General features: G+C 41.3%; 4 protein-coding genes across 7 annotated transcripts; 1 reads left to right on the plus strand and 3 right to left on the minus strand.

Moving 5' to 3' along the window:
- Positions 1–7,187: 7,187 nt before the first annotated feature.
- On the plus strand, positions 7,188–8,541 carry fabp2 (fatty acid binding protein 2, intestinal). Its single transcript, XM_079811864.1, has 4 exons — positions 7,188–7,445; positions 7,598–7,770; positions 8,096–8,203; positions 8,305–8,541. Exons 1-4 carry the CDS (start codon positions 7,379–7,381, stop codon positions 8,353–8,355), a joined length of 399 nt encoding a protein of 132 aa, XP_079667990.1. The 5' UTR covers positions 7,188–7,378; the 3' UTR covers positions 8,356–8,541.
- A 1,336-nt stretch (positions 8,542–9,877) lies between these two features.
- usp53b (ubiquitin specific peptidase 53b) lies at positions 9,878–50,071 on the minus strand. Of its 3 annotated transcripts, none has more exons than XM_079812937.1 (18): positions 49,787–50,071; positions 45,855–46,549; positions 45,339–45,431; positions 44,738–44,872; positions 41,154–41,267; positions 40,909–40,991; positions 40,438–40,543; positions 30,052–30,198; positions 28,712–28,861; positions 25,715–25,883; positions 20,546–20,659; positions 19,572–19,697; positions 16,986–17,640; positions 16,839–16,903; positions 14,247–14,313; positions 12,847–13,655; positions 12,270–12,354; positions 9,878–10,159 (listed from the first exon to the last, which is right to left on the minus strand). In XM_079812937.1, exons 2-17 carry the CDS (start codon positions 46,029–46,031, stop codon positions 12,278–12,280), a joined length of 3,087 nt encoding a protein of 1,028 aa, XP_079669063.1. In that variant the 5' UTR covers positions 46,032–46,549; positions 49,787–50,071; the 3' UTR covers positions 9,878–10,159; positions 12,270–12,277. The 3 variants fall into 3 exon arrangements, with proteins under 3 accessions (XP_079669063.1, XP_079669064.1, XP_079669062.1); XM_079812938.1 differs by having other exon boundaries at positions 12,862–13,658; XM_079812936.1 differs by having other exon boundaries at positions 12,847–13,658.
- Positions 50,072–51,015: 944 nt separating this feature from the next.
- myoz2b (myozenin 2b) lies at positions 51,016–63,501 on the minus strand. 2 transcript variants are annotated; one of them, XM_079811454.1, is made up of 6 exons: positions 63,157–63,501; positions 61,928–62,040; positions 58,104–58,270; positions 56,675–56,771; positions 55,831–56,014; positions 51,016–52,233 (listed from the first exon to the last, which is right to left on the minus strand). In XM_079811454.1, exons 2-6 carry the CDS (start codon positions 62,010–62,012, stop codon positions 52,008–52,010), a joined length of 759 nt encoding a protein of 252 aa, XP_079667580.1. In that variant the 5' UTR covers positions 62,013–62,040; positions 63,157–63,501; the 3' UTR covers positions 51,016–52,007. The 2 variants fall into 2 exon arrangements, with proteins under 2 accessions (XP_079667580.1, XP_079667581.1); XM_079811455.1 differs by having other exon boundaries at positions 63,230–63,496.
- Positions 63,502–73,862: 10,361 nt separating this feature from the next.
- Positions 73,863–79,722, minus strand: synpo2b (synaptopodin 2b). The gene is made up of 2 exons (XM_079812527.1): positions 79,655–79,722; positions 73,863–77,006 (listed from the first exon to the last, which is right to left on the minus strand). Exon 2 carries the CDS (start codon positions 76,663–76,665, stop codon positions 74,656–74,658), a length of 2,010 nt encoding a protein of 669 aa, XP_079668653.1. The 5' UTR covers positions 76,666–77,006; positions 79,655–79,722; the 3' UTR covers positions 73,863–74,655.
- Positions 79,723–115,680: the final 35,958 nt, after the last annotated feature.

Raw genomic sequence — 115,680 nt, forward strand, 5'->3', positions numbered from 1 at the left:
CATCTGATACATTTTTGAAGGCAGCATAGATGCATCCTTCGCAGCCTTTGATATCCCACAATCCTATGCGTTCCATTCGATTGCCAGTCGAGCTAAAAAGAAAGATGGCATCTGAAAGTTGCGATTGCTGGTCAGTTAGTGTGTAAATGTACGTTTTTGACTAAGGTTTTCCACTTCTGATGTCATTTCTAGCAAGAAATTACTATTGTATTAATTAAATATTCGCTTAGTTACCACCAAAGCTTGCGCTATTGGCTGTAGATCATTAAACTGTTACGATGCCTTAGAAGTTTCTTGAGGTACCTCCGTGCGCAAACATCAGGCAGCGAGGCAACAAGTCTGCCTAAGTTTTCAGATGCAGCTATCGACTGACATAGCACAAGAGAAACACAAGGACAGGTGAAGTGAATAACACTGATTATCTCTTCATCACAGCACATTAGTGGGTGTGATATATTAGGCAGCAAGTGAACATTTTGTCCTCAAAGTTGATGTGTTGGAAGCAGGAAGAATGGGCAAGCGTAAGGATTTGAGCAAGTTTGCCAACGACATTTCCAAAACTTCAGCTCTTGTGGGGTGTTCCCGGTCTACAGTGGTCAGTATCCATCAAAAGTGGTCCAAGGAAGGAACAGTGGTGAACCGGCAACAGGGTCATGGCGGCCAAGGCTCATTGATGGACGTGGGGAGCGAAGGCTGGCCCTTGTGGTCCAATCAAACAGACGAGCTACTGTAGCTCAAATTGCTCAATAAGTTAAGGCTGGTTCTGATAGAAAAGTGTCAGAAAACACAGTGCATCACAGTTTGTTGCGTATGGGGCTGCATAGCCCACCGACCAGTCAGGGTGTCCATGCTGACCGCTGTCCACCACTGAAAATGGCAACAGTGGGCACGTGAGCATCAGAACTGGACCACGGATAGCTGGGTGCTTTGGCTTACCTGGGGAACACATGGCACCAGGATGCACTATGGGAAGAAGGCAAGCCGGCAGAGGCAGTGTGATGCTTTGGGCAATGTTCTGCTGGGAAACCTTGGGTCCTGCCAACCATGAGGATGTTACTTTGACACGTACCACCTACCTAAGCATTGTTGCAGACCATGTACACCCTTTCATGGAAATGGTATTCCCTGGTGGCTGTGGCCTCTTTCAGCAGGATAATGCGCCCTGCCACAAAGCAAAAATGGTTCAGGAATGGTTTGAGGAGCACAACAACGAGTTTGAGGTGTTGACTTGGCCTCCAAATTCCCCAGATCTCAATTCAATTGAGCATCTGTGGGATGTGCTGAACAAACTAGTCCGATCCATGGAGGCCCCACCTCGCAACTTATAGGACTTAAAGGATCTGCTGCTAACATCTTGGTGCCAGATACCACAGCACACCTTCAGGGGTCTAGTGGAGTCCATGCCTCGATGGGTCAGGGCTGTTTTGGCAGCAGAAGGAGGATCAACACAATGTTCAGAAGGTATGGAAGTATGGAAGGTGGTCATAATGTTATGACTGATCTGTGTATATACACAGAGGGTAACAAGCTTAACAGGTTATCAAGATAATGAGAAACAACTTGGGAGACTAATCAACATGAAAAACTACAATGAACTTCAAACATGGCACTCAAGACAGGAAGTAACAAAAAAGTCCCAAAACCTACACAGAGTAGGGTGACCAGGGGCCTGTTTCAATAAAGAGGTTCAACCAACTCTGAGTTTAAGCTTGAACTCTGAGTTGACTTACCCTGAGATAGGAAACTCTGAGTTTTGGGTTTCAGAACAGCTGAATTGAGGTAGTTCAATCAACTCTGAGTAGACAGTTAAGTGCCTGCACCACGACTATGAAAAGCCATGATCAATGGAGCTCCAAAATTATGATTCATGGCAACAGCACCCAACAAAAAGAAGTCTGCATACTTCCATGTAAAACTTAAGTTTAATTCTTATTCATTGTTATAATATCAGAGGTGAAAACTGGCAGAACGGCAAGTTGTTGAACTAATATTCATTTTCATGCACCCCACGATAATGTGGTAACAGCTAAAATTAACTATTAAAACATAATTTTTAAATCAGGTAAATATTTAAGCATAAACGGTTCATGGTTGTAGGTTTCATGACTTTACAAACATTTGACATATTAAATAAATATAATTCAGTGTCTTTTTCAATGTGCAGCAGCTTTTTCCACATAGTCTAATGCTCTTTTCACATAATATTCTCTAATACAACCTGTACATTTCTGAATTAGGATAATGAAATAAAAATTTGACTTCTACTCAGCCAACAGCAAGAAGGCAGAGGCTCACAAAACACCAGCACCACTGACAGAAGAAGAGGAGATGGAGGAAGAATATTCAAATCCAACAGGAAAAAAAGAACTGATGCTTTTGTATTTATAAAGATGACCAAATAAATTGTGAATAATATGTGTTTATTTTACACCTGTGGTGTATGGCATATATTTCAGACTAGCCTTCCATCTGGTATTCTTCCATTCCATATAGTAATGTTTCATTTTCGGAAGGTGCGATGGGAATATGCTTCCAACCACATTGGAAATCCTAAAGGAAGTTCTAATTATTAGGTTACTTCCAGAGGTTATCAAGTGAACATCATTTAACCTGATTTCTACACCACTGACCTGCAATCCTGTGAAACTCCTCTTTGATGCTCTCATGGGTTTGTGCCCAGGAAATAACACAAACATATTCTAAAAGAGCTCACGTGAGAGTGAGGCAAACTTTCCTTAACTCTCTGCATACAGCAGCCTTACTAATATGCTCTGTATCCCTGATATAAATAGAATTAAAACATGGTACTGCTCAAATAAATATGCATGTGGATATATCAAACAAAAGAAATCCTCTCCTGACATGAATGTAACACCCTACAAATTAATGCAGCCTCCTCATCTACAGGATGCTATTTTTAGCATTTTGACAGTGTCCTCTTTATGAAAATATTTGCAGTGAATGAATGTACCTGCACTGCAAAAAATGCTTTTCTTTTGTCTTGTAATTTCCAGTCCAAATATCTAAAGATTCTTAAATCATGCATTTTCTACATAAGAAATGAGAATGAGAAATACATGAGAAAATACATAAGTATTTAGTCTCGTTTCCTAGGGGGGGGGGGGTTCCTAATTATCTGCCAATAGGGTAAGAAAAAAATAGTCAGATTGAAAAGCATTTGTGCAGCGTGAATTAATGAATCAAGTATTTAAACACCGCTGGCGCTTTAAAAAGGGGGAGGAGACTGAAAGAAACTCTGGGTTTACCGAAGAAAACCTGCTCCCGACCAGATTAGGTTCACAGAGTAAGTTACCATGGTAACTGACTCTGAGTATAAGTTACCTCTCTTTTAGAAACGGGCTTGGCTTACCCTGCTTTCTCGGGTTTAACATACCTCCCATTCTGAAACGGAAAACCCAGAGTTCCCCTCATTTCAGGGTTAACATACTCAGAGTTTTCACTTAACCTCCTTTCTAAAACGGGCCCCTGGCATCCCCGTTTTGTTTTGCATCCCGGGAATGTTTTGCACAAAACTTTAAACGTTTCACACTGTCACAACGGAGAAATTCCAACGCACTGAATTAACTGAATTAACAAATGTTAGGGAAAATGTTAGGGATAGATAAGATACATTTCCAAAAGTACATATTATTATTATTATTATTATTATTATTATGATACAGAATTCACAAAAATGAAAATAGTGATTACAGTTAGAAAGTGTTACATATTTGTTACAGCTTCATTTATATCGATTTTGTTTTATTTTTGTAATATGGTTTTGTCAAGTTTGTTGTAATACCGTTTTGAACTGTTTGCTATTTTGCAATGGTTACTATATACACTTTTTTATAGTGTGATTTTTAGTGAATTGCATTAAAACCAGTTAGGGTCTCACAAACATAATCATAATTGTTAATTATAATAAAAGTATTTGGAACCCACAACAACTTTAAAACAAAAACGAGCAAAAAATCTGCAATAGGCAATAGGCCTACTATCACTTTGCCAAATGTGTCTGTTAATATTAGTGCAACTGTCTCCTTCTTGTGGTACAAACATGTAACTACTTTGAAAAAAAAAAGCCTAGCTCTCAAATCTAAATGCCACTTTAGCAATTTCCAATCAATACTTCCTCTTCCATAGAGAAATTAACTTTCATTTGTAGATTATAGATTGTGTAGTTAATCATTATCTTCTGGACATAAACTTTGCAAGCAGTTATTACACTTCTGTAGTAAAATGCATCAACATGCCAAATGCTGTAAGACAACTGATTATGTCATAAAAAGATTAAAACATCATAGAAACAGATTGTTTTGAATTGTGTCTGAACTAAGAGTCAGTGGGGAGATTGTTGATACCCTAGTGATAGAGTGCAAATGCAAATTGCAAGATTTTTTTGTTTTGATTACAGCAAGCAAGCATGACTTTACAATCCTGATTAATAAATAAAAAACCTTGTTTTATAGAAGAATCCTTGTGCAGGGAAAATGCAGATGAACAGCATATGAACCACAGAGGCTTCAATGGAGCATGCAGGGTTTGTAAAACCACATACAGAAAAAATATGTGCATATAAACTACCATTTAAAAGCTTGGTGTTAGTAAGATTTTTTCTTTTTGTTTAAATAAATTAATACTTATATAAAGATGCATTAAATCGATCAAAATAAAAACTATTTCAATGCTGTTTTCGGCATAATATTAGAAAGAATCACAATGAAAAACAAATTGTACTGATATCTTACAATATTACTGGTTTTACTGTATTTTTGATTAAATAAATGCCTTGTAAAGCATATAAGAGACTTCTTATTAAAGAAGTCATATTTATGATTTTAACAAAATAAGATCACGAATTTGCAGATTCTGCAAGAATATGGTTTTGTTACTCCTGTATGTTCACTTGAAGCCTTTATGGTTCAACATGGTTTGATCTGCAGTAAAGGTGCAGAACTTTTTGAACGTCATAAATATCATGAAATATGTTTGAGTTTAGATCATTTCTTGTGTTTGCTTTCAATGGGACGATACCAAAGGTCTTGCAATGGGACTATACAAAAGGTCTTCAAAGGTCTTGTTTTATTACAGAGATTAAGACTGAGAGAATGATAAAATACACCATTATCAGAGATTATCATGTCTCAGGTCTTGATATCTCTTTATCTTTTCATTGAATAGATAAAACTTCTACCCTACATGTTGCTTTAATTTATGTTTAGCAGGCCATGTACACTTACTGGTTTAAAATGTCATTGTAAGTGAATATGCCATTCTCACAGTGAATTTTCCATTAGTATTTAGGACATTGTAACCAATAACATTGAAAAACTCTTTTTGAACTGTTGAGTCATTTAATACATAGAAGAATTGTAGGGGAGAGTGGGGTAAGATGAGCCATTTTTTTTCTTGTGTGGTCCTCAAGAAAAGATTAAATAAGGCACGAAAATATCTAAAAAAAATTGCAGGATGTTTGCTATCATTTTAAATGATCAGAATGACAAAGGGTTCTAAAAATATGACTTCTTATATATAAAAAAAAGTGTTCCTGTGGCTCAATTTACCTCAGGTTAGGGGTAAGTTGATCCAAGTCAGTGAGTAAGTTGCACCATCTGGGTGTAAACGGACCATCTAATTGAATCTGAATCAAACCTATATGTGAAATTGTAAAGATAATTTACCTCTTTTAAAAACACCTTCAATAATCACATTTTCTTTTACAAATTGTCATATTTCTTTTATTAAAACTTAAACTTAAACAACATAAAACCAACCAAATGAAGTTGACATTTCAATATCTTTAATTGTTTGCATTTCTGAAACAATATGTTGAAAACCAAAGCTGTAATCTTCCCCAAAACAGCCTAAATAGAGTTTGTTGAGTAAAATTAAATAAAAAAAAAAAAACTGAATTAGAATGAATGAATGATTGTCATTGAAACAAACAGGTGTACAGGTGTAAAGATATGATTAAGCATCTTCTGGTTCTTATCAGAGAATAAGGTTTGCTGTACTTGTACATTGTTCCTATAAAATAAACTCAAACTAAAAATGTTTTTTAAGAAAACGATAAATAAAACATTGTTGTGTAACATTACATTGAAATTATACCATTTTACCCTTCAGCGATTTAACTTAACTACTGTGCCTTATGGTAGGGTGAGTTAAAACACTGAGCCAAATGCTGTGGGGTAAATTGAGCCACTTTGCCCCATAACTGGATTAAACTTGCTAGCTTACACTCTAAAAAAAAAGGCTCGTAATCACAGGGGAACCTTTTTTAGTGCTATACAGCACCAATTTTGGTGCTTCAGTGGTTCTTCAGCGGTTCTTCAGAGGTGCTATATAGCACCTTAGTCAAAGAACCGGTGAAGAACCTCTGAAGAACCGCTGAAGAACCTCTGAAGAACCGCTGAAGAACCTCTGAAGAACCGCTGAAGAACCACTGAAGCACCAAAATTGGTTCTATATAGCACTAAAAAAGGTTCCCCTATGATTACGAGCCAAGAACCATTTTTGGTGCAATATAGAACCTTTTTTTTTTTAGAGTGTACCAATTCAGGTTAATATTTAGCTAAATGATGCTATTGCATGGTTTAATACATTGCTAAATCACCAATGTGGATCATAAATATTTAAGACCTTGACAAATTTGCTTTGATGCAACAGCCATTTGCTAAAATGTTCCTTTAACATACCAAAAATAGTTTTTAATAGTGAACAGGTGCCTTCCACTCCCATGTGCCTCTCCTGTTCCCAGTCTGGCAGAAATTATGGGTGGTTCCAAAATATATGGTCACATGACAATAAAAGTGTACAGTTGCCAATATAAAGGGGATGGGTCAACTTACCCAATGGCTCATCTTACCCCACTCTCCCCTATAGAAGTAATTAATCGATAATCGAGTTCTCAATTTAAAAGATAAAACAGAGGTCAAATTTTGCTAGCTAAAATTAATTGCTTAAATACACCACTCCGAGTTGCACAGTAGCTCTTGCCATATAAATCACAAATTGTGTAACAGGCACACCCTACAGTTTTAACGGCAAACAATTCAAACCAAAAGAGGACTTTGTGTGAGAACAACAGAGACACTAATGCCATGTGAATATGTGACCATCCAATACAAGTGAATGCTTGTTCTCATGGAATGACTTGGAAGCACCCACTCTTTTGCACAATCAATGAAGGCATGCTGGGATGTGTAACGGATAGCCTGGAGGGAGGGTGAAAATTATTCTCTGTGAGCTTTACTCGGCCACATCAGCATGAAGATAATACTCAGATAAGACAGCGGGCTGTCACTCACACAGGTATAAAAGACAGGCGTGGGGTAAAGTTAGGCAACCGTCAGGATCACAGCAGTCTGTCATCATGGCCTTCAACGGGACCTGGAAAGTTGACCGCAATGAGAACTACGAGAAGTTCATGGAACAAATGGGTGAGTGGACATAGAGAGCTTAAGCATAGCCTGAATATTGTTGGTTTCAAGATCAAATGCTTGAAATCTTCTTTTTCTTTTTCACTCAAGATGTTGAGTCATTCAGCGAGTCATAATTTATAAGGTGCATGTGTCCTGCATATCTTCAACAGGCATCAACATGGTGAAAAGGAAACTAGCTTCTCACGACAACCTGAAGATCACCCTGGAGCAGACCGGAGATAAGTTCCTTTTGAAGGAAGTCAGCACTTTCCGCACACTGGAAATTGACTTCACTCTGGATGTCACCTTTACCTATTCTATGGCAGATGGCACTGAGCTCACAGTAAGCATAAGGATTTCAGAGGTGTTTTCAGTCTTTACACCCTTAAAAATAAAGGCTCTGTATTGGCATCTATGGTTCCATTAAGAAAAGTGTGATGTGACGCTGATTTAGAACAAAAGAGTGAATGTATAACATTTGCTGAATGTGTGCTTTTCTTATGGGAGTGGAAACTACAAAGTTCACTCTTGAGTAGCAGAGAAGAATACGTAATTTTCATATCACCCTCTAATCAAGCCTCCTGAACAAACAATCACTAATAGTTCAAGGAGAAAATGTCACACTGATGAGTTGAAAATGAGTCTGACCTTTGATATTCTGATTGCAGGGATCCTGGGCCATGGAGGGTGACACGCTCAAAGGAACTTTCACACGCAAGGACAACGGAAAGATGCTAATAACAACCAGGAAGATTGTCGGTGATGAACTTGTACAGGTGAGCTGTTGTCCTTATATATTATGACATATCCTCAGATCAGAATTTGGATTAAATGCTATAAACTTGTGTCAGCTCATTTTTTGATGTTTTGCTTACAGACTTATATCTATGAAGGTGTTGAGGCCAAGAGGATTTTCAAGAGGGGTTAAAATGCCATCCAGCATTCCAACATTAGTGGGAGATATGAAACTAACTGTTGTAAGCATTCATATTCAACCTGATAATACGGGTTTTAACCATTGGCAGCCCAAAAGTTTACAAAGCATGTATGTAAATCATGTGTCATTTGCACTATGAGTTTTGTTATTTATGGTAATAAAGCCATTTTTACTTCCTTTTGTGAACAGTTTTAATTATATGCTGCATGTGTTGTGACTCATGTTGGATGACATGATTTCAAACAGAAATATATTGTGAAACATTACAATGTCTAAAGGAAAACATTTAGATTTGTTTCAGATGTCAAATGAATCACACAAAGATGCAAATTAATTGTGTCAGTGATTGAACATTTGAAGTTTATTAAACAAAGAATAAAAATAACTGCATAGACATCTCCAAAAATATATAGCGGATATCATTTTACATTATTCATTTATTTTTAATCATTTCAATATTTTGCACGAAAAAAATAGCTGGAAGGCACTCCACAAACAACCTCTAGGGAGTATGTACAAAGGTCCATTTGCAATTAAATTAAAGTCAAGGACACAATCGCTATCTTTGTCTTTAAGACTCGGTCTTTAAGACTTATTTTATATATACACAGTACTGTTCAAAAGTTTTAGATTGGTAAGGTTTCTTAAAGTTTTTAAAAGAAGTCTCTTCTGCTCACCAAGGCTGCATTTATTTGCTCCAAAATACAGCAAAAATGGTAATATTGCGAAAGATATTTATAATTTAAAAATAACTTTTCTATTTGAATATATTTTAAAATGTAATTTATTCCTGTCATCAAAGCTGAATTTTCATCATCATTACTCCAGTCTTCAGTGTCACATGATCCTTCAGAAATCATTCTAATATGCTGATGTGCTACTAAGGAAAAATGTATTATTATCAATGTTGAAAACAGTTATGTACAATTTGTTTTCAGGATTCTTTGATGAATAGAAATTTCAGCATTTAGAAAACAAATTTACAAGAAAGATTGTACAACTGTTTAATGACTGATTTCTATTTGAATACATTTTAAAATGCTATTTATTCCTGTGATGACAAAGCTACATTTCACAGAAATAAACAGCATTTTAAAATGTAGAACAAGTAGAAATATTTCAACATTGATAATTAAAAAAAAATTTAAAATCAGTATATTAGAATGATTTATGTAGGATCATGTGGCATTGAAGAATCAAGTAATTATGCTGAAAATATAGCTTAATAAATGACAGGAAATTACATTTTCAAATGTATTCAAATAGAAATCAGTCATTTTAAACTTCTTCAAAAAATAAAATAAAACAATGTACCTAAAACCTTTGAAAGGTAGAGTGAATGTATATATATATATATATATATATATATATATATATATATATATATATATATATATATATATATATATATATATATATATATATATATATATATATATATATATATATATATATATATATATATATATATATATATATATATATATATATATATATTGTATACTGTATTACCTGTCACAAATCAATAAAAGATAATCAATAAATTTCATATTCATCATAAAATGGTCATTCCTGTTCACAAGCAAATACTTATTCAAGCCAAAGTGCATACTGCCCTCCTGTGGATGGCTCTTATAAGATACTCAAACTTCACAATTTACAGGAAGAGGGTACAAAAGGACAAATCTCCTTCCTTCAGCTTCAAATACATTGTAATTACAAGTACAAAAAAACCCCCATATATTTCAGTTCTTTGGCAATTCTCTTTCATTACTTCTCACTGGGTCACCAGGACCTGGTAAGAAAGAAGACTTATTATTGTTGTTTATGTATGCATTGTTTTTAAATACATAAAGTACACAGTCTGAACACACCTATTCATTCTTTATTATTATTATAGTTTTTTATTAGTTAATATTGCAACTAGGCTATACAGAATTAGCAATAGTCAATAAATGACTGAATATGCAACAGAATTTTGGTATTATTTATACAGTAATATAGTATTTATTGATATCTCAAATTAGCTTTTATGTTTTCAGTTTTCTTTTCTTTTTTGTTACGTGATTTTGTCATTTTTATTATTTTTATGTTTTCTATTTATATATTTCAGTTTTAGATATTTTAGTACTTAAACTTATTTTATTTCATTTATTTGCCAAGGCAAATTTCACTTTTTCACCTTAATGCTTAATTTAAAATTGTATTTAATTTACAAAAAAATATTTTAATAGTTTTGGTTAGCAATAACTATTTTTACCATATCTCTATATGGTGGAAATAGTAAGAGTAGTGTGCTAGTATTCAAACAGTGTCTTGGTTGTTTATTCATAAATTATACTATCACTACACTGTAAAAAAAGAAAAGTTGTGTATCATCATTGTGTAGTGACATAATTCACTGATTTTATGACTGAGTTTAATATGAGCAATATACTATTAACTTTTTTATTGTGATTCTAGAAAAGAGTCAGCACGGTTGTAATCAGAAAAGGTGAATAGGTTTAAAACCGATTGTATAAGCACTTTGACCTCCTGTGAGATTTACTCCCACATAAATCAAGAATCAGCCTATGAATCTCAACAATAGTGACATGCTTCATGCCGCAATGCATTCTGGGAGCTATGGATGAGTTTTGCATGATGCACCCAGAATGCATTGTTAACTTGTTGCAACTTGTATGCTTGTTAATTTGCATTTACAAAACAAATGTATAATTAATACAAGGTTGGTCCAACGATTGTTGAACCAACTTCTTTTCGCTGGTTAAGCCAACTTTTTTGCATTTAATTGTCCAGCTAACTAAAACATAATCATTAGTCTAAATTTTTGTGAGTTGGATTTTTTATATTTGAGATTTTTATAAAATAGAAGTGCTGATTGTGTCTGCGTATTGTTAAAGGTTGCATTTTCCTTAATAAAGGTTAATTTAGAACAAACAAATTATAAAATTAATCAAGCTAATTATGGTAACAAATTCATCTGCCAGTGTCTTTGTTATCTTCTCACCACTAAGCAATCTCCTTTCACATTCTTTATCAAAATAATAGGGCAACGCATACACCATCTGCTTGGTAACGATCTTAGTTTGCTTGGTTCAGCTAAACATTGGTGATGCTTGAAGACAGTTTCACTACTTTATGCTTCTTTGGTTTTTCTCAGCACAATTCTCTGCTGTGTTATTAGATGAAAAATGGCTGATATCTACATTACTGTACAAATAACTGTGTCTACGCCTTTTCAGCACTAATTTTTCACCACATATACAGTATCTTTAGGGTTTGTGCTGGCGCAAGCTGTTTGTAAATCTAGTTCTATGTTCTATATATATAGTAAATGTTCTATATTGCTGTACTCATTCAGCAATTGCTATGCTATGCTAATGCAATCAAAGCATTGTGTTACCAATTAGCAAATTAGCATTTACTGAATTAGCTAGTTAAAGCTAGCCAAGTTGTTATTACATGATCATTTTAAGATAAATGTATGAATAAGTTAAGAGCAATTAAAAGGTATGAGTACAATACAAATCTGCCAGTTCTGCTTACTTAAACTTTGAATTTCTTAACTTAAAAATTGATGTAAAGGATTACAACATTTTTTTTTTAGTTTTGCCAACTTACTCATGTTTACAGTGATGCAGTAAAGTAGACGATCATTATTTAGCACAGCCATTATGATTAAATAATTAATTTACTTTATAATAAACATTTGTCAGCATCAGTTACATCATGAACTAGCACTGAACAATTGTTTTATTGGATTTAATCCAGAGTTTATTGTAAAGTCTTAAGAGCTAATTAGTATATTGCTACAAAAATTTGCTATTTTATTACTTAGAGAGTTGTATTTTTTTTTTACTTTTAAGTTTAAAACAATATCTGAAGGTTTAGTGAGAACTTACCATAACTTTCACAAATATCCATGTTCATCAAGCCCTTTTGAAGTGACCGGGTGCCATTTAGCAGTGGGCTTATTGATGCTATTGCCTGAAAAGGACAGTTTAGTTTAGTTAAGCTACTAACTACAGTTATTAAGTTACTAAATGCATACACTACCATTCGAAGTTTTGGGGTCAGTAAGATTTTTTAAAGAAATACCTTTATTCAGCAAGGAGGATTTGAATTGATCAAAATTAACAGTAAAGACATTTACAGTGTTATCACAGTTTCCACAAAAATGATAAATGTTACTTGAGCATATTAGAATGGTTTCTGAAGGATCATGTGAAACTGAAGATTGGAGAAATTATGCTGAAAATTCAGCTTTGAATTTTCCATCACAGGAATAAATTGCATTTAAAAAACAAAAAAAACAAAACATAAAACATTTATTTAAAGTTGAAATAAAAAAATTTGGTCAAATAAATTAGCCTTGGTGAGCAAAAACATTAAAAAACCCCAAACTTTGGAACGGTAGTGTCAATATAACAATATATCAATGAAGGAATTAATGAACAGCTCAGTCGATCTTTAACATACCAGAGTCAGGCTTACTTTTGGCACGCTCAGATTGGTTCTCTATGCGGCCTGAGTGTCCCGTGTCTCTCCCGTCCTTAACAGCTCCTCTCGGCTCAGGCATGGAGAGGACCAACGGCCTCTGGTGGTGATACTTTAGTCTGTAGGTGTCTGTCATACAATTATCCACAGAGAAATAAGTGGTCAGCGCTACTCCAGATCCTGGAGACACTGAAGCAGATGGCTTATCCCACCCACAAGATCTTTCCTCAGGACCGCTGGACACCTGCTCCCCTCTTTCCTGGTCAGAACACGATTTTGAGCTCATATCTGATGAGCTTGGGCATGTGCCGTTGATTTCCATTTTCTTGTGTACTGCGGTGGTGTGCAATGATGAAATGCCACGGCCGGATGCTCGGGAAGCTGTCTGTGATGGCTCCTGTAAAATTCTGGGACGGAAGGGTGGAGTCCTTATCTCAATCGGTCGCTGTGCGTGTTTGGAGTGAGTTGGCATTGATGGAGCTATTGCTGACTCTTCTCTCGGCTGCAAAGGGTAAATGGTGCGATTAGGACCCGGTGATTCGTGTGGAGCGACTTCACTGGTGCTAGAACGATAAGCACTGTCTTCCTGCTCTGAAAGAGGGTTAGTGAGTTCATCAGAACTGTTACACTCTGAACTGCTGATCTTGCCCAGGCGACGCAGAAGGGGGCTTTCTGGGCTGTGGTGCCATCGCATGGAAACTTCCTGTTGCTCTGCTTGAGGGTCGCCGGCCGATGGGTCTTTTTCTGCGTTGCCCCCTTTCCTGGTACCACAGGATGAGTATCTAAGCTTCCTTCTGTGAAACATGAACACTCTTTTTTAGATGTCACCATATTTACATATTTCAGATATTTTCTAAACATACTGCATTTTCACGTTGAAGAAATGGATTTATACAAGGAGTCAAAGTGTGATGATGAAGAAAAGGATTTGTCTTATAAAAATCTTGTTTAAAAAGAGTAATAACAGTATATTTTTTAATGGGGCTTTTTTTCTTTATTAGTATATCAACATAGTTACATCACCCTCACATTTTTACTTTATGCCCTTGAAAAAAAAAATCATTTTTATTCATATATTAAAAACATAAGGTGAATTCAAGTCATAGTATGAATTGCATTTTTAATGTTTCTGTAAAAAACAACCCAAAAATGATGGCCTATGTGCAGAACTGTCAATATCTGTAGGCATAAAAACAAGTTGGTAATCAACTGGAATTTTTAACTTGTTTTTAACCTTTCTTTGAGGATTTTTATTATATATTTGTCTTTATATTCTTGTAAACAAACTGTGATTCAAATATCACCATGAAATGCTGTTATACTGTAGATATGAAGTGTATATTGTAACATATTTGCAGTGTAAAGACAAAGCCTGCAAATACCTTGAACTTGGGCTGCCTTTCATAAGATGTTCTGAGTTCTTTCCCTGAATTTTAGCCAAATGTTTACCTGAGGGAACAAAATTCAAACCAATAATTTATTTTCTGAGACATCAAAGGACAGACAATAAAGCCTTAAAGGTGGATTTTTGCATCTCTGCCATGGGTGTGTAGCGACAAACGAACAGAACTGCCAAAATCCCCCTAGCTGGATCGCAGTGGGCACAGACACACTCACTAGGACACATCCTACTCACTTATTTATAAATAGACAGACTATTCATCTCTTTCCTGCCAACCTGCTGAGTTCCATGTGAGGATAAAGCCACAGGATACAACACTCTAAGTCTAAGATTTAAGCATTAGCAAGCTTATAGAATACATTTTACAACTGATGATGTTTTGTATTTTAACTTTCTCTGTACTCCTGTAATTGTCTCTTACTGAATGTGTGCTGTCCCACTGGCACATAAGCTTCTAGTGTTTTTTTTTCTTTACTAAGAAGGGGCTTTAAAATTCCATGACTTCTGGGAAGATTCGGAAATAGTACATGCAGATTTGAAAGACAGAGATATCAAGGGCTGATTTTGTGACTGCCACACAAGACCGATCCACCACGGTGCAACTAAGGCATGATCAAAAATTCGTTTTTATCTCTCTCTTCCTCCTCCATCAACGTTTTCCAGCGTAATGTAACACTCTTTAGTGGGATGAGGTGTTTTAAATTTTAAGCTGCTTCTGTCTCTTTTTGCTCTCATAGAAGGAGAGGGATTTTCTCTGTTTTTGGCATGCTACCATGTGCTACCATGGAATTAGAGAAAATTACAGTTGCGTAAAATCACAAAGTATACAAAAACTCCAAATGCCTGTCCATCTTTTGGGGTTTGATGGAGCTTGGTTTCAATTGTAGCTTAAACTAAAACATCCTTTTGAGCACTTTATGCCAAGTGTGACCTGAAATACTCATTCTGTGAATTAAATATGTATTTAGTCCATGAAAGAGGGGTTTAAAAAATTATGTACTCCACAGCATGATGGTTTTGTGGTGTGCTGATTCAATGTACATGAACATTTAGAGAACGAAATGGATTTCATGCTGAGTGCATTTTGTACATGAAAAGGTGCATTGTGTTATTAACAAAATTAAAAAAAAAAATTCCTCATATGTGCACAAAATAGATAGAAATTGTTTTTTTTTTTTAATTTTGTGCACAAAATAAAGTACTGACTGAAGTACTGACAGTATCTGTCAAAGGTTTGGAAACATTACAATGTTTTTGAAAGGCTGCATTTATTTAATCAAAAATACAGAAAAAACATTAATATTGTGAATTATTATTACAATTGAAAATAATTGTTTTCTATTTTAATAAGTTTAAAATGTAATTTATTCCTGTGATGACAAAGCTGAATTTTCAGCATCATTACTCCAGTCTTTGGTGCCGCACGGTCTTTCAGAAATCATTCCAATATGCAGATTTGCTGCTCAAGAAACATTATTATTATTATCAACATTGAAAACAGTTTTTGCTGCTTAACATTTTTGTGGAAACAATGATACCATTCAAACATTTGTGGTAACATTAAAAAAGAGAAATTAATAAAAATGTTATTAATCAAGTGACCATGAAGACATTTATAATTTTACAAATTTTGTTTTTAATAAATGGTTTAATAAATGTAATAAATGCAAATAGATGTTCATTGATCTTTCTATATTTTATTTTTATTTTCCAAAAAGTATCACCATTTTCACGAAAATGTTAAGCAGCAAAATGTTTTCAACATTGATAATAATTATAAGAAATGTTTCTTGAGCAGCAAATCAGCATATTAGAATGATTTCTGAAGGATCATGTGACACTGAAGACTGGAGTAATGATGCTGAAAATACAGCTTTGCATCACAGGAACAAATTACATTTTAAGATATATTCAAATAGATAATATTATTTCATGATATTACTGTATTTTTATTTCATAAATGAAGCCTTGGTGAGCATAAGAGACTTCTTTCAAAAAAGAGATTACACTGGCAAAACAGTTCAATTGTAACAAGAGATGATGGTAGCAATAATAATAGCGATTTGACTGCATCGGACAAGAACAAAACTTGAACTAAACTGAATTCCTGGGGAGCTGGGGAAGGTGGAGGGTTTCTGAAAACATGCTGAAACTGCTAGAGCAAATGCTAACCAAATATTTAAAGGCTGAGCATGCAAGCTCATTGGCTACTGATACAGCAGGAACCAATCAGCTGCACCCTACAGGAGATTGAGTTAAGGACTTATCAGGCAGCGCCATCTACAGTTTCATGACAGAACTTTGTATTTAACTGGTTTCATAATTGATGAACTTTACACAGTTATTGAACTGAACTGACTCAACACTGAACTAAATTGAGCTGAATAACGACTTTATAGAGCTACTTTAAAGCAGAATTTAAGTTTGCCTCATATTAAGAAGCGTGCATAATTTATTTAGTTATTTTCCTGTTTATTACTGTGGAGCTGCTTTGAAACAATCTGTATTGTATAAAGCGTAACAGAAATAAAGGTGACTTGACATGATGCCATGGCGCATGGGCAATACTCACTGTGATAGAGCGGAGAACGCACTGCCTCCATTTTTGAATCACCTTGATTATTATGGCCTTGATCCCTGAAAAAATACACTGCTGCATTAAGACCAAGGAATCCAAAAGAAAAAATTCACACCTATCTTTACTTAACTTCTCCTATACCTGAGGTGCTGTGCTTCTTGACTGAGTCTGAGCTCTTTGCCTGTGAAGTTCTCAACACCTGGTGAGTCAGGATTGGTGGAACCACTGCTCAACCTATCACTGCTCTCGTATCCTGATTCTGTCCTCTGGATCATCCAATTATCACTCCGCTGTGCTACATTTGCTCCACCTTTAGGTCTGGTCACCATCATCTGTCGCTGAGACTCCTGTGAGCTTTGACTTTCAGTCTCCAAACGTGAGTCATCTTCGTAAATAGTCATCAGACCTTTTTGTTTTTCCTTCATCAGCCCTCTCTCGTGGCCAAAGCGGCGGACACACCGAGGGCTCCCAATTTGCTGCTGCTGCTGACGTTGTTCTAGTTCACTTAGCACACTGTCAACATTCAGGACCTCTCGCACTGGTCTCCATGAGGGCTTGGACTTGCCACGCTCGGGGAGATTCGTGGACCCATGATGGCAGAGGGATGATGAATCAATGTGACGACTGGTGCCAGTGGTCATTCCCTGGTTTGAGCGCGACTCCTGGGGTGATACACGAGGATGTACTGAAGAATGCTCAGGTCGAGAGACACGTGAGGAGAGAGTTCTCGGTCTCTGGTCAGAATGAAACTTCGGGCCATTTTCAGGGGGAGAAGATGATCGAGGATATGTCATATCTAAAAAAAACAAATTATAAATATAAAAAACAGTGGTCCAAAATATATTTGGATACCTAAGCTACTTTAAATTAATCAATGACTTAAATAACATATAATATAATTTAAAGAATGATTGCAAATATACACATTTCAAGCCAAGCATCTGACAAAAAAGTTTTACGTGTCAAATTTTAAAACTGTTTTCTGTTCAGGATAAAACAAGATCTGTTCCGGTTGTCATATTTTAGGACACTTAAGGGGAACTGACTCTACAAAAAATTTAATCACCTTGACACCAGTTCATTTTTAAATAATAAATATAAATGGCTCAGAAAAGTTACTTCTGGAAAAAAGCATCCCTTAATTCAACATAATTTGTTTACATACTGTATGTCACTTAATTTGATATTTTGTTATCTAAAGCAAATACATTCTGACATTTTTAAAATGTACAAATGCTGTCAATCATAGTTTCATGCTGTTTCTAATGTATTAAATGCACATTAGTGATGTTAGATAATAGGCCTTTATAATCTAGTAATATTTAGTAATTTAGTTAATGAATGTTCTAAAGTGCTACCTATATGTAAAAGGATGAGAGATCAGAAATTTTCACAGACTCTATAATATCTCTTACGATTTTATAATTACTATTATTATTTTGCTTTAACTTAACTGAAAAAAGGTAAAACCATTAGTTAACATTAGTTCATGTATTTACTAAAATTAATTAACAGTGAGCAATACATTTGCTATATATAGTATTATCTTTTTTAATATCAGGTAATAAAAATACAACTGTTGACTGTTAGTTCACGTTAGCTCAGGTCCATTAAAAAATATTAACAGATTCAACTTTTGATTGAAACCTAGTAAGACTCATAAGGTTACACTGATTTTAACATGAATATTAAGACTCTTTGAACAGATATATGCTTTCTACAGCCTGTTTAATAAGACAGATGGTTTGCTGTTATTTTGGAGGTTAGCCAGTACTCAAACTTTTTTCATGTGTGTAAGTTGCCCTTAGAAGCTCCGTCTGTCAGAGCAAGCGCCCCCAGCTGAAAATAGAAATGTTGAATCACAATGGGCACATGGCTTCTTTCATGTTTTCAAACTCCTAGAAAAATATCTGTAAGCTGCTATCTCAACTAAATAAACAGTGGCTGTATATGCTGGCTTGTGAGCCAAAATAAAATCTTACAGTAATAAGGTTCACGAAATGGGGGAAAAAATAAGCATTGCATTGATTCATCATTAGTTCATTAGTTGTAATTTCAAATGGTTGATGCATTTGTTTGATAGTTCTGTGGACTCAATAGTGAATAATATAAATATAATTTAAAATTTTAAAATATTATTAAAAGCTGATAGTGTCAAAATGTCTGATTGATCAACACAATAATATGTAGGCTTGAATATATATATATTTTTTTTTTTTTCCAATATTCAAATTCATGTCTCAAATTCATAGCAAAAGATGCATAAATGTATAAAAATGATCATATGAAACCTAATTTCAGAGACAAATCTGGCTTATGCTAAAAGGGCTCTAGTGCTCATGAAAAGGTTTAGCAATTCTTTTTGGCATGTGGATGATGATGCATATTATGAGTGGAAACCATATTACATGTGCAACACAAATCTCCATGAACTACAAAATTCTAAATCTGCAAGGTAAAAATTAAGTATGTGAAGTATGGTCTACATTAACATCAAAATATGATTAAAGTGTAAATATTTTATGAGCACATTTATAAAAAAGAGCATAATTGTTGTATGACACTTATTCGGTGTAAATTATCATTAGAACTGCATTATTCTATTGGCTTTATTAAAGAGAAATATATAATGGGCTCTACAAAGGCTACTGTCCACAGGATGATAATTCATTTTAGATTCAATAATGCAAATATTTCTTTACAAATATGTATTATTCATTAATTTACCTTTGTGTTGAACAGAGTCTGATCTTCGGTAGCTTCTTTCACTCTCTCTCCTCTGTCCTCCTCCTCGGTGAGAAAAATCTCTGGAAGACTCTCGAAACCTACTGGGACTTTCTGGAAGCACTTTAACTGCGACAATGAAAAGGGAGAAATTGGTAGGATCAAAACTCTAAAGAGCCTCACTCTTCTCATAAAATTATCTTTATTATATAATTCCTTTAAACTTTGTTTCTTTCTTTAGTGAAAAAGATACTCCATCCAAATTGAAAATTCTCTTATCATTTACTCACCCTCATGTCATTAAAGGTGTTCTGATATGACTTTATTTCTTCAAATGAATACAAATGAAGACAAAGTGAACATAATTATTTTAAAAAAGTATATTTTCCACACTAATAAATGATGTTTTATTAACAAACTTGGCTTAAATGGGGCCGTGTGGATTACCGTCGTGGTGGGTTTGTGTGGTTTTTCAAGCATCAACTTATGTTATACACTCTAAAAAAAAAGGCTCTTAATCATAGGGGAACCTTTTTTAGTGCTATATAGCACCAATTTTGGTGCTTCAGTGGTTCTTCAGCGGTTCTTCAGAGGTGCTATATAGCACCTTAGTCAAAGAACCGGTGAAGAACCTCTGAAGAACCGCTGAAGAACCTCTGAAGAACCGCTGAAGAACCACTGAAGCACCAAAATTGGTGCTATATAGCACTAAAAAAGGTTCCCCTATGATTATGAGCCAAGAACCATTTTTGGTGCAATATAGAACCTTTTTTTTTTTAGAGTGTATGGACTCACAAAGATAGATTATTTTTCTACAAATCTTTGCTTGTATTCATCTGAAGAAAGAAAGTCATATACAACTGGGATGGCATGAGGGCGAGTAAATGATAAGAACATTTTCAATTTTGAGTAAACATGTAACTATTGCTTAGAAGCATAAAATACTGTACAGGCATGAAGTAATGATGATGACTTACAACGATTGGTTGAAGACTGCATTGGTGTTTTGTGGGATCCCTGATTTGTTCGTTGGGAACCAGCACTCACATCTCTCACACTGTCCAGTTTCTTAGAGCTTGACAGCTGAGTGTCTGCAACAGAGAAAGAGAGACAGAGAAATCACAGGGGTAAGCCTACATTCAATTAGACTTTTCAAATGCATACATACATAAAACTTTGCCATTGCAAAAGTTTTGTTTCTTAAGTAGAAGAATTACATTGAAATTTTAGTTCAGTGTGTTTCAAAACACTAAAAGCACAACGTTTTTGTAATTCAGTAATATAAACTGTAAGAAAGTCTCAGGTTACTTGACTGTTACCTTGTTCCCTGAAAACAAGGGAACGAGATTCTGCAAACTCATATGCATTGAGAAAACAATGTTTGACCGGTTGTGAAGTATGTGTGCAAACTCACCCAGAACTTGGCTTAAATAACCTCTGACGATGACGTCATTGGAGTGTGTGCTCATGCAAGGCTATAAATAGACATGAAACAGGTGCGCCTTCAGGCTATCACTTTGTCTGAAGGGACATCTAGACACATCCCCAGTGTGGCATTGAGGCGCAGCATCTTGTTCCCACTTTATCAGGGAACAGGTTTACAGTCAAGTAACCCGAGACATTTCCTTTAAAAAGCTACTCTCGATGCTGCATACTCAAATGCTTTGGGAATGAGAATACCAGCACAGCAGCACTAGGAAGTGTCTGGACCCCTCAAGGTTGTGTAGTGTGTGCACACGAAGAGGTCTCATACATGAGCTTGGGATGTTGACATGTGATCCTGGAGTGGCATGAACATCCAAACAATAAAATCTGATAAATGTGAGCGGAGAGGACCAGCCTGCCACATGACATACTTGCTGCAAGGAGGCGCCTCTTACCAAGGCCCTGGAGGATGCAACCCCCTGGTGGAATGAGCCCTAACTCATAGAGTTGAAGCTTGACTGTGTGCCTCATAGGCTAGAGCAATGGCATCCCACACCCAGTGTGACATTGTTTGCTTGGTGGCAGCCGACCCCCGGTTGCGGCCCACATAGCAAATTAAAAGTTGCTCTGACTTAAGCCACTGGCTAGTGCGGTGGACTTAGGTCTGGAGAGCACAAACTGGACACAGTAGGTGAAGTTTCTCCTGCTCTAGAGTAGTGAATGGCGGAGGACAGAAGGCTTCAGAAGGATGAAGCAGGTGATCAGAGGGACCTTCCCAACTGGAGCCCCATCAGTCAGTGTGTGGCAAACCATGTGAAATATTGTCCCCTAAACCTGAGACAGAAGGTCCCTCCTGTTCGGAATCACCAAGTGTGAGCCGTCAAGAAGGGAAATTATCTCCAAGAACTAAATTCTGGTTGGCCAACAAGGCGCTATCAATAAGAAGCAAGAGCTTTGTTGACGGACCTTGGCCATGACTCCCGGAAGCAGAGTGATCAGTTGAAATGCATACAGACTTAGCCTGGTCCATGTATGCATCATGGTGTCCAGACCCAGGGGACTGGGTGATTCAGAGAGAAGTAGATGGGACATTGCGCAGTCTCCTGGGAGGCAAGGCAAGGTCCACCTCTGCTTCGTTAAATATTTCCCAAATCTGTTTGCCTACTTTGACTTTCATTCCCTATTTGTCACAGCCTGTCTGGATATAAAGTCTGCTCCCATTCAAATGCCCAGGGATGTAAATCGCCGTGACGGAAAGGTACTTGTCCTGAGCCCAAAGCAGAACCTGCTGTGCTAGCCTGTTTAGGCGACGTGAATGCAGTCCACCTAGACAATTTATGTAGGCGCCTACTGTAGTGTGGTCCACCCGCATTAGGACATGGTAGCCACTTAACTGCTGGAGGAAGTACTTCAAGGCCAGAAATATAGCCATCAATTTGAGGCAATTTATGTGCCAATCGAGATGATGACCTCTCCAGATACCTTGGGCTGGATGGCCATCCAAGACCGGTGGAACAGGTAATATAAGGGGAGTTGGGAAGGAGCTGCTTGATGTATTTTTATGCGCCCCGTCCCAGTGGGTGGCACAACCCCATGGTCCTGGGTTCAAAAACATCAGGACTTTCTTTGCGGAGATAAAAAAGATTGGTGAGCGGCTCAACGCGCTCAACAGCCTAAAAGGAGGCCAGATTTGAGAATTTGATTTGCAAGCCCCTCCCCAGTCTTTTATGAGGGGGAACGTGACTCGCTACACTCTGCTTCTGAGCCTCCCTCCGTCAAACAAATTATGTTTTCCCAATGCATATGAATGTGCAGCATTGAGAAAAGCTTTTGAGAGGGAACTCTAACTTCTAACTTTTTATTTATATTTAGTGTTTACATGTCAATAATTTGCTTGTTATTGTTAAGTAAAATTTAAATTTAAATAATTTTCAGTAACTGAAATAAAGATGAAATACAATAAAAAATTTATATTGGATACATTGGAACAACAAAAGCAAATTCAAAATATTATTAAACACTATAATATTATATAAATAATACTAAAATAACACTGATACTTTGTAGATATTTTGCAGCATCATAAGTTTTAAAAGGATAGTTTTAAAATGTCATCATTTACTTACCCTCATGTGGATTCAATCCTTCTATTCTATGGGATACAAAAAGAGAAATTTGGCAGAAAACTCAAACCACTCTTTTCCATACAATGAAACCCAAAAAGGGAAAATAAACCATAATTTTCTAAAAGAGCAGTGAGAATATTCTGGTAAACTTATCCTTTTGTGTTCCACGAAAGAAAGACAAGTCAGATAAGAACAAAACATGAGTTTGGAACGACACAAGGGAGAGTAAATGATGACTGAACTTGACTGTTGGCTGGTGTAGTATTTTGCAAAATACAGTATTTGCAAGTAACAACAACATTTATTTAGTCATAACACATGATGCAAGGGGCATATAATGTGATAAGTATATTGACCTATTTTAATGGTTTATTCGCAGAGAAAGGCCTTTACAAATTGACTCTGTATCTCATCCAAGAGAAAGTTAAGTAATCAAATAAGCCAATGCAATCTGTAACTCCTCAAACAGCTCTGGGTAGAGACGGCTTGCTAAACTACATTACATCTCTGCTGTGTCTACAAACTTCTGCTGGGAGTGAGAGAGGACAAACTTGCTTATTATGTGCTTATATAGGACATGCAGTGAGCCACCCTAGATGTATAAACAGGGAAAAAATAAGCACATGGATTACTGCATTCCCCATAGATGAAGAGCAATGTGGATCTGCAACTGTACACACATAAATGTTGTATAATAAATAAAACCAATAGGGAAAAATAATACAGTTAAACTAATACCACCATAAAAAAACACAATAGAAAATGTTTTGGATTTAAATCGACATTGATCATAATATAATCTAACTTGAAGAGAGATAGACATAAAACTCAACAACAACAAAAAAAACCTCACATGCCCTCATAATATTTGGTCAAAATAACTTCCCCTCCCCTTACAGCAACATCTCTTCTCTTCTCTCATGACATGTTTACTGGCATGAGGGCGGGAAAACCTGTCACTCACATTAGATCACAGCAATAGCAAACCACAATGATCCAATCATTCATTAAATTCCAGATGGACAAAATCATATTTTTTGTTTTGTTTCGTTTGTGAAGCCGATCATCACAACAGGGAAGAAAAGACTAGAGAACAGATCACTAGAAAAACCACAAGTGGGTGAGTTTGATCAGGGTTTGAGCTAAACTCTGCAGGACAGTGGCCCTCCAGGATCGAATTTGAGGAACCCTGGCCTGCACTACACCATGTCTCTGGCACTTCATTACAATTTTCAGGGACAATTATTTTAAACCATGCAGTAACACAATTTAAAATCAGATGAAAAATAAAGTGCTGTTGCAGTTTCTTATTAGTGCTGCCTAAGTATTTGTTAAATACAGTATATAAACATACAAAATATTTAATGAGTAATTTGACTGATGTTCTCCTATTCACTAACATTCTTTTTCAAAGTGAAACTTTGATAGGTAATGCTGTTTTTAAGCCCAGAATTTGAAGCAAGTAAAAAGTTAGCAACTTTGATGAAATCATGGCACTGCAGTAGTCTACCACTACCAAGAGAGCATCTGTTTTCTGCAAAGCAGAAGTGTTGCCAACTCAGTCTAAAGTACAGAGCTCAGCAGAGACTACAGGAACAAGCTGGCAGAGATCCCACATTAAACATCCTTCCAAAAGCACCAGAGGAACAAATCCAGGAACACATTAAGACCTTTCACCGTCTACAAAAGAATGAGCAACTACCAAAGATACACACAAAGGTACAGCAGAGGAGGGAAGTTATCAAGTGGACAAATTGCTGCACAACTGCAATAGTTACCCATGCACAACACCACTCGGTGTTGCATCCCACTATGCATAAAACTGCACATACATAAAAAGAAAAATACATTTCCCCTTATGTGGTCAGCTATTGACACAAATAGAATAAAATCAATGAAACTTACAGGAAAAAGAAAAGAAAGACAAACACTACTTACAGTTTTTCATGGGAAAATAAAAATGCTTTCCCATTCCAATAGGACTCGGTGAGTATGACAGCCTGGGGAGAATATCCATTTAGCTCATCAGTCATAGGAAAGCAAGAACGGAAGAAAGAATGGAGGGAAAATTCGGTAGAGGGGACAAGAGAATAGCTGTGCAATGCAGAGGCCAGAGGGAAAGGATTAGGAGAGATAGAAAGAGAGAGCGATAAAGTGAAAGGCAGAGAGAGAGAAAGTGCGCGTGGGTGATAATCCCTGTCCTTGGTAGAGTTCAGAAACCCGAGCAGAAATCAACTCATCCACCCAGCAAATGTTTGCCGCAAAATTGGGATTTGTGTTCAAAATCAGTTACAAATAGAATTTCCATATAAAAGATAATTCATAATAAAACATACTTTTATATGATTTGAAGAAAATGACTTGATTGATTGATTTGGTTTATTAACTTTGGATTCGACTTGATGTTTTGTCCAAAAGATTAAAATGTAAATAGTCGAAAAAAATTATTTTACATATTTTTAAATATAAGATTATACCCCAAGCCAAAAGCATAATAATAAAAATTATAAAAGGTAATTTTTCAAGTATTAGGGTAAGAAAACGGCAAATTATAGATTTTGTTTAAACACTGTTGAACAAGATGACCAGTCTTACCTGTCCCTTTCCCATTGAGGGGGGAGTTATAACGGGACCACATGGTGGTCTGTCTGGGGGCGTCCTCATTGGACACTGCGGTACCATCCGGGTTGGCATAGAACAAGAGGAGTGGCTGGAAGTGACCTCGAATACATTTAGATGCCACGTCTTTCCACTTGGAGCCAATCTAGATACAAGATATTGGATACAAGAATATGTCAGTAAACAACAAGAGGTTCAAATATCAGAGAGCTTACCACATTTTGAAAAAATTGTGCAAAAGTTGTACCTTTAGGGATACAACAGCTTGTCACTGGGGCAGGGCCCCTAAAAGGATAGTTTTGTAGCTTATTAACCCCTAAAAGATGCATTTTAGTATCTTTGAGTAATAGTAATATAATACCCTTAAGGTACTACTATGAACTTAAGTAAATAAGGTACAAAGATATCCCTGTAAGGGGACTGCACCAGTGACAAGCTGCTGTACCCAGTGCTCGAAGTGTGGCGGTATGCTCTTCCATATTTTAATCTGTAGCGTATCCTCACTTTTCTTGCGTATCGGCACTTCTAACGTGTTGCAGATACTCTGACCGCCCCGGAACGCTACCCTCTGGAGTACTGGCACTTGTTTTCCACTTCGAGAACTGGTTGTATACAGAGTATGATGATGTTGCTTTTCAGCAGTTTTTAGAAGATGCATGTGCAACCACAGTGCAATGCAAACTGGGAGCAAGACACTCTTAATTCAGAGGCATATTTAAAGGGGTCATGAACTGGCTTTTTAAAATGTGTTATACTGTTGACTGAGATCAACTTATGACAATTTTGGTCGGTTTTTACATTCAAAAACATCATGATGAACAAGTAATAGGCTATTTTCTGCCCTGGTTTTGAGGCTCTCTCAAGAAACGCTTGGTTTTAATGGGCGTGCCGCACTGAAGACTTGGAAGTAAACCGCTAGGATTGGATAATATTTGCATATTTAATGAGCTTCTGCTCCCGTCAGTACGTGGGAACAAACACAATGATTTATCTCTCATCCACCCGTGATTGATTGGAATGTTGTTGTTTTTTTTATTACTTGGCCCGCCCGATCGGTCGATATAAGCATCAACCGTACACACGTGCGCGCGCGCACTTCAAGTCAAGAGAGTGAACAACGCACATCAAGAAAGGAATGTTACTTCACTATTTAAGATAGGATAAGTTTTGGTAGCCCGTCTGAAAAACACATAGCCCCGGGAACCAACAACACCACAAATAAAGGATTCTCCAGCCTGTGACAGCGTGCTAAGGTATGTTCAGTTAGACATGTACACATAATCAATACGATTTGTAACAATGCAATACTATCACATATAAAAAAAAATGTACTCACATTAGTGTGTTTCTTCATTCATTCATGTAATCTCATCCTGTCTGCAAATCCAGTCTTTTGTCTACAAACGAATCCGTGGTGAACTAAAGGAACAGACGTGCAATGTCTTTCCCAGGTGAGCTGGATCTTCATTAAAAATAAAGTTCATCCATGCATTAAAAATATTGGAATCCGAATTAAGCTTATTTGCTTTATGTTTATTGCGTAAAAGTTTGATGCGGTTTAGCTCTATTTAGGCCTATATCATCTCAGGCACGGGTCGGTGGGCGTGGCTACAGAATAAGGCCTTGTTCTTTTTCTATTGAGGCGGTGCTTCACCACACGATGACGTCAAGGTGTGGCATATTCTGAAATCGATCGTTTGCTGGGCCTGGTGACAATAAAAGCTTTTCTTTGACTAACAAGGAAGTTTTCAGCTCTGAAACTTACAGGATATTCTTATATTACCATGACCTTTTATATCAAAAGGGAAAGTTAATTTCTCAATTCATGACCCCTTTAAAATTATTATTAGCTATTATTATTCACACCATCATCTGTCTTTACTAGATGGGGAATCCAAACAATTAATTTTAAAGAGGTGTGTGTGCTAACAAAGATGATATCAGACACTATAATCTGCTCTGGTCCTATTCAAAAAGGTGGTGAATATGTGAATGGTGTCAAGAGAATACAGTAAAACAGCATTCAGAGATACTGTAATTGCAATAGTTTGTGATGTAGACCTGGCCTGTTGAAAAGAGAATGACTCCATCACCTATTACAAGGTGACACTCTTAAATTTGTTAAATAATCTTGAGTATCTGACTTACTGGGGCTCAGGCCAGGAAGCAGACAGGCTTAAGCACACAAATCACATCACATAGAGACAGTATTTGTTTTAACTCTTTACTAAGCTCTGCACACTAAGCTTAACTTATTCAGTATGCACCTCATTATCATTCTGGTAATTACAATTACTTCAACTAAAAATAGATTCACTAACAAATGTCCACATCTGACTCCACTTTAATACCAAGAAAAAGCTACATAACTTAATACAGAACAAAACCATGTATGGTTGACCCTATACTATATACTAAAGAGGTGTTTGATGTAGCTTGATGTAATTTGTAATTTATATATATATATATATATATATATATATATATATATATATATATATATATATATATATATATATATATATATATATATATATATATATATATATATATATATATATATATATATATATATATATATATATGTAGTCCTCATATATTTAAATAACTGACATAAAAATTAGCTATTTCTAGTGCTTACCTAATGGTTTTATCCCTAATCTGCAAAGAGTAAATTGCAATGCTTTAGGAATTCATTCTCAGGTACCATTACTCCACTAAAATGCAAAGCAGGGTATGAGGCTCAGATGTTTGGGAGAAAAGAGTCGTTCCACTCCAATAAAGTCTGTTCACACTATAAAAAATAACTATGATTTCAGAAGATAAAGTGCAATATAAATCTAAACATGCATCAGATACTTGTTGAAAATCTAGAAGAATCTGTTGGATAATTTGGAGTCTTTAAGATATTTTGAGAAATTACAGTATATAGATTATGCAGTGGTAAGTAGTGTGTGTGTTTTTGTTAAATACCTCTTTCACGGTTGCATCATCAAAAAAGATCCATTTGGAAGACTTGCTGTGAAAAGCGAATGCTAGGTAATGTCGACTAGAGTAACAGATCATTCCCACCAGGTGGAGATCTCTTTTCTTGGCGTTTTCATCAGTGACTCTATAAAACAGCTAAAGAATAAACAGAGAGAACAGTCAACTGACATTTAAAACTCTCAGAGTGAGGAAAACGAAAGACTGGGGATATTTTGAGGCATTGCGCTTAACAATTTGTCACATTTAGTCTACTGCAGAACTGCGTTAGTCCAATCTTTAGACTTCAATGTATCAAATTCAAAATAAAACGGTAAACTGCCTGCAGCTCAGGAGGTTCAAACTGGATGGTTTTGTCATATTGTGCCAAGGTTCATGATGTCTCCTCTCTGTAGTGACCTAGACATTATGTGATATTGGCCTGCAGCACTCATATGACTGCTGAAGAGGAAACTAAGGTCTAATAGAGGTGAGTATGGCAAAAGATGGCTGATTTTAGCATCACATATTTGCAATCAGCCATGTAGCATTTAAATTTATGTATGCAGTGAAGCCAAAAATCTGAGTTGAAAATATGATTTTTTTTTTCAATTTCCATTTCAAATACATTAGTAACAAAAGTAACACATTTTGAGACCCTTGCGGGAGAACAATATAGTATTGTGGCCACAAGTTAAGAATCAGTTCCCTTATTCATTTGTTCCCTCATTTTAGTTAAATCATGGTCTCGTTGTATTAATTAGTTCACTTTAGTTTAATGACTACGATGTAGCCACAATTTAACTCAGTTTAGCTCCAACCTCCATTAATCACCTGAACCAGCCAATCAAGGTCTTACTAGGCATACTAGAAACTTCCAGGCAGGTGTGTTGAGGCAAGTTTAATTCCACAATTAATTCATTTGTTTGTTATAGTTAAATTGTGGCCTCGTACCAGTAATTAATTGTCTCACTTAGAGTAAATGCCCATGTTCTTCATTTAAAACATTCTCAAAACATTTTGAATCACATGGATCAACAGGTTTCGCACAAACCTGTGGAGATCACATCAGAAAAAAGAGGATGTACCAAATACTAAAGAATTCTACAATCATATTCATATGAATTTTTCACATTCATGACTAACACTTTAAGTTCATGACATTTTTTAAATCAATTAGAAAAATGCAAAAGAGAAATTTTTAGACTTTTGCTCTATAGTTACTGTTCCTGACTCAACACAAACCCAAGAGAATATTAATTAAAGTAATAATGCATAAATAGATGGTTAATTTTGAACTTGTATGCCTGTCACTTAGCTACAGTTGTGCATAGTGATTTGACCCTCACCCCCGAAAGATTGAGGTTTGGGCCCAGAGAGCGGATGACATCTTCAGTGAGGTCAGACTGTTCAGCATCCCACACAAAGCCAATGGTGACAATCTCTGGGCAGTTCATCAGCACACGTCGGATTTTGATACTCTGCCCACAGTTGCTCTGCAATGCACAAAAGAAAGATCAAATTACACTGAGCAAAATGTCAAAGAAAGGCATGCTGATGCAGTATCAGTTACTGCAAATAAAGCAGTATTATTAGTAATAATAAAACTGCTTTATTTGCAGTAACTGATTCAGAATTCCAAAGAATAAGTACTTGTAATTAAACTATATAACATTTTAAAATAATTGTAATCAGACTATAATTACTTTTTTTATTGATCACATATTATTCACACAATGGCAGTAAATGAGTTACAGTTGATTGATTTGCCCTAATTCTTATTTTTCATCTTTTAAACTTTCCTTTCTAACACAACGACCAGCCACTAGTCCATTGACTATAATTACATGAATAATGGAGAGGCCACACAGCATTTGACCACTGGGTTTACAGAGATCATTTAACTTTTTCTCAAAATATAACACTGCATATTGAATCAACTCATGACAAATACATTAATTATTTAATTATTTGAATTAGCACTCAGCAAGTCATTCAACCATGCATTGTTATGTATTTGGAAGGCTTTTGTCCTTCACAAACCCCAGTTAGGGAGTGTATGTTTAATTTACTTCATGTTGTTGATAACAAAGAATGGAACATATTTTCTTTCTCTTAATTCAATGTTATGAGCGAGTTGGGTCAAAAGTAATCTAAAAGTAATCAAAAAGTAGTCAGATTATATTACCTAAAAGGTGTAATGTAATTGATTACATTACTAACTACAATTTTTGTAATGTAATTTTGGATCAGTAACAGACTACAATTTGTATGTAATCTACCCAGCACTGTTTATTTGTATAGTGCCTCAAGGCTGGTTAAAAGTGCATATAGAAAAAACATGAAGAGAGGTTATTTACTGTAATAAAGACAAATCAAAACACTATGTGTCACGGTCTGTGTGTTTAGTTTAATTTTCATGTAAATGTAGTTTGTTTGTCTTCAGTCACATGTTTCCTTTGTTCTAGTTTGCCGCCATTAATCTGTTGTTATGGACACTCAGTAATCATCACAGCTTTTCTTCATTGTCTCATCCTCACTGTGTATTTAACTTCCTCTTTGACCTCACTTCAGTGTCTGGTATTGTTTGTGTCTTGCTACATGCTTATATTGGATTGTTTGAGTTTGTTTTAGAACCTTTTTCACCCTTCTCTTCATCATCTGAACCTACACATGACGGAATACCAGACCTTTAAGAAGGAAAATATGGAACTTGCTTCCATTAAAGTTGCTCCTATATGGGATTCTCTCATAGACCCAATGGGGCCACAATCTTTATTTTTCAGAATGGAAGAGACCTTGACGAGTACGTGGAGGAATTTGTGAGTGTCTGCCATCTCACCACCTGCAATGACCTGATTCTCAAGGAGGGATTTGGTGCAGATTGGATGATAAGATCCAGCTGGTGATGCCCAGGGGAAACTCCTGCTGGACGCTGGCTGAGTACATCGCCCTGTGGGTCAATGGATCTTCTTTTGCTGTGGGAGAAGTAGAAGAGGATCCAGCATCCAGTGTCTGGTACCCACCGCGGATACAGAGCCAGAGCCCACCGCAGACCGAGAGACCCAGCCATTACCCGCCACGGACATTGAGCCTGAGCGAAAGCCCACAGTGGAGCCAGAGCCAGCTAGCTTGTCATCACTACCAGTTCTGTTGCACCTTGGCCACTCATCACCAAGACTCTGCCTTGGTCTCCCTGTCCATCAGTGTCACCGGATCTCTTGGTCTATCGGACATCGCCTGGGCCTCACCATCTCCCTGCGTCACCTCAGTCGATCGGACACAAAGAACTACCTTGGCTCCTCCCTCCATCACTGCCACCGTGGGTCACCTCCATCATGGCCATCTCCTGGGTCGCTCTGGGACCTCGCCGACCATCCGTTCCCTGGATTCTTCCACCATCATCTCCTCCATGGTTCCTCCCATCAGCTCCTCCATGACTTTGCCGTCATCTGCTCCACCTGGGTTCCTCCTATCTACCACCCTATGGGTTTCCAGTGCCTCGCAAGTCCCTTGTCCACCTCCTGAACCTCCACCCATCTTCCCTTTAACTATCCACCTCAGAGCGAGGAGGCACCTTTCCAAGAAGGGGCGTTCTGTGTCTGTGTGTTTAGTTTAACTTTCACGGACTACATTCAGACTGTCAGTCCAAATCCGTGTTTGTTTGGTTTTTTTGGTGCATATCCGATTCGAGCTACATTTATATGTGGTTTGAAATCCTATTTAAATCGCATTTCTGGAAATCCGTTTCAGTCTGACCGCTCTGAACAGATTCCGCATGGTTTATGTGACTTTCTCACGCCATGTAAAACGTAAACATCAGATGTTGTTAAAGGAAACATGCTGAAAGTCACTGCAGAAACATGGTTGTGTTGTTGCAAAGTGCTGGACGAGCAGAATAACAATAGGTTCCCTTTCGTTCAGTCACTACGACGTACGTTAGTGACTAACGAATGGGGGTTTCGCTTAGAAGCCAATCATCTTCATCGTATTCAACAGCGCCCAATGGCAGTGCCAATGCCATGGGCATGCGGAATTTGCATGCGTAACTCCGCCCCACCTCGTGGGTATATAAGGAAGTACGCTGCGAACATCGCATTATGTTTCTGCTTTGGAGCCAAGAGGATCTCTTCACTCCTACAAGCCTGAATTCTGAAGTCTTCTCTTCAGTCTTCGAGAGACCAGCGGTTCTCCAGGGTGTTGGTGTTACGGCGCGTTCCAGCGATCTCATGCTGCCTGCCTGCTGATCTGTGCAGTGATCTGCAACAGCTGTGTGTGTGTTTCCCTGGGCGCTTCGGCACTCTGCAGAGCTTTCCTCTCACAAAAAGAGCTTGCGCGTGGCACGTCTTTTTCAAGACGGTTCGCCCGTGCACTTCCGGGTGCGATCGATCTCCGTTGCTGTCTATGGGCACATTCACTGCTCGATGTGTTTGGGCTTCAGCACGTTCGGGCAGTGTTTGTGGATGCGTCATGTTCCCACTGCGGGAACGTGACCATCGCGATGTTGCGGTCGAGACTCAGTGATCTCCGTGAGGAGAGAGAGTCCCCTCTGCCACACCCCAATCTACCGTCTCCGAGTGAGGCGGTACTTTGGCTGGTGGCCAGGGTGACCTGAGTGCGGTGCCGTGGTATTAAGAACCCCGACGATCATTCCTCGGGCCACGCCCCCTCTTGCACATTGCTTAAACCCGCGAGTGTTGGACTGAAACAGCGGCCCGTCTCTGACGCCTCGTTCGTTTCGTTCACGCTCCAGATAGCAGTGAGATGTCGATCGCCGCATCCCAAGGTGGGCTGGAGTCCTTTGGGGATGACGATTAGGAGTTGTGCTCCGCCTCCGGGTGTGTCAGCGCTGCCTGATCCGACCTAAGGTTGACAGCCATGTTATCTCGGGCAGCCGCGAGTCTCGCGCTGGTGTGGAACTCCGCCCAGTCGCGAGTGCTCGTGGTTGCGCGATTGGTTTTTTGGGACGGCACCCGACAGCTGTTGGGCCCCGCCCCCAATGCCTTTCGCTCCCGAGGTGCATGAGGAGATCACGCGGTCCTGGAAGTCCCCGTGCTTCCCGCGATCGTTTGGTGGCCTCCTCCACCTTCTCTGCCCTTGATGGGGCCGCGGCCTAGGGTACACTGGGGCCCCCTCACCCCCACTGTTGAACTCTCTGTTGCGCACTACGGTGTCCACAGGGGGCTTGACGTGGCGTGGTGTGGCTGTCCTAAGCACCCTCCCAAAGCCTGTGGGCTCGTCTACTTCGGTGGCGTGGTCCTGCAGAGCTACGGGCAGGCCGCCGCCCCGTTGCACATGCACAAGGGTGGAGCCGACCCAGGGCTCTTCATTGAGCTGCGTGCCGCGACTGATCCCGCCCCTGGGCGGTGAAGGTGGCCACACGCTCCCTGGGTCGGGAGATGTCCACAGCTGTGGTCCGGGAGAACACCTGGCCTTACCTGGTGATTTGGAGGACGTTGAGTGGGCCCGCCCCCTCAACTCACCCATATCCCAGGCTGGCCTCTTCGGCGGCGCGGCTGGGAACTGCGCCCAACAGTTCTCGGCCGCCCCAGAGCAGACTGAGGCTGTAACACGTACTGCCCCGGCGGCCAGCTGCTGCACCAGCCGCCGGCTCAGTCGCCTCAGTCCGCTCGCCGCCGAGGGCGCCCTCCCTCCTCCCGCCCGGCCCCAGCAGCAGCCTTCACCCGGGCCGCGCCGTGGAGGTGGTTGAGGATGACGCCCAGTCCGCTCCCCAGCCTGGTTAAACGCCACGCTGGAAGTGGACAACTCAGAGATGGGTTCCAGTTCTTCCCAGGGGATGGTAGCAGGGCCTCTCCTTCCCCCGGTGGAGGGCCGGGGGAAAATCCTTCCGCTGCTGGCCCCCGGGCTAGCAGCGCTTGGGAAGAACTCATGTTCCTGTCTCTGAGAACCCAGAGACCGGTGATGACAGTGCGCGCCACCCACGGGTCCCGCCACTCGCATCCCTCTCTGTCGCCAGCCTCCTGGCAGAGCAGACCCCAGTGGAACGCGCGTCCTTCCCTGGTCTCCTCTGTCAGGACGCAGCCGTTAACCGCACCCCCACACCGGGACGCCCAACAGCCTCCCTTGTCCGGGTCGGTAACGCTGCATCGCTGCCCCACTCCGGGTACACCTGTAGTCCGATTGACCCCGCTGGTGCAGTTCCTGGGAGCCTGGCTTCAGATTCCAGGGCTGTCCCGCTGGGTCGCGAAGACAGTCAGGTGCGGCTACGCGATTCAGTTCGCGCAGGTTCCTCCCCGCTTTCGGGGAGTCCGTTCCACTATGATCGGGGCTAATGCCCCCGTCATGCGAGCGGAGGTTGCCACCCTACTGGCGAAGGGTGCGATCGAACCTGTCCCTCCAGCCGAGGTGAATTCCGGGTGTTACAGCCCGTACTTCATTGTACCCAAAAGACCGGTGGGCTTGACCGATCCTGGACCTGCGCGTCTTGAACCGTTACCTCCACCGGTTTCCGTTCAAGATGTTGACAGCGAAACGCCTTTTCGAAAGCGTTCGTCCAGTCGATTGGTTGCAGCGATCGACCTGAAGGACGCCTACTTCCATGTCTCCATTCTACCTCGACACAGACCGTTCCTACGGTTTGCTTTCGAGGGGCGGGCATATCAGTACGCAGTTCTACCATTCGGGCTATCTCTGTCCCCTCGCGTCTTTACGAAGATTGCCGAGGCAGCCCTTGCGCCCCTACGGCAGCACGGGGTTCGCATCCTGAATTACCTCGACGACTGGCTCATACTGGGTCACTCTCGAGAGCAGGTTTGCGGACACAGAGATTTGGTGCTCCATCACCTAGCCCGTCTGGGCCTTCGGGTCAACTGGGAGAAGAGCAAACTTTGCCCCGCGCAGAGGATCTCTTTTCTCGGTATGGATCGACTCGGTCGCCATGTGCGCGCTGCTTTCGAGCGAGCGCGCGCAGTCTCTGCTGACTTCCCTTCGACAAGTCGAGGGCAAGAGTGCGGTTCCACTGAATGGTTTCAGAGGCTCCTGGGGCATATGGCATCTGCAGCCGCGGTAACGCCGCTCAGATTGCTTCATATGAGACCGCTTCAGCACTGGCTACGCGATCGAGTCCTGAGATGGGCATGGCGGTCTGGCACGCTCCGGGTTCAAGTGACTCGGGCCTGCTTACAGACTCTCTCCCCGTGGTCGAACCTCAGTTTTCTACGGACCGGAGTGTCCTTAGAACGAGTTTCCAGGCATCTTGTTGTATCAACAGATGCGTCATCCATGGGCTGGGGTGCCATGTGCAATGGACAAGCAGTCGCGGGCTCCTGGATAGGACCCCAGCGCCTTCTGCATGTCAATTGCCTCGAGTTGCTGGCAGTACGGTTCGCCCTGCACCGCTTCCGAGCGTTGCTGAAGGGTCAACATGTACTAGTCAGGACAGACGACGCGGCCGGGCGGTCTACGCTCCCGCCGTATGTCTCAACTCGCCCGCCATCTCGTTTTTTGGAGTCAGAAGCATCTGAGGTCCCTTCATGCTGTCCACATCCCGGGAGTCCTGAACCGTGCAGCCTACGAGCTCACGACTTCAGCCACTTCCTGGAGAATGGTGACTCCATCCCCAGACGGTCCAGCTGATATGGGAACGGTTCGGCGACGCACAGGTAGTCCTGTTGCCTCCCAGGACTCTTCCCATTGCTCCCTGTATTATTCCCTGACCTATGGTCGGCACGGATGCACTGGCGCACAGCTGGTTGTCGGGGCTACGCAATTTTGCGTTTCCCCCAGTGAGCCTTCTCGCACAGGTACTGTGCAAGATCAGGGAGGACAAGGAGCAGGTCATGTTGGTCGCCCCATTGGCACGGCCGGACCTGGTTCTCAGAACTGCTACTCCTTGCGACAGCCCCTCCCTGGCCTATTCCTCTGAGACTCCTCACTCAGAGACGGGGCACCTTTTGGCACCCGCGTCCAGCGTTCTGGAAGCTCCACGTGTGGCTTCTGGACGGGACGCGGCTGGTTTGAGTAGCCTCCACCTGCGGTGGTCGCTACCATCACTTCCGCTAGGGCAGAGTCTACATGACACCTCTATGCGTTGAAGTGGGACCTCTTCGTCACATGGTGCTCTTCCCGCCAGGAAGACCCCTGGAAATGCCCGATCGGGTCTGTGCTTCGTTTCTCCAGGAGGGGGTGGGACGAAGGCTGTCTCCTTCCACCCTTAAGTGTACGTGGCCGCAATATCTGCCTACCACGATCTCCTGGGAGACAATAAGGTAAGTAGCAGCACGACCTGATCATCAGGTTCCTGAGGGGGGCGAGGAGACTGAATCTTCCTCGCTCTCCTCTCGTTCCCTCTTGGGACCTCTCAGTAGTCTTAAGTGCTCTGTAGAGGCCTCCCTTGAGCCTTTGCGGTCGGCCGAGATTAAGCTCTTGTCTATGAAGACGGCTCTGCTGACCGCATTGGCCTCGATTAAGAGGGTCGGGGACCTGCAAGCATTTTCGGTTGACGAAGCGTGCCTTGAGTTCGGGCCGGCTAACTCTCACGTGATCCTGAGACCCCGGCTCGGATATGTGCCCAAGGTTCCTACCACTCCGTTCCGAGATCAGGTGGTGAACCTGCAGGCGCTGCCTTTGGAGGAGGCAGACCCAGCCTTGGCATTGCTCTGTCCAGTACGCGCTCTCCGCGCCTACGTAGACATGACGCAGTGTTTCAGGACCTCAGACCAGCTCTTTGTCTGTTATGGTGGAGAGCGGAAGGGAAGCGCTCTCTCAAAGCAGAGGCTGTCTCACTGGATAGTGGACACCATTGTTTTGGCATACCAGCAGCAAGGCCGACCATGTCCCCTTGGTGTGAGGGCACACTCCACCCGGAGTGTGGCCTCCTCTTGGGCTTTAGCGCATGGCGCCTCGCTAACAGACATCTGCAGAGCTGCAGGCTGGGCGACACCCAACACATTCGCCAGATTCTACAATCTCCGAGTGGAGCCAGTGTCCGACTTTGTACTCGCCCCCCCCGAGGGGCCGGTAATGGACCACGCTCAGGTGTCTTCGCTTGCTCGCCATTCCACTCCCATGACTGGATACGTGCGATATTTCCTCAGGTGAGCTCCCCGAGAGCCCTGAGCTCCTCCAGCACTGTCGACGCCGACATCAGTTCAGTCTGCCCTTTCGAGCCCAGACCCTCATGTCCGGCCAGGTGCTCCGTGTGCATGGTTCCCCTCTGGCGACCCCCACACGAGTATTCCCACCGTAAGCCTCCTCAGTGAGCAGGTGTCTTTCCCTTGGCAAGTCCCTGCCACCCCTAGGGTTAAAAATCCACCTTCGGCTGGTACCCTAGAGATCTTCCATATGCAACCCTCAGCGGGTCATATGTGTATTCTCTAAGTCCTCCCTACGGTAGGCACCTTGGCATTCCCTCACTGGGATATGCTTCCCAGTGTACCTTGGTAATCCTGTGATAAGTGGGAGTCCTAGGGCCTTAAGTGGCGGGATCTCACACTTACGCAGGGCACTGGATGACAGCTGAGTGGCGCTGTTTTACAGGTTCCCCCATTCGTTAGTCACTAACGTACGTCGTAGTGACTGAACGAAAGGGAACGTCCGGTTACGTATGTAACCCTCGTTCCCTGAGGAGGGAACGGAGACGTACGTTTCCTTAGCCACGTCAGCTGTGCTGCCTGGAACGCGGAGTTCAGTCTTGGCTCCTGCAGCAGTAACATAATGCGATGTTCGCAGCGTACTTCCTTATATACCCACGAGGTGGGGCGGAGTTACGCATGCAAATTCCGCATGCCCATGGCATTGGCACTGCCATTGGGCGCTGTTGAATACGATGAAGATGATTGGCTTCTAAGCGAAACCCCCATTCGTTAGTCACTAACGTACGTCTCCGTTCCCTCCTCAGGGAACGAGGGTTACATACGTAACCGGACGTTATACTGGAGACATGTTTTAAAACCGGCGGAGATGACAGTGTGGAATAAAACCATATATAAAGTCTTTTAGCCATTCTGACATATTCTCCTGTACTTCAAAGTATTAAATGAGTTTTCAAAGTGAAGCAGCTCACTAACACCATCAGCTAAAAAGGCTCCCCTCTGCCTCCATGCTTTACTCTGTAGAGATGCATTTATTTTTTTATTTCTCACCAGATTTTTAAAGACACGACTCCGGAGCATCACAATGCAACTTTCATTGTGATTTATCACTCCGCACAACTACCATATTCTGCCATTAATTCTTTGATGTTTTTCTGAGACAGCAATGGCTTTTAAAGTAGTGCATTGCTTAAACTTTGTTAATTTCCTGACCAATAATTTGTGGTTAAGACAATTACTCTTTAGCCATTTTGGGCTTGGGTTTCCCCCAGTTGTGTAGACTCTATACATTAGATCTGACTATGTGAAACTATAGTTTAAATTAATCCCTTTTCTTTGCATGACACATTTATATTACACTACAGAATGGCTCTTTCTGTATTATCCTGAACATTGTATAAGCATTCATTTCATGTGTCATAGAATGGAAGAGAGGCTCTTGGGAGTGCGCGTAAACGTCACATACTTTTGATTTTCCTTGCAAAAATTTACCGGTTCCACCACATAAAAATCAATTTCATAGACAACCTAGAAAGTCGGGGAAGGTCTTTTTGTTATTTTTTTATGTCATTGCAAGCTGTATACACATCGACAATGAAAGTGATGCATACATCAAAATTCTCACATATACCCTGTATACCCTTTAAATAAGTTAGTTCACCTAAAAATAATAATTCTGTCATAATTTACTCATGCTCATATTGTTACTGTTGTTCTATTGTTGACTTTCTTCTTTGGAACACAAAATATATTATGATATGGTCCTTTTTTGTTCTTTAAAAGCTTAAAGTTCCAATCCCTGTTAATTATAATTGTATGGAAAAAAGCGATTCTCTAATATTTGTCCTTTTAAGGTTTCAAGAAAGGTATTAAGTAATACAGGTTTGCTGAGGGAGAGTTAATGATGACAAAATGTTAAAAATTGGAACTATTCCTTTGAAAATCAGTTGACTTTGTGAGTAAGATGGAAAAAATTAGGCTATTACATAATAAATACTATGTTCTTTCAAAAAGCAATTAGAATTAATGTCAAAAAATATGTATTATTATGTCTATTTCTCTTCTGTAGCACTCTGAGAAGGATATGCTGATTTAACATTTCTACAATTTCCTGCAGAGATAAGAGGTTAACAGTGGCTAATCTTGGCATATTATTTATTAGCACTACACATGACGCAACTAAAGCTCCAGCTCATTTCTGATACACTGATCGAATGGACAACTCTTTTACAACAGAGTGGATCCAGTCATGGATATACAGTAATCTGTGCAAATCGCACTAATGGAAAGTCTAACTGTTACAATGTCAAATTAATTGTATAGAACTAATAGTATTTATTCAGTTTCCATAAAGATATTTGACTTTCTTTGGTTTGCTTTCACTCTTCAAAAACATGTTCAAACTTATCAAAGCAAGGTTTATCAGATCAGATTTGCCACCAATAGGTAATAAACAACAAAGAAATTTAGCATGAGCCAATTTGATTAAATTAATGTTATCTGTGATTTGTAATGACACCTTTAGAGGATTTTAGACTTTACTATGTTGGAATGAAATGTACTTTCACCCATTAACACCCATTAAGAATTAACAGAGGGCAAACACATTTTTTTTAAGTAATAGTTAGACACAAATGTAGAGGCATCTAGTGTGCAACTAGTTAAAAAGGAAAGTTGGCATACAGGGCAGTTGCGGAGATCTCCAATAGTGTTGGCTGCCTGCAGCAGTTCGCCAAACATGTCTGAGCGCAATCTGTCTGTCTTCTCCAAGATTTGCTCCACTTGTTGACTGACAAAAGAGCAAAAAGTACAAAGAGGATCATTTCTGATACTGAACCACTCTAGTAGACAATGCAATAGTGTACTGCAGACCTTGCTCTATTCCACTTAGTTTAAATTAAACTGTAATCCTTCAGTGCAAACAATGCTGTTTTCTGTGAAGCTTTCAGCTATCAGTCAGAATTTTCTGTGAAGCTATTTCTATCTGTCAGAGGGAATTTTACTTTTGTCCCTCCCAAAGAATATAATGGTTATAATGGGTCAATTGGATCCTCACGCTGACACTATTCATAAAAAGAAATAAAGAAAAAAAAACATAAAAATATTGTGATCTGATTGAAGAAGATTTGCTGTCTAGGAGATTCTTTCACTCACCAGAGGGCTGTGGAAGACACATAATGCACAAGCTCAGTGAAGGGAAGTGGGTCTGATGATGCTCCACAACTACGACAAACAAACTACAGAGGGAAAGAAACTTCTGAGAGGGGGGAGTGAGGTTTTTAAACAAAAATGTAACAAAAACGTTATGATTCAAAGACTAACATAGAAAACGCTTAGACAACTGTTATTTTAAGCTGTAGCTGAGTAAGTTAGAAAAAAGGGAAACAACATCATAATACCTGCTCATAGAGAGTCATGGCAAACTTCTGGTGGGTGATGCATGATTTGGAAGTACACATTTCTGTGGATGAGTCAGAAACGAGGTGCAGGTGTATCCTTTCTAGAATGTTCTCCTGTCTCCCAAAGTTTACAAAACAGATGCAAAAAGAAAGCAATAAAAGAAACAATGATCAATGATGAATCAGTTATTCTTAGTTATTCTAGGCTAATACTTTTTCATGTTATTTTTAACAATCGTCGTTATTATTAGTGACATCAACATACCACAAAGTAGGTCAAACAACACAAAACAGCTACTTAAAATAAAGCACATTAATGGCACCAAATTGTAATTATTCACAGAAAAAAAAGAAAAAAAGAGCGACCCGTTATATTTGATCGCTCATACAATAAGCAAGTAGACAATGCATTTAATACATATACAACATTAATACCATAAAAATATAAGGACACTATATACAAACTAATTAAACCATTTGCCATATTTCCCCATTTGGTTTTTCAAGATATTTCATCACACAAGTGGACAGGAGCGGCATTACAAGTCTAAAAAAAGTCTAGTGGGTGAACTATCCCTTTAATATCCCTGTAACACTTGATTAGGGGGTGATGTAGTTACATGTTATATGTACTTACTATAGTAATAAAAAAAAAACCCTGTAAATTATACATAATTACAGGCAACCCTAAACCTTAACCTGTAAAATTGGCTTATACCACTGCAAACATGACAGTTTGCAAAGGTCAAGACTCGTCCAAGTGAACGTCCTTTGTGACCCTGATTAAATGAGATCAGCTGACATAGTGATGATATGAACCTTTTTAACCTTTCCACTTTAACTTTCCAGAGACGCATACTACTTTAAGTACCGCCATACAACTCTAATTTGAATAAAATGCTCTTGAAGATTGGAAACCAGGCTTAGTATCTTTGTAAAAAGATGCTAGGCATTAGATCGTTAAATAAGATCAAAAGCTGAATAGTACCTCCTGCACCACAGCTAACATTTCAGTTATGGCTGTAACCATGGTTCCCTGAGAAGGGGAAGCATGAGACCTGAGACGTTCCCTTTTGAAGTGGTACTCTACACTCCGTCATGGAGTTGACACTATAGGAAAGCTCCTCGTGAGCCGGTCTCTGAAGCACATGTGCTACATGCTCATCTTGATTGGCTACCACGATCAGGTAATGTCATTGATGCTAATCTGTAGCCAAAGCATTGACACACAGCGCACCCATGACCCAGAACTAGATCCTGTCCACAGGACCAGGAAAGGCCTCAGGAGTGAACTGTGTTCTCTTTACTGTATGCTCTACATAAAAACATAGCAATGTTCTTCATTCATAATGACTCTGCCCCCAAACCCCCAGGAAAGCGCTCCACACAGAATTGGGTGTCCTAGGGAAAGTCGTCATCAATCATCTGACTATAACCTCCAGTGTGAACCCAAGGGCCTACTGAGAGGGCAGAGTGCCGTGACGCTCTTGTACATCCCCTACCAAGTAGCTCTTATCGGCTGATGGGTACCCATTCTTACAGTTCTAGCGAACGACAGAAAGCAGGCCACTAGCTGCGACAGAGTCCACATTTATACGCTATCCCAATACCCCTCACAAATCATTTGGAAAACATGCTAATATAGTCCCCCACTATGTCTGCACTTTTCACCTCCTGCTGCAGCCTCCAATCTAGGAGGGACCTTAGACAACTGCCCTTTCCCCAAAGGAAGTGCCAGCCCATTACTCCAAATATGAAAGTGATTTGACAAGAAGCAGATTATTGCTTCTTAGCCTCGTGCCACTGAAGGCAACAGCAGAGGAAGTGGGATGCTAAAGTGGTATTGCCCAATCTTACAGTGCTGTTCAGCCTATTGACATGTCATCAAAGAGAGAGCGCATCGCTAACACCTCCGCACTCCTAATGCCGGAGGGGAAAGTATGACCAATGATGCTGTGGGAATCAAGTTGCGTTATTTTCCAATCATCCTCATTTATCACAACCAAACTGTTAGAGAGGGAGCATATTGCTATCACCTCTATACTGCCGGGACCCAGAAATAACAGACAGAACGAGGCATGGGATGCTAGCAGCATATTTGCCCATATTGACATATTGCCGCTGACTTAACTTTCGCCTCCTTGAACTTCAGGACCACTATCTCAACAGTGATACCAAAAAGTCCTAAAGGTGACACCAGGGCATCAAGAAGAAAAGCTTTGTCTTTTTCCTTTGAGCCCCGATAGGTTAAGCCAAAGATGCCTCTCCTTGACTACCAAAGCAGCAATGGCCGCTCACCTGGAGGGCAAGGTCTGATGCGCAGCGGAGCTCCAGGACTTTGTCCTAGGTTAATCCCTCGTCCAAATCAAGGTTCTTCAAAAGGGCGGCTTGAAAAGCATGCAGCACCGACATGGTGTGCCGGGCTCTGCTGGCTTGCCCATCGCCACATATGCCTTGCCCACAAGCCTTGATGTCATTTGGCACAGTATTGATGCCAAGGCTGGAGCCTTCCATGAGGATGCTACACCAGGTACGAGATAGCTCACAAGCGTCCTCACATAGCCATGTTTAGCCAGCCCCCTAATTTTAGTGTAACTGTTCGCTAGAGGAACATGAATACATGCCAAGAATGGTTTATCCCACGACCTCGTAAACTCATTATGGAGATTGGGGATAAAGGGAAGCCTTACCGGAGCTGGACGCAAGGAATCGCTCATCCAAACGGCGTGGGTAAATTTCCTCTCTCTCCACAGACCAATCTAGTTTTAACTTGCCTATGGCACGGGTCATACCGTCTACCAGGTCCTCATATGTGGGGGTGAGGGAGGAGGCAGGCTCACTTAGTACATCTGCCTCAACTCTTACCATGTCTAGTTCCTCAGACATGCTCTTTGCCAGATTGTAAGAAGCCGCAGAACAGGCTTCCGCCTCTGGCATGAGAGCTTAGGAGCTAGTAGACGATGGCTGAGAAAGGGTTAAATCCATCACAAGCTTATCTGCTATAACTCCACCTGCGACCCCCACGATCGCAAACGCCTGGCTGTCTCAGCAGCCATGGGACTTGATCCGCGGGTTGCAGACACCCGGCTCCCATCCCCCTTGAAAAGAGCCAGGTGGGAGCAGAGCTTGCTCACTGTGAAGTGGTCACAGTGAGAACAACCAGCCCCCTCAAGGGCTAATCAAGCGTACTCTACTCCAAGACACATAACACACGAAGAATCATGAAGATCATCGGGTGTTATGTATATTTGACACGGCACACTCTTTCTGAATTACATTTTTTATACTCCTAGACACAAACAAACACAGTTTGCAAACAAACGGCTTCCTGAAGACTAAGAAGCTGATGACGTCCTCTCTAGGCGCCCTTATATAACCTGCTGGTGTAACTGAGCGCGGTAGCCAATCAAGATTGGTGTGTACCACACGTCCTTCAGACACCGGCTCACAAGGAGCATTCCCATAGTGTCAACTCCATGACACAGTCTAGATTTCTACTTCGAAAGTGAAACAGAGGTATAAACAGATTTTATCAACTCAATTGAAATTCTACTTTAAGGTTTTCTCTCTGAAGTCAGACATACAAAACACTCTGCTGCATCATCCATGAGGCCCAGCTGGAAGCGCTGCTCATCTTTAAAAGTCTCAGCAAGAGCATGACGCAGGGTGTCTGACGGCAGAGCCCGCTCTCGACTCTGCTGGAACTGACAGAAGATGCTCTGTAAAAAGAAACAAAGACAAATAAACCTCACATATAAACTCAGAAATGCAGTACACACAAATCAGAAGTGCAATAGTGTTCATTGAAAAAGAGTATTGAAAAGTTGTTGTAAAATTCATGTGCCCTTGTAATGTTTAATCAAAAACATTAACTTCCCCTCCCCCTGACGTGTGTGCCAGCACAAGGGCTGGTCAATAATTCAACTATCTAACAATCCAACAATTCAACAATCCAATCAATTCAAAATGGACAAAATTAAGTCCCGCCTGAAAATGTTCTGTTTTTGTAACTCTGATATAGTATATTACAAGTGAAGAAAAGAAGATCGCAATTTCCGTTGCAATGCGAACTTTAATACCATAAATGTATTACTCAAGAGTTGAAACAATTTTCATGTTGTTTTAAATGTTGTTTAGGTAGAAAGCTTACTAGAATTTAAGACATTTGAGCCTTCACATGCGCACCTTTAATGCGCAGAAAATACAGGCATCGCCCAAGCAGAAATGGCCAGATAGGTGTCGTAGGCTCCTCCTGAAGATGTCAAGCTGCCAAAGAACCTGTAAGAAACTGATCTTTAGTTTGTTTATAATCAGCCTGTCATAGTGTACCATGTTTTGCACCCTTAATACTGCTTAATTAAGCACTCTATATGGTTTACACAGGGTTTTCAGAGCAGTGACATAGAAGAACCATTTTTGGTTCCCCAAAGAACCTTACGGTGAACAGTAAAGAAAATCTAAAGAAACTTTTTCCACTTTAAAGATCCTATTGTGTAATAGTAAGGTTCCATAGATGTTAAATGTTATTAATGGAATCACAAATGCCAATAAAGTACTATTTTTAAGAGCGTTTCCAACATTTCTTATATTTGCTACTTATATCAGCTGCTTATATCAGCAACCCCATTACAGAGAGTATTTTATATTAACTATTCGTTAAATTATACACCTGCACATGTTTTTTTAAATAAATTCACTCACCTGCACAGCACTGTTAAGGAAGCAGCTGTTCTGGCCTGGCTCATTAAGAAGACCTTTGGTCAAAGCGAGAGAGATCATACTGCCCGGCTGGTAGGACTTGCCCAGCCCTGTTCCACTCAAGGCACCTGTACCAGCCATGTTGCCTCCAGGCTTTTTAAACAGTTTGACCCATGCCATGAGGTTGGAGCCTGGCCCTCTCCAGCAAACAACCAGAGTCAATTACCGAAGGAACTTGGGGTTGATGCATTTGTTTTAGGCAACATTAGAGCCACAGTCTCTGTACCTGACAGAGAAGGACAACTTCACAGTGCCCTAAAAAAACAGCAAAATATACTGAACTGGATTTCTTTCGATATGCAGGATTTGACAGCACACCATTGGGAAATAGGGAATCATTCAAAACAGTAGATTTTCAATGAATGTGATATTGTGACTTTTAGCCACAAGTTGCAGCATGTTGCTTTATCAGTCCAGCAGTTACTATGACAATGATCACACTCTGTCTCCTCTGTATGTGAGGATTCATCTGCATCCAGGCACACTGGCAATAAGATGATGGATGCAGATAGAAGAACAAATCCATTACTCTCCTCAGCATTTCCAGCAAAGTCAATGGAGGTCACTGACGGGGGTCATTCATAAACACTCCTCAGGAGAGGCACTGAAGAAGAACCCTGGCTATAACAAAGGAAGACCTACAGAGAAGGAGAGACACAGAAAAGGGTTGGGGGTGCAGAGGGTTGGGTTGGGTTTTTTTTTTTTATGGAAACATTTTTTAAATAAAAAGCTACTTCAGATTACTATAGCCATTTTACTGAACTCTAGTGTATTATAATTTAGAGCCACATATTTGGTTTTAGATCATACTCAGTACAGTTACCAACTGAATTTCATGATGGTTTGTTCTTTTAAAACCCTATGCCACAACACAGTCATCTGTATTCTTGAAAGTGTACACAACACACAAGTTTGGTCGATTTGGTGGGAAATACCTACAACCTGCTTACGGCCCACTGACGGGTTTAGGAGTGGGTTTATGGGTGACCTTTATGTATCAAATCATACAAATCCACCAAAACATAAAACAGTTAGCCTACATTTTCTCATGAGATTTGGTTAGTATACCCCCATGAGCTTAAGGTCTATAGGTCAATAGTTCATAAAATAGTTGCTGACTGGCTGGACTTTTTACTGGTTGAGCTCAGAAAGAATATCCAGGCCAAGACCAAACATTTCATTAGACTTTATCTCTGGTATTCACCTCAGTGTTGAGAGGCACAATGACAATGGCAAGATAAAATATCAAAACAGCTACTCTAATGGTCTTTGATAAGCAACCTATAAAAAAGGACTACCGAAAACAAGACAGGCTGCCGAGAACCCTGAAATATAGCTGTAAGCAGCTACTGTAAAGAAGTACATGGCGTGGACTTCTCTGTTCATTATTGAACTGATCCATTACTGTACTCAAAAGAGCTTGGGTATTTTGCGTGGTTGACTTTTATCCATTAAAAAAAATATTTGCTATAGGTTATTAATAAAAACATTTATCTTTAAAGGTGCACAATGTAACTTTTTCACCTATTCAAAACAAAGGTGTAGCTTGATGACGCCAAGTTTGAGCACAGAATCTTGGGACATGTGGTCTTCACCTCACAGCCGGTGGAAAAGAATCGGGATAGGACTAAGCAGAAATCATGTTCATGGATGCGATTATTAACGTTAGTATGTAGCAGAGCAGGCCCGAGTGGTGTGGGAGCTGAGCAAGGCCACTGGAGCGATTGTTAATAAGATGAGTGCAACACACGCCTCGCGAGCAGTGGGACTTTTATAATGCCACAGTTGCCGGTGCCATTTCCACTTTTCCGGTCATGAGTATGAGGTAAAGCAGCTCTGTTTATCATATTAGATACGCATTAGATACATGAGTGTGTTGAAAATGATGTTATGACGTTCTCTGTGCGTTCGTTTGGCGGCTGCTATGACACTTGTTGCACACTGCAGTAAGAGTAAAGCATTTCTGCAAAATAAAACCGGAAACCGAGGGTAACGCAGATATGACCCAATTGACAGGCGACTCCCTCACATGTCCCGGTTCTTTGGTTCTTACGATTTACAAATAGTTGGAAACATTTGGGATATTGTAAGTACTCAACTGAAGAAAATATATAACACTGGCCTAGTGGTTTTGGGGTATTTTACTGCAAAAAATTTTACATATTGCAGCTTTAATGCATCCATGAGTCAAAACATTTAAAAATCTCTCTCTCTGAAAACTGCACAAGTGTGGAGTGACTTTTTCAACCTGCTTTAGCATTCTTTTTTCCTTGTGTCAAGAAAAACTGACAGAAAAATTAAACCACTCTAACTAACCTGTTTCGGTTTAAATGATAGTATTACATTTTAATGTATAGGTACATAAAAAAAAAAAAAAAAAAAAAGAAAAATCTGTTAAATGAGCAATATATACAAACTGCTGTAAAAGCAAGCCTTTCCTTTCACAAGATGTTGCTTAACACATTCAAAGCAAAAGTACTTAATCTTCTGTGCTGTAACACTGCGTGAGATGTTGCAGTTCTGAGTTGTGGTTTCTTTAGAGAAACTGAGATCTGAACAGTTCTAAAAACTAATAAATTAAATATTTATAACTTTGTGCTCGTTCTTGGGAGTAAGATATAACCATTGAAATGACAAATATATCATTTTTGCATTAAGATATGATACTTTGTTTCTAATATGCAATTAAAATATTCTATATAAAAATCAAGCTACTTTTTCTTTGTTTTTATTGTGTTTTTTTGTAATCAACTCTCATTTGCAGTATTACAAACATTCACTGTGATGCAGATGCACTGCTTGTACTTCTACACCTCTCAAACGCATTACATGAATGACAGATGCTTGACATTTAAGTCTTGAAGTTGACACAATACATTTTTTCCCAAAAATTTTAGTAAAGACATTTCTTTACACTTGAGGTATTATATTTGTTATTATTAAAGTGACTAAAGTTTATTATAATACTTTGAACCCCAGTAATCCATGGCAGTATTTATTGCATCCAGCCTTTTCAGTTGGCATTAAGAAGTTTAGCTGTGTCATGATGTCTGAGACTGACGATTGTGTAAGGAAATCTGACTGTTTTTTAGTGCTAAGGGAAAATCCTCTACCCAGAGCCTCTGTGCTCAGGGTTAGGATGAATGTAGAACTTGTTGCCGCAGTGTCGCAGTATATTACTGTAAATGCTGGACCATTGCCATGGCTACTGCATGAAGATAATGGGCTGTAGGCAGCTGCAGCACTGATGCTGAATTCCAGCTTCTTCATACTAAAAACACATAATTTCTAACAGTATGAAATTAAGATTACAACAAACAATGAAGGGTTTTCAGGAGAATTTGAGTGGTTCTCACAAGAACTTGAATACTCTAGAGTATCCTATAGGCTACTCTGGAGTTGACCAGTGTAAATACTGCTCAGTCTTATAAATTGCTTTGCAGCTATTCATCATGAAACAATAGTGCATAGTGCACAGAACAATTCTAAACAGTAAAAACAGTGACAGAACTGTCAGAAAAATGTTAACACAAATATCTGGTTGTCTGTGTGAGCTGAAAACGCTGCAGAATGTCATTCACTTTGTGTCAACCTATACAGCCATTAAAAACAGTGCTTCTCCCTTTAAGTAGTTATGAAACAGAATCCATTACTAAGCTGTCTTGTAAAAGTATATGCATAACATGAGATGATAAACAAAAGCAGAAATGCGATCAGCATGCCGTTACACCTGTTACTGCGCATGCGCATCGGATGACCTGCACTATGCAGCATTTCTGGGCATTAGAACGCGCCTATGATGACCCAAAATGTTGTTAATGTAGGCAGCTAGCTATGTTTTGAGACACAGTCGTTAATAAACAAGCAAAACTCACCTACGCGTGTCCAGTATATTGGTATTAAAATCCTGCTTTTAGAAGCGTGTTTATCCACATAGGCTATGCATAAAGAACTGAGTTCATTGTGCGCGTCCTGCTCAAGTTACTTGCTGTCGAAATCCTTCATTGCTTAGCATGTCATAAAGCCCAGGTCAAAATCCATTTAGTCAAAGATCCGCTTACAGGCCTAAATACAATAACACCGCAGCGCTGTGTCCATGTTCATGCATTCCTGCTCCTCCACACTCATCCACATGAGGGTTTATCCGATCAGGTCCTGAGCTAAAGATTATTCTGATGGATGTGGAGTTAGACGCGCTGGCTCCGCCCCATATATACCGCTACACTATTTACTGTCATTCCACAGGAATAACCCGCGTGTTTGGAGGGCGTGGATTCAGTCATATTCTCACGAGATCAAGCAAAACAACCGATGTGACATTTAGATTGTTGTACAGTAGCCTACTGGTCAACAGTGAACCAATTCTACCCGAAACCCGGGCAAAATAGCCTGCGCACAAAAGGTGATGAAATATGTTTTGTTAAACATATAGGGCCTATGTCAGACAAGATGATCTTAATTTTTTTTATATCCCACTGAACAGTGACATACACAGACAGATTATGTTTGCCTTGTCCTTTCTGTGCTTTGAAAGACCTCATCTTATGATCGAGTCTATATGATCTATATTTTTCTGAATATAATTAGCATTTGTTGGTCATTGTTGGTTGAATAATGAGATGAAACAAGGCTGCAGGCAAGAGCAGATCACAAGAATATTCCAACAGTGTGTCAGTCACTGCAATTAGTGCAGGTGCAAAAATAATATCAACGAAGAGTATAGGCTATCATTTAGAAGGTATACTTAGTTTAAAACTGATCAAATAATGCAGAAATCAGGTTTTGGTTGTTGTTTGGGGTATATGGAATAGTTCAGTAATGCTTATGAATATATAACGGTCTTTAAGTATTCGAATGTGAAATAGTTAATGTTTTTCAATGCACGTTTTATTAAGAGCTGGAAGGAAGCATTTGCTGACTGGAAGTATTTGTGTTTACTGTAACTGTAGCACAAGGAGTGTCAAATTCAAGGCTACTTATGACTCCTGTAAATATAGCCAGTGTCAGAGGATATGTCTGTGAGATATGTCTCAGTGTAACTGCAGATTCTTCCAGAGACTGATTTGGATGATGATGATGATCAACATGGTATAACAAAATGACAGAAATTTGAAATAAATATGTAATTTATTTGTACAGTTTGGAGCTACAATACAAGCAAATGTTTTAACACTGTGAATATTGATATGTTAAACATCAGCCAAAAGACAGAAATACAGTTCACAGACAATTTTTTCAGAAATATATATTAATATTTTTTTTTTAATAGTACAAACAAAATTTCAGAAACCCAACACATTATTACATGGCTGTCTCAACCCTGACTCTATCCCTGATCAATGCAATTTCAGATTTAAAATGAATGATTTTAAAAAGCTTTGTGGGTTTTTGTGGAACCTAGAGTGCAACATGTTTAATCACAACATTTAAAAAAATTAAAAACCTGAAAATTATGTGATGCTGTACTAAATATACTGATGAAGATGATTGCAACTTTAGAAAACTGATGATGTCTAACCATGTATAACCATGCATAATGTTAGTGAAAATCACTACAACACCCTGGATGTATTAACTCATTGCACAAACTCCACCATATTCTTATAACTCTGTATGTTTTTTTGTTTTGTTTGTTTTTTGCTAATTGTACAAGGACAAAAAAAATAATTGTGCATTCATCCATAAATCAAAATTAATTTATGCTTTTTAAAGGTAATCGACACTGTATTGGTTAGCTAGATAATTATAACATTAAACAAAGTTGTAAAACGATTGGTGATAGCTAAACAGTATAATAACAGTTGCAAAGCTATGTGGAATTTAACCCAACAGAAATGATTCATCCTGATGATAATTAATGCTGCCTCACATAACTATATTTTGTTAAATACCCTTTTGATTCTTTGTTTTTGAGGCATACATTATAAAAATAAATTCCTGTCTTAAGAACAGCTGTCCAAAAGTCACTTCAATATACAAAGAAAAGAAATAAAACACAAATCTGGCCTGCAATTAGAAGATGACTTCTAAAAACACCTTTTACCACAGTCAAGCTCATTGGGCTTGGAGGACAGGAAGGATTCAATCCAGTCAGTGTTACAGATCTTCAGACTCAGGGATCTCGAAAGGCTCTAGAGAGACAGTGGGTAAAATGAGAGGCATGCCTTCGGAGATCCAACCCTGGGCAGTCCTGTTGAAAGTGGGCCGCTTAGCTGTAGGATCCTGGAGCTCAGGGTATTGAGGAACATTCAAGTCCACCTCTGGAAGCTTGAAGGTGATCCCTCGTGGAGATTTTTCGAAACCACCAAATGGAGTAGCCACCCTGAGATTTAACAGATATTTCATTACTAAGGCATCTGTATTGGTTTCTGTTCTGCTGATTTTTGGACAATTTTCATGAATATACTGTATACATAGGCGTGTGTGTGTGTGTGTGTGTGTGTGTGTGTGTGTGTGTGTGTGTGTGTGTGTGTGTGTGTGTGTGTGTGTGTGTGTGTGTGTGTGTGTGTGTGTGTGTGTGTGTGTGTGTGTGTGTGTGTGTGTGTGTGTGTGTGTGTGTGTGTGTGTGTGTGTGTGTGTGTGTGTGTGTGTGTGTGTGTGTGTGTGTGTAAAATATTAAATGTTTTGTTATTTTTTATTTTGTGATTAAATATTTTCCACTCTAGGTTTAAATATAAAATAAAATATACAGGTGCTGGTCATATAGTTAGAATATAATCAAAAAGTTGATTTATTTCACTAATTCCATTCAAAAAGTGAAACTTGTATATTATATTCATTCATTACACACAGACTGATATATTTCAAACGTTTATTTTTATATTTATTTTGATGATTATAACAGACAACTAAGGAAAATCCCAAATTCAGTATCTCAGAAAATTAGAATATTGTGAAAAGGTTCAATATTGAAGACACCTGGTGCCACACTCTAATCAGTTAATGAACTCAAAACACCTGCAAAGGCCTTTAAATCATCTCTCAGTCTAGTTCTGTAGGCTACACAATCATGGGGAAGACTGCTGACTTGACAGTTGTCCAAAAGACCACAATTGACACCTTGCACAAGGAGGGCAAGACACAAAATGTCATTGCAAAAAAGGCTGGCTGTTCACAGAGCTCTGTGTCCAAGCACATTAATAGAGAGTCGAAGGGAAGGAAAAGATGTGGTAGAAAAAAAGTGTACAAGCAATAGGGGTAACCACACCCTGGAGAGGATCGTGAAACAAAACCCATTCAAAAATTGTGGGGGAGATTCACAAAGAGTGGACTGGAGCTGGAGTCAGTGCTTCAAGAACCACTACACACAGACGTATGCAAGACATGGGTTTCAGCTGTCGCATTCCTTGTGTCAAGCCACTCTTGAACAACAGACAGCGTCAGAAGCGTCTCGCCTGTGCTAAAGACAAAAAGGAAAAAAAGTGGTCCAAAGTTATGATCTCTGATGAAAGTAAATTTTGCATTTCCTTTGGAAATCAGAGTCCCAGAGTCTGGAGGAAGAGAGGAGAGGCACACAATCCACGTTGCTTGAGGTCCAGTGTAAAGTTTCCACAGTCAGTGATGGTTTGGGGTGCCATGTCATGGTTGATCCACTGTGTTTTCTGAGGTCCAAGGTCAATGCAGCCGTATAGGAAGTTTTAGAGCACTTCATGCTTCCTACTGCTGACCAACTTTATGGAGATGCAGATTTAATTTTCCAACAGGACTTGGCACCTGCACATAGTGCCAAAGCAACCAGTACCTGGTTTAAGGACCATGGTATCCCTGTTCTTAATTGGCCAGCAAACTCGCCTAGAAAAATCTATGGGGTATGGTGAAGAGGAAGATGCAATATGCCAGACCAAACAATGCAGAAGAGCTGAAGGCCACTATCAGAGCAACCTGGGCTCTCATAACACCTGAGCAGTGCCACAGACTGATCGACTACATGCCACGCAGCATTGCTGCAGTAATTCAGGCAAAAGGAGCCCCAATTAAGTATTGAGTGCTGTACATGCTCATACTTTTCATGTTCATACTTTTCAGTTGGCCAAGATTTCTAAAAATCCTTTCTTTGTATTGGTCTTAAGTAATATTCTAATTTGATGAGACACTGAATTTGGGATTTTCCTTAGTTGTCAGTTATAATCATCATAATTAAAATAAATAAACATTTGAAATATATCAGTCTGTGTGTAATGAATGAATATAATATACAAGTTTCACTTTTTGAATGGAATTAGTGAAATAAATCAACTTTTTGATGATATTCTAATTATATGACCAGCACCTGTAATATCAAATTAATCAGGGATAGATATACATACACCGATCAGGCATAACATTACGACCTATTATTCATATATTCCTATTATTGTGTTGATCCTCCTTTTGCTGCCAAAACAGCCCTGACCCTTTGAGGCATGGACTCCACTAGATGGATCAGACTTGTTTGTTCAGCACATCCCACAGATGCTTGATTGGATTGAGATCTGGGGAATTTGGAGGCCAATCAACTCCTCAAACTCGTTGTTGTGCTCCTCAAACCATTCCTGAACCATTTTTGCTTTGTGGCAGGGCACACTATCCTGCTGAAAGAGGCCACAGCCACCAGGGAATACCGTTTCCATGAAAGGCTGTACATGGTCTGCAGCAATGCAGGTGGTACGTGTCAAAGTAACATCCACGGACTGCAGGACCCAAGGTTTCCTAGCAGAACATTGCCCATAGTGCATCCTGATGCCATGTATTCCCCAGGTAAGCGATGCACACGCACCCGGCCATCCACGTGATGTAAAAGAAAACATGATTCATCAGACCAAGCCAGCTTCTTCCATTGCTCCGTGGTCCAGTTCTGATGCTCACGTGCCCACTGTTGGTGCTTTTTTAGCAGTGGGCAGGGGTCAGCATGGGCACCCTGGCTATGCAGCCCCATACGCAACAAACTGTGATGCACTGTGTATTCTGACACCTTTCTATCAGAATCAGCATTACCTTCTTGAGCAATTTGAGCTACAGTAGCTCGTCTGTTTGATCGGACCACACGGAGATGCTCTGGCCATCTAGTCATCACAATTTGGCCCTTGTCAAACTTGCTCAAATCCTTACGCTTGCCAATTTTTCCTGCTTCTAACACATCAACTTTGAGGACAAAATGTTCACTTGCTGCCTAATATAACCCACCAACTAACAGGTGCCGTGATGAAGAGATAATCAGTGTTATTCACTTCACCTGTCATAATGTTATGCCTGATCAGTGTATATCCCATGTAGTATACAGACCATGAAGAAATTAAACAAAAATAAAACATCCCTATATGTATATATATATATATATATATATATATATATATATATATATATATATATATATATATATATATATATATATATATATATATATATATATATATATATATATATATATATATATATATATATATAAACTATGTGAAAAAAAAAGAAAACACATTCACATTCAAACACATTCAAAAGATATATATACTTACTTATTTTGACCACAAATCCAGTATAAATCCAGTATAAATTCAGTATAAATCAGAACTCAACAATTCCAAAAAATAACTCAACATTTTAGGGCATGAGCACATTTTTCAGATATGATTTATCGTATATATGGATATTGAGACTGCACCTCCTGTTCACCTCCTCAGGATGGTGCTGTGTTGTGCAGATACTTTATTAGAGAACTGATCATATATGCTTGAAAAACTGTACCATTTGCAACCGTGTGTCATACATTAAAAATAACAATGTTAAAATAACATCATTAATAACATCATCAACAGTAATTAAACTATATTTAATGATAAATATGATAACTAAACCAACATATCCAAAAAAAAATATTTTTGTTGTTGTTGTTGTTGTTGTTGGAAACAGTATTCACATGATGGCATTAAGAAAAAAAATGCAATACCTATTAAAGCTTTTGTAGTCAGGCAGCTCTGTTTTAGGCTCAGGCACTGGCATGTGAACTTTAAGTGTGTCGGCCAGTGTGGGGTCATTGATGATCGCCTCTTCCCAGGGAGAGTGGTAGGATTTAGGCATGGCTGTGGCATTGAACCTCTCTGGAGGAATGTTTGTCAAGGGGCCGCCATATCCTGCAAAACAGTTTCTGCTGTTTAGACTTTGATTGGATGTTATCATTTGATCAGGTGAAGTTCTGGATATAGTCCTCTGTAAATAATATCTGATGTAGAACACACCATATAAATTGAAAGGCATTGACCTTGAGATGAAAGGATTGGAACTAAACTGAATCGGGGAGATTAAAACTGAACTCAAACAAAATTAACTGCACTATACTGCACTTACTAAACCTAACAAACTACTACTTAAAAATCCAGTTTTGGCTTGGATTTAGTAGTACAATATGGACTTCAAAATTATGTTACAGAGCAAAAGCAGCATTCATTTGAACATTCAGAGAGTGAAACAAACACACATACCCCTTTTAACCCTTTTAAAGTAACTTCGAGTGATTCACTAGCTAAAAATAGAAAGTAAGTTGGGGGTGGCGTGTGCTGTCGCTATCATGTTATCTTTTCACTCTCTCTGATTCCATTGCACTTACTCTTTCATAGATGATACAAGGCTTTGTAAACATCTTACAAGCATGTGAGGGTGGATAACAAGCAAGTACTGCAATCCGCCTGACTCATCTGCTATTAGTTTTAAGATAAAATTTGTTCTAAAACACGATTCTAGTTCTTGTTACCACATTATTATATAAACTGCGCATTATTGTGATTTTGACATACCTGGTGCAATGTTCTCTGGGTTTGCTGGGTTTCTGGGATCTGGTGTGTTTGGTGCAACTTTATTTTCTGAGTTTTCTGCATTTGCTTGATTTTCATTCTGAAACAAAATGTCAGTTTCAATTTGGACATTGCTCACTGTGTATGTGTAGCAAGACATACAAATACTGTCTACTGTAAATTCACAAACAATTTTATATTAGAATATTCTTCATTTTAAAATAATTTCCCTTTGCAGATAAAGTGGCATGAAAGTAACATTGTTCCACAGTTAAAATAGCACTATGAAAGCACTATATTTTTTGGCAGCAGTTTCTCCACTAAGGGTGAAGTCGGTTAAACTGAGCCACATTTGACATAAATTAAAATGTCTACATAATGCTTAATTACCCCAAAGTGCACTCTCACTCTATGTAAAAAACAAAAAAAAACAAATTATATATATATATATATATATATATATATATATATATATATATATATATATATATATATATATATATATATATATATATATATATATATATATATATATATATATATATATATATATATATATATATATATATATATATACACATATGTACAAAAGACACTTTTAGAATTCCAGGGAGGATTTTAAAACTTCATGTTAACACCACTATTTTCAAGTAAAATAGTTAGGATCAAGGATTTCCACAGAATCATTATATCAAGAGCCTGACACTACAATTGTGTCACAGCACTAACATTCTTTTCTTTTAAAATATATGTTTTAAAATAATTTATTTATAAAAACTATTTACTTTCAAATCTTTCGCTTCACAATGGCCTTGATCTTAGACTATCATTTTAGTGGCAATTAGGAGATAGGCCTACTGTGGTTTTTGCATACATTACACTATATATAAATGTAAAGTTATGTATACTTATCGTGTACAGATTTTTTTATGTCATGTATTTTGGCACACAGTGGTGAGCATGGGCACAGACACACACTTGAACATTGATAAATGAAGTAGGTTGTCAGGGACGCATGGCACTGCTGACCCTAAAGAAGGAACATTTGGAAGGACACAGGGCACGTGGCATTTTCTATCTTCCATGTGTGGCTGCCATTCATTCAACTGAGCACATGTTTGTTTTACCAACTAATAAAATAACCACTCAGTACAGTTGTTCAAACAAGTCAATCACAATTATATAACAGAACAGTTTAGTCTTAGGCTCAGTGTCAGAGATCAAGTGACAAATTAAACATCAAATTAGATGTCTAAGCCATTTTATCACATCAGAAGTCAGTTAGATATTATTGTTATTATCAGCAGCACAATGTAGCTATTACATTGATTTGCATTCTTTGATCTGCCATAATATATGCACAATAAAGCAAATAGACTTCATTATGCATGTAAACTCAAGCCAGTGTATTTGTGTAGATGCTGCTACTTACATTTAAAATGGTGTTGGCTTCATTCTGAATGCTTTCAAATGTGTATTTCTCTGATCTCCGCTGTCGCATCTTAAAAAGGCGCGATCCTCGGTTTGACGAGAGAGAAAGTTCCTCCAACATGATGTCTTTTGGAGTGGAAAGTTTCTTGCCTAGGTCCATAGTAAAACCTGCATTAATATAAAAAAAATGTTTGTTATTACAAATAATTCAACAGAGCCTAAATGGATAATGGATAATCCAAAACCTTGGATAACGTTTTATAATAATCAACTAACTAACTTATATATAAATAAATATATATATATATATATATATATATATATATATATATATATATATATATATATATATATATATATATATATATATATATATATATATATATATATATATATATATATATATATATATATATATATAGTTTGTTATAACTTGTTAAATACACACTTATGTCTATGAAAGTGGCAATAATAATCCTTTATGTTTAAATTTGACATCATGGTTTATTCATTTCAGATGCACATTGTATAGGTAACAATAAAGTTTACTCTTTTCTTCTCCCAGTTCGCCGGCCATTTACAATCATGTATTTCAGGATAAATGGATGTACCAGTATATATATACCAGTCAAAAGTTTGGAATCATTAAGATTTTTTTTTATGGTTTTGAAAGAAGTCTCTTCTGCTCACCAAGGCTGCATTTATTTGATCAAAAATACAGCAAAAACAGAATTATTGTGAAATATTTGTACAATTTAAAATAACCTTTTTCTATTTGAATATATTTTAAAATGCAATTTATTTCTGTGATTCAAAGCTGTATTCTCAACATCATTACCCCAGTCTTTAGAGTCACATGATCCTTCTGAAATCATTCTAATATGCTGATTTGCTGCTCAAGAAACATTTATTATCAATGTTGAAAACAGTTGTGTAAAAAAAAATAAGGATTATTTAATGAATAGAAATTCTGAAATATAAAGCTTTTGCAACATTATAAATGTCTATATTGTCACTTGATCAATTTAATGTATCCTTGCTGATTAAATGTATTAATTTCTTAAAGTTCTTTCCCAAAAAAAAAATAATGATAATAATTCTTACTGACCCAAAACTTTTAAACGGTAGTACAATGTTACAAAAGCGTTCTCTTTCAGATGAATACTGTTCTTTTGAACTTTCTTTTCATCAAATAATCCTAAAAAAAGTTTAACACAACTGCTTTCAACATTGATAATAATCATACATGTTTCTTGAGCAGCAAATCATCGTATTAGAATGATTTCTGAAGGATCATGTGACACTGAAGACTGGAGTAGTGATGCTCAAAATTCAGCTTTGCATCACAGGAATAAATGACATTTTAAAATATATTCAAATAGAAAACAGTTATTTTACATTTTAATATTATTTCACAATATTACAGCTTTTTTGTTGTATTTTTAATAACATAAATGATATATATATATATATATATATATATATATATATATATATATATATATATATATATATATATATATATATATATATATATATATATATATATATATATATATATATATATATATATATATATATATATATACACTCACCTAAAGGATTATTAGGAACACCATACTAATACTGTGTTTGACCCCCTTTCGCCTTCAGAACTGCCTTAAGTCTACGTGGCATTGATTCAACCAGATGCTGAAAGCATTCTTTAGAAATGTTGGCCCATATTGATAGGATAGCATCTTGCAGTTGATGGAGATTTATGGGATGCACATCCAGGGCACGAAGCTCCCGTTCCACCACATCCCAAAGATGCTCTATTGGGTTAAGATCTGGTGACTGTGGGGGCCATTTTAGTACAGTGAACTCATTATCATGTTCAAGAAACCAATTTGAAATGATTCAAGCTTTGTGACATGGTGCATTATCCTGCTGGAAGTAGCCATCAGAGGATGGGTACATGGTGGTCATAAAGGGATGGACATGGTCAGAAACAAAGCTCAGGTAGGCCGTGGCATTTAAACGATGCCCAATTGGCACTAAGGGGCCTAAAGTGTGCCAAGAAAACATCCCCCACACCATTACACCACCACCACCAGCCTGCACAGTGGTAACAAGGCATGATGGATCCATGTTCTCATTCTGTTTACGCCAAATTCTCACTCTACCATCTGAATGTCTCAACAGAAATCGAGACTCATCAGACCAGGCAACATTTTTCCAGTCTTCAACTGTCCAATTTTGGTGAGCTTGTGCAAATTGTAGCCTCTTTTTCCTATTTGTAGTGGAGATGAGTGGTACCCGGTGGGGTCTTCTGCTGTTCCGCCTCATCCGCCTCAAGGTTGTGCATGTTGTGGCTTCACAAATGCTTTGCTGCATACCTCAGTTGTAACGAGTGGTTATTTCAGTCAAAGTTGCTCTTCTATCAGCTTGAATCAGTCGGCCCATTCTCCTCTGACCTCTAGCATCAACAAGGCATTTTCGGCCACAGGACTGCCGCATACTGGATGTTTTTCCCTTTTCACACCATTCTTTGTAAACCCTAGAAATAGTTGTGCGTGAAAATCCCAGTAACTGAGCAGATTGTGAAATACTCAGACCGGCCCGTCTGGCACCAATAACCATGCCACGCTCAGATCTCCTTTCTTTTCCATTCTGACATTCAGTTTGGAGTTCAGGAGATTGTCTTGACCAGGACCACACACCTAAATGCATTGAAGCAACTACCATGTAATTGGTTGATTAGATAATTGCATTAATGAGAAATTGAACAGGTGTTCCTAATAATCCTTTAGGTGAGTGTATATAGACACACACACATGTTTTTTTTATATATATATATATATATATATATATATATATATATATATATATATATATATATATATATATATATATATATATATATATATATATATATATATATATATATATATATATAAAAGTATATCACTTATATATGAACATACATGGCTCATGACATTATTACAATTTATATGGACATTAACTTCTGAAGGTTATATTGCTATAATGTAATGTCTGTTAATACCTTAATAATGAAATTAGGGAACCTTTATAGATGCTTCATGTGATTCATATTTGAATACCTACTCTATATATACATCATATATCATGATATAATAAAACCAAAAATGCACAAAGGTTTTAGTGTGAGTGTGGATGCCTGTGTTAGACACACATTCTATGACAGGTCACATGGGAAAAACATCGAAATGTATTGGTAAATTCATTATAAACAGGTAAAACATGATGATTATGAAAGTTTTATTAAAGGGAAATGTGCATGTCATGTGCTATTGCTGCAGGGACTTTTCACCTAAACTGTTGACGTTATACTACATTACCAAACAGAGCATGTTATTTAAAATAGAAAAAATTCACTTTGTGCATTAATTTTTACTGAAAGATGTTTCAGTATGACAAGGTTTAATGTTACCTAAAGCATTTCAAATTGCTTCTAATCTAAAAAGTAGAACTGAAAGCTTCAGTGTTTGTTTGAACAGGAGAAGCTCTCTTGTTCTCCATGATCTTTATTCTGTGCTCATTTCATCTCCAGCACAGCTGTCCTACCCTATCCTTCCAACTTTAGCCTCTGCAGAAATAGCCCATGACAATGACAGAGTGAATCCACTGGCAGGCAGCAGAACATCCACACAAGATTATTTATGGCTAGAATGAGGCTGTGGCCCTGAACCACGTTCTTGTTAAATGTTGGCCTTTCTCTCTGTGACGGGCAGCTATGTTTTGTGCTGTGCTCTGTAATCATTCAGTGCTGATCTGAGAACAGGTTTTGATAGAAGGTTATACCGTTGGCACCACCATGGACCTCATGGCAAAGGGCAGCTGCCTGCATCTTCCTCTCACGCACTGAAAGAGTGCTGAACTGTGACATGTTGGTTTAAATGAGAATCCCAGTAGTGCTGCAATACATAAAGGACACAGATACTTGAAGTAGAACGATCTAAAGTCCATTTATAGGATAATGCGATGAAAAGTCCTGAGAGAACCTGTCTGAAAAAAAGAAGGTTACAAATGAGGATAAAAAAAACTATAAGCTTTATAAATAGGATTAATTAATCTATTATTGTAACTACAATATTGTATGTTTTCATTGCTATAATTCATGATATGTTGGCACTCAGGATTTTCAAAATATGTTGCCACTCTTATTGTAATTTAACTGAAATAAAAATGAATTTAAATAAACTTCTAATTTAAGACTTCTGTGTAAAACTGTTGAGGATTGCTATGGCGTTTTTGACCCTGACAATTTTAATAGAAAACATAAAATACAATTTTAATAATTAAGACTATTAAAACTGAAGCAAATACTTTATTCCATATTTAGACTTTAGCCATTGTAAATGTCCTTCCACAAGGGTCATTTAAGCATAAAGGTGAAACTTACCCGACCACAAGCCAAATCTTTATACAGAACAATACAGCATATATGTCATGAAGTGATATAAATCAATCGTTATGCATGAGCTGTTGACGGAACATTGTGTCCAGGGTGTAGATTGGGTTACTGAGGCTGATCAAAGCCAATAGAAACTTTTTTCGTACAGTTCAGACGGCCTAGCTATTTTATCCTTTACTTGCTGCTCTCATCAAAAACCTTAAAACGATTGAACTCTGTATTCTCTTTTTTTGTAACATTGCTATTGATTAAATTGATTTGTCAGTAGGCTGTTATTCCTAATGAAAACGTTTGCTTTTTTTCAAGGTTATGCATTAAAATTAGTTTATCTGCATGCTTTGTATTTCTCTGACAATAACATTTTAAAATGTAATTCTGTTCAGTGATCATTCCATTATTATCTGCACATTTATACATAATCTCTCTTCTAAATGCCACATTTAAGATTTTTCTCATTTAAAATACATCTCTTTGTATCTGTTTTGTTAACATAGTTTAAGGGTCAGAACTGTCCACAAGACACAGCCCACAACCCCCAACATTGTTATAACACATGTCAGTTATCATTATATCCGCACAGCACACACTCTCTCAAGGAAGGCCAGCTGCTTCTTACCTGTAAGAGCTGCTGAGTTCTACCTGTACAAATGTAGAGTTTACTTTAGATATATCGATCCGGCCTGATTTACCTTTGTCTCGCACTCTGTTCTTGACTTGCACTGGGATGGGGGTGTGTGCGGGTGTTAGTGGAACGCCAGCTTACATCAATAGGCTAATTTTAGCTGTGTTCAGCACTCAAACCTCTCACAATGCTATAAGATGGTATGGAAGGGGGAGGGAGAGGGAGAGGGAGAGGGAGAGGGAGAACTGCATGCATGAGAATAAAGTGTACAAAAGTCTGTGGGTGAGTACTTTGTATATATGTGAGTAAATGGTGATGAGGCTTTAGTCTGTGTAATTCTTAGCTTCAGAGGCTGGGATTTTCTTGATTGTTATTTAAGGCGGGCCTTCCAGCAGATAGACCCCACTATTTCTCATTCCAGAAGCATGGGCAGTATGATGATCCTGCTATTGCCATATTGCATAACACATAATCAGTACTCAGAACTGAGATAGCTATCAGCTCCAAAAGATCTGACTGAATTATGGTAGTAGTAAACATTGGTATTATACAACAGTAACAGCATTTTTGGTCAGCATGCTTTAATACAACTCTCTTTATGGTCCAGCTTGATAAGTTTTATGATAGATGCGAGAATTTCAATGTTTGTGCACTGCTCAAATTGTAAATGTCGAGGTCCTGGAACAACAGGAGGTGACAAATCCTGCAAGTTAGTGGGGTAGGGAAAGGGGACACGCTCCTGTGAGCAAGTAAGACATGCTGCTGCTATACAATAGAGCGTACATTAATTACCTGTAGCAGATCTATACAGGTGGAGCTGGGGACGGTGGAGGGTTTCTGGTTTGGAATCTCCTCAAGTTCAATCATCACCAATGTGCAGCATCCACCTGGATGATGCAATGACAGCCATAATGCACCAGCTTTTTGGAGGAGGGGATATGAAGTGATGAAGCCAATCAGTATATATCTGGGGATGATTAGGTGGCCAAATGGGAAATTTGGTCACTGTAACGGACATAGGCAAATAAGAGCTGTTCGTGTAAACCTCACTCCCCTGATCTCAAGAGGTGCTGGTAACTGATGTTAGAGGCTGCAGTCTTTAGCGTCCTTGTTAGCGTGCCCCCCTCTCGCACCGGAGACCCCGGTTCGAATCTAGCTCAGAGCGGGTCAAGTAGGACCAGTCACATTTGGTGTCATGACCCGGATGGGAGTGAGGTTTAGGGGGGTTAGGGTAACAGACATAGGTTTTTATGACCACTGAGAGTCAAGACCTCTGTTTAATGTCTCATCTGAAGGATGGTGCGTTTTGACAGTTCAGTGTCCCCATAACTATACTGTTAGTGGTGTGTTAGGGCCCACACAGACCACAGTGTAAGCACCCGGCTGGCCTCACTAACACTTCTTTATGCACACACTATCAGAGATAAAGACATAATTAAAGACTAAGAATAACAGTGAAATCACCACACTTCCACAATTTCCAACAAAGTCTGAATACTTTTTATTTAAACATTTTAAAATATTGCTTTGGAGGCTTGTCCAGAACTATCATGTTTGAAGTGTGAGATCTAAATCACATCCATAGTTTTGCAAATGCATCTGCATTTGTCACAACTAAATAGTTTAATTGTACAAGACAGTAGTCAAGCCAAAATCTGATAAATATTTGACAGAAAACATACACATACTGTGGAAAATTATTTCCTTTTTGAGGACAAATTAAAGTAATCTAACCTAATACTAACACTGAAAAAGTGACTTTCACTCATTTTGTGCTCATTCATAGTGTAAAAGATGTAATGTACATGTTAATTTTAAAATTACTTAGTTTATTTATTCCTATTCATTATATATATATATATATATATATATATATATATATATATATATATATATATATATATACATATATATATATATATATATATATATATATATATATATATATATATATATATATATATATATATATATATATATATATATATATATATATATATATATATATATATATATATATATATACATATATATATATATATATATATATACAACATACATGTAAACTGACAACGTATTTCTACTGTGAGTTTCATTCCACACCATATAATATGAGTTCCATAGGTACATAGGTAATGAAGCTCATTCTCTAATTGGACAAAATATAATAAAAGCGTGTAGTAGTGAACAAAAGGAAAAACAATTCACAGTTTTCCTCTTAGCAAATTTCCTCTTACGAAATAAATTTCCTAAAACGTCTGTAATTACAAAATGAATCAATTCAAATATCAACTAATAAAGCCCCTTTTTGTAAAAGCCATTCTATGATTTAATTTGATCAATCACATTAATATTTTGATTACAGTTTCCAACTGACTCTATGCGAATGTGGATAGTTTGTGTGAAGTGTGACATTACTTGGCAGAGAACTACCCCTGCTGTACCTGTTGCTGGTCTCCAGAGGCTGTGAAGGACGGAAAGGTGGCCCATATACAACTGTTTCTTTTGGCACTGAAGAAAAGCTGTTAGTAGGGGATGTAACAGCTATTACAGGTGCCATCTCCTGTGGGCCACCAACTAACTCATACAACACTCTTTGCTTCCATTCTGCTGGTGTTTCTGGTAGTGATTTTCTATGAGTAGCAGACATTTTAACCTCATCGAGAACAAAAGGGCTTTGAGCAACTGCCTCCATAGAAGAGAGTGTTTTTTGGGGCTGCTCCACCCAAGAAAATTGCCTGTTCAGTGATTCACGTGTTGGATGGACACCAAAGGTGGACACTGTGGGAGACACAGAGGACAGTCTCTGAGGAAAAGACAAGGAATGCCTCCATCTGAATCCCTACAGAGAAAGAAAGATGGACATTCATTTATCAGTACTAGTAAAACAGTTCAGTATGACTCACAAGCCTTATCAAATAATCACAGATTTAGTTTGTAACATTTAGAAACTCTTGTCACATTTGGATTAGGGTTAGGGTTAGGGTTCTCGCAATAATTTTTACAGAAAACAAAATATAAATGATTACATGTATTTAGACTGCCCTCATATGGACTGCGTCTGTAAATGCTCTTCAGAGACATTGTACTTATTTTAGGTTAGGGGAGGTTATTGGTCGTCATGATTTATAATTAGATACTGTCACTGTTTTTCAGAGTGGTTGCACTCTTGATAAGAGTAATATATATATATATATATATATATATATATATATATATATATATTAATAAATATGAATATATGTAATAAAATGATGTGTATATAATTAAATTAATTAAACATATAATTGAACACATAATTATAAAAAATATATTTGACAAATATTGTGATTTGGATTTTTTTTCTCTCCTTTTTCTATTATTCAATCAGTCACCCTGAAATATTTTTTTATTTGACATAACGTCTCGGTTACGTATGTAACCCTCGTTCCCTGAGGAGGGAACGGAGACGTACGTCAGTGACTGACGAATGGGGGTTTCGCCTAGAAGCCAATTACCTTCGAGGTGTTTAACAGCGCCCAATGGCGTGCCAATGCCATGGACAATGCGGAATTTGCATACGTAACTCCGCCCCACCGCGTGGGTATATAAGGAAGTACGCTGGCAACATCGCATTATGTATCTGCTGCGGAGCCAAGATCTGAACTCCGCGTTCCAGCAGCACAGCTGACGTGGCTGAGGAACGTACGTCTCCGTTCCCTCCTCAGGGAACGAGGGTTACATACGTAACCGAGACGTTCCCTTTCGTTCAGTCACTCCGACGTACGTCAGTGACTGACGAATGGGGGTTCCAATATAACCGCGCCACTCAGCTGTCGTCCAGTGCCCTGCATAAGTGTGAGATCCCGCCACTTAAGGCCGTAGGACTCCCACTTATCACAGGATTACCAAGGTACACTGGGAAGCATATCCCAGTGAGGGAATGCCAAAGATGCCTACCCGTGGGGAGGACTTAGAGAGTACACATATGACCCGCTGTGGGCTGCATATGGAAGAACTCTAGGGTACCAGCCGAAGGTGGATTTTTAACCCTAGGGGTGGCAGGGCTTGCCAAGGGAAAGACACCTGCTCACTGAGGAGGCTTACGGTGGAAATACTCGTGTGGGGGTCGCCGGAGGGAACCATGCACACGGGGCACCTGGCCGGACATGAGGGTCTGGGCTCGAAAGGGCAGACTGAACTGATGTCGGCGTCGACAGTGCTGGAGGAGCTCAGGGCTCTCGGGGAGCTCACCTGAGGAAATATATCGCACGTATCCAGTCCGTGGAGTGGAGTGGCGAGCAAGCGAAGACACCTAAGCCTGGTCCATTACCGGCCCCTCGGGGGGGCGAGTACATAGTCGGACACTGGCTCCACTCGGAGATTGTAGAATCTGGCGAATGTGTTGGGTGTCGCCCAGCCTGCAGCTCTGCAGATGTCTGTTAGCGAGGCGCCATGCGCTAGAGCCCAAGAGGAGGCCACACTCCGGGTGGAGTGTGCCCTCACACCAAGGGGAAATGGTCTACCTTGCTGCTGGTAAGCCAAAACAATGGTGTCTACTATCCAGTGAGACAACCTCTGCTTTTAGAGAGCACTTCCCTTCCGCTCTCCACCATAACAGACAAAGAGCTGGTCTGAGGTCCTGAAACACTGCGTCATGTCTACGTAAGCGCGGAGAGCGCGTACTGGACAGAGCAATGCCAAGGCTGGGTCTGCCTCCTCCAAAGGCAGCGCTTGCAGGTTCACTACCTGATCTCTGAAGGGAGTGGTAGGAACCTTGGGCACATATCCAGGCCGGGGTCTCAAGGTCACGTGAGAGTTAGCCGGCCCGAAATCTAGGCACGCTTCGTCAACCGAAAATGCCTGTAGGTCCCCGACCCTCTTAAGAGAGGCCAATGCGGTCAGCAGAGCCGTCTTCATCGACAGAAACTTAATATCGACCGACCGCAAAGGCTCAAAGGGAGGCCTCTGCAGAGCACTTAGGACTACTGAGAGGTCCCAAGAGGGAACGAGAGGAGAGCGAGGAGGATTCAGTCTCCTCGCCCCCCTCAGGAACCTGATGATCAGGTCGTGCTGACTTACCTTCTTGTTCTCCAAGAGATCGTGGGGGGCAGATATAGCGGCCACATAAACTTTGAGGGTGGAGGGAGACAGCCTTCGCTCCAGCCCCTCTTGGAGAAACTCAAGCACGGACCCGATCGGGCATTTCCAGGGGTCTTCTTGGCGGGAAGAGCACCTGGTGACGAAGAGGTTCCACTTCAACGCATAGAGGTGTCGTGTAGACTCTGCCCTAGAGGAAGTGATGGTGGCGGCCACCGTAGGTGGCAGGCCACTCAAACCTGCCGCGTCCCGTCCAGAAGCCACACGTGGAGCTTCCAGAGCGCTGGACGCGGGTGCCAGAGGGTGCCCCGTCTCTGAGAGAGGAGGTCCGGTCTCAGAGGAATAGGCCAGGGAGGGGCTGTCGCAAGGAGTAGCAGTTCTGAGAACCAGGTCTGGCCATGCCAATACGGGGCGACCAACATGACCTGCTCCTTGTCCTCCCTGATCTTGCACAGTACTCGTGCGAGAAGGCTCACTGGGGGAAACGCATATAAGCGTAGGCCCTGGGGCCAGCTGTGCGCCAGTGCATCCGTGCCGAGCGTGCCCTCGGACAGGGAATAGTACAGGCTGCAGTGGGAAGAGTCTTGGGAGGCAAACAGATCTACCTGTGCGACGCCGAACTGTTCCCAAATCAGCTGGACCATCTGGGGATGGAGTCTCCATTCTCCAGGAAGTGGCTGAATCCGTGAGAGCTCGTCGGCTGCACGGTTCAGGACCCCCGGGATGTGGATAGCACGAATGGACCTCAGGTGCTTCTGACTCCATAAAACGAGATGGCGGGCGAGTTGAGACATACGGCGGGAGCGTAGACCGCCCTGGTGGTTGATGTATGCTACTGTGGCCGTGTTGTCTGTCCGGACAAGTACGTGTTGACCCCTCAGCAACACTCGGAAGCGGTGCAGGGCGAACCGTACTGCCAGCAACTCGAGGCAATTGACATGCAGGAGTTTGCGCTGGGGTCCTGTCCAGGAGCCCGCGGCTGCTTGTCCATTGCACATGGCACCCCAGCCCGTGGCGGAGGCATCTGTTGATACAACAACATGCCTGAAAACTCGTTCTAAGGACACTCCGGCCCGTAGAAAACTGAGGTTCGACCACGGAGTGAGTGTCTGTAAGCAGGCCCGGGTCACTTGGACCTGGAGCGTGCCAGACCGCCATGCCCATCTCGGGACTCAATCGCGAAGCCAGTGCTGAAGCGGTCTCATATGTAGCAATCCGAGCGGCATTACCGCGGCTACCGATGCCATATGCCCCAGGAGCCTCTGAAAATGTTTCAGTGGAACCGCACTCTTGCTCTCGATTTGACGGAGGCAAGTCAGCAGAGACTGCGCACGCTCGCTCGTAAGCTGCGCGCACATGACGACCGAGTCGATCTCCATACCGAGAAAAGAGATCCTCTGCACTGGGCAGAGTTTGCTCTTCTCCCAGTTGACCCGAAGGCCCAGACAGGCTAAGTGGTGGAGAACCAGATCTCTGTGTTCGCAAACCTGCTCTCGAGAGTGACTCAGTATGAGCCAGTCGTCGAGGTAGTTCAGGTAACGAACCCCGTGCTGCCGTAGGGGCGCAAGGGCTGCCTCGGCAATCTTCGTAAAGACGCAAGGGGACAGAGATAGCCCGAATGGGAGGACCGCGTACTGGTATGCCCGCCCCTCGAAAGCAAACCGTAGGAACGGTCTGTGTCGAGGTAAGATGGAGACATGAAAGTAGGCGTCCTTCAGGTCGATCGCTGCAAACCAATCGCCGGGACGAACGCATTCGAAAAGGCGCTTCGCTGTCAACATCTTGAACGGAAACTTGTGAAGGTAACGGTTCAAGATGCGCAGGTCCAGGATTGGCCTCAACCCAGGCTGTACAACCCGGACTTCATTTCGGCTGGAGGGACAGGTTCGATCGCACCCTTCGCCAGTAGGGTGGCAACCTCCGCTCTCATGACAGGGGCATTGGCCCCGACCATAGTAAAGCGGACTCCCCGGAAACAGGGAGGAACCTGCGCGAACTGAATCGCGTAGCCGCGCCTGACTGTCTTCTCGACCCAGCCGGACAGCCCTGGAATCTGAAGCCAGGCTCCCAGGAACCCGGGGGCCAGCAGCTGAACAAAGGATTCTCCCCCGGCCCTCCACCGGGGGAAGGAGTGGTCCTGCTACCATCTCCTCGAAAGAATTTCCCATCCCTGAGCCGTCCGTCTCAGGAGCGCTGCTTGGCCTGGCGTTTAGCGGGGCGCGGGGCGGCCTGAGGGGACTTGGACGCCTTCCTACGGCTTCCTCCGCGACCCGGCCCGGGTGAAGGCTGCTGCTGGGACCGGGTGGGAGGGGCGGGAGCCTTAGGAGGGCGTCCTCGGCGGCGAGCAGGCTGAGGCGACTGTGCCGGCGGCTGGGTGGAAGCAGCAGCTGGCCGCCGGGGCAGTACATGTTTGAGAGCCTCAGTCTGCTTCTGGGCGGTTGAAAACTGTTGGGCGAAGTTTTCAACCGCTCCGCCGAAGAGGCCAGCCTGGGATATGGGGGCATCGAGGTAACGTGTCCGCTCGGTGTCCCGCATATCGGCCAGGTTTAGCCACAGGTGTCTCTCCTGGACCACATTTGTGGACATCACTTGACCCAGGGAGCGTGCGGTCACCTTCGTCGCCCGGAGAGCGAGGTCGGTGGCGGCACGCAGCTCATTTAAGAGCCCCGGATCAACTCCACCCTCGTGCATGTCCCTGAGGATCCTGGCCTGGTAGACCTGTAGGATCGCCATGGCATGCAAAGAGGCGGCAGCCTGCCCCGCAGCTCTGTGCGATTTCGCCACCAAGGTTGATGTGAATCGACAGGCTTTGGAGGGGTGCTTAGGATCACCTCGCCAGGTCGAAGCGCTCTGAGGACACAGTTGCATCGCAACAGAACGTTCAACCTGGGGGACCCCAGTGTACCCTTTGGCCGCGGCCCCATCAAGGATGGAGAAGGCGGAGGAGACTGTAGACCGATCACGGGAAGACAACGGGGACTTCCAGGACCGGGCAATCTCCATATGCAGCTCGGGAAAGAAAGGTATTGAGGGCGGGGACTGACGTGAGTCAGCGCGGGCCCCCAGATACCAATCATCGAGCCGCGAGCGTTCGGGACAGGGCGGAGGGTTCCACTCTATCCCTAAACTCGCGGCAGCCCGAGACAACATGGCTGTCAGCTCTGGGTCTGACTCGGGCAATGCTGGCGCGCCCGAAGGCGGCAGCACAGCCGAGTCGTCATCCTCAGAGGACTCGAGCCCACCTTGTGATGCGGTGACCGACATCGCATCATCCTCCGGAGCGCCAAACGAAATGCGCGGGGGAGCCGGAGCTGGCCCCGCGATTTCAGCCTGGACACTCACGGGTTGCGGAACGCTAGAGGGGGGTGTGACCCGAGGCATGAGCGTCGGGGCTTTGTTCCACACCGTAACCCTCAGGTCACCCTGACCACCAGCCGAAGTACCGGCCACGGGGGGCGCGGTAGATCGGGGTGTGGTAGAGGGGACTCTCACTTCAGTACGAAGGTCTTTGAGTCTAGACCGCAGAACCGCGATGGTCATGTTCCCGCAGTGGGAACATGACTCATCCACGAACGCTGCTTGAGCATGCTGAACGCCCAAGCATACCAAGCAGAGATCGTGCCCATCAAAGGAAGTCAACGACCGGCCACACCCAGAAGTACACGGGCGAGACATCCTGAAAAGGACGTGCCACGTGTAAGCTCTTTTAGAGAGGAAGCTTAGACGCCGAAGCGCCCAGGGACCACACACCAGCTGTCAGACGGACCACTGCGCAGATCAGCAGGCAGGCAGTATGCGATCACTGGAACGCGCCGTAGATCCAACGCCTCTGGAAAGCTGCTCGTCTCGAAGGCTGACAAAGACTCAGTTGAAGGCTTGAAGGAGTGAAGAGGTACTCTTGGCTCCAAAGCAGAAACATAATGCGATGTTGCCAGCGTACTTCCTTATATACCCACGCGGTGGGGCGGAGTTACCTATGCAAATTCCGGATTGCCCATGGCATTGGCACGCCATTGGGCGCTGTTAAACACCTCGAAGGTAATTGGCTTATAGGCGAAACCCCCATTCGTCAGTCACTGACGTACGTCGGAGTGACTGAACGAAAGGGAACTTTGTTACTTAACTACAAAAGTGTATACTCTCTCAGTTTGGGAAGGTGGTAGCCTGGATGCCAGCCGAATTTAGCCCCGCCCACAATTTTTTTTGCTCGGGCAATTCGGTCTGGGCTTGCTCCATAGAGGAGTAATTATGCCCGAACAGAAACTGTTCGGACCAATGAAATTGTCAGGGCGGGCTTTAGACGATGATGGACAGATGATAAACAGTAACGTAATCATCCACTTCATCGAAGGCTCTTGGGTTGAATTTGCTCTTATCCTAAACGGAGAACTTGTTCGTATATGCATTCACCTTCACTATTTCTCTCAGAAACGATGATCGTGTTGGTAAGTACTCTGTGTATCCTTAAATAATTTTATTACTGGCAAAGATCATTTACACTCATCTTTTTCTTGTAACGTTACTTAATCCAGCGTGCGTGCAGACAGGGTTTCCAAGTGTTTTTGCAATGTCGCGCACAATTGCTATTCAAAACTATAGCCCAAAATTAATAACTTTCCGGGGTGTTCTCCGGTTAAAAAATGGCGTTTGGGTGGCAAAATATGTTATTTTGGCAAGGTTGCCTGCTAAAATTCGCATTCCTGGGTTTATCTAATCACTAATTATTATTAATCACATAATTGGGGTCGCTTCAACCCGCGGACATGGAGAAAAACACGGACTTGGTAACAGTGCAGTTGAGTTCTGTTGACATTTGACAACTAACGTTACGCGTCGCTCCGTTGCTCTGATTGGTTGTGGGTCTATCCAATTGAGGTCTTTCCTGGCTCGGTTGAAACACGCCCCATAATCAAAGCTCAATGGAGCGGTACCAGACTCATATTCTGACTAGAATTGAGTATGGCCACGCCAGGCTAGGAAGGTGGGGGAACATTGAAAATAAATGTCTGCAAGTAACACATAAATTATTATCTCAGAAATTCTGACATTGCTTCTGTCAGACAAAACTGCTGTTCTAGTGTCGTCATTAGAACATGATGATTAAGTTGGGGATAGGGTTATTTCAGTACTTAGGCTACTTCTGGTTAAAGGCACTTGACCAGTTAAGAAGTGTGATTGCTAAGCAGAAATTGTATCTTAATAGGGTTTGTGTGTTGTGAGCTATTTAAAATGAGCTACGTGCAGAGTTAAGAAAACCACAGCCCCCAAGTCACTGCAAGCTACCCATAGTATTTCAACAATTTGTGAAGAACAGAATTAATCTCACAGAATAAAGACTATACCTGTTGACCCTGTTCAAATATGGTATGCCAATGCAAAAGCACATCATTTAAGTTAGTTTAAAGTATTTTGTGCTTTTAAAATGTATTTGTTGACTCAATTTAGTACTTATTGACCCAAGGTGTATTTTTATTACACTGAAGGTGTTCCATTTAAGGACTGGTATTTGCAGGACCAGATAGAAAGGTAGAGTAACGTGATCTATATGGAAATACCAGAAAAAGAACAGTGGTAAAATTGAGAAAAGCAAATAGAGAGCACAGAAAGCATAAGTGAGACAGTGCTGATGGAAATATTTATTAAAGGGAAGGATCAAGAAGTGCAAGGGAAAGAAGAAACAAGAAAAGAAGCAACATAGTTCAGAATAATAGTTGAATTAGAACAAACAAATTATTCTATACACCCATCCTTTGTTTTCTGCCCTTGAACACAAGCGTCTGCTAAATACATTACAAATAATTAATTTACAAAATACATAATACGAAATAATTAGATGTCTGACAGAATTGCAAAAGATACTCAGGGGAGATCTAGTATGTTGATCTGGAACTGTAGCCAAAATTTGGCATCTAATGCGTTTAAAACTGATTATTCCATTGGTGCTTTGCCTGGCCACAAATATCAGACGTAATGAGAGGCATCATATGGTGAATGTGAGGTGTTGCTTTACACAAGAAAGAGAAAATGTTTATCAGTTTTTTCTCTACAAAAAGACATAAAAAATAAACGTAACTGTCATTAACATGGAAACATATCACAATAAAATTCTGAAACTAATACGATGTAATCAAATCAATTTATGCTATCAATTAGAACTGTTCTATAATGTATGAAATTCTTATCTTGTGCATTAATCTAGAAAGCATCATTAAAAGGGTTGTGACAAGAGGAATCAAACTTTCTTTGATCCTTTGACTTTGTACTAAACAATGGGTCAGACCACAAAAATTCCTCCTAATAAAATGTTTTGCATAAAATACTTTTTTTTTGTGTGCAAAAAACAACAACTAACTTTACTAACATTAAAAGTGAATCTCAAGAAACATTAAAATCATTAAAAAAGCATGTCATGACCTAATGTTGCAAAATTATTGGTTTCCATTGCTTGCATCCAGTATTTGACTTTTTGGCTGAAAACTTTGGTCTTGGAGCCACTGGTAATGCACATCGTGAAGCATATTCATTATTCATGAGTATAGAAGACCCTACAAAAACATTGCCCCCAATGCTACCAGAAGCATTGGAGATGTTTCTGGAGCCATCATACATGGCTAGCTGTTTTCGATCTATTTGATGTGGAACAATGGTTGCCTCATTTGATGTAGACTGGCGGACAAATGAGTATGTAACATTTACCTCTCCAGTGGCTTTAGATGGCTTTAGAACTGAACTTTTGGAAAAACTGTTTGGGGATGGAGAGAATGTTGTAGATGGCTCAAAGGCGAGGGACTGGGTCTGAAAACTGGTAGGGATTTGATTAGAAGTTTGCACAGACTCTTTAGGGGAAACAGCTTCCTTATCCTCTAGAGTGGAGTTGTAGGTAAAAAGCGAGGAATTCAGTTGGTAAGGTTGATGTTTCATGACATCCAGAACATTGAGATGTTTGGGTGGTGGATTCATCTTCTCTTTGCTTACTTTAGGCTTTATCTTTGGACTAGTTGCAGGAGGGGGTTGTTTAACTGCTGCAAGGGGATAAAAGGGGGACAAAATAGGATTGTAGGACACTGGAGGTGGGGCACGGACATTAGAAGAGTATTTCCAAGTGCTTGGCATTGAAAGTGTTGGCGATGAGGATCTGGCCTTGTTGGCTCTCACAGTCTCATCATCCACCACAAATTTTTCCATACGGGACTGTCTCCTAGCAAATAGTTCAGCTCCTTTTCCTTTAAGGTTCAGCCCATCAGAAGCACCTGCATCTGATGAATACCCTTTAGGAGAAGCTGATGGAGCCTTAGATGCCTGAACGTATGTGCCCAGGTGTTGGGGTGGACAGAAAGCAACCGAGTTGCCATCATTTTGTGACCTAATCCATGATGTATTAGACTGGGAAGGACCAGCATGGAGTGAATCTGGTTTATGTTGTACCTGATGTGGTTCTGGAGTCCAGGCTAATTGATGCAGATCTGGTGAGTGGGATGGAACCCAAGCAGGTGATGCCTGCTGTGATATCAGTTGAGATGACAATGAGGGCCGGGCTTTTCCAGCAAGCTGCAGCTTTGGTGGGTTTTGTTGGGGTTTTGCCATCACCTGGGTGTGTCCCATAAATGGAACTGAGCTTGACGCTGCAAGGGGACTCCTAGAGACGGCACGGCCCTCTGCGGACCAAGGAGGGTGAGCTGGATTGATAACAGGTTTGGGTAGGACAGGTGGAGGGTTTTTCTGCTTGATCGTTGGAGCTTGCATGAAATTGCATGCTTCAGCACCCAGACTGAGAAAGTCCTCTTCAGGAACTGCCTCTGTTAAGGACTTCTGATCTCCTTTCTTTTGAAGCAGGGGCATTTCTTTCATGTCTGTCTTGCTTGCTCCTCTCCTTTTACTTTCTGGCAGGATCCCTGTCTTAATTGCAGGTATAGCAATACGTTCATCACGTGAAGCAATGATGTCTGATGTGGGGGACCAGACCTGTGGGGTTGTGTTTACTGGAACAGGAACTTTGAATATGTTTTCAGGTTTCTTAGGTGTTGGGCTTGAGGCACCTCTAACAGGTGAAATTTTTTTTTGGCCTTGATAATGACCACCAAGGAAGGGCTTAGCAGTTCTGTTGGGAACAAGGGGTCTGGGAACAGCCAAACCGTGGTATGGATCCAGACCATTCATACCATTTGCTGATTGTGGCAACATCTGTTGCTGAATTGAATGCTCTTGATACTGCTGATGGTTTCTTTCATAGACATCTTGTGGGATTTGTGTACTTTCTTCTTGTAGAGGACGCTTTACAATTTCACCTACTGGTTCCACAATTCCATCCACTGGTATGCCTTTTCGTCTCATTTCCTCTTGATCTGCAGAAAGCTCATCCATCCTTTGACGCCTCTTGGCAAACATCAAGACACCCTTGCCCTTTGTCTGTGGAAGATGCTCCATTGTTTCCAAGTTATACTCAGCCTGTGCTTAAAAATTCTGATGTTGCTCAAAACAGTACCTTGGTTCTGAGCAGTCGTCTACTCTGAATTAATTTTTGAAGAGCTTGGCAATCTGAAGTCCCAACTTACTTTGTAGTGTGCAATCTCATTCTTGTCCAGAAATCTGTCATCTAGAAGCTGTACCGTAGCAAACCAGTGTGAACCTTCTGACCCTTTGTCGATACTTCTTGAACATCAACACACCCTTGTTGTTGGCAGCAGTAAAAAGCAAAGTGCTATGTTTACTTTTAGAGTTGGCTTTTTTCAGCTGTCTCGCCGACTGTACCTCACTCCGTCTTAGTCCTGTGAAAGAAAATTCAAGGAAATATACATTAAAAATGGCATGAAAATTCTGAAGAATGGAAACACACAACACAATACAGGAATTATTTAGAAATTCGTACATTAATGCATTTGGCACAACAGGATGCAACATGGGCTCATAGGCCATATACTGCTGCTAAATTCAGTGGTCAGTTACCTTTTAGTACTTAATCCTGTTCTGTACACACACAGTTCAGTAACTTACTGGAGTGTTAACCGCATTCTTAAATCCTGAAAAATTCAGGTAGTGACAACTGCATTTACAAAATTTCTATGCAATGTGAACTGAACAACTACTAGTTGTTAATAACATATTTTAACTCGTATCAGAGTTGTGTCTCTCTTCTGTATGCGCTCTTCAATAAATCACAGGGAACAAGGTATGTCTTGACTGATTAGTGTTGCCAGATCGTCTCGATTACGTATGTAACCCTCGGAGGGAATGGAGATGCCACGTCGGATGACCGACGAATAGGAATCTCGCTAGAGAAGCCAATCTACTTCAAGTGTAACTAAACGAGCCAATGCACATTGGCTAGAATGATTGCATCAGCTGCTCTGCCTCGTAGCGCGGGTATAGAATGAGTAGCAGGTGCATTGCAACACTAAGTCCAATGGCAGCTCTACTGGCTGCAAAGTGTAGGAGGAGTGGGGGTTCCCAGGGGGTTTGTTCCCAGAGGGAAGCGCGCTCACCGTCCCCCTCAGATCACCTGCGCTACTGCCCAAAGTAACCCTTTGGGGAGGGTTAGATCAAGACTGAGGCACAGGGACTCCGCCCCTTTTCAGAAACTCGAACGCAACTGCGAGATGGTCATCTTCCCGCAGTGGGTGCATGACTCAATTAACTTAGTGTGCTCAATGGCCAGACACGTGAGACAGAGTTCATGACCATCACTCGGCGCCAGGTAACTACCTCCAGAAACACACAGGTAAAATGTCATCTTTAAAAAGACGCAAGCTCTACCTGTGTAGCTATTTTAGGGAAACTGCTCTCCTCTGTGCTGAAGCACGCAGGGGAATGGCCACGGCAACACTGACAGGGATCTAGTGCAGCCTGTAGTCCCAATGCGTGAGAACATCATGTGTGGCATGAGAGCGCCATGGCTTGTCGGACATAGCAACAGTAACTAAGTGGGGTGGGTCTTTGCGAAGGGTAAATTGTGATAGTGAATTCAGTTCCATACACACACAAAAAAATTTGTACTTTGCCATGGTGCTTCTTCAAATTTGCATATAGGTCATCTCATAAGTAATTACCATGTTTAATACATCTGTGTTTAGGCACCAACTATTATTTCAAAGCATTCATAAGATAATGTACTATTAAGAAAATTCATTTTATTGAAGTGCAGTTTAGGTAAGAACATTTAAATTAAGTTAAGTCTTTTATCGTCTATTAGCTTACAATGATCAATTTCTCTGTATAACTCAATAAATCCTTTAAAACTTCATCACACAAGCCTCAGTAGAACATTGATAGCTGGGTTAGTTGAAAGTAATTAAAACGTTAGGTCAAACCATTTTTTATTCACTAATTTAATATTAATCTTGTCTCTTTTCATACACATTTACATAAAAACAATTTTAACTGCATTAATACAGCTTTAAATAAAATAAAAAACATGAGGCAATGCTTCAAGTTGTTCTGGAGAAAATGAGCACGACTTCGTTAAAAACATAATTTTCTAGTGCTGACATTTAGCTTTCTAACAGTCAGCTTAGTCCAAAGCACACTGACTTACTGAAAGCTTAGGTAAAAAAAAAAACATCGCAAGAGGTCACAAAACCCCTGTGCAAACTGTGCCAGTGCTAACACTGTGGTGGGGTGGCAGGACTATGATGGAAAGAGTGAGCAAGTAAAAGAACGTGTAAGAGAGAGGGGGGGTTGGTGTCCACAATTTAATGGAGACAGGGCTCCTCACCAAGGGATCGTATGTCAAATCTCTACTGACACATGCTGGTGTCTATCAAACCAGTGGCTTGAGGACTACTGCACTATTGCACTAGAAGCTCTCAAATGCTGTCTTAGCATATGGCTTGCCTCATATATACCAAATCATTAACAGTATTGACAAATGATGAGCAATTTAAGAGAAAAATCAAAACTGTTTTAAATTCACTTTCTGCAGTCATTACTTCTAATTGCATATAAGACAGCACTCCGGATCCAACAGCAAAACCTAACAATCCTTGAGTGATTTAGTCTGTGGTAATTGTAATTTTATAAAATATCAGCATAATTAAAGGATACATTGCCTAGTAAAGCAAGGGAAGGCCAGTGTGAAAACCCTATTCCAGAATTGGTTGGTTATTTCTGTCCAGGCAGTTAAGACATGCTCATGCAAGCAAGTACCTTACAAACCAGCCAAATGATCAAATTTCAAAAATCATTTTAATTTATATAATTTATATTTTATATTAGAATTATATTCACCCTTTTAGAGATTAAAAAAATTACAATATATAATGCATCAAAAAAAAAATTATTTAAAAAATGTTTTCATTAAATAACATTAGATAATAGTAGAATCATCAGTGGAGAGGTAAAGAAAAAGGAAAAAAAAAAAACAGACAGAGATAGACAAAGACAGCCACTGAAGGACATATTTGGAGAAGGTTTGTCTTACGTGCCTGTCTTGCTTGGTGTCTGCTGAGTCTGGTCGGTTCCGTCAAGGAGCCAGTGCCCCACCACTCTGCCTGCTCAGCACCTTCAATTCCACTTGACATACAGGAGGTCCCACACCTCTCTCCCTGCTCCTCCTCTCCCGTCTCCTCCTCTTCTTCAGTCTTTTTCCTCTTCTTCAGTTTACAAGGAATCAAAAAAGTTCCTGCTTCAAGTTCTCTGGGTTCTAGTGAGAACCATTGGTAGAAGGGCTGTAATCCACTTAAGTCTGTTGTCATGTTCAGACATGGGGAGGCAGGTACTTTGACAAGGGTCCATATCAGTCTCTTCATTGTGGGAATGGGTTGCTCTCTCATCCTGAAGAGAGTTTTAGTGCTGATGTTAATGTCACATCAAAACACGCTGATAGAACCATCCTTTAAGTGACCAAAGAGATACACATGCTCTTGATGTGTGATAACACTATCTGTTTCTCCACAATGGATCCATGAACACAAATAACTTCGATGGTAGTACAGACATCACACACATGGACATACAGAGTGTAAACATGGAATATGTCATATAAATGACAAATGACAAAAAATAAAATACAATTTGTTTTGCTTATCCCATTAAGATAATGAGTAAAAGTGCATGTAGAGGCATAAATGTATTGATCTTATTTACATTAATGTGATAATGTAGTAGATATTGCAGTAGTTGTAATAGTTACAAATACTCATATTGTTGTTCAAATAATTCCACAATTACTTGTATTTGCCTTGCAAAGTTACCTTAATATTTATTGCTTGATTTTCCCATAACAAAAATGTATCAAAAACGTTTTTTTTTGTTCATCCATTGTTACATTAATTATAGAATTCACTCATGTACATTGAGCCAATTAATTGATATTTACAGAGAACAATAACTAAGATATAAAAATCATTTAAAACATCTCTTGGCACAAACTCCTTTGCTATTCCAGACACTTAACCACAAAGTAATAATATGCGGTAAATAAGCACAATCTACTGTAGCACAGCCCTAATATAGGCAAGTGAATGAAATGGTGTCTGGGATCTTTTAAACTGATTCTGGGTCCTGAAGTTGAACTTTTAGAAAAAAAGTTTTATCTGATCTCAGACTCTGTTTGTTATTGTATAGAAAAGACTAAATAATATATCCTTTGAACAACTAAATAATTCAGCCCTCTCTATAAACTGTGAAATATACATGCAGTATCTCTCTCACATTCTTCATGATAGACACATTACTGTTAGGCAACAGAAAAACTAAAATATCTATATCAAGTAGGAGTATGAAAAGATCTAATAAAATGAATAAACTGACACCAATTTTTTTTTTCGTATTCTTTTGTAAATCTTTAGCACCAACAACACTCCATACTGCAATGTATTTCATTAGTATTCCAGAAATTCTAAACTAACCATCCATAGCTGTGAAATACACTGACTTTGTGTTGTCTAAACTGCATAAACCTAAAACGTTTGTGAATTAAGGAGTCAAAATCCAGGTCCAGACATGCACACATGTATTTAGTGCTTTCCAAAACCACATAAATTCATCGAAGCACAGTGAGACTAAGTGCATTAGTTTCTTTCCCTCAATAGAGAGTCTGCAGTACTGTCTGGAAAGCCATCAGCTCTCCTGTTCTCTCTAGAAGGAATGGTATTCACTGTTTGTATCTAAATGTTAAACTAGTATTTGTGTCCTGGAAGCCAAACACAACAGTGTGGTGGCTGTTTTCCATATTGTGTGCTCTGTAGGCCATATTTTCTCCTCCTGATGCTCCTTACACAGTCTCATTGCCATTTATGTCTCATTACAGATACACTACCATGGATAGAGATAAAAAAATATATGATTCGGGAAAAAATATAATCATTCCTCAATTATATAGTAATTATCACCTAGGTGTTTTACCATGTGGCAACACTTTACTCCATATATATATATATATATATACTCATCTAAAGGATTATTAGGAACACCTGTTCAATTTCTCATAAATGCAATTATCTAATCAACCAATCACATGGCAGTTGCTTCAATGCATTTAGGAGTGTGGTCCTGGTCAAGACAATCTCCTGAACTCCAAACTGAATGTCAGAATGGGAAAGAAAGGTGATTTAAGAAATTTTGAGCGTGGCATGGTTGTTGGTGCCAGACGGGCCGGTCTGAGTATTTCACAATCTGCTCAGTTAATGGGATTTTCACGCACAACCATTTCTAAGGTTTACAAAGAATGGTGTGAAAAGGGAAAAACATCCAGTATGCGGCAGTCCTGTGGGCGAAAATGCCTTGTTGATGCTAGAGGTCAGAGGAGAATGGGCCGACTGATTCAAGCTGATAGAAGAGCAACTTTGACTGAAACAACCACTCGTTACAACCGAGGTATGCAGCAAAGCATTTGTGAAGCCACAACACGCACAACCTTGAGGCGGATGGGCTACAACAGCAGAAGACCCCACCGGGTACCACTCATCTCCACTACAAATAGGAAAAAGAGGCTACAATTTGTACGAGCTCACCAAAATTGACAGTTGAGGACTGGAAAAATGTTGCCTGGTCTGATGAGTCTTGATTTCTGTTGAGACATTCAGATGGTAGAGTCAGAATTTGGCGTAAACAGAATGAGAACATGGATCCATCATGCCTTGTTACCACTGTGCAGGCTGGTGGTCAAGTCAAGTCAAGTCAACATTATTTATATAGCGCTTTTAACAATGTAGATTGTTTCAAAGCAGCTTTACAGTGTTAAACAGGAAAATAATGCAGCATAATTTTATTCAGCTGTATAGCCATTCTGGAAAAATTTCAAGTATCATACAGTGACAGTGTGGGCTTTAGATCAATAATTTGATCAGTAATTTAGTTTAAATGGTTAATTTAGTTTATTATTTAGATGTATTTCGATGTTTAGTTGAAAAATTTAGTGTCCCCAACTGAGCACGCCAAGCCAGAGGCAACAGTGGTGGTGGTGGTGTAATGGTGTGGGGGATGTTTTCTTGGCACACTTTAGGTCCCTTAGTGCCAATTGGGCATTGTTTAAATGCCACGGCCTACCTGAGCATTGTTTCTGACCAGGTCCGTCCCTTTATGACCATCCTCTGATGGCTACTTCCAGCAGGATAATGCACCATGTCACAAAGCTCGAATCATTTCAAATTGGTTTCTTGAACATGACAATGAGTTCACTGCACTAAAATGGCACCCACAGACACCAGATCTCAACCCAATAGAGCATCTTTGGGATGTGGTGGAACAGGAGCTTCGTGCCCTGGATGTGCATCGCACAAATCTCCATCAACTGCAAGATGCTATCCTATCAATATGGGCCGACATTTCTAAAGAATGCTTTCAGCATCTTGTTGAATCAATGCCACGTAGAATTAAGGCAGTTCTGAAGGCGAAAGGGGGTCAAACACAGTATAAGTATGGTGTTCCTAATAATCCTTTAGGTGAGTATATATATATATATATATATATATATATATATATATATATATATATATATATATATATATATATATATATATATATATATATATATATATATATATATGTATACAGGTGCATCTCAATAAATTAGAATGTCATGGAAAAGTTCATTTATTTCCGTAATTCAACTTTAAAGGTGAAACTAAAATATTATACCAGTGGGGGTACGTGAAGGCACTCCAGGGGGTACGTGAGATTTTAAAATATAGCCTACATATATTTAAAAAGTAGCATCCATGCAAAAATCCTTTAAAAATAGTTCTCTAATAAATATTTCAGGAAAATATAAGCATAACACAATCACAACAATATCACAAAATGAATTTTATATTCATTAGGCTATTCAATTTCATTATCCTAAAAACCCAGAGTCTCCCCCATACCAGGATGGTTTGATCCAACCTGTCATATGCCTCCTAGCATCACCTGTCAATCACTTGGATCAACGATAGGGTGACCAGACGTCACCGTTTCCCGGGGACAATCCCATTTTTTTAATGTTCTGCCCCCGACTGGAGTTGTCCCCGGAAATGTCCCCGTTTTACAGCTCATTCCAAACAACCCGTTATCAGACAGCTTAGAACGTACAACTTTACTCGGCTAGTGCCAGTATCACTCTGCCCAAAAACACATATTCACTCCCCCGGGGGAAAAACAGGAACGCCCCCTCTAGTCTCTTTGCCTCTTAAAGGAGCCTACTATTTCCATAGTCAGTTAATACATTACACCCCTTTCCCCCAGTCCACAAAATCTGAAAATCTTCTTGGAAGGCGATGCTCTCTCACAGGGTACCTCCGAGAAGGAGGGGACTCAGACAGGCCCTCAGCTCCAGTAAGGTCATCATCAGGGTTTCCCACCTCTAATGCAGGTGGCTGTAATTCAAGCATTTCAGCTCCTGCAGGCTCAGACGGAGGGACAGTATAGCCATCTGGCTCGGGACTTGATGGGTCGGCCAAGGGTGCCGTCCTGTCCAGCAGCTGATCAACATGTCGTCTATGCATCTGCCCATCACCAGCCCTGACTTTGTATGACAAGGGACCTGTGACATCTACGATGATTCCAGGTGTCCACTTAGCATCTTTGGTTATAGCTTCTCATGTACACCAAGTCATTCGGTCTAAACTCTCTAACTGTGCCAGGGCCTTTCTCAGCATTCAGCTCCTGCTTGCGGATTGTATCACCATCATGATCAGGATGCAGAAGATCCAGGGCCGTGGTGAGTCGCCGATTCATGAGCAACTCAGTGGGACTTTTTCCAGTTGACGAATTGGGTGTGACGTGCTGTGACAGCAAGAAGAGAGCAAGCCTGGTCTGCCATTCGCCACTGGTGATGCGAGACAGGGCCTCCTTGGTTGTTTGCACCATGCATTCAGCTTGACCGTTTGAGCTTGGGTGATATGGTGCTGTAGTGACATGCCAAATGCTGTTGCGCTCTGCAGAGGTGAAGGCAGCACCATTGTCTGAGACTATGATGTCGGGCAAACCATGTGTTGCAAACAGTAGTCTCAGTGAGTTAATGACGCCTGATGATGACATGGAACTCATCAGAGACACCTCTAGCCACTTGCTATGTGCATCAACTATAATGAGAAATACTTTCCCCTGAAAAGGGCCTGCAAAGTCAATATGCAGCCGGGACCATCTTTTTGTCGTCCACTCCTAGCGGGTGCATGACGTGATTTCTGACAAGTTTCACAGGCCTTGACAGTTTCCTCTGTATCTCCGTCCATGCCCGGCCACCACACATAACTCCTTGCGAGTCCTTTCATGTGTACAATGCCCGGATGCGCATCATGCAACATAGCAACCACACGGCTTCCCCATATCAAACAATTCTTATGGGCAGAGAGTTCATGGCGGCGAGAAAAGAAGGGTCTGAACCGGCTATCCGCTAAATCGGCCGGCCACCCATGCAGCACCCAGTGCAGTACTCGTGACATGACAGAGTCCTTAAGCGTAATCTTGGCGATATGCTCGGCATCGCAAACCACTGCCAAGGGTTTCTTTTCATCATAATGCACCAACACTTCATCAGTTTGTAGCAACTGTTTCGCCTCGGCATATGCCATATTGTGCTTCACTCCCCACTGCCAAGTAGCAGACTGGTCTAGAAGGCGATGCCGGAGTTCCAGGACGGTGGCCTTGTTGGGAAGAAAACAGCTGTAAAAGTTAAGCAGCCCCAAGAATGCCTGAAGTTCTGTTTTGTTCTGTGGGGGCAGAGCTTTTTGGATAGCTTCACTTCAGTATGGCCCGTAGCCGTGCGTTGTGTTCTTCTATGGTTTTGCCCGAAATCAGGATGTCATCCAGGTATGGCTGCACTCCTGGAATTCCTGCGAGCAAGGTGTCCATAAACCTTTGAAATATTGAGACTGCCGTTGACACACCAAACTGCAACCGTCGAGCCCGGAACAGCCCACGGTGAGTATTAACAGTCAGTAAGTCAGCTGAATCATCATCCAATGGAAGCCGCTGATAAGCTTGTTTCAAATCAAGTTGAGTCAATGTCAATAGAGATCGGGGGGTCAGGCAAACCCCAATTTCCTGAAAAACTTCTGAATATTCATTCAGTATGTCCTCTATGGACTGCAGCTGTACCCTGTGTTATACTTCCACTGATATCCCTAAGGCATCAAACCAGTCCCGTCCCAACAGACTAGTGCCCTGGCCCTGAATGACGAACAGGGGCAGTGTGTTTCGTGTTCCTTTGTACCTCACTTCCACAAATATTTTTCCTTTCACTTCCAAGGTTGCCTGTGACCACTGTTTTAGCACTCCATTGTTTGCCTGCATTTCAGGGGGTTGAAAGGGCCACAATGAGTGATAAGTATGCTCACTAATCAAGGAGCATGTGGCTCCTGAATCCACTTCCATTGTGTGTGCTTGTTTGTTCAGTATAACAGTGGCCAGACATGGCTTCTGCCCCGCTCATTCCGATTTAGTAGTGGTGCTGTAGACGGAGTAATCATTCTGTTCTCTGTGAGTTATAATGTTTGTATGCCGTTCTGCTGTGATATCGGCTGCATCCTTGTCAGTACCATGTCTAGTTTTTGTTAAACACACACAAGCTATATGCCCTCTTTTTTTTTACAGTAATGGCATATCACAGTGGAAAACCTACAGGCTTGTGGGGTGTGCTGACCGCCACATCTGAAACATGGTTTGTCACGTTTCTGATTTTCATAAGGAGTTGCTGTCTTTTGTACTGATGCATGCGCACAGGCTGCATAATGAACATCGTACTCCCGCTGTGATTCGTTTTGATGCTGACGGAGTAGGTGAGAATTTAACAATGCTGTTTCAGCAGCAAGTGCCTTTTCCTCTGCTTCTTTAAATGTGAGCGTGGTTTCAGCCAGCAGGCGGCGCTGTAGCGCTTCATCCACAACCCCGCACACAATTCTATCACGCAGCATGGCTTCTAACTGATCTCCGAAAGCACAGTGCACAGACAAACTACGAAGTTTGGCAATGTAGTTAGAGATGCTTTGATTAGGTTTCTGCTTACAATTGTGAAAATGAAAACGTTGAACAATCTCTGATGGCGCTGGGCTGTAATGGCGTTTCAAAGCAGCTACAATGTTTTTATAAGTCACAGTAGAGGGTTGCGTTGGGGCAAGCACTGAACGTAAAGTGGATTACGTTTTTGCTCCACACACACTGAGCAGCACGGAACGTTTCTTTGCATCGTCCTCAATGTCATTTGCATGAAAAAAACATTCCAGTCTTTCAGCGTATTCTTCAAAAGAGTGTCTCGAGCATTCATCAAACTCTTCTATACGGCCGAGCATAGTCATGTTCGTTTCGAGATGACAGATTATATTCGTTCACTCTCAGCTGCACATATAGACTTATCTGCACATGTCGGTTCGATCCCATCCTCGTCGCCAGTGTAAAGTACTTCAATAACTGGAGGAGACAATCGTAACTTGGAAACTTTACTGAGGTTATCAGACAGCTTAGAACGTACAACTTTACTCGGCTAGTGCCAGTATCACTCTGCCTAAAAACACATATTCACTCCCCCGGAGGAAAAACAGGAACGCACCCTCTAGTCTCTTTGCCTCTTAAAGGAGCCTACTATTTCCATAGTCAGTCAATACATTACACCATGTGCTTTATAACAGAGCCTCAACAAGATGCGGGATTGTTTTGTCCCCAAAAGTTATACACTTGCAACCAATACATGTGCAGAATACATACTTTCTGCTTAAAATAATCCTAAAATGCTAAATAACAAGACCAATTAAGGACAGTAAGAATTTTTTTCAAGCATAAACGTAAAACTTTTGAAGTAAAAAAAGTAATTTATATAGTATAATGTAACCAAGGTTACCAGAGAGTAATGGAAGAATAAATAATGTGATTAATATAACAACTTAATAATGTTGAAAAGCTACTGAAAACGATTTAAAAGAAGTATATTCATAAAAGAAATATTAATATTATACAAATAAATATTTATATCTGGTTATTAATGTGACCAATAGCGTTCAATTTTGAACTTGAGATGAGTCAATGAAAGCGCAGAATGTGGCGCAGCGGAAAAATTGATTTCCGGATTTTGCACAAGGTTTATGCGTGGAGTAATGCTGCCTTCACGTGCTCTCGGAATTATCGTAAATACGAGTTCCCTTACGAGAGTACTCTCGTATTGCGTTTTGCTAAAACGCTAGGGGGAATTCCTTTCCTCGAGATATTGAAGCAAATTTTTATCCAAAAATACCATGTACACGCAGTGCAGCTGCACAACTCTCAGCAGGAAGCAGCTGCGTGCTGATTGGCTGTGCCGCTGCAACTGCAGCAAACTATAGCGAGACCGTGGGGCGGGACGGACCAATCAGGTCCTTCCAAATTCCCGCCACAAGGGGCAACAGAATTTGCATAGCCAAGGGTATATAAGACCCACTCTCGCAAGGTTAGTCAGATTAATTCTTCTTCAGCGACTTGCAATCGTTGAGCTCCGGATCGAAGCCCGCCGTCGACACGCACCCAGTGGAATTCCCTGCAGCCCTGAGGACGACGGATTCCAACCTGGTCTCCGCCTTCAGCCGCCTGCTGTTCCAGCTGAGCCATCCGGCGTTAAAATATCCTTTATACTATGTTTATGTGTGTTTATGATGTGTGCGTTGCTGCCAACGCCACTTCTAAGAGCTTCTAGCTCTCCACCTCTCTTCTCTCGTGCCCGCTGCGTGTTATGCCGCGAACAGAGAACATTGGTCCTCTGCCGCTTCAAATAAAGCAGAGGACAGACGGAGCGCTCCTCTTCTCTCGTTCCGTCGCGCTGAAATGCGCCGCGGACAGAGAATGTGATACCCCCCGCCGCACTGATGACGCCACGGACATACAGAGTTTCACTCCTTCCTCTCTCATCCCCACCGCTCTAAAATGGCCGTGGACAGAGAACGTTATATCCCCGCTGCGGACATACAGAGCTCTCCCTTCCTCTCATTCCGTCGCGCTGAAACGTGCCGCGGACCGAGAATGTTATATAGCCTCGCTGCGCTGATGACGCCACGGACATATGGAGCTCTCCACGCGCCTCCCTCTCTCTCCTCCGCCGCTCTAAAATGGCCGTGGACAGAGAATGTTATTCCCGCCGTGCTAATGGCTCCGCGGGCATACGGGGCTTTTCACTCGCTTCTTCTCTTACTCCGCCGCCCTGAAATGGCCGCTGACAGAGAATGTGATACTGCCGCCACGCGGATGGAAGATGTGCACTTCTACACACGAGTGAACTCAACATAAGCTCTCCTCACTCTTCCTTCTCTCTCGCCCCGCCGCCCTGATATGCCGCGGGCAGAGAATGCTAGAGGAGAGACATGCAAACTCAGGCTGCTGGATATACCGAGAACGCGCTTACATCACAGCCTTTCTCGCTGCAGCGCGCGCTTGCTGCCAAAGGTAAACAGCCTTATATGGCAGCGCGCGCTCTCTGCACAGCGCGCGTTCGCTGACTAGAGCGCGCCATAACACGCGTTCTCCGTCTAGAGCATAACGATGTCATAAAATGGCTGCCTAGCTTGCGCCTTTTTTCCCTCAAATATCACTTCTCCCAGTTCCCCTATTCAGGCGGCTGGAGTGGTTCAACACTGTAGGTAATGTGTCCACTACATAGTGTGCACTCCTGCATGAGCACTGTTAATTCAGTGCCACAAAATCACTCAATAAACCTGATATTCTCCCAGTTCCCTTAGTTCAGGTGACTGGAGATGTAACATTGCAATAACTAGCCTGTGGCCAGACATGCTCAGTTGCACATTGACGCTGTTATGCGTTTACCTCTGTGAATTCGCTCGCTGGCGTACGCCGCGAATACTCTAATGTAGTGGCGCCCATTATACAGTGCACGCCACCACACATTATTTACAATGAATCAGAGCTTTTCTAGTGGCTAGGTAAACCCGCGCCTGCAGAGCACGCGCTATCCATTAGCCCTGCCGCTAACGTGCACGTGGACTAATCCGCAAGAATGCGTCCACTTTACAGTAACACAATCTAAACACAGTGTTACGAGTTCATCTGTAGGCAGGTGCCAACATCAAAGTTGTACCCCTACACTCAAGCACTTCCCTGTGTTCCCCAGCTCCCTGCACTCAGACGGCTGGAAACATTATTCCTACAATCGACGAGCCCGCAAACAAACGCGCTCGCCTGTACACATGCACCATTTCTCTGGCGACGAAAGCGTTCGCCGCTATTCTGCGTTCTCCGGCCCCCTGCACTCAGGCGGCTGGGAACACTATTTCCCTATTTACTATTTATGAGCCCGTGAGCAACGTGCTCTTCTGTACACAAACACAATCCCCTTGGTAAGCGCCACTTCCAAGGCGACCCAATAAGGCGTGCGTCACCATTCAGTGCACGCCGCCTCTCACAGTGCTACTAGCACAATGCATCCGGGCTAACAGGTCCCTGTTATTCAGTGACCCGCCCCACAAATTAATTCAACCCTTGGCTTCGATAACAAGGTTACTCGCTACAGTTCGCTCACAGACCACCGTGCTTTCGCACTGTGGTAGAGACAGCGGTGAGAAGCGACATGAGTCACGTGCTTCGAACCGAAATATCAAACTGTTAAATAAAGGGAGCGGTGGAAACCGTGCACCCCTCACAGAGCGAGTCAGGCTTTTAAAGTCGCTACTTCCTTGTGCCAAAAGAAGGGTAGTGGTCTCAGGCCATTCTAGATTTCAGACATCTGAACAAAGCCCTTATGAAGCGCCCGTTCAGAATGTTGAGAATGAAACAAATCCTCGCGCACATTCGCCCGGGTGATTGGGTTTTCACTGTGGATCTAAAGGATGCTTTTCTCCACATACAAATAGCCCCTCATTACAGGCCATTCTTGAGATTCGCCTTCGAGGGGAAAGTTTACCAATACAAGGTGCTACCTTTTTGGTCTTTCTCTGACTCCCCGCACGTAGTGCATGGAAGCGGCGCTAACCCCGCTGAGGCTTCGGGGAATGAGAATTCTCAATTATCTCGACGACTGGCTCAGAATAGCTCAGTCAGAGATACAGTTGTTAAACCACAGATCTTGGCTTCTCAACCATTTCGAATGCTTGGGACTCTGAATCAACGTGTCAAAGAGTTTTTTGTCTCCCACACAGAAAGTTTCGTTTCTGGGAACAGTATTGGACTCACTGCAGATGAGCGCGCGACTGACGTCACAGCGCGCGCTCTCTGTTCAGAACCGAGCGGTTTCCCTCAGGTCCGGTGCACGCATTCCTCTCAAACACTTTCAGAGGATGCTGGGTCTCATGGCCTCGGCGGCGCTAGTTCTCAGACTGGGTCTGTTGCACATGCGCCCCCTACAGCACTGGCTGAATCGCCGCGTTCCAGCTCACGCATGGCTCTCGGGCCGATTGCAAATTAAGGTAGACCACAGCTGTGTGTTGGCTCTGGCTCCTTGGAAAAATCCCGTCTGGGACCAGACGGGCGTGAGTTTGGGCACTGTTACAAAGTGGAAAGTTATCTCGACAGTTACATCCAACCTAGGTTGGGGAGCCCTTCACGAGGGCAGGCCAGTCTCCGGTCTCTGGTCAGACTCGGAGAGGAGCCTTTACATAAACTGTCTAGAGATGAAAGCGGTCACGCTATCACTAAGAGCTTTCCTTCCGTACATAAAGCACCACCATGCCCTGGTCCGAACGGACAGCAGGTCGGTGGTAGCCTATATAAATCGCCAAGGCGGTCTGAAAATTATCGATCTGCACACAATGGCGGAAGAAGCCCTAATATGGGCAGAGCACAATCTGAGCTCGCTGAGAGCGACTCATGTGCCAGGCATTTTGAATTTGGGTCCGGACATGCTGTCCAGGTGCAATTCAGACAATTGGGGCAGTTCTTGGAGAGGCAAAAGTGGATCTTTTCGCCTCACAAGACTATGCTCAATGCCGAATATAATTCTCCAAGCACAAGGATGCGTTGGCCCACGAATGGCCCAACCTTCCTCTTTATGCTTTTCCCCCTATCTCAATGTTACCTCAGGTCATAGAGAGGATCAGGGAGAGCAAATTCGCTGTGCTTTTAATAGCCCCGCTTTGGAGAAATCAACCTTGGTTCTCACTGGCCCATCAACGGGTACATGAGAACCTCTCCGAAAATGTATTGAATACTATTACTGAAGCTAGAGCTCCCGTGACCAGGCGGCTCTATTCAGGCAAATGGTCAGTCTTTTCGGACTGTGTAAAGCGTGAAGTCTGACCCCACATGATTGTGAAGTGTCAGAAGTGCTTACATTTTTACAAGAGCTTCTGGACGCGGCTCGTTCCCCCTCCACGCTCGAATTTATGTGGCTGCTATAGCAGCGTATCACATTCAAGTGAACGGACTGTCACTAGGACAGAACGATCTCATTGTTCGCTTCCTTAAAGGGGCTAGAAGGCTTCACCCACCTCGCCCCCCTTCAGTCCCTATATGGGACCTGTCCATGGTCCTGGATGCCATGAAGAGCTCTGCATTGAGCCTCTGCATTCGGTGAGCTTAACCCTTTAAGACCTAAGGGTATTTTTACAATTAATTTTCCGCCTGGTGTTATTTACTAAAAAAGCTTGTAAAACATCAACCCTGTTGTGCACAGACAATTGACACACCTCTTTTTTTTCAAGACAAGTTGCTCTGTCAGTATATTTGTGTTGTATTGATGTCACCTGAATGTAAAATAAGTTATGGGACCATAAAGACAAATGAAAACATAAAACGGAAATTGAATCACTCAAATATGTATTGAAAACACACACAAATAAATAAAAGCTAAGCATATTTCCTCTGGAAAACAATTTGTTCAAGTCTTTAGAGTCCTGGAACTCAGGAATAAACATGATAACTTATACAGAACCAAAACTATTTACATTTTTCCAAAAAAAGTCCAGGCGCTTTTGGCCTCTTTGGATTTTGGATATTTACTGGTGCCAAGCCTCAAAACAGTTCCTATCAGGAACTTCTCCTCAAACTTTCTCCACAAACTTTTTCCTCAAACTTTCTCCACAAAACTACTAAAAACTGCAGCGCGTCTCTCTCTCTCTCTCCTCAACACTAGCCGTGCGTCTCTCTCTATCCACAATAACAGAGCTGTGGTTCATGCGTAATGACGCACACCAACGTGGATGACGGATCAGCCTGTCATTGGTCAAACCCTCATCCAAAATGGCAGCTAGCATCGCGCTAGCGGCAAAAATGACGGAAAATGTATAAATTATGGACATCAAGTGGATATATCTTGGATGTAAGCGTTTTGATTTATTGCTGAACAACTCCAAAAAGATGCACATGTTCCAGGCTGGATAGAAAACCTTCTGTAAAGGCTACAAAGACACCAAAGACACCCCCGTGATGGCTAGCTCGTTAGCTTTCTGCTGGAAAAAATGGTAAGAAAATCGATAAAAGTTTCATGAAATAATATAGATATTTATCGGAGGTGCCGTGTGACGTCGTGGGCGATGCCGTCGGGCTCTGAGGGTTAAAGCTCATGTCACTAAAGACCGCTTTTCTGCTGGCGATCGTGTCAGTTAAGCGAGTGGGTGATCTGCACGCGCTCTCTGTGAGTGCCTCGTGTCTGGAATTTGGGCCAAACGACTTCAAGTCGTCCTCAAACCAAGACATGGATATGTACCTAAGTGCTTTCAACTACGTTCAGAGCACAGGTCATTCTCTCTTCAGCACTTTCATCGTTGTTAGATGAAGACGATGCTAATTTGCTCTGTCCTGTCAGAGCGCTGAGGATATACATAGAGCGTTCCGCTGCTTAGGCAACTGAACAGCTCTTTGTGTGCTTTGGCGGCCGCACCCGAGGGTACGCGGTTACAAAGCAGACCATGTCACGATGGATAGTGGATGCTATCTCGCTGGCTTATGAGTCTAAAGATCTCAGCTGCCCTTTAGGCATCAAAGCCCATTGTACTAGAGGCATGACCTCTTCGTGGGCTTGGTCTACTGGCATTTCTCTGAATGATATCTGTGCGGCGGCAGGCTGTGCCTCCCCGTCCACTTTTATCAGATTTATAATTTAGATGTCCTGGCCTTATAGGCTGGGCTTCTTGCTGTGTACAGATTTAACCCCTTAAGGCTCGAAAAGGCCGGTCTGGGTTAAATATTGTATAAGTCATAGCACATTCCTTATACGGCTCGAATTATCTGGCCATTCATTATTCCTGGCCCGACTATGTCTGGTCTATACATTATATTATTACACGAATATCGTGTTCATTCTCATTAAGGGCCCGACTCAGGTCTGGCTCATTCTGAATTATTGATATCATATTACGTGTCGTCGGCTTTAGAGCCGTTAAGCAAGCACGGCGTTTTGCATTGGTCCCCCTAGCGTTTTAGCAAAACGCAATACGAGAGTACTCTCGTAAGGGAACGTTTCGGTTACTAACGTAACCTCGGTTCCCTAAGAAGAGGGAACGAGTATTGCGTTTTGCTTGCCGTGCTTGCTCACTTGCTCAGGAGTCGCTTCAGTCGATTAACCTGACTAACCTTGCGAGAGTGGGTCTTATATACCCTTGGCTATGCAAATTCTGTTGCCCCTTGTGGCGGGAATTTGGAAGGACCTGATTGGTCGGTCCCGCCCCACGGTCTCGCTATAGGTTGCTGCAGTTGCAGCGGCACAGCCAATCAGCACGCAGCTGCTTCCTGCTGAGAGTTGTGCAGCTGCACTGCGTGTACATGGTATTTTTGGATAAAAATTTGCTTCAATATCTCGAGGAAAGGAATTCCCCCTAGCGTTTTAGCAAAAACTCTTCTTAGGGAACCAAGGTTACGTTAGTAACCGAAACGTTTCCTAGGTAAAAATTGCACATGAACGCACTCCACTTTCGAAATTTTAATGGGATGAGCTCGTAATCTCGACTTCAGAAGTGGGAATTATCAAATTTCCGATAGCACGTGAAGGCAGCATTAGAGGCAGCTCTCTCTCTCGTGAACGGATGACTGATGAACGCGGTGTTTGTTGACTCCGTGGGAAATATAAAGAAAGAAAATCATCTAGATGAATTCTGTCGATGGATTGATGTTAGAGAAAAGGATTTAAAGGGGACATGCTATTCTGGAATTTTCTGAGTTGAACAATCTCCTTGGTCAGGTTTTTTTTCCTTGTTGTTCTGTCCTTTTCGGAGTCCTCTGTGTTATGTGACGTGTATTCTGGATTTGTCCCAGCCTTCCAGTGGATCTGAGGAGGGTTTGAACTGGCGAGCCTCCCTTGAGTCTAGGTCTTGAGTTCTGGCTTTCTGTGGAAACAAAATACAAGTTTTCTGAACTCTGCGAATGGTAGGAAATCAAATTACTTTTCCCATCTGTTGTTTTTTTCCTGGGATGAAGTGATTTTCCCTCATCAACAGATAAAAGGACAGTTGAGTTTTTTTTTCAACGGACTATTTGAAATCGAAGGACATTGTTTTATTTCTTTGAGAAGTGTAAATGTTCTTTTGGGGTTGAAAAACGGTGATACATTGTTTTGGGTTTGATTTAAAGAAAAAAACAGAGTTAACAAAGGTAATATAAGTGTTTATATTTAACCTTTGGTGAATCAAACACTGAGTTGAAGCAAACGAACAAAGAACTTACCTTGTTTAAAAGGTTAATGACACCTGTGAAAGCAAAAGAGTGATACAATTCAGAAAGAGAATTTCAATTGTGAAAATATATTTTTTTATTATTTCTGTTTTAATTTTCACATGCATTTTAACTTACTTTCTGATTGCTGCTAACAAAATACACATTGTGTGTTCAATCAAACGGTTCTCCGAGTCTGTTCACTGTTGTTGTTGCATCTTTCTCAGCAGCGAATCTATTCTTCTGAGATGATGGTCCATAGATTGGCATATAACTAGTCATTTATAGTTGCAAGTTATTAGCCAGAGAGTGAGCGTTACAATAAACTTAAATACAATTATAAAATGTTACAATATTTGTTGAATAGTTTTATTTATCATATTTATGTTTTATTTTTGTAATGTGTTTTTGTTAAGTCATGTTACAATATTGTTTTGAACTGCTTATTTACAAAGGTTAGCTTACCAATAACTGTTTTCATTGTTTGTTTGTTTTATTGTATTAAATCCAGACCAAAAATCCTAATAATCAAACTAAATCATAATACTTAATGTTAATAATAATATACTAATATAATAGGACTCCACAACAACAACAAACACATTCAAAAATGTATTGTCCCTGTTTTTTAATTAAAATATAATAACAAATGAGATTTTAGTGATATTTTGACCACTCAACTAGGAAATGTCCCTGGTTTCCATTTCAGAAATATGGTCACAGTTTTCACTACATTAGTTTGAATCACAACATTTTAGTGATGAGAAATATTTGCAATAAATTTAGTCATGGATTATTATCATTTAAAATGTTCGAAATAGTTTATTTTTTATTTATTTGAATTTTGTGTGTTTATCTGTTCCAAAGTTTAATAAATCAGACACTGATGGCACAGTGCTCTGTTTTAAGTCTCTTTTTTTCTAACCAAAAATGCTTTGCGCTGGTTAGGGGGTACTTGGCTGAAAAAATATTTCACAGGGGATACATCACTGAAAAAAGGTTGAGAACCACTGTTATACAGTATAGACTCATTGCATGCAAAGTGAGATATTGCAAGCCTTTATTTGTTATAATTTTTATGATTATGGCTTACAGCTAATGAAAACCCCAAATTCAAAATCTCAGAAAATTAGAATATGACATGAAATCAATAAAATGGTAGATTTTAAATACAAAATGTAAAAAAAGAATCATGCATATGTACGCAGTACTTAATTTTGGCCCCTTTTGATGAATCAATACGGCATGGCATGGATGCTATCAGCCTGTGGCACGGCTGAGGTGTTATGGAATTCATTGTTCGGTCTCATGACGCTCATCTTTCTCTTGGCAATGCCCCATAGATTCTCTATGGGGTTCAAGTCAGGCGAGTTTGCTGGCCAGTCAAGCACAGTAATCCCATGGTCATTGAACCAGGTTTTGGTACTTTTTGGCAGTGTGGGCAGGTGACAAGTCCTGCTGGAAAATGAAGTCAGCATCTCCATAAAGCTAGACTGTGACCTTGGTTTCCAAAGAGATGCAAAATGTGCTCTCATCAGAAGAGAGGACTGGACCACTGAGCAACAGACCAGTTCTTTATTTCTTTAGCCCAGGAAAGACGCTTCTGACGACATTTGAAGCCCATGTCCAGGATCCGTCTGTGTGTGGTGGCTCTTCATGCAGTAACTCCAGCCTCAGTCCACTCCTTGTGAAGCTCCCCCACACATTTGAATGGCCTTTTCCTGACAATCCTCTCCAGGCTGCTTTCATCCCTGCTGCTTGTGGACCTTAATCTTCCACACTTTTCCCTTCCACTTAACTTTCTATTAATGTGCTTTGATACAGCACTTTGAGAACATCCAACTTCTTTTGCAATTACCTTTTGAGGCTTTTCCTCCTTGTGGAGGGTGTCAATGATGGTTTTCTGTACAACTGGCAGGTCAGCAGTCGTCCCCATGATTGTGAATTCTACTGAACCAGACTGAGAGACCATTTAAAGGCTCAGGAACCCTTTGCAAATGTTTTGGATTAATTTGAGTGTTTAGAGTGTGACACTTTGAGCATACAATACTGAACCTTTTCACAATATTCTAATTTTCTGAGATTTTTAATTTGGGGTTTTCATTAGCTGAAAGCCATAATCATCAAAATTATAACAAACGAAGGCTTGAAATATCTCACTTTGCATGTAATGAGTCTATATAATACATGGCATGAAAAAGTATGTGAACCGCATGCAGAATCTGTGAAAATGGGAATCATTTTAACTAAATAAGAAGGATCATACGAAATGCATGTTATTTTCTTTTTGGTACTGTCCTGAATAAGATATTTTACATAAAAAATGTTTACATGTAGTCCACATTGATTCTCAGTGCTGTGTGTCGTTCCCTGGATGATCCACGGCTGTTTTTTTTATTTTGTGATGGTTGTTCAAGAGTCCCTTGTTTGTCCTGAGCAGTTAAACTGCCCAATGTTCTTCAGAAAAATCCTCCAGGTCCTGCACATTCTTCAGTTTTCCAGCCTCTTTTTTTATATTTGAACCCTCTCCAGCAATGACTGTATGATTTTAAGATCCATCATTTCACACTGAGGACAATTGAGAGACTCAAACACAACTACTAAAAAAGGTTCAAATATTAACTGATGCTCCAGAAGGAAACACAATGCATTAAGAGCCGGGGGGTGAAAACCTATTGAATTTGAAAATACAAAAGGTAAATTGTACTTAATTTGTCTTCTGGGAAACATGCAAGTATCTTCTGTTGCTTCTGAAGGGCAGTACTAAATGGAAAAAAAAAATATTTAAACAAAATAAGAAAAGTTTTCCTGTTCAAAAGTTTTGATTTTTGATAATTCCCATTTTCACAGATTCTGCAAGCGGTTCACATACTTTTTCATGCCACTGTATATTAGTTTCGCCTTTAAGGTTGAATTACTGAAATAAATGAACTTTTCCACAACATTCTGATTTATTGAGATGCACACATATATACACACATATACATATTATATATATATATATATATATATATATATATATATATATATATATATATATATATATATATATATATATATATATATATATATATATATATATATATATATATGAATAATATTTGCTTTTATTATATATTGGATAAGAAGCTTAGCACCACGTTGTGGTTAGACTAATTCACAGGTGAGTTCAAAGCGGCAGTCAATTAATTTAAACACCATACAGGCAAAAGTTCAAGAATTAACAAAGTGGCATTGATGAATTTAAAGTTTAGTGGTTTAAATAATATGTCAATGTATGGTATAGTTCTCTATATGAAACATAGACTTACACAATCATATTACTGAAAAATGCCTATACACAATTATCAGCCTAGGGAAAAGAACAACAATTTGGGGCAAATATATCGTAAAATAATGGTAAACTACACAAGTTCTATTTGACATGCCACAATGGCCAAAATTATTGTGCCCATGGAGGCAACTTTAGATCACTTTGAATACAAGTCATGTACAATCAAAAAGTGGAAATAACTGGGGAACCAACAGCCTAGTTTTCCCACTTTCACATGGTGTGCATTCCAACACCGAGGTTTTGATCTCTCTTTTAATTCCCCGACTTCATAAGTTAAAGGTAATGTGCCCCATGTATATTGTGCAGCATTGTCAATAGCAGGGGGAAGCGGTTGCGCAGAATTGTCAGTAGAAGGGTGAAGCTGTACAGTGGCAGGGTGCAGCTCATCAGGGACAGCAACAAGATTTGCAGTTGGGACTGGGTTTGGCTGGTCTGTAACATAAGATGGGGCAAAGGCCTCTTCTGGAAAAACATCCCTGTTATTGGGGAAAATTCCAGTCACCCTGAATCCTGATTGGATGTTACTTGGGGTGGCAGCCAATGGGTATGCTGTGGCAACAATTCCAGGCACATCATATATAGACATGGTTTTGCCAGGGTTGTTCAGCATCCATGAGTCACAGGCTGTGTTGACATGCCTCTTCCCATACACAGTGCGGTCAAGAGGCTGTAGCCGATGGGAGCAGTGTGGGGGGAATGAAAGCATGACTACACCATTTTCTATGGCATAGTTCATGCCACTGAGAGAGAGATGGGACTTATGGTTATCAAGCAAAAGGAGACATGGCTTCTCTTTTGTGCACTTAATATTCTCCACAAAATGCTTCAGGAATTCAACAAAGTGTTCTTCCTTCATCCATCCAGACGGGTTTGCACCTCCTTTGCATCCTGTAGGTCCATTCAGAATGAAGTGGTCCCTGAAATTTACCCTGGGGAAGACGAAATATGGAGGAAGGCTATTCCCTGTGGCTGAAACTGCGCAGGCAAGGGTAATAAGCGACCCTCTCGCTCTGCAGAGGTTATTGATCCAATTTGTTTAAATCCCCGTCTGGCAATGACCCTGTTTGGTTTCTGGACTGTAGTGACGCCTGTCTCATCCATGTTCCAGATGTCACTTGGAGGAAACCTGTGCCTATGCATGACTGTATCAAGGTTGTTGACGAAGGCTTTAACATTTTCTTTATTGAAACTTGTAGCACGAGCAAGGCTTGTGGCCTCTGGCTTCCTGATGGAAAGGGAAGGGTGCCTCTTCAAAAAGGCAGTAAACCAGTCACGGCCAGCTTGCTCCAGCTCGGACCAGGTCTCAGGCACCTTGATATTATGTGATGCAGCAAGCTGAAAGGCTAGCTTTTTAACCACCCTGGGTGATAGGCCAAAGTAAATGTCGGCTGATTGGACAGATACCTAACCAGCTCCCCTTCCAAATCTGGGGGAAATATTTGTCTGTTCCGGATATAACCAACAGCTACACCTAGCTCTTTCTTACCCTCAATCTCATCCTGGCTGATCTTGTGGCAGTATCTGCTTAGTGTGCTGAATGGTATTTTGAAGTCCTTTGCTGTGCTTCTACTTCTGTTTTGAATCTTCACCTGTCTGGCTGCCTCTAGCATAATCTGTGCTGGTGTCTTTCCTCTCTCTGTTGTTCTTAAATATTTTCGGACCATTTTGACTTCTAAAAGAAAATTCTTTCATACATAAGTTTATGTTCATTGTTATATTATTTTATATTATATTCATTATGTTTTAACATATGTAAAATACATAAATTAATACATTTCTAACCAAATGGCTATACTGGGGTTGGTTGGCACATGTGTCAACCAACCCCCGCATCAGTGTGTCAACCAACCCCTCCCCCATTAGGACACACCTCTTTACTGACAGGATGCTAGCAACATAACATAGCTCATCAGAGACTGTTAAATTTCATATCAAAATATAGATGATTCCTATCTCTATCAACTGAAATCCTTACATTTTATATATCTCTATCTATTAGAGTTCTAAAATATATTTAGTGGGGGGGGGGGCTTATTTTTTGTTTTGACACTGTAAAATAGAAAAGTTGTCCTCACCTCAATAGTTGGTGACAGTTGGATAATTTCAATAAATGGGTGTGTTCACGTCAAGAGGACAGTCATTTTAAAGTTCAATTTTTGAGGCAGCGCCCTCTTGTGTACTGGAATTTAACTGTGTGCCAACCAACCCTTGATCCAACCAGCCCCAATCTCCCCTACTGACAAACAGTAAAATAAGCTTTTAATTGTTTAAAAATATTTCATTTTTAATATGAATTTACGTTGCATTTATTTGGTTCTTTGTTCAATTTCAGACCATTGTTTGTCGTATAGGTCATAGTTTGACTCTAGCTTTTTTGCTTAAAGGTGAAGACCCAACTTTATGCATGTTTTGTACGATTCCCCGCTCCGTTAAACATATTTTGTTGGACTGTCTTGGGTTAAAACAAGAATGCTCTTTTATCAAGTTATTTCACTTAAGGAATTATTTAGTAAGATTATGCATGAAAAGGTTTTGAATTTTTTTTTATCATAAGTTGATTTAAAAAATCTTGTATAATATGACTTGTTGTGTTTGTTTGCTTGGTTTTATTGTATTTATATGATATTTGTATTTTTGTAATTACATTTTTGCCATGAATATAGCCTTAGATGCTGACATGGCATTAAACAAGACAAACTGTATTCCATTATTTTATTATTTTTATTAAGATGTCTGCACAAGAGTAAACTCTAATCTGTGCAAACATTAAACTTTGCTGAAATTAAAAATCTTGATTTGGTCTCTACACTTCGTTCTGATAACTCTGCTAAACTATAATTACTAAAACTAAAACTGAAACGAAATATATAAAAACTAAATAGAAATGTGATCACAAAATACAAACTAAACTAAAACTAGCAAAACAATTTATAAAACGAACTAAAAATAAACTGAAATTTGTAAAATTGAAAACGATAATAAAATAAAAACTAATTTAAAAATGCAAAACTATAATAACCTTGGTAGAGACCAAATCAAGATTTCTAATTTCAGTTTAATGTTTGCACAGATTAGAGTTTTAAGACTCTTGTGCAGACATCTTAATAAAATAACGGAATACAGATTGTTTTATTTAATGCCATGTCAGCATCTAAGGCTATATTCATGGCAAAAATTCTATTACAAAAATACAAATATCATATAAATACAATAGAACCAAGCAAACAAACATGACAAGTCATATTATACGAGATTTTTTAAATCAACTTATGATAAAAAAAAAAAATTCCAAAATCTTTTCATGCATAATCTTTCTAAATAAGTCCTTAAGTGAAATAACTTGATAAAAGAGTATTCTTGTTTAAACCCAGGACAGTCCAAAAAAAATATGTTTAACGTAGAGGGGAATCTTACAAAACATCTCTTGCGAAACCTGAAAGAGCTGTCCACCGACAACCCCTATCCAACCTGTCAGAGATTGAGAGGATCTGCAAAGAAGAATTGCAGAAATTGAAGAAATGCTCTCACAATAGTTCTATTCCTATGTGGACCTGGTCAGAAATTCTAAAATCTGACTGCCATCCATGAGGGGATGGAGGAGTCAACAATGGAGGCCAGACCTGCTGCGATCCACCATGATGGGGAGGAGCAGGCAGAGCAAGGGAACGGGGCTCTCACTGCCAACTGTAGCCAGAGGAACCATCGTCATCCACCATGGGGCGGAGGAGTAGGAAGCCGTCCACAGAGGAGTGTCCAGTACCATCGCATCGCAGCTGGTTGAGGACTGAGCGGCAGTGTGTTCTGGGAAACAGACCCAGAATTTTTTTATTTTCTTTTTCTACTCTCCCCTTTCTCGCCTCTGTCCCTCCTCCTTCCGTCTCCTTTCTCTGGCCTCGTCTGTCTTTACCCCCAGGTGCTGTGGCCGCCGTGACACCCCCGCATCCCGGGTTGGGTAGAGCACAGTCTCGTAGGTGCCTACCGGCCTGCGAAGGGCTATGGTGGTATGAGTGAGGCCATGGGAACGGAGTGAGGCCAGTGGTGCATGTGTTAATGAGCGTCACTTGCACACCACACCGGTCTCGAGTCTCACGGAGGAGCTTCAGAAGGATTACAGGAGGAGTGATGACAATGCTGAGAAGTGAATGAGAGAAGACCAAGCTTGGGATATTTACTGTATTTTATTATGTTTATATGTGGCAGTCCTCCGTGACAGGCTGCAGCTCTACTTTCTTTTTGTTGCAGGTTTATTTTATGACTAATGATGTTTTGTTAACAAAGTTCGGGAGGAGCATGTTCAGATAATTAACACGAGTGGAGAGCACTCAGCCAATCAACGATAATAGGTATATATATTCAGTAGTCTTACCTCCGTTTGTTGACAGTTTATCAGCACGGACGGCTTTTCCAGCAGTTCGCCCCCCGCCCACTCTAGCTGTCTACATGGAGCAAGCATTGTGTAGCTTGTTGTGTTACTGAGCCTACAAGCGAGTCGACGCTCCTGCTCCTCAGTCTAAAAAATTCTGATGAAAATGACTTTGAGCGCGACTTAAATAGGCAGCTGCCTGTTTATGTGGGCAGAAAAGCTATTTGTCTGTGCAAGTGCACGCATGTGAAACAATCAGGCTTCAGTATTCGAAGAAAAAGGAAGTTTTCCCCATAACTGACGCAATGCTAGTGGTGGGAGAAAAACACTGGCATTATCCCTATTTGGACGGTAATTGTTTCTTATGGGGACATAAGGTATTGTCGAAATTTACAGGGGCTAGTCTGTGATTTTATTGCCGTCCGAATCCAGAATGTTTGTGTTTTCTCTCACCACCCACTTGAAAATCCAGCCGAATAAGTACAGTTCCCTTTCGAGGGAACTGCTCGGGTTATGTATATAACCCTTGTTCCCTGAGAAGGGGAACGAGCACTGCATCGGGACGACGCTTTGGGGATACTCCCTTAGCATCAGCGAATCTGAAACCAGAATGCCAACTAGGCCAATCCGATTGGCGTGCGTGATGACGTCATCGTGACGGCATACCCGGAAGTATAAAAGGGGTGCTGGAACGTAATGGCGGTAGTAATTGCTCTGAAGCATGCGCTCCAGGCGCGCCAAGGTGTGGCGTCGGGATGCAGTGCTCGTTCCCCTTCTCAGGGAACAAGGGTTATATACATAACCCGAGCAGTTCCCTTTCGAGGGAACTCGCACTGCATCGGGACGACGCTTTGGGGAACGAGTACCCACTAGGCCACACCAAAGGGTAGCGCCTGCCCTAGTGTGAAGCCGGAAACCGGGCACAGCTAGGACTGGAGCACCCTAGCACCAGGCGTCGTAGGGAGATCCAGGCTATAAAACCTGATAAAAGTGTGTGGGGTAGCCCACCCGGCTGCCTCGCAGATATCCTGCAAGGGGACCCCAGAAAGAAGGGCCACCGAAGAGGCCATGCCTCTGGTGGAATGAGCCCTCACAGCCACAGGTGAAGGCAAACTGCGCACCTGATAGGCCATGGTAATCGCCTGGACAATCCAATTACTGATTGTCTGAGTAGACGCAGGCAATCCCTTCTTAGGTGAGCCAAAACACACCAACAGTTGTTGTGATCTCCTCCACTGTGCAGACTTCGCCAAATAAACTCTGAGCGCCCTAACCGGGCAGAGTAGGTGAAGTCTCCCCTCTTCCGCCGTCACATGAGGCGGAGGATGAAATGCCTGCAGGACCAATGACCTGACCACCCTTGATGGCACCTTAGGCACGTAGCCCGGCCTAGGGTGTAAGATGGCCTTTACTCCTCCCGGGGCAAACTCCAGGCAGGTCGGCGTTACCGCCAAGGCCTGGAGATCTCCCACTCTCCTGAGAGAGGTAATGGCAAGGAGAAAAGCCACCTTAAGAGTCCGATCCTTTGGTCCAGCCGACTCCAATGGTTCGAAGGGGGCCTCAGCCATCCTTCGAGAACCACTGCCAGGTCCCAGGTTGGAACTCTGGTCCGAGCCGCAGGCCTCATCCTCCGAGCCCCACGGAGGAATTGTACAACCAGCTGGTGCCTACCCAGAGGCCCATCACCCAGAGGAGTGTGGAAAGCCGAAATGGCAGCCACGTACACCTTGAATGTGGACGGGGTAAGCCCTGCAGAAAAACGATCTTGGAGGAACTCCAGCACTGAAGCCACGGGGCAGTTAACTGGGTCCACCTCACGTTCTCTGCACCAAGTGGAAAATACATTCCACTTGAGGCTGTACAGTCTCCTCATAGACGGAGCCCTGGAGCTGAGTAAGGTCTCTATCACCTCCGCCGATAGGCCAGCCTCTATGTACCTGGTCCCCCTCAGGGGCCAGACCCATAGGTTCCAAATCTCCGGGCGGGGGTAAAATATCGTACCCGCCGCCTGAGATAGGAGATCCCTCCTCAGAGGAATCTCCCACGGCTGACCTGCTAGCAGAGCTATGATATCCGAGAACCAAACTCGAGTCGGCCAACGGGGTGCTACCAGAAGTAGACTGACCCCCTGTCGACGGACCCTTTCCAGGACTCCCGGGAGCAGAGCAATCGGGGGAAATGCGTACAGACGCAGCCTCGGCCACGTCTGCACCATGGCATCCAGCCCCAGCGGAGCTGGATGCGTGAGGGAAAAACCACAGTGGACAGTGGGACGTCTCTCGAGACGCAAACAGATCCACTTCCACTGGGCCGAACCTCTTGCATATGGCCTCCACCACCTCTGGGTGGAGTCGCCACTCCCCGGGCCTCAGCCCCTGCCTCAGCAGGATGTCTGCTCCCTGATTTTGGACCCCCGGGACATACATTGCCCTGATGGACAACAGTTTCCCTTGGGACCACAGGAGGATGTGATGCGCCAGTCTGCAAAGAGGGCGCAACCTCAAACCCCCCTGCCGTGCCCCAACCAGTGAGGGAGGCGTCTGTTGAAACGGATTTCCGGCAACAGGACGCTCCCAACACTGGCCCTTGGGACAGAAACCAAGGTTTCTTCCATATGACTAGGGAACGAAGGCCACTGCGCGTTACCCTGATCATACAGAATGGATTTCCCCTCAAGGAAAGCCACCTGGTTTACTTCCATATCAGGACATGGTGGCCGCGGAGGTCCGGGAAAAAGCTCCTCAGAGCTTTGTAGACCGCCAGCATTTCCAGGCAGTAGATGTGCCTTGAGAAATGCCTGGTCTCCCACAGACCTCTCGCAAAGCGGCCGCCATGACCACGTCCCAGCCAGTGAGGGAGGCGTCTGTTGAAACGGATTCCCGGCAACAGAACGCTCCCAACACTGGCCCTTGGGACAGAAACCAAGGTTTCTTCCATATGACTAGGGAACGAAGGCCACTGCGCGTTACCCTGATCATACAGAATGGATTTCCCCTCAAGGAAAGCCACCTGGTTTACTTCCCATAACCACGTCCCAGCCAGTGAGGGAGGCGTCTGTTGAAACGGATTCCCGGCAACAGAACGCTCCCAACACTGGCCCCTGGGACAGAAACCAAGGTTTCTTCCATATGACTAGGGAACGAAGGCATCTGCGCGTTACCCTGATCATACAGAATGGATTTCCCCCAGAGGAAAACCCCTTGATTCCCAGCTACCACTGTAAGGGTCTCATGCAGCAGGCCAAGAGATATTCTGTTGGACGCAGCCGCAATGAGCCCCAGCAGACCTTAAACTGCTTCACAGTGATGCTGTGGCCTAGCTTCATTTTAGAGACCAGGCCGCCTGGAAGAACCCGATATTGGTACGCTTTGCCCCAAAAAGCGAACCTCAGGAACTTCCTGTGACACAGAAGGATGGATACAGGGAAGTATGCGTCCTCTTCAGACCCATCGTGACAGACCAGTCCTCAGACTGGATCTGAATCACAATGGAGGAAATGCTAAGCATCTTGAATCTGAATCTCCTCAGAGAACGATTCAAGTACCTCCGGTCTAAAGTTGGATGCAACTCGCCATCCCTCTTAGGAACTATGAAGTACTGGCTGTAGAACCCGGACTCCCTGTCTGGCGGAGGAGCACATTCTGTGGCCTCCTTACCAACAGGGAGTGAACTTCCTGTTCCATTACCCGAACCTGCCCAGGGACCACTGCCGTCCAGACCACCCCACTGAACTTCAGGGGAAGGTAACCGGACTGCAGTCTGTATGCCCCTTCCTACAGTCGCAGGCCCCAAGCTGATATATTCGGAGGCATAACCATGCGCCGAGATAATCTGCTAAGGGTTTCTGCTAAGTCATAATCTGCTAAGTCAACCGAGCCTCCTCCCCGACCCCCTGAAGCGGCTTACCGGCAGGGCGAAATCGAGGAAGATTTTCGGTGTGCGTACGCGTTTGCTGGACCACCGCAAGTCTTGCTAGAGGCGGCTGGTGCAGCACGCGTGCACGGGGAAACGATGTGGCCCGAAGCGTACTAGACGGCGGGAACACAGCATCGATTCCCGAAAACTCCACAGGGGAGGCGACCTCGATCGCTCCTACCCGGGAGAGGGGGCTGGCCAGCAGGGGGCCTCATCTAAGGGAGCAGCTCAACAGGGCCACAACCCTAGAGCGGACACTGCGATTAGCAATTGCCTGAAACTGATGTGTCCCGCAGGCCACAAGGCGGCGAGAACGACATCAACTTCAGGAGGGCTCCATCTTAGATGAATATCCAGTTCACAAGTTAAACACGCTTGGGTGACAGAATTAAAGTATCCAACTTATCAAAGTCGGATAACATGACACTCAATTCCTCGGAATTAAATGCCATCATAATCACCAAACCCGTGCAACCTGATCTGAATAATAGGCTGAATAAAAAATATATCTAACTCCTCAAAGTCAGATAATATTTTAATTTAATTCCTCAGAATTAAATGCAGCCACAATAAGGTGAAACATAGTCTGAATGATAGGCTGAATATCTAACTCCTCAAAGTTAGATTATATTTAATTTTAATTCCTTAGAATTAAATGTAGCCGTAATTAATCAGACGACACTGTTTTATTTGTATTTATACGGACTCATAGACCCCGCGTTGCCTCAGCAACGTGGTTCAAGCCGTCATAATACAATTGGCTTTCATCCCTCGAGAAAAAAGCCAAACAGTGTCACACAATACAGTGAAACATGGTCTGAAATGACTGAATATCTAACTCCTCAGAGTCAGATAATATCTCATTTAAATCCTCAGACTTAAATGCAGCCATATCAGACAAATACTGATTTATTTTACTATACGGACTCGTCCGTTAAACCAACCAGTATCTCATGCACACCGATCGCGTGTGTTCACATTAATTGCAGACCCATAACCTGCGCGCTGCCTTTTTTTTCTTTTTTTCCAGCAATCGCGTGGATGGAATCTTGCATATTTAAGAAGTGCTTATGACTTTGACTGCCTCGATGCTGAGTACGTCTAATTCCTCAGAATCAGACCTCTCACACATCGCGTCCTCCGCCCCGGGGGAAGAAGCCGCAGCGCGGGCTTCCACACGGGGAAGGAGAACATCTGAACTGTCAGATAAAGACTGGGAAGATGCCTCAGCAGTCCCAGTCCCGCTGACAGTCCATCCGTGAGCCCCATGACCAGCCTCGCCGCACCGCCTCGGCGGATGCGGGACCGATCCACGGGGCTCACGCCGAGAGCGGAGCACTCTGAGCGTCAGCTTTCATAATGCTCACAAGCGGCTCCCTCGAGAGCCGCTCGAGCATGCTGAACGCCCAGGCAGTGCACACACAGCAGGTGTGTATCCGAGCCCGACATGTAGCGAGGGCAAGGATGCACACACTGCTTGAACTCTCTCACTTTTTCACACTTCATTTCAATCACACACTTTCACTGACATACAACAGTAAATAGACAGACAGTTTGACAGATAGTGCTTGCTGAAGAGCAATAACTACCGCCATTACGTTCCAGCACCCCTTTTATACTTCCGGGTATGCCGTCACGATGACGTCATCACGCACGCCAATCGGATTGGCCTAGTTGGCATTCTGGTTTCAGATTCGCTGATGCTAAGGGAGTATCCCCAAAGCGTCGTCCCGATGCAGTGCGAGTTCCCTCGAAAGGGAACTCGCACTGCGTCGGAACGACGAATTTGGGGATGCTCCCTTAGCAACAGCATGTCTGAAGTATGAATGAAACTATTCCAATCCTGATTGGTGTTGCGTCATGACGTAGATGTGACGGCATACCCGGAAGATACATAAGGGGGGCCGGCGCATAGTAACGGCAGTTATCGCTCTTCAGCATAGCGCTCTGTGTTCAAAACTGTCTGTCTATTTGGTGTTGTTTGTCGCAAAAAAGAATATATATATATATATATATATATATATATATATATATATATATATATATATATATATATATATATATATATAAATATAAATATATATATATAAAAGTGAAAGTATGGCGACTCAATACTAGCGTTGTGTGCACCCATGTCCCTGTTATATCTGAGGACTGGTCTGTCACGATGGATCTGAAGAGGACGCATACTTCCATGTATCCATCCTTCTGTGTCATAAGAAGTTCCTGAGGTTTGCTTTCGGGGGCGAAACGTACCAATATCGGGTTCTTCCATATAGCCTGGCTTTCCCCTCATACGTTCTCGGGTGCATGGATGCAGCTCGGAGGATGAGGCCTGCGGCTCGTTCCAGAGTTCCAACTTGGGATCTGGCAGTGGTACTTGAAGGGTTTGCTGAGGCCCCCTTTGAGCCACTGGAGTCGGCTGAGGCAAAGAACCTGACTCTTAAGGTGGCCTTTCTCCTTGCTATCACTTCTCTGAGCAGAGTGGGGGACCTCCAGGCCTTGGCGGGGACGCCGACTTGCCTGGAGTTTGCCCCTGGCGGAGTTAAGGCCATCTTACATCCTAAGCGGGGCTACGTGCCCAGGGTGCCATCTAGTGTGGCCAGGTCATTGGTTCTACAGGCTTTCCGTCCTCCACCTCACGTGACGGCGGAAGAAGGGAGACTTCACCTGCTCTGCCTGTCAGAGCTCTTAAAATATATTTGGAGAAGTCTGCGCAGTGGAGGAAATCAGTACAGCTGCTAGTGTGCTTTGGTTCACCCAAGAAAGGGCTGCCTGCTTCTACTCAGACAATCAGCAACTGGATTGTCCAGGCTATAGCCACGGCCAATCAGGTGTGCAATTTGCCTTCACCTATGGCCGTGAGGGCTCATTCCACCAGAGGCATGGCCTCTTCGGTGGCCCTCCTTTCTGGAGTCCCTATGCAGGATATCTGCGAGGCGGCTGGGTGGGCTACCCCACACACTTTTATAAGATTTTATAGCTTGCACCTCCCTACGACGCCCGGCGCTAGGGTGCTCCAGTCCTAGTTGTGCCTGGTCTCCAGCTTCACACTAGGGCAGGTGTGACCCTACGGTGTGGACTAGTGGGTACTCGTTCCCCAAATTCGTCTTTCCGACGCAGTGCGTGTTCCCTCGAAAGGGAACGGCTCAGTTATGTCAATAACCCTTGTTCCCTGAAAAAGGGAACGAGCACTGCGTCTCGTCGCTACACCTCGTCACGCCTGGAGCGCATGCTTCATCGCAATAATTGCCGTTACTATGCCCCGGCCCCCCTTATGTATCTTCCGGGTATGCCGTCACATCTACGTCATGACGCAACACCAATCAGGATTGGAATAGTTTCATTCATACTTCAGACACGCTGTTGCTAAGGGAGCATCCCCAAATTCGTCGTTCCGACACAGTGCTCGTTCCCTTTCTCAGGGAACAAGGGTTATAGACATAACCCGAGCCGTTTTTTTTGACAAACACCAAGGTCATGTGGTAATTTAATTGCTGTCTAAATCCACATCTCTGAGTTTACAAGAAGAGATCACTTCAAAATTCACCGTTTAAATCCTTTTTGACCACTGTGGAGCACCATACGTGGGCCGTTATTGTGGCAGCAATATATGCAATTTTAAAATAAGTATTATATACAAGTAAATCAATTCAAAATATAAACCTAGCAGCTTTGTTTACATCATGTTAATATTTCCACCAATTTCCATATTTTTTAAATTACCGACCAGCCCCTGTAAATGTTGAAAATACTCTACGTTCCCATGAGAAACAATTAGCATCTGAATAGGGCCATTAACAGCATTGTGTTTTTTAGTTTTTTTTAAAGTGGTTATGTTTAGCTTTGGGGATAAGGTAATTACAGAAAGAAGAACTCACTATTTGTATAGCCTATTAATAGTGTAGAGACTACAACATATTAACTATGAATTAACAATGCAAATTATTTAGTACTTTATTACTGTATACGTAGGTACAGTGTTACCGTTTTTTTCCCCCCATTTTTGTAAAGTAATCTTTGGAAACCAGCAGAAAGTTCAAATAAGGCATGGGAATGATACTTTGTTAAAGCAGAATAAAAGTCACTAGAATTATGTTTCTTTAAGAGAGGGTGTTTTAAGATAATTGCTATAAAATAATCACATTTTCTGTATACTTGCTTTTTTGTTGTTTGTATTAAAAAGTCCATATAGTCCATCTTTTCGTGGCCCAATGTTTAGAGAGTCGGACTTGCAACCCGAAGGTTGCGGGTTCGAGTCTCAGGTCCGGCAGGAATTGTCGGTGGGGGGAGTGAATAATCAGCGCTCTCCTCCACCCTCAATACCACGACTGAGGTGAGACCATTGAGCAAGGCACCGAACCCCCAACTGCTCCCCGGGTGCCGTAGCAATATGGCTGCCCACTGCTCTGGGTGTGTGTTCACCGTGTGTGTGTGTTCACTACTATGTGTGTGCACTTTGATGGGTTAAATGCAGAGCACAAATTCCAAGTATGGGTCACCATACTTGGCCACACTTGGTCACTTCACTTCACTTTTATAAAGTAACAGTGACATGGATTTCTGAGATGTAAAAAAAAATTAAGCATACAATTAAAAACAAAATGTTGTAGTCTCAGTTTCTCCACTGAATCAGTCTAATACTGAGCTGGACTGAGAGAGGGAATAGTGTCTAAGATTTAACAGATTAAGAATTGACAGCAACCCAAATTTTATACGTTTGCTTAATCAAGGCAGCTGCCATTTATTAGTTTAATACAAGAGAATACAGCATTTACAATAAACAATACAAAATTATTAACATTTTGTAAATGATTGTTACATAGTTACATTTTTCAAATATCTAAAGTCAAAGAATAAGTACTTTGGAATCATAATTTGCCAAAAACTATATACTATGTTCTTCAAAAAATCAGTTGTATCTTAGAAATCTCTATAATTTCAGATCTTCTTGCAGTGTCCATTTTATTGACAATGCCAGAATGAACAAAATAACTATAATGTCATCAGCCAATGACACTAGCTACAGACCTCCCTACCTGAGAGAGGAGGCACTCTGGCTTAGAGGCATCTCTTCTCTTTTTGGATTTAAATATTCATACCAATCTATTTTAAATTTTATCAAAACCTAATATCCTTAACTCTGGTATATTTTATATTCTTGACATTTTAAATACAAAACAGCAAATGCAAAACAAACGAATAGACTGAAAATGTCAGTTCTATTTCAAAGTGGAACTCAACACTGGGTCATAGAGTTGATGCTATGGGAATGCTCTGCGTGAACTGGTATCTGAAACGTGTTAGACAGCAAACACATTTGGCTGCCACAGTCGAGTGACGTCACATGCGCGCCTGCAAGGTATAAAATTGCTAGACGTCATCAGCTTTTTTTGTCTTTTGGAAGCTGTTTGTCTGAGTGTATTAAAGGCTGAAATTTTTACGGGAATCCCACGGGATGGGAAACAAAATCACTATTAAATCATGTGATTGGGACGGGACAGGAAAACATTTCAGCGGGAGTGGGCGGGACCGGGAATCGCAATAACACTATGATACCAAACTTTATACACAAATATACCATTTATATAAATATATAAATAAACTATACATTTTAATTTTGAACTCAATTCTAGTTGCTCTGTCTCTTTATGCTCTCCTGTTTGCTTTGGTGTGGCTGGTTAAGTGAATGACGTGCTCCACGCCTGTAACAGTTGGTGGCGGTATGCACTAAGTTGGTATGCCAATGCCAATCACCAATAATATAAGAGAAGAAGAAGGCTTCCCTATGCACTTTGTAGCCGAGAAAATCATAATCAAAATGGAGTTAGACATGAAAGTCACGCTGGAATGACTACTGTCGGAAAATGATTCCTCAGTTGCGCTCACAGACGTCTCTGGGCTGTCTGAAGTATAACCAAAAAAACAATTTGAGAAATATGACGTGAAAACACCATATGCCAGCTGTAAGACGTGTGTGTGTGTGTGCATGGATGATTAACATGAAATGTATTATGTGTGCATCGTTTAAGCTGGCTTTCAGTTCAATAAAATAACAATCTAAGGTGGGCATGCTGTGATCTGTAGGCCTACTGTATTTTTTACTGTAAATTACAGATTTCGGGTCAAAAAAACACAACACGGGAGTGGGAGGGAATGGGATTCTTTTTTCTGGGATTGGGACGGGATGGGACTTTCCCTCAGTTTTTCCGTGGGATTGGGATGGGATCTTTTTGTGGGAGTTGGACGGGAGAGGTTTGAAAATCCACTCCTGTATCACCCTAGTGTGTATGTTTGGTTAGGAGAAAGAAAAACCATGTCTAGCACATTTAGAAGAGGTATCACGCCATGTCAGTGTATTATAATTCCTATGACTCTCATGGGTTGTGTGTTATTTGTTTAGGAGCGGAGCACAGTCGAGACTGGCGTGTAACACACATGCTTTAGACACTGGCTCACGTGGGGTGTTCCCATAGCCTCAACTCGATGATGCAGTGTCTCGTTCCTCTTCTCTGGGTAGCCGAGATGTTAGTCATATATATTGAGAGTCCTATATTATTACTAGTTAGCATTAATTCCTTATTTAATGTGTATGTGTAAAATAGTCAAGACCAGAGATATAGTATTTTTAGTACTGTGACCTTGTCCTGGCATCCTAATCTACAGTAATACAGTTTCACTAACTACTTAAATTTCCTTTATGGGATCTATTCTTTACATAATTGCTAGCTTAGTGATAACAATAAGGAAAGACAGTGGGGATTTAATTAATCAAAGCATTGCTGCACTTAGAGAACAGAAAATAGCACCAAAATAATATTTGGGTTATCACTCTCTGATCATCTTCACCCTCCTCAGTGCATCATTTTTTGTGTGTTCGTTCGTGTGCATACGTGTGTGTGGGTGTTGTGTGTGTGTGCATGAATGTGTATTGGTGTTAGCGATGATGGTGTTCATTGTTCTGTCAAGAAAAATTACCACGAATAATAATACAAACCAAATTCTACCTTCTGACTGCTTTTTAAGCCTTGATAGATGCATTTTTCTTTTTTTATATTTTTTACTTTTTTAGTTTGAAAAACAAATCTTCACTGTGTGTTGGTTTCCAAAGAAAAGTGTGTCCCTACCACTTTCGAGTATTATAGGCCTATTTACAGTTGTTGTTGTATTGTTTTATGAAAACATTTTTAATTAGAATTTAATTAAAATTAATTAAGGGAACACTTATTCATCACAGCATAGCATAAACCAATCAAGTATGACAGGCAGTCCTGCTCCTCCAAGATTGCACATCCATACATGCCGTCGCAAGGAGGTTTGGTGTGTCTCCCAACACAGTTTCAAGAGCATGGAGGAGATACCGGGAAACAGGCCATTACGAGAGGAGAGCTGGACATGGACGTAGAAGGGCAACAACCCAGCAGCAGGACCGGTATCTGCTCCTTTGTTCGAGGAGGAACAGGAGGAGCACAGCCAGAGCTCTACAAAATGACTTCCAGCAGGCTACTGGTGTACATGTTTCTGACCAAACCCTCAGAAACAGACTTCATGAGGGTGGCATGAGGGCCCGTCATCCTCTAGTGGGACCTGTGCTCACAGCTCAGCACCGTGTAGCTCGATTGGCATTTGCCAGAGAAAACCAGATTTCAAGTCCGCCATTGGCACCCCATTCTCTTCACGAATGAGAGCAGGTTCACATTGAGCACTTGTGACAGACGTGAAAGAGTCTGGAGATGCCATGGGGAACGTTATGCTGAATGCAACATCATCCAGCATGACGAAGGCATTGATGCCATTGACTGACCCTCACGTTCCCCAGACCTGAATCCAATTGAGAACCTTTGGGACATTACGTATCGGAGCATTCAAAGCCACCAAGTAGCACCACAAACTGTCCAGGAGCTCACTGATGCCCTGATCCAGGTCTGGGAGGAGATCCCAAGGACATCATCCTCCATTTCTCATCAGGAGCATGCCTTCGTTGTGTTGATGATTTTGGTTTCCATTGACTTTTGTCACATAATGTTGTCCTAAACAAATTATAGAATGTATATAAATAAAGATTTTCAAAATGAATATTTCATTAATTGAGTTCCAATGTGTGATTTAAGTGTTCCCTTAATTTTTTTTAGCAGTGTGTATCAGAGGTAATCAAAATAAAAAAAAACAATAAAAACTACAACCTCAGAACTGGCTAGCGTTACTTTAAAAACAAGTATTTGATGTCAAGAAAAGTGGGTGTCCACTTTAGGTAAATGGTTCTAGCTTGACCTTGAGAATTTCAAGTAAACACAGTCTCTCATAAATTATCAATCTATTGAATTAAATACTAAATAAATGCTTTGAATCTCTACCCAAGTAAACCAAGAGTACTCAGAGTTCAGCTGTGGAAAAAGAAAATGTGTGATACAATTAGTATTAAACAGCTAGTACAGCCAAAAAAAATGCCATGTAAATAACCACAGAAGCACATTATAATACTAGAACACTGATGTTGTTTAGTGAAAGCAGTTGCTGTTCTACCAATAACATTGACCTTACATTTGCATCATACTACTGCCCAAAACCTTTACGTATGTATACATTCAGCAGTCAGTTCACAGAAGTCTGGACCAGTTCAGAGTAGTCCAGAGCAGAGCCATAGAGAGAGAGAGTTGCGACAACGGAAGTTCAAAACGCTTGATAGTCACGTGATTCATGTAGACCTCGAATAGTTCCAGGAAGTGCTTTGACGGGCAATTCAAATTGATAGTCACAGTGACAGAACTGCGCTTTTTGGTAATTAATAGTCAATAAATGCATTGATTTTCAATAATTTTATTACACATCGACATGTGTATGTAGCATGAGTATAGTTAGAGTG

This window comes from Gobio gobio (genome assembly GCF_949357685.1).
Source record: "Gobio gobio genome assembly, chromosome: 3".
In the NCBI taxonomy this organism is placed as follows: Eukaryota; Metazoa; Chordata; class Actinopteri; order Cypriniformes; family Gobionidae; genus Gobio; species Gobio gobio.

What these genes read in the sequence shown, in the direction of transcription:
- synpo2b (XM_079812527.1), bottom strand. Translation starts at nt 76,665, where the DNA reads ATGGAGCATCTTCCACAGACAAAGGGCAAGGGTGTCTTGATGTTTGCC.
- myoz2b (XM_079811454.1), bottom strand. Translation starts at nt 62,012, where the DNA reads ATGTCACAGTTCAGCACTCTTTCAGTGCGTGAGAGGAAGATGCAGGCA. An exon ending in AAGCCAACACCATTTTAAAT is followed by an intron (nt 56,772 to 58,103) that starts GTAAGTAGCAGC and finishes ATTTTGTTTCAG; the next exon opens with AATGAAAATCAAGCAAATGC. An exon ending in GACTACAAAAGCTTTAATAG is followed by an intron (nt 52,234 to 55,830) that starts GTATTGCATTTT and finishes GTTAAATCTCAG; the next exon opens with GGTGGCTACTCCATTTGGTG.
- fabp2 (XM_079811864.1), top strand. Translation starts at nt 7,379, where the DNA reads ATGGCCTTCAACGGGACCTGGAAAGTTGACCGCAATGAGAACTACGAG. An exon ending in CAGATGGCACTGAGCTCACA is followed by an intron (nt 7,771 to 8,095) that starts GTAAGCATAAGG and finishes TTCTGATTGCAG; the next exon opens with GGATCCTGGGCCATGGAGGG. An exon ending in TCGGTGATGAACTTGTACAG is followed by an intron (nt 8,204 to 8,304) that starts GTGAGCTGTTGT and finishes TTTTGCTTACAG; the next exon opens with ACTTATATCTATGAAGGTGT.
- usp53b (XM_079812936.1), bottom strand. Translation starts at nt 46,031, where the DNA reads ATGGCATGGGTCAAACTGTTTAAAAAGCCTGGAGGCAACATGGCTGGT. An exon ending in GCAGTCTTCAACCAATCGTT is followed by an intron (nt 19,698 to 20,545) that starts GTAAGTCATCAT and finishes TCATTGTCGCAG; the next exon opens with TTAAAGTGCTTCCAGAAAGT. An exon ending in CAAAAGTAAGCCTGACTCTG is followed by an intron (nt 12,355 to 12,846) that starts GTATGTTAAAGA and finishes TGTCCTTTTCAG; the next exon opens with GCAATAGCATCAATAAGCCC.